The following is a 144,179-nucleotide window of genomic DNA, read 5'->3' on the forward strand; positions in this document are numbered from 1 at the left end:
CAACCTCTTCCACAGCTGAACCCAAAGAGGAAACAGCTACAGTCAGGGCAGGCTGATTGGGTTAGAGCTAGCTCGTCGTTTTGTCAGGATTGGTCCACTGCTTCTTTTCGAAGTTTGCAGCATCCAATCAAAAGACAGGATCTGTTTCAAAGGTCCAACCAAGGGTTCTTCGCGAGACTTTTCACGGAAAGTAGTCCCCGCGGACGCAGATTAGCAGCTGGTCTCTCTGGTCCTTTTGTCACTTGCAGCTAGCGGTGGCTTCTCTCAGAGCCCACGAAACCACTCCTGTTCCTGGGACCCCGAAGAAGATGCCTGGGAGGGTTCGGGGTGCGCGCGGACACGTGCCGACGGTGGCGGCGTAGACATTCGTAGAGTAACGCCGGAACTCCAAGGAGGCGGGGCTGGAGATTTGAATCCAGCGGCGGGCGGCGGTGGTGCTGAGACCAAGTGTAGGTACCGTGGGCTGCGCGTTGGTGGTGTCGGCAGCCGGGGACAAGGCAGTACCCCGGCGGCTGGCTCGGCAGCCAGCGGTTACTTTCTCGGGCATTCCTTTCAGGACCAAAGAGCCGAGGTCTAGAAGGGAGGACAACCAGGGCACTCATGTGCGGCGGGGCGTTCAAAATAAACCGGAGCGGGACGGAAGAAGCCAAGTGGCGGGAGTGAGAGGGAAAGTGTCCTGGTTTGGATTTTAGGTGTGGTCCAGTAGAGCTGTTTCTTAGGCGTGTTTTTCTGAAGTGTGTTCTATTTATGCTGCCCCATGGAGACAGTGGTTCTACGGCCTGAGCTGGATCACCCATGTGATTTTTAAAATGCAGGTTAGTAGTGGATAGATGGTCACGGGGATGGGGAATGCAATTAGCATTAATATGTTGGCTAGGTGGAGGGCCAGGGGAGAGAGGGAGCAACTGCGGGAATCATTTTATGAACTATATAGATGTCTAACCAATGTACTATATACTTGAAACTAATTAAAATAAATTTGAAAAAATACAGATTACTGGGACCTAGCCAGATCTGAATTAGAATTTCTGGAAATCCACAAGGGCACTCAGATGATTCAGATGTTTGCTAAGGTTGAAAAGCCGTGGCATAGAGTATAGGGTATGCTTTGTTTCATCTGGAACAGCAATTTACTCCATTTTTCTCCAATTTGGGCTCCAAAAGTGCACTCGACATCTATTTTCATACCAGTATGGACTGTATTAGAATTTAGTCTTGAATGAGGATCTTGATAGAATCACAATCTTAGAGATGGGGTTCCTTTTATTTTTTTCTCTCTCTTCTCTCTTTTTTAGATGGATACCAATTCAAAAGACAGCGAGCCCCCTGAAACCAAGGAATCTGCTGTTAAAAATGCTGGTTTGTAGTGGTCTGTTGTCCCCTTGTGAAATTTAAGGTTTAGGTATTTGGCTTGATAATGATGCTCAGCGCCCCCAACATATCTTTCAGAAAATGCCACTTTCATTTTGGGCAATGAAACTCCTCAGAATCATGTAGCTGAAGCGACTCCTAATCCTTGCACACCAGATACTTTTAAATTGCCTTCGAACTTTTCCACAGTAACTGCAGAGCAGTTGAGAACGAAAACTGAAAGCTCTGTAAAGAACTCTTCAGGTAAGAAAAATCTTTCTATTGCAGTACACTTAAAATTTAAAAATAACTTTAATATAGCTCAATTTCGTTCATCTACCCAGTCTTTCTTTTTACTCTACATACCTAAATTAATTGACTGTGCAAACTTACTTGATCAGGGAGACTTATGTGAACACGCACTGTTCATCTAGCATAGCAGGAGACCATGGTCCCAGAACGCCTAGCCTAATAATGTTCCTAAGTCTGAGTTGTGCTTTGTCTCCAAACTGGAAAAGAATATGTATGTAAATCACTTTTTGACCTGACCTGTGGGATACAGAAATGTGTGGACTATAAATAATAAAACATTTTATGGTCACATATGGCAATGAGAGAGAGAGTTGAAGAGTAGTTAAGAAAGTAGTACATTAAAGGGTTGGGGTGTGTCTCTTTCAAATCACAAACAGAAAATTGGCTTGTGCTAATCTCTTTCATGGAGTAGAAATGAAGTACACTTGTAAGGTCTGACAACTGGAGAAGAAATATAAGAGGAATTAGATTTGAGAATAGCATTTAGAAATGGAGGTAATGGGGAACATGAAAATCAAAGGGTACTCGGCTAAGTAATTCATGATTAAGACAGGACCAAGGTGGCATGCCGCCATTCTACATTCCCTTCTCAAGAACATCATTCTTAGACCTTTACAAATCTAGATCTATTTTGCATGCTTAGTCATACGGCTAGAATTCAGAGTAGTATGCCAAAGGTAGATAGGTATCTAAGAGAAACAACTCTTGAAAAATTGAGAACATGAGAGTACATGTGTCTAGGTTGAGATCTTTCCTTTATGTCCGTGGAGATAAGGCTGGCTAATTCAGAAAAAGAGAAGTTCTTAGTCCAAAGCAAGCCATTACCCACCTCTGTGTGCAGAAAATATAAAACAAAAATGAGAACTATTAATACAAGCGTGTTTATGCATTCATTCCACGCAACTATATTTAATACCTTCTGTGCACCAGGTACTGTTCCAGGAATATGGAATAAATCAATTGACAGAACAAAGATTCCAATCCAACTGATCATGTATGAACAATTTTGCCTATAATTCTCTATTTAGATATCTGTACCACGTGTTTATCATGTTCCTTCTCAGGCTGGTACATCACAGATATTCAGGACATGATTACTAATGATTGCCTTATTTTGTTCCAATTTAAAAGAGAGTTTTCATTATAGGAAAGTTATCATCCTACCTTAAAAAGTCCAGACGACGCTCTACAGTTGGTCTTCGGGGCTCTCCTGAAACAAACAGTCTTATTCGTTTCATTGCCCAACGACAGAATTTGAAGAATGTAGAGAAGTCTCCTTTGACACAGAATTCTGCTTTTCTGGTATGATTTTCTCTAACTTCTGTCATGAATTCTTCTAGGGAGAATGTTTCACTGTGTTATAATACTTTAATCAGTGTTTATACCTGCCAGTGCATCTCATCTGTTTTGGATCTGGAGAGACGTTATTTCCTCTTGTGTCTTACAAAGAGTGTGCAGTTAGCATAAACAGTGATGTTAAGCATGGATATGTCAAGAGTTATGAAATCCTGGATAGAAACAGCTTTCTAAAGGAGATTCCTATTTTATTTTGCAATTTTCTTTTAAGTTAATATTTGTTTCTTATAATGAGATGAGGCAGTGTTTTCCAACCTTTTTTCTTTTAATATCTCTTAAGTGTCTAATTTTTTATGACGACTATATGTTAGCACATAACGGCAAGAGTTCCCCCAGAACAAATGTATTTGGGATAACCTTGCGAGAGGAAGCAAATTATTTGTCTGCTGATGGGGAAGTATTTAGATAGTTTTGCAGATTTTTTATTACAATAATACTTGCTTCTAAAAACTCAAATAGTAGTACAAGGTTTGCTATGAAAGATACAGTCCCAGCTTATCCTTTTTGAAGGATATCTGCTTTCGACTGTTCCTATTTTAAAATGTACTTACATTGCCACTTCATTTTTCCGTTTTAGACACTCTGTATGCTTGAGGCTGTATAGTGCAATGCAGTGGTTCTCAAAGGCTATCTGCAGATCCGTGGGGATCCCTGAGTTGCATTCGAGAGGTCCATGAGGTCAAAACTATTCTTTGTGATAGCATCAAGATGTCATTTACCTTTTTTTTTTTTTTAACTGCATTGATCTTGCATTCATGGTGCAAAAGCAATGGTGGATGAAACTGGATGCTGTCATTTTATTCATCATCGCTAAGCATTCACAGGAAATAATGATAATGCCAGTTTCACTTAACGTCCTCGATGGGGCAATAAAAATTGTAAATTGTACTAATTCTCAACCCTTGAGTATGACATGTGCTGAAATGGACCGTATGCATTAGGTGCTTCTAAAGTACATACGGAATCGCAGTGGATGTTACAAGAAAAATCATTTGTGTGATTGAGCTGTGAGCTGAACTAGCCACGTTTTTATGGAACATTATTTTTACATGAAAGAATGACAGACATCATGGTTAGTCAGACTTGCGAAATGGCTGACATTTTCTCAAAAATGAACCTGCCAGGTAGGAAAAAATGAAATATTTCTTACCAATGAAGAAATTAGAATTTTCAGGTGAAAGCTAGAATTTTGGAAAACTTGTATTCACCACCATGAACTCTATAACTTCCAAGTAGCTGAACATTCCTGATATATAAGTGGGAGTATTAATGAATGTGATGTTTTGATATTGCATAATAAAATGTATCAATGTTTGGAAGATGTGCATAACTGAGTGAACTCATATTTTTCATATAACCAGTGCATGTAAAATAAACCCTCAAATTGCAAGGTAGATTCATGAATTTTAACATAAGAAAGGTTCATTGATAAGATTTCGTATTTGACATTGCAACCTCACCTTTAAGAAATGTTTGTTGAGTTTTGTGTTGCATTGAAGAATATCCACAGTCTGAAAAGGCTATTAAAATACTCTTGATAGATACAACCAAAATGAACTAAGAGTCTTTGGTGTTCTCGGTTTTTAAGAGTATAAAAAATTCTGAGAACTGCTGTTATAATAGATACAAGAATGGATTGACGAGCTGTATTGCTCAGATATGATTCTTGACTTTATTATTTAATTGTGACTTTTAGCAACTTAGTCTCAGTTTCCTCATGTATCAATTGGGGGTGATAAAAATAGCAAGGGTTTCATGAGGATGAATAAATTAATAGATATGAAGTACTTACAAGTGTGCCTAGAATATAGTATGTTTTAGATTTACTATCATTGTTATTTCTGTGAAAAATGAGGATTTTGCTCTCATATCTCCTAGTCATGGCTATCCCAACACTTTCCTTTTTCCTATTCTTTTTAATATAATCAATTACAATTTTTGTTTAAGTTTAGCATGCATATTTAACCTTGTAGATAGTTTTTAAAAACTGCTGAATAGTATGTCATGGTCATATTTCCTTTCTTATACACTTTTGTTTTTCCTATAATGATTAAATACTTTTTTTGGTTTAGCCTTTTATTTTATCATATAATCTCATCCCCAAACTTTGACAGAGTTTTAAACCTCAAGAGTCTCTATCGATTCTTTTTTCTTGGTGTCCTTCGTCTTCTTCCTCCTGTTGGCTAGATTGCCACTACATTTGTTGGATAGCTGTCATTTTGTGGCACCCTTTCACCATCCTCGATAATTCTCTTTTCCTCATCGATTTGGTTTCTATTTCCTTGATCTCTTATCTTTCTCGTTTCTTGGTTTACTGCCTCATTTTTCTGGAGCTTCTGTGTATCTGTTGAAGTTTATTGTACCAGCACATTTGAATTATGGAATGTCTTAGTATCGAAATCTCCATTGTATTTTAGCTTACAGAGCTGAAGAATCCTATTTATTCAATCAACACATTTAGATTCCCTATTCTTTATGGGGTCTGCTTTTTCAAAAAATATTAAAATATTGTTAAAATACAATATTATATTACTTTCAAGTTTATAACCTAGTTACTTAACAGAGTGATCAGCACAGTGTCTAGTGTCTGACACCATATGAAGTTATTACAGTATTATTATTTCCCCTATTCTGTACATTACATCTCTGTGACGTATTTAATTTATAACTAGAAATTTGGACCTCTTACCTCTCCTTCACCTTTTTTGCCATACCTCCAGCCCCCTTCTCCTAATCCTTTTGCCTTTTGGCAACCATCAGTTTGATCTCTATGAGTTTGTTTTTGTTTTATTTTGTTTCTTCGTTTGCTTTGTTTTTTAGATTCCACATATAAGTGAAACTATAACAACGTTTGTTCTCCTCTTATTTCACTTAACATAATAATCTCTAAGTCAATCCATGTTGTCCCAAATGGCAAGGTTTTATTCTTTTCTAATATTCCACCTTGAGTGTGTGCGTGTGTGTAGGTTGCTTCCATATCGTGGCTATTGTAAGTAATGCTGTAATGAATATCGGGTATACATCTTTTCAAATTAGTGTTTTTGTTTTCTTTGGTTAGATACCTAAAAGTGGAATTGCTGGGTCATATAGTGGTTCTATTTTTAAATTTTTGAGGGAACTCCATAGTGTTTCCATGGTGGCTGCACCAATTTGCCATCCCACCAACAGTGCATGATGGTTCCCTGTTCTCCACACCCTCACCAACACTTGTTATTTGTTGTCTTTTTGATAATAGACAGTCTTACAGGGGTGAGGCGATATCTCATCGTGGTTTTGATTTGCATTTCCCTGACAATTAGTGATGTTGAACACCTTTTCATGTATCGGTTGGCTATCTGTTTGTCTTCTTGGAAAAATGTCTATTGAGGTCTTCTGCCTTTTTTTTAGTTGTATTGTTTGGTTTTCTTTTACAATTGAGTTGTATGAGTTCTTTATATAGTTTGGATATTAACCCCTTACCAGATATAATATTCACAAATATTTTCTCCCATTTGGTAGGTTGCCTTTACATGCGTTGTCGGTTTTCTTTGCTGTGTGGAAGCCTTTTAGTATGATGTAGTCCCATTTGTTTATTTTTGCTTTTATTACCTTTGCTTTGGTATCAAATCAAAAAGGTCAACCAAGACTATTGTCAAGGAGCTTACCACCTATATTTTCTTCTGGCTTCTTGAGTTCATGTGTTAAGGTTCAAGTCTTTAATCCATTTTGAGTTAATTTTTGTGTGTGGTGGAAGGTAGTGGTCTAATTCCATTCTTTTGTATGTGGCTGTCCAGTTTTCCCAACACCATTTATTGAAGAGACTGTCCTTTCTCCTTTATAAGTTCTTGGCTCTGTTGTCATAAATTGATTGACCATGTATATATGGGTTTATTTCTGGGCTCTCTATTCTTGTTTCTTCATCTTTGTGCCTGTTTTTATGCCATTACCATACTGTTTTGATTAATGTAGCCTTATAATATAGTTCAGAATTGAGGAGTGTGATGCCTCTGGCTTTGTTCTTTCTCAGGATTACTTTGGCTATTTGGGATCTTTTGTAGTTGCATATAAATTTTAGTATTGTTCTATTTCTGTAGTAAAAGCCATTGGAATTTTGGTAGAGATTGCGTTGAATCTATAGATTGCTTTGGTTAGTATGGACATTTTAGTAATATTTTTCCAAACCATGAGCATACCTAATAGGGAAAACTAGCCTACTTCTTTCTCATACCTAATATCATTCAATAAGAAATACCTATGTGTACAACTTCTCAATAGATTGGTTACATCAGTATTCACATGCTTACGTTATTACGACCATGTATGTTATTCTGAGCTGATCTTGCTTCTGCAATTATCTTATGTTCCTTTTGAGTCATTTTCTATTAGTACAGACGAATCGTATGACTTTGGGATAACCCTTTTCTTTCTCCATATTTCATGTGGATAAGAGTTGATCGCCAGCTTGTAATGAATGTTATGTGTTGTTTATGTCATAAAGGTTTACATCATCAACCATATTTGAATTTAAAATGTTCTGTTATTATGTAACAGACTTTGCTTAGCTTTATGAATGTATTTAACTGGGAATAGATTGTGTGTAAGCAGATTCACCATCAAGCATGGCTTCAAGATTTTAACTGATTTTCCCCCATTCAGTATCTTAAAGGGAGGTAATTTTTTGCTTTAACTTTTGCTTGTTGGTGTAATTTTGTTAATTGCAAGGTAGAAATCACTGGAAATATGTTAGTCTAAATAATGAAGGGGAATAAAGATCCCAGATAGAGAACTTAATCACTAATTTTCTTTTTTTATGGGTAAACAGAACTCTTGAATTGTATATTATTTCTATAATTCTGGCGCTTCCATCCCCGCTTGTATCAGTTTCATTTTGTGAATCTTTTGCTGAAACCCTTTTAGCAGAGTTTGTAGAGAGCTCCTGTGCTTAGATCTTCTAACTGTTTAGCTTTGTATTTTAAGTGAATGGCTGGCTTTCAGCTCTTAAGGTTGTAGGATCCCATAAAATGGGGAAAATTTAGCTGGAGAGAGCTAAAGAGAAGACGGTAAATGTGAGAGTGGATGTCTGAGCCACTAGGGAATGTCCGTGACTTGTTCTTGCCTCCTAGGGAGAGGGTATGTATGGATGGGGATGAAATGAGACTAGTTTGGGTTTTACTAGGTACCTTGAGACTTACATGTACCAAAGGCATCATGCAGATAATTTTCAGTGTATATTTTTAGCAGAACTTTCACATTTGATTCACTGAGGCTGTCTCAGGTTGTGAACTCTAAGTTATGAAAGAGAGCCCCTAAACCCCTCAGAAAGAATCCTTTTAAGAGTTTTTAGGCCCCAAATAATTGGTTATGTGTTTGTCTCGGTGCCTTTTTAAAGGTCCAGACTTCACTCGTCTCCTCCGTGGACTAATTGCTATGAGTATTGAGCAACCCATACACGTGTGTACATACCACAAAACTATTCCTGTTTGCTCAGGTTTTGCTAAAAACCGGGGGAGGAGCAGAGGGAGACTTAAGATGATGGCAGCACACCAGATATTCAAACTGAAAATATATGATCTCAGGGAGAAGAGGCTCTGCTATACTAATTTATTACCTCTGGTCTTCTAGAAGCCTTTGTTTATTTAGTTTTGGATTCAATGGTTATAGGCCTAGAATACAGAAACTTTGATTTGATTTATACTGCCATCTATGTTTCTGTCTTTTAACAGGGCAGTCGTGTATTGTATCGAAATGTTAATTCTTTAAAAGAAAGAATGTCTGCCTTCCAGTTGGCTTTTCACTCCCTAAACGAAGAGGAGAAAATGACTGGCCGTCCTGGATTCTCAGAGGCAGCAGAGAAGTTGGAGACAACAGGCTTGAGTGAGTAGAAAGAATTCAATCTGGACTTCTGAATCTATTCAGACAAGGCTCCGAGATATAAAAAAGACTTAGTTCCACAGTGCAAAAGCAGCCTTTCTGAGCAGAATTGTATTTTTAAGTGGAGCCTAGCGTTTAAAATTTGGGACATTTTACACAAAAACCTGGATTTCTGGTTTCTCTTGGGGAAAAAAAAAAACAACAATATCAAGCATTCCTAAGCCATTTCCACATGGCCACAGTTAACTGTAAAAATATCAGAGCCGATTAGCTAATTTCATCTTTAGATAGGCCATGTGGCAAATTTAAGTGTACAAACCTCGATTTTTAGAAGATCGTTGTTAAGTTTGGCAAGCATTTATATGAATACCAAACACCCACCCCAATATAAGTAAATATATCTAATCTGACATCTTAGTAGCCTGCCATATTCTTTGCCATAACTTTTAGATTACTAATTCATTTGGTTATTTTTTTTCTGTCACCTTCGATTTTCCAATCATAAAGCATTTCAAACATCAGAATTAGATAAATCTTGGCCTACCGTAATCATCATAATCATACCTCTGGTGCTTTGCACCCTAAGCAAGGTTCGAAATGATTTTATTTTGGCGTCTTGAATCAAGCACATTTCAACACTTCCTTGTGTGAAGTACACTGCTGCTCAAGACAAGTCTAATTCACCTACCTTACTATTGCACTCATTTGCATTTGTAGTTTGTAACTTACCTATTCAATTTTTACTTGGGTTTTAAAATATTTTAATGACATGATTATTATAATTCTGTAGACACTAAAATTCTTTTTGATTGCTAAGAATAACTGGGGCACCTCGTGGCTGTATTTTTCATAAAATCATACACGATCAAAGCAGAACCAATTTTAGAACATAACCATATCCTTTAAAATATTCATAAGAATAAGTTTCAATGGAAATTTAAAAATAGAATGAGATACTAACTATATCACTGATACAAATGTTTATCTGTACATTTTTAAGTCTGAAAGAAATTCTAATTTGTATTATCTTTTTAGTTTTCATGTCCTCTTGCTTTTCCATTAGATTTCTTTTTTTTGAATTAAAAAATATACTATGTTTTTCTTTATATTGCTGAAGTATTTAGACTCAAGTGTTAAATTTTACTAAAATTACGATGATGTACAAAATCATAAGATGATATTGAGGAAGAAAATATTTATTACTTTGTTTTGTGTGTATAGGCAAAAATGAAAGTCTTGGTGAATGTCAGCAGTCTGAGTTCCCTGCACAGTTATCCAAACATCAGGGAACGACTTCACGGAGCAACTCTGATGAAAATCCAGCTAATGCAATTGATCTCCAGATAGTCAATATTGATGCTCTTCCCAATACAGGCAGAACATGTGCTGTTGCTCCTTCTCTTGCAGATCTTTGTGAGGTAATTCACTTACTAGAAACATAAGAAAATGCTTAGGTTTCCTGGTGAGGCAGTTTTAAGACTGTCAAGATCCTTTTTTTAGTTATAGTACCTCATATTGCTATATTGTAGCTGGATTTTAAATTGTGTATGTGTGTTTCCAACTTATTAATTTTTGTTGGTTGGCATATTGGTTATTAGACAGTTTTGATTAATATGTTGCTTTTGATCATGAAAAAGATTTTATGAAAAGAGTAAGCTCTATGGTCTGTTTGTGAGATATTGCTCCAGATGCTGATGGTAAAATAGAAAGTCACAGTCCTGATTTGAGCAGCTTTCTGTCTGCTGAAGGAGGCAGATACATGAGTGTGTTATTTACACATAACTGGTAAGTCAGATGAAGATTGTATACAGCTGTACTCCTCAGGCTTCGCACTTCTGCCTTGCCACCCCAGCTGGTTTAATCCTGGCTAGAAAGCAGGGTGCTATTTACCAATTGCTCCTTTGCTCTGCTCACTTCTTCCAGGTAACTAGGAATATTTGTTGCTGGTAACTCTAAAGCCTGTCAAGATTATCAAAAGACCAAAATGAATTAAATAATACTAATGAAAGCCTTGACCTTCACTCAATTGTAAACGAAGCTGGTTCCTGCATGACCGGCTCTTCTTGCTTTATATTGTTAGTTTTGGTTTGACGGAGCAGGTCCCCATTTCTTTAGTGAGAAGACACCTAAGGCCATTAGAGTTGAAACTTTTTTTTTTTTCATCTTCTCTGTCATGGATTCAGTAGTCTTAATAATCTTATTTGAACTGGTATAAATGTTTGATATTCATTAAAGATTCTTCAGGGCCCATTGGTGAGTTTTCTGTTCTAGCCACGAATGGTTTTCCTGTCCTAGCTCTTGATATCTTTTGTTGTTTGACTAGTAATGATATATGTTCTGTTATTTTGAGCATTTCCTCTTTAGTGAATGCAGTTAACATAGTTTCTAGCCATCAAACAAGGCAACAAAATGTGTGCAATAAACTTTTCCTAGGGAACTGAAAATTTGTAGGATGTTTAGGATGGATGCAGTTAGAATGAATATTCTGTTTTTAGTTACATTCCCATGTACTTTTGTGCCAACTAGATAATGAAGGTGATTGCTTAATTGATCAATTGATTAATTGATTTTTTTAACATTAGATTTCCAGACATCCGTAAAGCTTACTAAAATCTTTATAAAGATATCAGTAATCCTATAAGTAATAAGATTTAATACTTCTTTACTCCAAATTTTTTTTCCCCAAGGAATCTTCTGAATCTGATTTAAAGCAGTCTGGATATTTAGTTGAAGAGTCTGTTCCACTTTCAGAGCTCACAGAGGCTTCAAGTGGTATGTATTCAATTTTTCCTTAGTTCATGTGGCATTTCACCCATTGAAACATTTGTTCGGTAGAAGTTTATGGTTGGTGTACCTATATGCTAAAATTTGGGAACACTTGAACAGTTCCTTATGTTTTGGAAGCTCATGATCTTGTAGAAATGTTTCAGAATTCTTGTTATATGAGAGGAGACATTGTCTTTGCACTGCTATCAATAAGAATCAGTGAAATATTTTCAAACTCATAGAATGTATTTTAAAGAATAGGATCTCTGAACATATGAACAAGTTATTTTGCTAGAGAAGACACTACACTTGATTTTTTGTTTGTTTGTTTGTTTTTTAAGTGTGTGAAAAGGCACCAACATTCAAAACTTAGCTTTCCCCGAAATCAGTATGTTGTATTGATTGAAAGTCACAAGTAAGGTATTAGGTTTACTTTCAACCTACCTGTGTTTATTGTTAAAGAAAAACTCTTGTAGACTTATAATTGGGTCTTTTTTTAATCCATCTGAGATTCTCTGCCTTCTAATTGGAGTATTTGACTCATTAACCTTTCAAGTCATTATTGATATGATCTGATATAAATCTACCATTTTATCATGTTTTCTGTTCTCTTTTTTTTCCCCTGTGTTTCCTTCTTCTTGTCTTTTTTGGGTTTATTTGAAAAAAAATTTTTTTAAAAATCTTTTCCATTACTTTTTAAATTATATATCATTGCATTTTTTTAATGGTTACTCTAAGAATTGTGACATATGTCCTTAACTTTTCACAGCATAGTTATTTAATATTATATAACTTCATGTAAAACATAGAAGCTCTACAAACTACAGAGATCTATTTTTTTATCCACTCACTCAGGTCCTTTCTAGTATGGATGTTATCTATATCACATTTATATTAATTTTAAACTGCACGAGGTACTTTTTTTTTTTTTTTTGCTTTAAACAATATGTGTATTTGAGGGGACATAGTTTTTATAGTTACCCAGATAGATACCATTTCTGATGCTCTTCATTTCTTCCAGAAGATCTAAATTTCCCTCTGGTATCATTTCTCCAACCTGAAAAAGAACCTTTTTTAGCATTTTATATAGAGCATATCTTCTCTGACGTCTTAATTTCATTCATACAATGGATGGATAATGCATAGAGCTGGGTTCTGAGTTTGTTACCTAGGTGAAATAAGATGCTTTTACCTTTAGCGTTTCTTACCAGTCTTCTTTCTTTATTTTCATGGACTTTATCTTAGGAGTGACATTTTCTTTGACAGTAGTTACAGAATGAGTGAAATGTGATCATTAAGAAACTGTCACCGTACCAAACACCTCCCTGTACAATCTGCCTTAAATGGGAACATCACAAGAGCTAGCATATCCCATTTTAACACCTCGCTAGCCCTAAACAGAAACAATGTATAAAATGGAAAGACAAATCCACCATAGGTGATGAAGCCTTGATTAAAGTGCCAATTCCAGTGTTTTAAACTGGTTATATGGTGGCACCCCAGGGGTTATTATATTTCAGACAGTGCAGCTTTAAGAAGAGTGAAAAGATCTTGTAAAGTGGGTTAGAATACACTTAGTTAAGGGCAAGTTTGCGTGTAGAGAGCCCACACGATACTTCTGTTATCTCCCTTGCCCCGTCCACCTCGTCCGTTTTACCTATCTAACCAGAAACCCAGCCTGGTGAATCTCTCTCCCTTCTCTGTTCCTGCCCCAGATACATCTGTGCTTAATGTTTTGTATGTCGATATCCTCACCAAGTTTTTCACCTCACATGGGCCCTCACCACTGCTTGGCAGGATACTTGCCTCCATTCCTTAATCAGTTTTCTTTCTCACACCTCTTTTCCATCAAGCTTCCAACCCTCCTTATAAACAACAAATTTGTTATTATAAACAAATAATTCTTTAGTATATATATGTCCCATGGATTGTTTTTCTTTTATATCAATGTGCATGTACGTAAGTATTGAGATATAATTATAGTTTAACTAGGTCTGCTGCATATTTACTTTGCAAGATCTGGCAACCCTACTCATGGATGTCGATAGAATGTCCTCTGGTGCCACTTGCAGAACCTTGCTGTTTCTATCACGAAGAAAATGAAAGATGTCAGAAGCAAATGTCCTGGTCCTCTCGCCACTAACCCCCCTGCCTCTGTGCATGTGCGTTCCACCTTCCCCTCCTGTCACGGTGGATCCTCAGGGCGCCTATCTAAGGTCAGCCCCTTCAGTGTGGTCTTTCCCTTTACAAGGACCTTTTGTTTGAGGTGTCCCCTCTTTTCTGAATTGTTCATTTTCCCCATTAACATTCAATGAGCTATAATATCTCCCATCTTAGACTTGCCCTTGTCCCAGGATTTCTTTCCAGCCAGAATTCCATTTCTTTCTTCTGTACCAAAACTCCCTTTACGGGCAGCCTCCTTGCCTCCCATTCTTTCTTGATCCAACTCCAGATAGGACTTCGTAACCAACAGTCCCCTCCTTGCCATCCCATTGTCATTCTCAGTATATTCCTCTCCCAGAGGTCTCAGAAGCTTTACAGATAGAGCTGACCACGCTCTCCTGTGAACAATGGTTCCTTCACTGGACATCAGGACATAATTCTCTCTTGTTTTCTCCGATTTCACTGACCATTTCTTCTGTGTATTTTCCTTGTTCCTCCTCTTCCATCCTGACATTTGGATGTTTGAATGCTCCGGGTCCAATGCTTGGACTTTTTTCCTTCTATACTAACTCCCTAGGCGATTCTCACCATCTATGTGCTGTTGACTTCAAATTTAAATATCCGGCCTTGACCTCTTCCCAAAACTCTAAACTGAAGTGCCCACCTGCCTTTACTCATCTCCACACGGATGACTAATAAATTCTCAGACATAACATACTCAAACAGGTCTTAATAATTTTTTCTTCCCCGGTCTGCTCATCTCTATTTTCTTCATCTCAGTAAGCGACACTACCACTCTCCCAGCTGCTTGTGCCAAAAACCTTGGAGTTATCTTGACACCTCCCTTTTTTCAGTTCAACTTACAGTCCCGTTAATAAACGCTGCTGGCCTTCACCACATCGCCCCTCCCAACTGCTATCACCTGGGTCCAGGCTACCATCTCCTCTTGCCTGGTTTATTTTGTGTGTCCTTTTAAGTGCTTTCCTTCTTTCTACCCTTGTCCCCACTCTTTTCTTACAGTCTTTTTTCTACACGGTGGTCAGGGTGCTCCTTTTAAAATGCAAGTCACGCTGTCATTCTTTTTCTTAAAACCTTTCATTGTCTTCCCAATGTACTTAGAATAGTATCCAGTACCCTTTCCACTAGGCCTCACCTGACCGGGTCCTTAGCCTTCTCCTCGAGCTTTTTCAGTCTGTCCTCTTCACACTGGCCTTGCCTGCCTGTAACATGCCAGGTGCGTTCCTATGTAAGGTCTTCGCACTTGGCTTCGTGCATATAGTGTTCTTCCTAGATCTGTGCATGGCTCACTTCCTCATTTTATTCAGGTGCGCCTGCTCATGCTCAGGAAGCTGTCGCTGAACACCCCAAAACAGCAACACCCACCTCCTACCTTATCAGACCGTGTCCCAGTATCTCTACATCATTTTCCTTAATGGCATATATTACTACATGTTGTTATATATACATATCTTTAACTTTATTTTGAGATGACTGTAGATTCATATGCATTTGTAAGAAATAATCTAAAGAGATCCAGTATACCTGTCCTCCAGCTCCCCTCCGGGAGCAACATCTTGCATCGCTATAATACAGTGTCACATCCAGGAAATTGACACTGATACAATCCACTGAGGTTTTTTTTCATTTTTTGCCAGTTTTACACGCACTCACTTATGTGTATATTCAGTTTCCTGTAATTTTATCACATAGGTGGGCTCACATGACCACACTGTAGTCAAGATATAGAACTGTTTGTCACAGGATCCCTCGTGCTGTCATTTGACGGGCATGGCTACCTCCTCCTCTCCACTCCTCCCAGTTATTTTATTTCATATTGTCTGTCTGTCCCCTGAACGTATGGGGGCTTTGCGTGTTTTGTTCATCGTTGTATCTCTCTACAAGAGCACCTATCACATCATCAGTACGTAATATACGTTTGTTAAATGTTGATCATAAGGCAGTAGTCTTTTGTGAGAAAATTTGTGGGGAGAGCCTTGCCTTGTTTAGGAGGCACATATGGTTATGTTAATTTTCCGATTTGATAATCTCCCTCCGATCACCCTTACATACGAAAATGCCTCTGACTCCAGCAGTAAAATTGCTCAGTTATTCATTGTTCGTCTCAGGTTAGTTTTATTGTACAAGTCATAGGTGTCATGAATAGAGGCAGATGAACAGTTAGTAGCTGATTCATGGGCATCTGCTCAGACTTCCACGGCAGCCCAAACTCCCCATTACTGTTACTTTCAGTAGTTAGATTTGAATGGAAATCTGTGACCGGTGCCACTTGTCTGTCTTCTTTTTGTTTGCAAATAAAATCCCAGATGCTACTCCCTTAGCAGGATATATTAGGGTTGAATTTCTTCATAGTGCATTCCATTTGCAAATACATAACATTTTTGGTGTAGAACAAACTGACTCAGATGTCTTCTACCTCCCATGTTTACGCGTTTAATTTGAAGGAATGCAAGTTGCTGACCACATAGAGGGCAGAGGACCAGCTGATGCCGTTTCACCCGACGACTGTCCAGCAGTGAGCACAGGCACAGCTCCTGGGCTCAGGTCGCCAGTTACCCCACTGTGCGAGAGGGACACACCAGCCATAGCACTTCGATCTGTGCTGAAGAAACCCTCCATCAAGCTGTGTCTGGAAAGCCTGCAGGTAAGTGTAGAGGTACATTTCCTAAAGCAAATTGAATAAAAAGATCATTTTGGTTCAAAGCAGTACCTCTGAAATGTTAAATATCATGCTGGTTTGAAAGGAAATGTCTTACCCTATTTTTTCCCCTCCTTTTTTCCCACTTACAGCACTGTCTAGAGTTTCTTTTTCTTCTTTAATTGTCGTTAATTCAGATTATAATATAGCATGTAGAATTTCATATAGGTTGACTGTTTTTATGAGTGTCATAGTTCTTAATGTGTGAGTCCGTTAGTTATTTCCACCCAAAATATTTGGTCTCAGATACCTCTTTTACAGGAATACATCTTTCTCTAAGCTCAGAAGAGATTTATGGGAACTAGCTGGCATTTATTGAATACTTTCGATGGCCTTCGGACATGTATTATGAACATAAAGAAAAGTATTAGCCCCGTTTTCTACAAGTTTAGGTTCGAGGTTGTCAAATAAACCCAGAACAACCTGATGTTAAAATCCAATAAAATCCAAGATGGGCTGTAAGTGCTATGAAAGTGTGAGAGGGTGGGCTCTGGAGTCAGAGTGCCCAGTTTCAAATCCTGACCCTGAGGTTTAAGAGCTGGGCAAAAGAGTTAACCTTTTTTAATCCTGGTTTTCTTATCTATAAAGGACAATATTAGTAGCTACAGGGTAATTTAAGCCTTAAGTGGGATAATAATGTGAATTTAGCACTACTGCCTGGCAAATGAAAACTAATTTTTTTTCAATCCATAAGCTTTTAAAATACAACTATGCCTAATCTGTTTCTAAAGCTAAAATGAACTAAACTACCTTCTATCTACACGGATATATGTGCAAATGTTATTTTAAATATTTTAATAATTTTTCTGGCTCTAAAGAGCTGATTTAGATCTTTATACAGCACTGCTCATTCAACTCTTCTGTTTGTTTGATCTTCTCAAGAGGACTTAGTAACAGTATTACATAGCAAACATCGAGTCCTGCCACTGAGATCATATGAAGACTTTTACAACTGATGATCTTTTTACTAAGCTTCCCAAAGTTTGGAGGTGTCTACAGTTGGAGTTGTTTGTTAACTTTCATGGTTGTTTTAATTAAAAATAAATCTAAAAGTTAACATGAACTTTGTTTTATAAGTTCATTTATTTCACAAATATTAAAAATGGGCATTTTCCTAGTCAGGAGAATGAAACTGACTCAGGAGATAGTTGATTGGGGAGATTCGTTTGGGGCAGGACTGTTTCTTAGAGATGGTGCTGCTCTTGGAATGGATGTACTGGAGGAAAAGAGTAGCTGTCGAGATCAGTGGCTGGGCAGGTGTTAGAACGAGACTGGACAAGCAGATGGTGAGTTGGAGGTGATGCTCATCCAGCCCGCAGCCCTGGTCCTGCTCCGCCCCAGTGGCCCTGTGGTTAAGCTTGCCCTGTCCTGTTCTAAGGAGTTCCCATCCTCACCAACTCGCCTATTCTGTAATCTTTTGGAGAAGCGCAAAGTGACAAATACTACCCTCTTCCCTTATTTCTAACTCAAGAATATAGTAACATAGATAAGAGATTTTTGCACTTATAAAAGCTATAGTTCCTAAACATCCTATTATACCATTTACTTCTTTGTTTTTTTCTTGTTTTAGTGCAATTCTTATACCGCAGACCATTTATGTAGTGTACCTCATCTGACACCATGTACAGTACACTGTCATTTTAGCTAGTCACAGTATACTTCATTTGCCACATCAAAAATGAGGGAATGACTTAACCCACATTATGAATTTCTGTTCTTTAATTTTGGCCTAAAATACTGTTTACTAAAGTAATATCTAGGAGACCCATCTCTTCTTTGTGGCTAATGCCATGGTGTTTTAGCCAGAACAATTATGAAAGAAAAGGTAATTTGCAGTACCATAGTTTTTACCCTTGGCAGCAAAAGATTCAGTTGTCATTCTTAATGACTCTGTACATGTTTATATATGTAAAATTATTCACCGAAGTTTATTTTATTTAGGAACACTGTGACAACCTCTGCGATAATGGGACTCATCCAAGCTTAATCTCAAACCTTACAAACTTTTGCAGAGAACAAAAAGCAGGTTAGAAATTCATATTTATTTTGAAGCCTGGGGATATCATTGTCTTGTTATAAAAAATCTGATATAGTATGTGGTATTTTCAGTGATCTACTAATGCCTTGATGCTTCTGAAATTGCATTGGAATGAAGAATAGTTGGGAAGGATGGAATTTCTTTGGAGGGTCTCAGAGTGGTCTGCCCATTTCATCGATTTTTGCTTAATGGTGAAACTTGTAAAGGACGTTGATATTCCAATCTTGTAAACTTCTAAGATGCTCATGCAAAATTTACTTTAAAATCTATTACCATATCTTAATTGGAAATACTGCTTCTCTCTTTCATTTTGAATTTTTTTCTCTACGAACTTTTATACCAATGATAGCTGAATCTAATTATGTTAAAAGATGATAAACATGTCTTTTAGATAAGAAATTTAGCTTAATTTTTAATATATTTCTGTTTAATAATCTCTAGAAGGTCAAGAAAATTATAAAGTTCCAATCTTTATTAATATGAAGAAGAGGAAGAGAGTTACTTTTGGGGAGGACCTAAGCCCTGAAGTGTTTGATGAATCTTTGCCAGCAAATACTCCACTACGTAAAGGAGAAACACCTGTTCGCAAAAAGGATTTGAGTAGCGCCAGTCCCCTGCTATTTGAACAGTCTCCAGTCTCTGAACCATTACCTCAGCCAAATTTTGATGACAAGGGGGAGAATCTTGTAAGTGTGAAAAATTTAGAACAAACTTGTTTATATTTTAATCATCTATTATGTGAGCAATAATTATGCTTTGAAATCATGAAATGGCCTAAACGATGTGTCGTGGTTTAAATGAATGCATTTTCCTAGGTAGGTTATTACCAGTTTTCTATTAAAAATACTTCCATGACTCCTTATACATAGCATATTTCATGGAACCTATGTACCAAAGTATGTATACCAGTTTGGACTCAGCTGCAGTATAAATGATTTTATTTTTAACCATACCTTTGTAAGTCCTGTGTATTAAACATACTTATTTAAAATAGCTTAGTAGAAAAAGATGACTTAAACATTTTTAGTTTATTAGTGAGGTTTGAACATTTTCCACATGTTTATAGACCATTTGAATTTCTTCTCTTGAGAATTGCCTATTAAATCCTTACCCATTTTTATACTGGGGGCATCATTCATTCTCTTGCTATTATACTTTGAAATAAGAGTATTTTACTTTGGGCCAGGATGGATTGACAAGGACCTAATTTATACTCCCATAAGAAACAACTAATAAACTGGAGAAAATACACGAAACAGTGGTTCTCAGACATTCAGCATCAGGCAGCACAAGACAGTAATCGCTGAGTGGGGTAATAAATGAGGTGAGCCTGCAAGAGCCCCACTTACTACCCGGGCTGAATTTCCAGGCCACAGCACAGGGACAGGTTATCTCAGTGGAGCCTGGCAGTCTTCATGAGTTAAGAAGATGCAGTTGGGGTCTGGGAAGGCAGAGGAGGCTGGAGTTCACAGGGCTAAGTACCAAAGAGAAGAGAGCTGCACAGAGTGCTCTGGATATCCAAAACAGGGCCTGCCTCACTCTTCAGCTGAATACAAGTTAACAGGTTTTCGTGAGTAAACTTCCCAAGGTGGAGAAAGAACTACCCAAATGGAGCAGAGGGATCAATTCCTAGAGCTCACACAGAGGCAGGAAGAGTCTTCCCACCAACCTGGGTAGAAAAACCTTGTAATTCAAAGGGGGTGTTGGGTACTCTGGAGAGTACTGCCTCATTAGTGGAACAGAATTAGGCTAAAAGCCTAACAAAGCTTAAAAGCAAGCCTGAAAGGATCCAACTTGTATTAAAGTACTTAATTGCATTGTATAACAAAGCTCAAGAATAACAAAACTAGCACCAAACAGTGTTAAATTAAAAATGTCTGACATTCAGTTAAAAATCAATAGATGTGTTGGAAAAGATGCCTTGAACAAGATTAGTGAAATTGAAAATGTGGCAATAGAAATTATTCTTAATGAAACACAGAAAGAAAAAGAACAACTGAACAAGAATGAGCAGACAGTCCGAGATCTGGGACAACTTTAGGTGGCATAATATACATGTAATTAGAGTCCCCAAAAGAGTGGAGAAACAGAGGAACAGGAAAAATATTTGAAAAATAGTGGTTGAAAAATTACTCAATTTGATAAAATTATTAATCCATAGATCCTAATGTTCAACAAATTTCCAATGCAAGACACATGAAGAGAAAAGTATACCCAAACACATTGCTTAAAATCAATGGTAAACGGCCTAAAAGGACCCAGAGAAAACATACACGGCATAAAGAAAAACAAATAGTAGACAGTGCGGTCACATCTTCTAAAGATGTACTTGTAGGGGGGAAAAAATCCTATCAACCTAGAATTCTACATTCAGTGAAACTATCTTTCAGAACAAAGGTGAATTAAAGGCTTTCTCATACATATGAAAGCTGGAAGAACGTATTACTATAGCAGTTTAGCATTAAAGGAAATGTTGAAGTCCTTTAGTAAAAAGGAAAATGATTTCAGGTGGAAATCTGCATCTAACAAAGGAATGAAGAGCACTAAAAATGTTAAATATGCAAGCAAATATAATAGACTTGTTTTTATTATTATTAATCTCCATAAAAGATAATTGTTCAAAGCAAGAGTAACAACAGTATTGTTTGGTTTGTAACCTACGTAAATAAAAAATGCAATGAAAATAACATGGCATAAAAGCTGGGAGGTGTTCTTAGGCTGTACACAAAGTGGTGTAAGTTAAAGAGGTAAGCCGTAAACTGTAAACCACTTTACAACAAGAAAAAAATGTGTGAGACGCTGCTAAAGGGAAATTTAAGTAAACATGCCTAGAGGGAAATTTACAAAAGTTTAAAGCCTGTATTGAAAAATAAGAGATAGCTCAAATTAATCTCAACTTCCTCATTAAGAAACTAGAAAAAGAAAAGCAAATTAAAGCAAAGTAAGCAGAAGAAAGGAAATAAAGATAAAAGAAGAAATGAATAGAAAAAAACAGTGGAGAAAAATCTTTGAAATCAAAAGATTGCGATTTAAAAAAATGTTAGTAAACTTCTAATCAGACAAGTCAGGAAAAAAGGAGACTACTCAAATTACCAATATAAGGAATGTGAGAGGTGACATAACTGTACATGCTAATATAGTAAAAGGATAATGGAATATTATGAACAACTTTATGCCAATAAATTCACCAACTTAGATAAACTAGACTTATTCCTTGAAAGACACAAACTACCAAATCTCACTCAAGAAGACTAGATTACCCCATTAGCCCTATATCAAGTAAAGAAATTTAGTTAAACCTTCCCATAAGGAAAACTACATATACAGATGATTTTACTAATGAATTCTACCAAACATTTAAGGAAGATATAATACTAATTCTATGTACAGTCTTCCAAACAAATTGAGGAGGTGGGACTATTTCCCAATTCATTAATCTCAACAATGAGACAGACATTGTAAGAAAAGAAAACTGTCCTCATGAACATATAAAAAAATACATCATGACCAAGTAAGATTTAACCTAGAGATGCCAAGATGGTTTAATATTTGGAAAACAATCTGTGCAATTTACCATATGAACAGACTAAGACAACATATGGTCATCTCAGTAGATGCAGAAAAAGCATTTGACAATATCCAGCATTTGAGCAAACTGGTGAAAAAAAGACTTTCTTTACCCTGATAAATTTATCAGTAAAAAATCAACAGCTACCTTCATAATGGCAATTACATGGGAAAGAAAAGGTTTGACATCTGCATTTATATTGCCATTTTACCCTGAGATTCCCCTGAATGATACTGTAATGGATAAGGTGGTACTTCTTAATGGATTGTCTTATTTACTTTTATAGGAGTTAGGGCATGGGATTTTAAATAAACCAAAAATTAGCATTAGTGAATCATTATGGCTACTCTCACTTAAAGTTTTATTTTTATTTTGGTGGATTATAGTTAGTAAACACAGTTTCATTAAAGATGGTTGGTAAATATTATAAAATATATTTGCCTTTATATCCAATATTATTGTTGTGCCTTTACTTTTTCATTTTTAATCTTTTCATGATTTCTTATCTTTATGCTTGTTACAGTTCCACCCACAAAAATAAGTCCTTATTATTTTGGGTACATTATTTATATGTCCACTGAATTTAATGATGTCTAATTTCTACTTTTTTTTTCTTTGTTTAGGAAAACATAGAACCTCTTCAGGTATCATTTGCTGTTCCGAGTCCTCTTAGTAAGTCTTCAGTATCGGAGACTCTTTCAGGTACTCGCTTTTGTTTATCTTATAATCATAAATGTCATTTGCAATATGTGTTTTTGTTTATCTTATAATCATAAATGTCATTTGCAATATGTGTTTTTGTTTATCTTATAATCATAAATGTCATTTGCAATATGTGTGTATACAAAACAATCTCCTATTTTCTTTTTAAACTTTTATTTTTATTATAACAATGCTTACTTGGTTTTAAAAACCAAATAGTATAGAAAAGCTTGTAAGAAGTCTCTATCCATCCATTTTCCTTCCAAGTCTCACACTTTATAATTACACACATTTAACTTATATGGAAGCTCCTTTGCACAGTTTGCACAAATGAAATGATACCGGTCATAAGGGTCATTCTTAAATATCCAAAATTGTCCATCCGCATTTACATGACATCCTAGGTACATGTACTTTCCAAGATCTCTGGGTTTTTTTCGATAATGATAAAGGCAACAAAGATCTCAGCCCTTTTCTGACAAACTGGCTTGCAAATGTCATGGGGAAAACACAGGATGGGAACCATTATTCATGTCTCTCTCCTTGTCAAACTCCTTTAATGGCTTTTCATTGGCCGTGGGACACAAACTAAGCTTATTAGCACAGAATCCGAGACATTCAGTATTTAGTTAAAGCTAAAATTTGAAGTATAGTCTGTCACGTTCTGAGGCCTATACTCTTTAACACATTATACTGCTTTTCATTTATAGCATTAAAAGTGATGAAACTAAAATTTTCCTGAACTTTGTAAAATAAAGTTTTTCAGGATCATTTTAATGCTCTTTACTGCGATTTCATCGTACAAAATGTAGCTTGGTGTAAATAATAGACATGAGTGAAAATATGGGTATTTATTGTAATATAATTTAATCTGTTAGCAAGGTAATATGTTCTAGTCTCCATGAAAAGTGGCGAAAGTTTCTGGGTTATTCAAATAAACTTAAAGTTTTGAAAAATTTATATGAATCTCAAAATGTATTTGTCTTGGTATTCTGTTAAGATATGATACTAAAGCAAAGGTGAGTATCCCAAAGAGTATGCAGTGGATCTGAAAGACGGTGGATCTGGTAACTTCTGTTAGTTACCCTAATCTTGCTTGTATCTGGCTCATCAGGCACAGATACCTACAGCTCTTCAAATAACCAGGAGAAAATATCCTCCTGTAAGAGAGGTAGAAGAACACGGACCTCCAACAGAAGAACTGTAAGTGTTTGTACTTGGTACAACGTATTTTTAAATCTTGCAATAGATTTTTTTTTTTTTTTCCTTTTTTCATGACCAAATGATTATGGGTAAAATCTTGGCTTGATTAGTGTCATTAAATGTTAATACTGTATCTTCCCTGGTACGTAACCCAGGGTAGTAATGTTTTCCTGATTTTGTTTTAATTCTGTGAGAAGAAAAATCCAATGAAATAAGGTGCTTTCAGAGTTTATGTTAATGTGGAAGGTACTCTGTTTGAAAGCTTTTTGGGATCTGTGGAGTTTTATGAATTTTATTGAGGTACAAAGTGAAGAAGAGTAGAATATAATTAGCAGAGCCAGAAAATGACACAGATGTAATCTTTTTTAAAACCGTACTTTGTTTCGTGTGGTTTTTTAACACAAGGTTTTAGCTATTTTCAGTATGAGCATAGTTTTCACTGAATTCATGTCCTTTGCTGTTTTATTAAATTAGATAAAATTGGATTTTTGTCTGTGCGTCATATTGTATAAACATATAGTATACTGTTACAGGATTTTAGGCTGATATTATTGGATAATAAACCCAGAATTCAAACTTATATAATCTAATAGTTCATGATTTTTTTCCCATAGCCTAAAGGCAGTAATGCTCAATAAATATTGCGATGAATGAATAAATCAACTAATTCTTAAGTTTGATCTTTCATCCTTAAAATAATTGGTCAGAGTGCATATATTTCTGGGTCTGTTTGATAGATCAAAAATTTGTAATCGCTGTTTCTCCCATTTGAGGTGCTAGGTTGGTTAAAATAATTCTAATGGTGTTTGAATTAAATGGAAATGGGATATAAAAATGGTAGAAGCAGCATGGAAAGAAAATAAGCGAGAGGACACAGATTAAAATAGAACTACTTGTGTTTTATGTTATTCCTATTTTAAATTTTCTTTATAGCAATTGAGTAGTTTTTCAGAAGAGAGCGTTTGCAGTTTATTGAATACAGAAGCTCAGCCTTGTAAAGAAAACAAAAGTAAGAGGAGGAAATGTCAAGAAAGCGAGCACACCGACAGAACACTTCCTAAAAAGAGTCGGGTGAGTGCGTTTAAAGATACAACGAAGAGTAGAAGTGCATTTCTTTGTTATGTGGTTAAGAGAACATGCAAACAAAATTTTTCTAGTTAATTACCTGAGGGCCATTTTCGCATCTTCTTCGTTGTGTTCCGTGGATCCAGAACAGTAAATTATCCGCACTCCAATGCTAAATTGATTCTTATCTCTGAATCTAATCTAACTTCACCCTATTTGGGGACTCCTCAGATTTCCTAGTCGGGGATGAGTGTACCATCTGCCACTCGTTTGACCTTGGTTCTGCCAGTGGCTTGATCACTTCCTCATGCTTGAAGAAGAACTTAGAAACTAAGCTCTCGGTCTTCTTCAACGCGTCAAGGCCTGTCCTGGCTCAGATGACTTCACCGTCTCTTAATGAATAGCCGATCTAGCCCTTTAACCCAGTTCCCAGTCCCCCTCCCTTCGATGATCTGGACCTTCCTTTGCCACACCCCGAGCTTGTTAATAGCTAAGCCCTTCTCTCTTTTAATAATGTGCATTTATATGTCCCGTTCTCTGACCCGACCTCCTGTCCACCCAGCGCTCTCACTTCCTTCCTCATGCCTCTGCCAGTTCTAATAATCTGACTCTCTTTTTACCCTCCAGCTTTTAAATATCCCTTAATTTCCAGTTTCCTTTCTCATTCTAAACCCCAGTGAGCTGTTATCAACCACTCTTGTCAGTAATCTCAGTTTTTCCTTCCTTTCATTCCACTTCAACTCTGAATGAATGAATCTAACCACGATCCCCTCCCCATCTAACATCACCGCTGAGGGACTCCAACAGGTGTTTCTACAAATCCGTTGTTCCACATATTATCTGCCGTGCTGTCTCGTTCTCCACCACTCCGCCACTTCACTTTAATTATTTTGCAAGTTATTTAGTAACTTAGTGACCAGAATCCAGTGCGTCCTTTGAGGTCTTGTTCTTACTCAACATCTCAGCAACACTTGACGTTATCAAAAACATTCTTTTACAGTCTTCATTAAAGTTTTATTCTTTTCCATCCATCCTTAGATGTTTGTGTTACCCAGCATTCTATTCTTTGCCCTTTCGAACTCTGTATTTTCTGGATGGTTTTATACGCGGCATGCTTGATGACTCCTGAATCTCTCTGATCTATAAACATATGTTCATCTGCCTGCTAGACATCTCTTCTCAAACCATCCTGTATACACCTAAAAATGTCCACATTTCCAAAACTAAACTTCAATTTCACCCCAATATACAGAATGGTTAGTAAACTTCTTTTCTGCTCCATAAAACAAAAACTGTTTCATCACTTGGTTTAAACATGGCACAAACACCCCCAAGTCAGCAGAGTAAGAAGAAACTGGGTGTTTTTCTGATTCAGTCCCCTTTTTTGGGTCACATACTCCTTTGAAAGAGCCCTTTGCTGTAAAACTATATATACATTAAGTTTAAAAATATGCATACATTTTATTTTATTGCATTAGAAATTGGTTCCCCTCATTTCTATATCTACTACTTCATATAAAATCAATTACCGGAAAGTTCAAAAAGGGTCGTCGAGTATTAAGTTTTGCTCCAACCCCTCCAAGGACCCCCACTGAATCAAAATAATTAATAAAATAGGAGGAATAGACTTAGAATAACAATGAAAAGAGGAAGGAAATGAGTAGGGGTATTAAGCAACAGATGATAGGCTTCGGTGAATTTCTAGAAGACAAAGCAGATGGGAGCATGTCAACAGATAAAAGAGGTGGAAAGATTTACAGCTCAGAATGTGCTAGGAGGGAGCAAGAGAGGCGCCGGGGAGCCCGCCCGGCCCTCAGGACCCCAGGAGACTCCAGGCCCAGTATTGGCAGACACAGTATATGGTGAGAGTGAGAGGTGCTAGTGAAAAACAGATTAATTGAAGTCCTATATAAGAAACAATTTCCACCCGTCGGCACCCCACCCCCCTCTCCCAGCTTGAAGCTCAGAACAGATGTTGTCATCTAGGTTAAAACCTTTATTATGATATTTGGAAAGTCCCCCAATTTTAACAGCTCTTGCTCTAAAGCAAGGCCTGCAATTGACACGCCCCATTCTCCCTCTGTGTCCCACACAGAGTCCCTAGTAGAAATTACTATGCAGGAAAGAGACAGCGGGAAAGCAGAGGAAACCCATACCAATTTCCATTCTTTTCTTAAGAATCAGACAACTGAGTAGAACGAACTGCAAGACAGGCCAATATTAAAAGGTTGAAAAACTGACCCCAGGGAGGAATGTTTTTCAGGTAATGAAACTTTACAAAAAATAAATATTTGGATGTAGTCATATTTAAGAAAGTATCACCTGTGACAAACTAAAAAGAGGATGCTAGGAAAAAGGAGCAGCAAAAAAGTATTTGCGAAACATATTAGTAGTCAGACTAGAGAATGAAATTAAGGCGAGTCTCCCAGAAGGCAGAGCAAAATAGAGACAAACTAGTAAAAAGAGACATGGAAGACCAATCTATGAGACTTCATAGGGATCTCAGAAAAGGAAAACAGAGTGGAAGAAATTGTCAAAAGATTTTTCAGAACTGAAGAAAGGAGTCTTCAGGTTTAAAGGGCCTCCTGAATGCCTAAAACAATGAAAAAACGCCAGGACTTGGACATGTCCTTGTGAAATTAAGCAGTAAGGATAAGGAGAAAGGTTTACCTACCAGGAAATAGAGTGGTACCAAGTTTAAGAAAAGTCTGATGCTGAAGGAATACTCAACAGGACATTTAAAGCTGTGGAAAAAAAATATATGTATCAGCCCATCACTCTAGATCTAGCCAAATTTAATTAAGTGTAAAATACAAAGTAAACACATTCAGACATTTCCGGGACTCTGAAAGTTTTTCTTTGGCTATTACTGGAGGAGGTACTCAAGCAAAATCAGGAGGTAGGTTGAGAATTCAAGACATCGTAGCTATAATAATATAAGAGAGCAATGCAAGAGAAATCTCTGATGATAGCTGTTCAGCCAGCCTAGATCAGCCAGTCCAAATCTGAGCAAGGAAAGCATGTTCCAGGGAGAAAGTCTCTGATGGGAATGTTTTTGGAGATGGAGCCTTTAAAGTGGTGTTTAAGTTAAAATGAGGCCCTTAGAATGGTCCCTAATCCAGCTTGACTGGTATCCTTTTGAGAAGAAATTTGGACACAAAAGGAGACACCAGGGTACACACTCAGGGAGAAGACCTTGGGAAGGGGCAGCAGGAGGGCAGCCATCTGTATACCAGGGAGAGGCCTCAGAGGACACCAACCCTTCCAAGACCTTCGTCTTAGACTTCTAGCTTCCAGAATTGTGAGAACATAATATTGGTTAAGCCACACAGTCTGTGTTGTTTTGTTACAGCAGCTAATCTGACAAACTAATACACTACCTTTTTTATCTGAGAAAATAGGGAACATTTTAAAATAATAGTAAATACATGTGTACACACACACAAAACCTTTTTAATTTAAAAAAAAAAAAGTGGAAGAATAAGGCAAAAACAAAAACTGGTTACCTACAGGGAGAAGCAACAGGAGGGAAGAGGAAGGAATGAAAGCTATATTTACTTGACTGTCTTTTTTCCTTTCGACATTGATCTGTGTAAATGTTTCACGTGACTCTAAAACAAATGAAATTTGGGTAAAAGAACAATCTCTAGAAATTGCAAACAAAATGAAACGAGTTATCTTAACTGTATATTAAGTTGGTGGCTTAACCTCACAAAGTTTTCTCAGACTTAGAAATTTGAAAAATCCCAGTGGGATATATCCTAAGGACGGAAATAAGTGTAAAGATATCTTAAACAATACGAAGTACTCAGACGATGGAAGAATTGATCTAGAATCAAGAAAATAAGCAGTTTTTTTAACTGTCATTAGGAATCCAGACTTTTCACTGTGAGATAGAAAACAATTTCAAATCAAATTCAAAACCTTGCTAGACAAAATTCGAATGGGAAATATAAGTATGAAATTATGTTTTTTCACTTAAAATAATTTTCTAGCTCTTTTGATAAGGCTTAGAAGCAGTGAACATCCCTGGTACCTAGATGTACCTAGATTTGCTGTCTCTAAATACCATTTTCTACTAAAAACTATCAGAGTTCTTTAGTGAAATGGCCACTTTCAGATTTACAGCAACAGATGTAGGAGATGAGCCTAGGTCTGTCCCAGTGTGCAAGCCAGAAAGCTGACGAGACTTCTGGGTTCCCGTTAGAGGACAAGACCATCTAGAAGGGGCTACCACGGACCCAAAGTGGGACAGTGTGACCATCAGCAATAATGATTGCAGTAGATTGAAACACAAACATCAATTATGAAAAAACACTTAAGTTCATAATAATAACAAAACCTAAAGGCCACCTTAGAAGCTGTCGAGGACATCAACTCATTTTTCCAAAAACTAGAAAATAAAGTTTGAACTCTATTTTAAGTAAATAACTAATGAAGAATTTCCACTAATAAGTAAAAATGACATGTTCACGAAAGCTTTTGAACGTTAGGTAGAAGGCTGATGGGGGTGGGGATGTGATGGATGGATCGGACGGAACACCTGAGCCCAGTGCATTCACAATGCCACAGAAGGAGAGTGGGTCTCCTGATGCCATCAGGAAATGTACAACCATCCATGAAAGACTCTTTCCAAAAAATAATTAAAACTGAATCCTAATGAAGCCTAGATCTAATGACCAGTTATAAGAAGTACAGGGGATGGAGGAAGATAAAGTGATTGCAGTGAGCCAAACCTGGAGTTTGGCTAATTCTATGGGATAGATGACTCAGTTTATTCACCAAATAAACAGCAAGGGATAAAAACAAAGGAACCATAGATTAAAAGATCTACCAACCACATGGCATGTGTGGAGACCTTATTGGGATCCTGATTTGAAAAGTTGTAAAAAGGTGTTTATGGACCAGTTGGAAAACTTTGAACTCACTGTCGTTATGGTTTTTTGGGTTTAAATGTTTTATTTTGAGATAATTTTAGAAATGCTTGCTGTTGTAAGAAGAGATAGATCCAAATATCTTGTACCTAGCTTTTCCCAATGGTGACATCTTGCAGAACTGTTGTACAATATCACAATAATACAGTATCAAAATACAGTCAAGATATAGGACATTCGTTGCCACAAAGATGTCTGTCTCCTGTTTCCCTTTTGTAGCTTCATTTGCTTCCCATTTCTACCCCAGTTTAACCTCTGACAATCAGTAATCTGTTACCTGTTTCTCTGTTTTTGTCATTTTAAGAATGTTACATAAATGAAATCACATACTCTGTAGCGTTTTGGGACTAGCTTTTTTCATTCAGAGTAATTCGCGGATTTGGCCAAGTTTTTGTGTGTATCGGTAGTTCTTTTTATTGCTGAGTAGTATTGGTTGTTATAAAAAGAAAAAGAGATAATCATTTTGCAATATATACATATATCCAATACATACATTTTATACCTTAAACTTATGTGATGTCAAGTCATTTATATTTCAATAAAGCTGGAAAAAATAAAACTCCATTATAAAAGAAGAAAAAAATCAACAATAAATATGTCAGGTAATAAAATATTACATTTTGTTGTAGGAAAAAAAGGAGCCCTTACCTCTTAGAGGTGCTGTAGGAGTTTTCAGATGAAATTATGTAATATCTGGGATTTGCTTTAAAATAATCTGGGGAGGTTATAAACTAATCTTGATTTTTTAAATGTTAGTAATTATTGAAGCCACTTGATGGGTACGTGGGGTTCAATATACTATTCTCTCTATTTTTTGTGGATTCGACATTTTCCATTATAAAAAGTTAAAAATATAGCAATATGAGCCCCTTATTTATAGAGATGGAGCTGCCTACATATCTAGAAGTGGAACCAATAAATAAGTAAATAGCAGAAGTAGGGAAATGTATGCTTGTCGTTAGCTTTCCTGTACAATTTGATTTGTTCCTATGTACATGAATCATTTTTAAATCACTTTAAAGAATTATTTTTAAATCACTTTAAAGCTACTTACAGAAAAGAATTTAAATATGCATTAATTGCAAATACAAGATAAGCATTTACTTCTGGTGCATGACCTTCACTGTATGAAAAGAAATATTGGTGATTCTGGAGTAAATGGAATCACTTACAGGGTAATACTTTTAGTTGTCCTTTGTCCGCTCCTAGACATAAACCAATTTCTAGATCACATGACTTCCCTAGGGCTCCAATCACAGGTGGCTTCTTTTGTTTATTACAGTTATAAGCAAGGCTTTGGTATTGGAGTAAATTCATATTTTGTTAATGCTCTAGCCTTCGCAAATACAACCTCATGGCTGATATAAGCACCGCTCAATGAATTTTCATGGCAGACCACAGGTGCTTTAATCTCTAATCTTTTCTTTTTAGATGGTATACTTCTATGGCCCATGACCATGAAAAAACAAAATATTAGTGTTTTATCATGTTTAGCAAGTTTTATGGTTTAATTAATTGTACTTCTTTTTCTTTTACATGCATTCATTCATTTCTTCATGTTTATTTAGAAGCCACTATGCACCACACACTGCTGCAGGTGCTGGAGACATTTTATATAAACAAAGATTTTCAACTTCCTGCTAAAAGGGGATTTTTCCTAGAGTTTATGACCTGATGACACTGACCATAGTTTATTAACGGACCATGTAAGGTCTACATCACACAGTAACACTAAGAGCATAGTTTGGTATTTAAAATACTTTCTTCCATATTAGTTCTCAAAGTAGTAGGAAGGAATTTAAAAGAACAAGAATAGCCAACGTATAGCTCTTACTATGAGTCAAGCCCTATTTTAACTGTTTCACATATGTTAACTTATTTAATACTCAGCACAGCTCTTGCGATTCCCATTTTGCAGATGAGAATGAGATCCAGAGAAGTGAGGTGACTTGCTTAAGGTTATAAAGTAGTTAAGTGGCAGAGTCAGGATTTGAACCAAAGGCTTCTGGCACCAGAGTCAGGATTTGAACCAAAGGCTCCTGGAGGCCAGATGTTGTTCTTTTGTAACTTATCTGTGGAGCCCGAGTTAAAATTTTCTCTTGGCAAAGATGAAACACTGCTATTTGTGACAACATGGATGGATTTTGAGACTGTCATGCGAAGCAAAATAAGTTATGTGGAAGAAGTTGAGAACCATATGATTTTATTCATATGGGATATAAAACTTGAAAGCAACAAACAAACAAGACAAATAAGAGAAAGCGGGGAGGGGAAAAGTAGATAAAGGTCAAGGGGGGTCATATGGTGATGAAGGAGATTTGACTTTGGGTGGTGAACATACAATGCAATGTACAGATGATGTATTATAGAATTGTATACTTGAAACATTTTATTAACCATCACCCTCAATAAATTTAATTTTTTAAAAAAAGATTTTCTCTCGGCTTCCACACTCACTGACCAAGCTATCATTTCCCCTACTGTTCCATGGAAGTCCAGAAATTCTATGGAAAAAAATGTTTCGTGGAAAAATAAGTAACCCAGCATTTTCCTAATGTATGTGGAGATTATTTATACTGAAGAATGCTCAGAGAATATATTGTTAAATGTATATTGTCAATCACTGAGAGAGGAACATTTATAGTTCTAAAATTATTTTCCATGGAATGTTCTGTTTTTATAGGATATCTATAGGTGTCTCAAGGAATATACAGCTCCCTGCCACTTCTGTAGCCTTGACTATCATCCACTTTTTCACGCCATTCATTTCTATGCTGTCACCAAACGATCTTTCTTAAGTGTAACATCAGATGTCGTTTCTCCCTGAACCACCATGCAGCGAGTCCTCATTGATCGCAGGCTCGTGCTCAGTGCGCACAAGGGTCCTGCTTGCTGTGTTAGCTTCTGCTACCTCTGTGTGGGTCCGCTGACCAGGCACTGCGGCCTCACCTAGAGCTCATGTGTGCGCCACTGTCTTTTCTTCTCAAAGCCCTTCTACACCACTCCCGTAATCAGCCAGAACAGTTCTCCCTTGCTTAAGATTTAACTTAGACGTGATGTTTGCTGTGGAGCCCAACTCGAATTCCTCCCATAGGCCAAGTACCCATCTCAGTCCATACGGAGTCTGTCGTGGTCATCGTACTATAATTACTTGGTGTCAGGCCATGAGCTCCTTAAAAGCCACATCTGGTACTTCCCCTCAGTTATTACCAAACCTTGGCCCCTCATCTTCTGCTTGTACTTGTCAAAATGTATCCTATTTTGACCTATTTATTTTAATTTTGATTAAATCTGTTGTTTGAGTCAGCTCAGCTAGCTCTGTGTTCTCTTCAAATTTTTATGTATTATTTCTTCAACCAGATCTATGAACAAAAAAAAGGCCTCTCATAGATTCTTTTAATCCTGAGTCATCCTAAGTACACCCTAGTTCTGAGTATCTCATGTCTTAGTTGCTGTCCAAATCTACAGCATCTAATCTATTTTTCACTTATCCAGAGCTTATTTTGGCAAATGCTTCCTGGAAATACAGAATGGTACCCTACAATTTGTCAGTTGGGTTCTGCTTTACATTTTACTTGACTTTGTGTAAGGTACCCAGACTCAAATTTCTAAAAATTTAAATGGAATAACTGGTGTTAAGTGTTTCTGTAGAAATTAAAGGGTCAAAATTGTACATGGTGTTGCAGCTTTCTTAATTATATGAGGTGTTACATCTTTCTTAATTACAGCATTTTAATAAATTTTCTCAGGTTTTAAAAAGCTGCAGAAAGAAGAAAGCAAAGCGGAAGAAAGGCGTTGACAAGTCTTTATATAAGGGAAGAGACTTTGCTTCTAAGAAGCCGCTCCTAAGTCCTATTGCAGAGCTGCCCGAGGTCTCTGAGATGTCGCCTTCGGTTCCAAGAGTCCAAAGGATGTATTCAGGTATTCTGTCCTGTTCCTGCCGTTTACATTCTATGTTTTCTCTTTACCTTCTTTGTTGCTCTTTCACTCTTTTTTTTTTTTTCCTCATTTGCTGTGTAAAGAGTACATAAATCAAAAACAGCAGCTTTTCATATTACTATGAGAACGTTAAGAAAGCAAGAGTGTGTGACTTTTGCAGTCACCTCGACGCTTTTCAGAATCCAATGGCAGCTCTGGAGACTGTCCAGGGAAACTCAGACACAAGATATTGCATATAATTTTACGGGAAATAATTTTCTTTCATCCTGTTTCATTTTGCTTTTTAAAGCATTTTGTTAAAGTAAAATCTGTTTGGCGTTATAGTCAATCGTGAAAGGTGAAGGAGGTGATGGCTCAACAATAGATGTATCTTATATGAATTAAGAACAAAAATTTAAAAAAATACTTATGTTACAGTGGAGTTGGCATCTTCTAGAAGTGACATTTGTAAATCAAACTTGATTACTTTAAATATTTTGTTTAAAATCAAAAATTAAGTTAGTCGATATCCTGGTTAGATAAAAGTTGGAGTTGCATCTGGTTTTATAGTGCCTGAGTTTTAAATTGACTAAATTATGTTGTAAGTAATAAGAGTATATGTTCATTTGGTGTGTTAATTTTATATAGAATCGTTTGAAAATAGCTGCCTTCGTAAATCAAATATTTATAGCCTACATTTCATTTGCAGTATACCATATAGGATATATAGCAAATATTCAGTACATGCCACCATAAACTCTTGGCTTCTGCCTACTTAATCGCAGGAAAGCACAAAAGTCCGGACAAGGGCACAACCACCCCACAGTCGTACGCACAGCTCTCCCGGCCCCTGGGCACCAGCAGGGGCAGTGCTCTCCTGCCCAGCCTTCTCTTGTAGTCCATTTCGGGACAAGAGTTGCCCAACCCACTTCTTTTAATCTGGCTTAGTGTTACTTATCCTTTAAGATTTAGCTGTACTGGCTGCCTTTTCAGGAAAACGCTTTGTTCACATTACACCTTCGTTCACATTACACCTTTACTACCTGGTCGATAGTGATCCATTCCCTGCAAACTGAAGTCCATTTGAGACTGGAAACTAAGTCTTATTTTCATTATATCATCCCCAGTTCTTTACAGGAGTTTTTCCGAAGGTGTTTAAGCAATGACTGTTAGTATGTTTCCCATCTTGCATCTTACTAGAGAATTTCTTTCTCGAAATACCCGAAGCGTTTTTTAGCCATAACCAATGGTATCAGGGTGTGAAGCAGTTCCCGCTCTCCCGCCCTCCCTTCCTCACCGCTTTCCAGTCTTCTGCTCTCTGCCTTTCTCTGCCTCCATCCCTTCTCCTGCCTTCCTTCTCTAGCATGCTAATTTTATGAACAATACATAAATGTCCCTTTTCGTGTAAAGTTGTATAAAGAACCCAGCTGGCATGAGTTGGTTTGCACAGAGAGGACCCTGCCCTGTGTTAACCTCTAGCTTTACATGACGTGATTTTAAATACCCAAATCATGGCTATATACCTTTCAAATTGAAATGTTGTGTTTTTAGATTTTTGGCTTAGCTTATGTTTTATGTATCTTCCAGTGTTGATTTTGTCGAAATCATTTTTTATGCTCATTTGACTTGGTCAGGTAAAAACTTTGTTATCTGAGATAACAAGAGAGATGGCATCTAATAGCACTAAGATTTAGAACACATAAAGCCGGAACTTATTTATGCTATGTTATGTAACTTGAAAACCTTGATGATGCTTTTTTCACCTATGATTTATTTCACCTATGATGTGACATAGTGTGCGAAAAACATATGACATGCTCCACATGGTACAAATTTTCTGGAGGATGGATTTGTCAGAGATTGGGACAGAAGGGGGGAGATTTTTAGAATACTGAAACAAATGTGGCTCTATTTGAGAGTATAGTACAGTTTATATTAATTTTTTAACAGAGGGCATAAGACGCTAATGTCTTCAGGGAGTAATCTTTTAGTGAAATTCTCAAGTCCCCCAGAATTCTAAGGTTTATTTCCTCTGCTTCAGAGGAAACATTGATAGAAAAATTTCAGAGGAAACATTGATAGAAAAAATTCATGATGTTGCCCATTTTCAGTAATTCATTTTTAAGGAAATGGGAAATGTGGCTTCCTCATGCTAATTGACCTTGTATTGTGGGAAGTACATTAGACTAGAGGAAGCAATTTAAGATACAGTTCTCACTTTTCTGGTCTGAGACTATGTGCTTTATTAATTCATGTAGTAATACATATTTTCTTAACCTGTGGGTTGGGGAAGAACTAAAAGAGAAAGAATGATGACAGATGGGAGCAAGTACAGTGTAACATTTTGTAGGTCTTGTGATTTTGGAAAGCTTAAAACGTGGAAACCAATATGGCACCTGTTATGATTTGTTAAAGTTTATTTTCATTGTTACTTTTTAATTAGATCAAACTTATTTATGCCCATAGATGAATTCAGTTCAAGTGGTGAACTTGAGGAAATGAAGCTGCCTGAGAGAAAGACTCTTTTGCCTCAGAACTCAGAAGACTTGCAGATGAATCAAGACTCTAATAAATACGATGTGTCTGAATTCTGCAGCTCTTATATAAAAAGTTCCTTTCCGCTTGTTAATGCTGCTTTTGATCAAGATTCAAACATAAGTACTATAGAAATTCATGAAAATAAAAATATTCCGAAAGCAGAAAGTCAGTTGGAAAGTGAAAATGGACTAAAAACCGGGACCAGGAATGAAAACAGTCCTATTTCTTATGCTTCTTTGATTAAAAAACCCATTGTAGCAGAGAATCCAAAATCTAATTTTATTCTACAGTCCCAAGAATTTTCTGCTGGTTGTCAACATGGAGTAAATGTTTTCCAAAGCTTTAAAATTTCGGAAGATATAAAGTGTGAAAAACAGGATGACTTCTTAGTAGCCACTGAAGGAAACCTGCTGACCAAGTCTTTAAAGTCTGACTCTCAAAAAGAGGATGATTATCCAGAAGATGTCTTAATTGCTGGTCTAGAAGGAAATAAAAGTCAGAGTGAGGGTTTGGGAAGAAACTCCATGGAAAGTAGCAGTGGCCTAAGCTGTGAAAGGAAACACAGAAGATGCTCTGTGTGTTATTCAGGTGGTCAGAGTTTCCATTTGGAAAACAGTGGAAATCACAAACCTTCCTGCGGGGTGGACAGCTCTGTAGAACTTAGTTTAGAAAAGTCTGAACTGTGTAAAGAGTTATCTGATGCCATAGAGCAAACCTTTCAGAGAACAAATAGTGAAACAAAAGTCAGACGTAGCTCAAGGCTACAAAAAGATTTGGAAAATGAAGGACTTGTATGGATTTCACTTCCGTTTCCTTCCAATTCCTACGCTTCCCAAAGTACCAAAAGGAGAACAGTATGGACATTTGACAGCACAGGATTTGAAAGTATGTCCCCCAGAAAAAAAATTGTGTCTTCCAGACCAAAATCGGGTATACAGCCCTCCATATCAGGTCAAGAAAACAGTGAGAAATTTGCCACCGATTCTTTGCGTTTACCTGGGAGAAGGAGGAAGAGCTTTTGTACATCTGCACTTACAAACACTGAAAATACTAAGTCAAAACGCGACAGAAGAACCTCTCTCAACCAGAAGAGAGAGAGTTCCCTAAAATGACGACGGGAGAATTAAACATATCAGAGAACTACAGCCATAACTGACGTTTCCTGCAGAACTCTGGCAAGAGAGAAGATAACCATGCATGCTTAAAAGATTCTTTCCTTCTGGTTCCCATTCTTTATTCAACTTCAGTGTTTTAAACGTTTCCAATAAAATCATCGAATCTACTTTTAAGGAGAAATAAGTGAATTTCATTCGAAAAGAAAACATTCTATTAAACAAGACCTCCCCTCATGTTAAGTGTTTTATTAGTATTCTGCTAAAAAAGTATTGTTTTTGGACCCAAAAATATGTCTCTTATTTCATGTTGGTACATATTTAGTACATTGTAAAAGAGCATCTTTTAGAATTGACTCATCGTATCTGGACAGAGGAGGTTTTTTTTAACAACAACAACCAAAAAATGATAGGATTAATGTAACTGAAAATTGAACGTTAGTATACGGTTGAAAGCTGTTAAAAAAGTGAGATGAGTTGTGTTTTTATTTTAAAATCTTGCCAAAAACGGGTTAAAAGTTTTAACAGGAAAGATGGAAATTATAAAACCTGTTTTCCCTTTGGTTTACAGCTAGGAGAAGCTTAAATGACTTTATCTGTCTCCAATGAAATTTTTATTTTAATACTTACAGAACAGCATTTTGGGGGAAAAGTCTGTCATTATAAAATAAAAATATAATTTATAAATAACTAATGCGAAAGCATTTTGTCCTTGAAACAAAATTCTTACATGATTTGTGGGGTGGGAGATGGGGGATTGGTTTTTGATGAAATACAGCGGTTTAGTCGAAGACTTATTTCTCAGGTTATTCACATTAGTTAGAGGTAATTTCACATTTAAATTCATATTTTCCATAAAATTTTTTTTAAATTTAGAAACTCATCGGAAGCAGCCCTGGAGAATGAGTTTAACTTGAAGTGTGGTGGTAGGCCACTGATTTCTTTTTTAAAGTGGCATTTTCCAGCCTTTCTAACTTAATTTACAATACCAAATACTGTCACTGTCTCAGATTTTCTAGTTAAGCCTCAGCCAGATAGTTATAGATCCTATCTCCATTTTGGTGATAGCAGTTTGAAAATCTTAATTATTGTGTATCTGGAATTTGTGAATGTGCTAAATCATCGTATCATTAAACAATTGTCTTTGGAATCCTTTAAATCATTAAACTCCCCCACTCCCTGATAGCAGAAACATGTTAACAAATAGAGTTCTCTATAAATAACACAACAGGGAAGAAAGCCCCTGCTGAGCACCCATTTCCCCTCCTCAGATACAGACTATTTGTTACCTTCTTGGCACCAATAGGTCTGGAACTCCTGCTGCTAAAGACTAATGTATTTTACATTAACACTCGAAGTGATCCCCAATTTCTTCTGCTAAAGAGTTGATCGTTTAAAAATTTCTTTTATCTTCACACGTGAATTATTTATGGACTTTTTTCTCCCCCGTTCATAGTTTAGTGTGGCTGGCAAATCTATACCACTGGAAACAAACCAAAAGAAAAAAGAACTAATTAACTTCTTATGAAGCTTTTGTTTTAAAGCGTTCATAAATATAAGATGATAGAGGGCCTTGTTTTTTGTTAAATTTTTTATATTTCTCCTTTGTTTAACATGAAGACTGAAAAAACTTATTTTCTCCCCTTTTAATTGTATGATGATCTATAATCTCAATTGTATTTGAATTTTTAAAATATCACATGCTTTGTTTTATTAAGAAGTACTAAAGAATGAGGGAAACAAACATTTTGGTCTTTTTTTGGGCTTGATTTTTCAAATGTGAAATTGTTCTCATTTTCCGCCAGTTAAAAATATAAACAAGTTGTGTTCCTTTCAGAATGTTTTAGTGAGAATATGTTGTTGATATTTGTAAATAACACATTTTTTCCTAAAGAGATCAGATCTCAGAGATCAAAGCAACTTAGACACAGTTTTATCCTCTTAAGTCTTATTTGCAGTGTAAAATTTGTGAAAAGTTAAAGATTTCTGTGTTTGACATGCTCACTTGTTTTTAACATTTTCTTTTCACTAGTGGTTACATTAAAGACTAGTCTTTAAAGTAGTTTTTTTTCCAGCCTTATCTTTTTTACGGCTGTAACCTTTGACATTCTGCATTCGAACTTCTTCTCTTTTCCGGCTCCTGTAAATTCTCATTTGTTCCAGAAGATGGCAGCATGACATCTGAAGTTTTTCCCTCCTGTACACATTCCCTTGAAGCCAGGGCAGCTCTCGTCGCTGCGGGTATTTCCCTTTCACCTTTATTGTTACTCATTTTCATTAAAGAAGTAACATGTGGCTCTTGAAAAAAAGTAGAGAACTGTACAAAATTAAGAATTCTTCTCCCACCCCATGAAAGCATCCTACAGCCACACCTTCCTCTCTCCAGTTTTCTTAAATGTAAACACTTAGCAAAGCAACTGGTGCACATCTTCCAGACCTTTGCCTGTATAAACATGAATATAGCTTTTGTTGTCTTCTGATGGGAGCACTATGTGTGTCTTTCTGCAACTTGAGTTTTTTAATCAACAAAATATTATGAATGTCCTTCAGCCTTAATAGGGAGGGAGAGCTTTAGTGCTCTTCAGTCTTTTTAACCCTTGCATAGAATTATATGAATTTGGTATGTAGTCAGTCATCTCCTTACTAATGGATGCTAATTTCTCTCTCTCTCTCTCTCTCTTTTTTTCTTATTATCAGAAATTAAGCCACACTGGGCTTGTGTGAAAATGTTGGATAAGTTCCTTGAAATTAAAATGGTTATTAAGTTCTCCTATGGAACTTACCTGGCAGAGTCCCTTTATAAGATTCTGGCATCCTAGCCTTCTTCCTGTCTCTCTTGTTCTCTTGCTACTTAATGCCATTTAATGGCTTCCATTTTCTCCTGCCTCCCCCACTGGCACTTAAGTTATAGAATTAAGAGTCATGTTTAGACCTGGCATAACAAGAAAAAATGATGAATAATGCCTGATTCATGCTTTAGATTGAAAGAGCTTTTTTTAAGTCATGTTTATCGAGGTATAATTAACTTACAGTAAAGACCACCCTTTTTGAATTGAATTTTGGCAAATCCATGTAACTGCTACCACAGGCCAGCAATAGAACATTTTCATCACCCCAAAAGACATTGTCTCCCACCTCTTTGTAGTCAGTCCCCATTCCCCCATCTGTCCCCTCACAACCACTCACCTGATTTCTATCCTTACAGTTTGCCGGTTCCAGAAAGTGATATAAATGGGATCTTATAGTATGTATTCTTTTGTGTCTGCCTTTTTAAACTTAGCATAATACTTTTGAGATTTATCCGTGTCCCATTTTCTAAGTAGTGGATTTCTGTTTATTGCTAAGTAGTATTCCATTTTACAGATGTACCAGTTTACCCATTCGCCTACTGATGAATATTTGGATGGTTTCTATTTTGGGGCTACTACAAATAAAACCGCTATAAACAATCACATGAATCTTTTTTATAGACACATGTTTTCATTTATCTTAAATAAGTACCTAGGAGTGGGATTCCTGGGATGTACCATTGGGGTATGTTTACCTGTTTTAAGAAATTGCCAAGCTTTTCCAAGAGGCTGCGCCATTTTGCCTTTCAATTGCTCCACATTTTCGCCAGCACCTAGTATTGTCAGTCTGTTTTGTTTTCTGCAGGCTAGTATCTCATTTTAGTAGTATCTCATTTCAGGCGGTCCAGTAGTATCTCATTGTGGTTCTGATGTGTATTTCCCAAGTGAGCATCTTTTCCTATGCTTATTTGCCATCCATATGCCCTCTTTATTGAAATGTCTATTTAACTCTCTTGCCCACATTTTCTTATTGTGTCTCATTGAGTTGAAAGAGTTCTGTGTATATTTTGATACAAGCCCTTTATTGGATATATGTCTTGCAAATATTTTTTCTCAGTCTATGGCTTTTCTTTTTATTTTCTTAGCAGTATCTTTTGAAGAGCAGGTTTAAATTTTAATGTAATCTTATTTATCAATTTTGTTTTTTAATTGTTCATGCTTTTGTGTTCTATCCAGGAAATCTTTGCCTAACTCGAGAGCACAAAAGTTTTCTGTTTTCGTCAACAAGTATTATAGTTTTACCTCTCAGATCAAGATCTACTTTGAGTTAATTCTTGTATGTTGTGTAAGGTGATGGTGTTTTGCTTCTTAATAGAAATATCATTTGTTGAAAAGATTATGCATTTCTAGTTGAATTACAATGGCACTTTTGTTGCAATCAGTTGACCTTATATATGTATAGGACTATTTCTGGACTTTATTCTGTTCCATTGATCTATATATCTGCTCTGAAACCAACATCACACCATCTTGATTACTCTAAGAAAGCTTTTTTTTTTTTAATTTACTGTGAATCTTCATCGTAGTTTATATTTAAAGTTCTTTTTGTGAGGAAAGAAGCCAGTAGAGGCAGAAAATTGACCAACCAATTCTATCTGGAGCCTACAATTATTCCCAGGCCTGCATTACTAGTTAGGGCAAAAAGTCAGTAATAATTAAGCTATCAGAAATATGGTAAGGAAACCAAATTCCTTGGGGTACCTATACCTATACATTCAGCCAAATCTTCTCGTAAACTGCAACAGTTCATGATTTAAAATTATCACCCTGAGTCACTGTAAGATTTACTCATTGAGAAAGAATTCTTTTTAAACACCGTACAAATATTTATCAGAAGATGAAGTGAGTTGAATTAAAATAAGGTTCAAAAATAAGTTTGCTAAAAATGAAATTATCTAATACGTCATTTTTCTCATTAATTAAGGTTTTTTATTTTATTTTGGTTTAGTATAAAAGTTGTCACTCAATTATCAAAAAGTAGCTTTAGCATTTGAGAATTGCTTTTTAACCTGGGAAAATTTCCCTGCACCAGGCTGTACCAGATAGGCAGATGGTGGATTCATTAATATATGTGCCAGGCATTAATTTCTGAATGTGATCACTGCCCTCAAGACACTCAGTTCTCTCAAAGGGGGCCGAATTACAACAGGGTCTGATTATAAAGGAATGCCTTGGACCTCTCAGCCTTGGAGGTGGCACCAACTTCAGATCAGGTAATTTCGTTTTGTTTTTCTCTGGAAGAAGTGATGCTTGAACAAAGTTCACAAATAGGAATTTTAGAGGAATGGGGATCTGAAAGGCACATATTATTCCAAACATGCTTTCATTATTTCTTACTGAGACTAGGCAGTGTAACTTGGCTTCATCTCATACACGTTTTTGTCCTAAGTGCTTTTCTTAACTTCCCATTATATTCTAAATTATGAATACATCCGGACGAAGCATGGATTTAAAACTAGAGTAGAGATTGTGAATTAACCGTAACAGAGCTTTAAAGAAATCTCTTAATTGCTGAAGCATTTCTATTTTTTTATACTACCAGGTTTTGTAGTATGTCTGAAGTGTTGACTCTGGGCTTGGAATCCTTGATCAAGTGAGAAGTATTGGGATGAAATTAAATTAAAATAAATAATTGCACATACAAAAAAAGAGGGGAAAGATTGGCTTAAATTTATTTTAAGATGATTTCATAGCCGTGACTTGGCTCTAGAATGGACAAATTGCTAATGTACTATGGCCTAACTATTTCAAGTTTGCCTAATCTTGTGCTGATGTGTTCATTTTTGTACATTTCTTTGATGCTTTCTGCTTTTTGTAAAATTGTGGTACAGACTACAAGTAACACGATAGCTTTAGTGAGAAGATGAGTAATTATAGCCGTTCTCCTGATATGTACTTCTGTCCTACATCTTCAACCAAGATTATACTTAGCCCGTTGTGACCTTAATTTTAAGATTTATTAGAATGATTTTAGAGAATTTCAGGATATTGGGAAGCAAGAATTTTCTGTCATATATGAAAAGGGAAAATAAATGAGCATGCACATTAAAGAAAAATACAAGTTTGCATTTTCTAGGGGTTAGGTTGAGATTTCTGAAATTTCTAGTGAAAAGCAACCTTTCACAAGTCTTCCTTTTTCCCATTTATCCATGGCACGCACATTGTTTAAATGGTTTAATTTATATTCTCTATGAGAAAAGTTGCCTGCAGGGGTGTAGACTGCTGGAATTTTGGATTTAGATGTAAGAAAATTTATATAATTTTTTAAGTTCTAAATTCCTGGGTGTATTTGTATGTGAATTTTAAAGCTCTGAAATATAAAGATAACATCTGTTTACATCTAGTAAATTTTTATTCTCATGACTTTATTCCCCCACTTAAAATTGACTTTTTAAAAATATTTCTTCTACTTTGGTAGTGTTTTATAAGGTTAAATGTAGTAATATGCTAGTGGTGTTTATATTTTTGCCATTTAAAAGCAACCAGCATTTCCACTGCTCTGATATTCTGGGTACTTAAGGGTAAAAATGAAGTAAACGTCATTTTTTTTCTCTATGGAGGCCCATCATATAACTGCTAAGTAGGGTCAGGTGCTTACAAAAATAGGCTTTTCCAAATGTATGGGCTAAACAGTAAAATTATTGTTTTTCTGTGTAAAATTGGTGTCAAACAGTTGAAACTTCATAGAGAAAGTGAGTGAAAGGATTTTTCGGTTCACGTCAGTTTAGTTCTGATGCCAAGCGCTTGGATGTAAAGTGTATGATTTTATGCCTAACATGTGAACACGTACAATGTGTTTGTTTTCTAATTTTTCATAACAGAGAAATAACCCAACATGACCAGTCTTTTTTTGTTTTAAGTATACGTTGGGAATGAAGATTTCAGAAGTATTCCTTAACTCAAACCTGAAAAACCTGTGTTAGTCTTGGGTGATTTCCAGTGACCCTGTGACTCCCTTCTTCCTGCCCCCTGTGTAGATTTGGAACTGGGCAGCCATTTTTGTTTTTGGAAGGGAAGGGAGACAGATATAATGAATGACTTTTATTGTGCAATATTTCAAACTCTCTTGAATGCATTCGAATGGGATGGAAACTGTTCTACCCTATGTCATGGCCAAAACAAACAAAACATATTCCCTAAACCTGGATATGTGTTTCTCTCAAACTGGCAGTAGTTAGAGCTCAGCTCTCAAACAAGAATTTGGTTTGACAATTTTTAGCCCTTGTTCAACTGAATATTAGGATATTCACATATTAGATCACAGCCAAAGCAAATACTGTGGGGAAAAATTAATACACATATTTACAACTTGCAGGTGGCATTTTTAAAAAAACATTATTAGATACTCGTCTTAAGGAATTGCAATTGTGGTAATACTTTTAAATACACTGCTTTATTTTTGCTGATATTTTTTAAATGAACTTCTCTCCGATAATAGTAACTCCAAATGTAAATAAATTCTATAGAGGTCCCAGAAGAGTGATAAATGCTTGACTTTAAGTATTTAAACATTTATAAAGACCACTAAGAATCTGAGAATTCCAGGAACATCAGACCCGGCAAGCATGCAATGAAACCCCCTTGACGGTAGCCCTCTGTGGCCCCCAAAGAATCCACCCTAGTGAGTATCAATGACTCCTTTATGATGATGAGTCCATGTTGTTTACTGACTCCAACAACCCTCACTTAGGTTTTAAGTATTCCCACCCTTTGCAGCCATGGGGAGAAAGTACTCTGCACAATTACGATAATTCATTTTGTAATGCACCATTGTGCTTCATAACCCTGGCAAAATATATTTTTTATTGGTCACAATTTTAACTTGAAATTTATGGTCACCTATGACCAACAGGCTCTTGGTTTGTGCTTTAAACAAGACATACTGGAAACATTTTTAAGCCAGGCAATCTGCCTCTCAAAATATGGTAGCGAAGACCAAGCCAGGTTTTAGGTCCTCCCTTTGAAATATAAAATTCTAACTTTGATCAAATGGATAATTTCATTGGCCATTAACTTTTGATATTATAAACACTACAGATTAAGCATTTACAGTGTCTTGAATTTCAGTTAGGAACAATGCACATTTGTGCTTCCTAACCACTGTGAAGGCCATCTATATTCCATCCACTGGCTTGACTGGCACGTTCTGGACATAAGTCATTTTAAGGAGTGGGTGCTTAGTCCTTTGTAGTGTGTCTGAGTGAAGGGAAATAGCCCTCTCTGGGTGGGTAGATCCTGCCGAGGTCCATGGCTCTCAGGCTGTCAAGAGGTAAATACGAGTGTAAGATTCAAGAGGGGTGGAGAAGGGAAGGAGTGGGGCAGAGTACAAACTTCTTGGTAAAAAGCTAGCTCTTATTTTTCTGTTTTAAATGTTGCTGTTAAGTTCTTAGTCTTCAAATTTAAATGTGGTGGGTGCATGGGATTCTTCATTGGGTAGTGTAGGAATAATTGGACATTGGCTTATCTAAGTTCTACCTTTTTTTATTATTATTATTAAAAAACCCTATGCGTGCTGAAGGGTTCCTGATATTTTTAGATTTAAAAATGATATACCTTTCCTAATCAAATTGGAGCCTCCCAAACAATTCTCACCATGGCCTTTTTCCCCATCAGAGAAACAACCCAGCTTCACTTTAAGTAGGTACCCCAGGCCCACCTACTTATCTCACAACTCTTAGTCTAGGCTTTGACCCTCCTTTTTTTTTTTTTTTTTTGCAAGCCTCACACACAACATACATGTTTCTATAGTAAAACTTATAATACAACACCCTTCTTAGATATTGTGCATTCTCCTATCTCTGGACGTACATAGTAACACGTACTATTGTTCTCATCTTATAAATAAGATGGACAAGAGGCAGGGAAGTGATATTTTCTCTGTAGAGCAGTCAGCAATGATGAGGCCTGGGGAAAGATTAGAGGCCTAATGGTGGGCCTGTGTTTATTCCACGCGCTCCAGCTGCCTCCTCCATCCTCCAGCACCTAGGTTGAGGAGGTTGGGCCATTTGGATACTTGTTGGCTGTTCTTAGTTGGAGGAGTCCTTGAAATCAATAGCTACAATGAGGTTTTGGAGCCATCCAGAATCTTTCACAAAGAATCAAAATTTGCATATATTTCTTAAAACTAAGTGAACGATAAGTGTTGATTTACCTTTTTTCCTCAAAATTTTTTTGGTAGTAAAGGTGATTGGAAGCAGGAAAGAAGGCCAAAGAAATACCATTTAAACTAGAAATCAGGGCCGCGTCTGCATTTAGATGCCGACACGTGGAACATGTGGCATTGTCAACTCAGTCCCCGAAGGACGTGCCCAGTGTCCTGCAGCTGCCCTATAAACGTCTGAATGGATTTATATCCTGCATTTCTCCAAGAGAGGTAAACCATTCTAGGCATATCCCGAGCACTTGGGAGGTATGCGTCCTTTTGACATCTCACTGCCTTCCCAGCTCATGCTCTGCCATCTCCACGAGGGAAGAGCTATTACTCGCCAGGCCAAAGCTGTAACAATATTAAGATGTTTTCCTCAACCTTGTCCCCAGAAAGATACTCTGTTTCCAGAAGATTGTTCTCCCCTGGGCATTACATCATAAATTGATTCAGTTCTTGGAGGAAGAAATTGGACAAAATATAATAGATTACCTCCTGGGGAAACATACTTAAGTTGTTAAGTATTCCCACCAGAAAACTAAGAAACTGCTTATATATTACTGCTCTGTCCACATTTAACCTTTCACCTTATTGCAGCTGAGCAGGGTGCTTTTTTCTATAAAGGGTTTTGTTGTAGTGGGGGTCAGAGAACATTTCTCCTTTATTTTTTTAAGGAATACAAGTATTCTTTGTTTTTGCCGTTGCCCAGACTTCCTCAATTTCAGGAAGCATGGTGTGCCACCAGACCCTGGACCGGGTTAGGAGGCAGTAGCCACGAAAGGGTGGCCTTTCAATGTGTAAGTGTTGTCTCCCAGTGGTCAGCGAGAAAAAGGGGGACAGCTGGAGTGGGGGGAGCTGCTCGATACCTTTAATTTTTCTTAAGGATTTTTTGGCCCCTGGGGCAACATGGCAAACAGAAAAGACGGGCCGCACTGGCGGAGGATTTGAGAGGCATCACCCGGTTGTGAGGGTAGCGTGGCCTTGCAAGCAATATCGGGGCTGAAGAAAAGGATCGAGTTTCCTCTTTCCTGGGAACCCGGTTCTCTGAGAAGGATGTTAATGATTGATGAAATAACTCCCATCCGATAAATAGTGCAGTAAGAAACGTGGGAGCGATTTTCTTTTCCAAGTTCACAGTCGGAGCAGGGAAGGGGTTGGGTAGAACTGGCCATGTAAATCTGCTGGCTTCAGAGAGTCCTAACTTGGAATGGTAAGCAGAGTGGAGGGAAGAGCTGATAAACCGGAGGGACTAGTAATAAAATAGCAAGCCTTTCATCACCAACTGGAAGCCCGTCGGTGTCCGCAGCCTAGTTAGCACATTAAAGGCCCGTGTACTGAGTTGGTGGGATCACTGACAAGTGGGTCCGTAGGGCCGTTTTCCTTTTCTGAGACAGAAGCATTCTAACCATGTCAGTGCGCCTTATTGTCTCATAAGTCGCCACTTAGAACATTAGGACAGGCTTCGCAGGGCACTGAAATCAATCCGCTATTCCTTTATCCCAGTAAAAGCCCTGCGGTGGGCCCACCCATGCCTCTGACTGTCAGCTTTGGGTTTCAACCCCGCTTCGAGATGTGCACCTGAGGACATGTCCGGATGCTCCGTGGGTCCGTGGTCAGGTACGACGAAAGCACGGCGAAAGCTGAGTAACGGATACATGGCGCCTGTACTATTTTTGCAACTTCCTGTGATTTCGTAATTATCTCAAAATTTGTAAAAATAAAGTGCTTAGAAAACAACAGAAGTCTGTTAGTCTCAGTTACCTTGTCTGTAAAATGGGAATATTAACTAACTACCTACTTTGTGTGGCTGCTGGGAAAATCAAATAATAGAGATGGGGTGCCTCTTGTTTTCATCAGCTCAACATCCTTCTGGTTTCTTATTATAGAAGCCCATTTCCTTGGACAAAGGGTCACAGAGAAGAAAAGTACTTCCATGTATGGATTATCTACCGTAATCACTCTAGTACGCGTTTTCCCATGTGCTCTCATTTTATGTAATCTCATTACTATGCCTGTATTATAGATTAGGAAGCTGAAACTTTTAAGAGGTTAATGTGACTTGGTCACGATCACATAGCTAGCAAGGGGCAGAGCTGGAATCAGGAGTCTGTTCTAATCGCAAGTCCATTCTCCGGTGGAAATTCTGTAACTAGAGAAGCAAAGCTTTGGGGTTGTGAATTGGAGAACAGTTACTCAGTGAGGAGACCATCGTCTATGATAGACTTGCTATGTCACCTTTGTTGGAAAGCTGCTGCCCTCCCCTTCATAATTTCAGCCATGATGGCCCTTTCGGTCCATTTTGGGAGCATCTTCCACTTGTAGTCCGGTCATGCTCCTAGCCCAGGACTTCCAAAGGAAATCAGTCCCATTGCTGCATAAATTTCACCTTTGCACAGCATACGACATTCCTCACTCCTAGTTTAGATTTTTCTGTATCAAACTGTTGTGAGGGAGGGGTGTGTGTACCCAGCAAGGTGATTGGTTGTGTGATCCTGTACCGAATGCACTAGCTTTTGTTAAAATTTGATATCATTTTATTAAAAACTCTTAGCCTTGCTGTATTGTTTTCCTAGCCATGGAAATCAAATACATGGATATTTTCACCACCCGAAATGTAACCACTTCTGATTTTTCAGTGAGGGGTTGGTTGTGCATTTTAGCCAAGAACCAAAGAAGCTCGCCAGAGGTTCTCAACAGAGTCTGGTGAACGAACAGAGTTTCCATCGGGGGTCTTGCCTATCCTAAATCAGTTCTGGGGTAGTTCGAGTTACACAGACACCCCTCCATCCTGCTGGACACCTGAAGCCCAGGAAGAAATCTATCTGAGCTGTGGGCAGCTGTTGCCATTTCTGTCCTGAGGTCCAGGAAGGGGAACTGGCTCAGGTCCTGCATTGAAGTCTTGGGGTAGCAAGTGCCAAGAGAAATGTTTATTAAATGATAATTAATTACCAGAGAGTGAGTCGAGCATAAATTTCGTTGGCATCATAGCTTTAAGTTGAGAGGCTGATTAAGGGGGCCCCTGGCTCCTTGCTCTAGCTCAAAAAGTGGTACCAAGAAATTTGCTGATGAAACTGGAAGCTCCCTTCAAAAGGAGTTCGCCTCCAATTTGGGGACAGCAAATCCACTTTACCCAATAGCTTCTGCCAAGGGAATCCAAGAAAAAACATTTTTATTACTATTATACTTCTTGATGACTCCATTTTACCTGTAACATGCTCGCTGCCCTAGACATTGACACTGTAAAATGTCAATCATAAAATTTCAGGATAATTATTTTGTACTATAGTTTGGAAGACTTTTGATATCCCACTGTATAAAAAGAATTTTCTAAAATCACAGATGACAGAGATGAAAAATTCAGGGACTATTTTTTCCAACCTTCTCACCTTGCAGATGGGAAACTGAGAGCTAAGGAGTTGGAATAACTTGCCCAAGGTCACACAGCTTCTAATGGCAAGGCTCAGACATGAAGCAGTTCCACAGTGTTTCTCTGCCTCATTCAGATCATGAGCCAACCAACTTTTACTGAGCACATATTATGCGCCAGGCATAGTCCTGGATGCTCTGAAAAATATTCCATTGAATTCTCTTAACAGCATCGTGAAGCAGATATTAACATTTCACAGATCAGATGAACTAAGGAGACACAAGGAGTTAGCAGATTGCCTAGTTAGTTACTAAGACTCAAGGTAGTTAATAAATTGTCCAAAGGACCTTAGTAAGTGGGAGAACGAGGTGGGATTCAAACCCAGGTCTTAGGACTCTAAACCCTGTGTTCCATCCAAAACAACACTCAGCAAAAATGATTGTTGATCTCATTCTGTTATAAAACAAGAAGCGACTCTTTTGGGCCCCTCTGTCAATGTGTGCTAATCTCTAATCCGTCACATGCTTCTGTGACCTGAACTATAATAGTGGTTTTGTTTTCACAGTTCTTTCTAATTCTGATGAGCTCTCCAGAACTTTATTTCAAAATGATCGTAATCCTCTTGCACAGTTTTGTTCCTGGCTAGAAATCAGCCCTTTTATGTGCAGAGATACCTTTAGTCAGGTTTATTTTTGAAATGAAGGTTTATTTTCCCAGGAGTGCTGACCACATTGTTAACATTCGGGGTGGTTAAGACTCGAGAGACTGGAGATGTCATCTATCAGCATGCCTTTGACTCTGGTCAGAGACTCTAGGAGCAAACAAGAGCTGTCCGTTCGTTCTGTCATTTCCCAGCTAAGTGTAGCTCATTGGTCTGGCTCAGTCTTCTTATGCCTAAACATGGAAAACAGCGATATTCATTGGGGTGATGTGTCCTTTAGAGATTTTTAGTATGAGGAATTCTGGTGGGACCTTTTCGATACCAGCATTAATTCTGCTTCAATAAAATCTTGTCTTTTAATCAGCAGTCCAGGCTCTTAGTTGCATAAAAATTCAATGGGAAAAGAATCGTGATTCACAGACCACGCACTTTGATAGATGAAGAACTCCAAGGGGCTTGGGACCCACTGGTTAGGCATTGTTTGGCCAAGTTGAGAGAGAGAGTGTCTGGGAATCTCTGGGATCCCTGCCTATAGAGCTTGGAAACCAGGAAACAGTACTCTCTGGAGGTTGAAAACTCAGGTCTCTAGAGTCAGATTGACCTGGATTTGGATTCCAGCTCCTCTACTTAGCTGTATGACCCTGAGCAGGTTAATTTCAAATTTGTTGTCTAAAATGATGGCAATTCTACATTTTAAGTGCTTTTATGAGACTTAATGTAAGCGAAACACCTTGTTTAGGCCATAGCCTTTAGGAAATTCTCAAAAATGGTGGCTAATTATAACAATAAATAAGTGAGGCAAAAACTAATTTTTTTCCTGTATTATTTTCTTTTCTCTGCTCCTTTCTCCCTTCCTGTTTTTCCCTTACTCTTCCCACACCCTCCTATCCACTCCCCCACCCCCAGCCTTATTCTGGATCATCTGAAGGAAGACATTAATTATTAAAGAACATCCGGTTCTTGGCATTCTATGTAGAAGAAATCAATGATTTTGAGGACCCTGAAGAGCATCACTGATTTTGTAAAAGCTTAATAAAAAGTCAACAATCAAAAGCTTTTTCCCCTCTGAATCATTATATTCTATTATTTCTGAACATCTGGGCAGAGGGGAAGGCTGCCTTCACTTGGGCCTCCTCAAAACATTGCTGCTTGGGCTGTAGCTAGGTCTATGTTTATGCCTCATTTGGAATACAAACTATCCTTCCAGGCTTCTTTTTCTGGAGCTGCCACTAACTATAGGGGTGAATTCTTTGCCAGCGTTGAACTTCAGTTTTTGAAATGGAAGCAAGTCAGGCGAAACTTGCAATAATGGATGAAATTTGATGAAAATACCACTCAGATTTAATGCTTGATTGTATCCTCTTATGTTGTTTCCTACGTATCCATCTTCTCTTGACAGCAAACTCTTCAAGCAGGGGACGGTGTCACACTCCATAGGGAAGAGGATAAAATTTAAATGAGAGGGCCTGGGTTCAAGCCCCAGCTCTTCGACCTGCTAGCCCATGTCACCTTCAGTGATCCCTGTACCTCTACCATCCATGCTTTCCTCCACTGTAAAATGAGACTGAGGTACCATAAACTTGGGGTTATAGTGAGGACTAAATGAGATAATAATTAATACAGCACTTGGTAAATTTTTAAAAGACGTTTATTATTAATTGAGCCTATGACTGGGCAAGGTTAAAGAAATTTTTGTTGAATGCCATGTGTTTTAAGAACAAATCTAAGACTTTTGCTGTTATTGATTTGAAAATCACTGAAGAGTATTGTTGGTATATAAATTAAACTGATTTAATTTCCAATGCAAAATGTTAAACGAACAAAAAAACCCTACACTTTCAAAACCAGTAAAGGCTTTGAGTAATGTTACATAAATAATATTGATGTTAGTACTTTCTAGGTGCTTTAAGGTTTATATGGTAAGAATAAATATCAAAATTAAACCTGAAATGAAACACTAATGCTCTCCGTGGGATTAATTCTGTTAGGCTGCCTTTGCATAAGTACATAGTTCTTCTTAAATTTGCATAGATAAATTTTAAAAATTATTTTCTAATTAGAAATAATATTGTAGAAGATAGTAAAAGTATAAACGCAGAACTAGTTGTATTAGAGTTCTCGAGGGAAACAGAACTAATAGGATATATTAAGGAATTGGCTCATGCACTTCTGGAGACCGAGGAGGCCCAAGATCTGTAGTTGGCAAGCCAAAGACCCAGGAGAGCTGATGGTGTAGTTAGATCCAAGTCTGTGTCTGAAGGCAGGAGAAGACTGATGTCCCAGCTTGAACAGTTATCCGGAGAGGCTCTCTCTTACTCAGCCTTGTTATTCTATTCAGGTCTTCAACTGATTGGATGAGGCCCACCTACATTGGGGAGGGCAATCTGCTTTACTTGGTCTACTGATTCAAATATCAATCTCATCCAGAAACACCCTCACAGAAACACCCAGAATAATATTTCACCAAATATCTGGCCGCTCCATGGCTCAGTCATATTGACACGTAAAATTAACCATCACACTAGTATTATAGAATATTTGGAAAATGTAGGAAAGGGAAAAGAAAACCTCCCCAAATTCTTCCACCCAAAGATAGCCATTATTAGAGTGTTGACACGTTTCTTTTTGATCTTTTTTTAATGTACCACAATATTTTAATCACCTGTCCTATTTGACTAGAGATTTCATGTTGTCTCTTCCCTTATGTACTTAGGAAAGTATCTAAAATTTCTATTATGCCTTTGATTTTGTGCTCATAAAATGATTAGTATTAGAAAACCTACCTTGAACATATAAAAGGCACAACAACCGAATAAAATGAGCATGACCCACAACCCCAAGTCTCACCACAAGGAGAAAAGTGACAACTAAGTTAAGGGGGTGGGGTGGACTTGGAGGAGAAGTTAATTCCTTAGAGACATTAGGGAACTCCATCTGCCCTCTCCAAACTGACGCCCACCTCAGGTATCCGGCCCATTGCTCTCCCCCCAATCCAGCACTGAAGGTGTTAACAGCCCATTTCTCCCTCCCTGTGTCCGGACGCTGAGGTGTGAGTGACTAGGGAAGTCCCCAATAAATTAGGGGTGGCAGCCTCTCTGAGGAGGGAGAGGTGGCTTGTTCAGCATTTTAAGCCTTTTAGCTAGTGTCCTTTATCACTGATTGATTTATTGGATATTTGTGCAGCGGGCAGGGGGATTTGAAATATAACATAAGCGCTTCCTGAGATGTCAGTACTCTAATGTTAGTGGCTTGAACAAGGATATAATTCATATCTGCAGGTGCTTACTCTAGTATCAAATACTTCAATAACATCATGCCTGTGGAATCCACTATTCCCAAGTGCCCTATTTGTATTCTGATATGCCCACGTCTTTTCCTATGTGTGTTTTCCTTTCTTAAGGAGCTCTCATTTCCTTCAATAGGATATGTTTTATTTCATCCCTTTTCCTGCATTTACTCATATTAATGTCACCGCATTCACTGGTAATATCTGGGCCTGGAAATGGCCTGCATAACCACGTAAATACAGGTCTGAAACGCAACGCCTGGGATGCATTATCATGAACGAATGGTCTGGAAGAGAGTGGAAGTAATGGTTTCTTTTGGAGCTCTAACTAAACGTTGGCCAGTGAGAGAACATTTGAGGGAACACATCTAGAGAACATGGTGGCCTCTCCCTGGAGCTGGCAGGGGTAGGAGCCAGGCAGGAAAATTTAGGATTGTAGAGACTTCATTTCCACCTACGAAGTTCTTGGTTGATTGATAGAAGCATTGCACAGTCAAAACATCCCTCTGGGGTTTGCATTTCTTTCCTTCCCCCGCCATAGTGCTGTAACTTTGTTTGCAATGGGCAAAAGCAGAAGACTTCTAAACGTTTAGACACGTAGGCCTGCAGGGCTGAACTATGGTGATAAAATACTGTCTTTGGGGCAAGGTTCACTCTTCTTTTCTTTCTCTTTTTTCGATTCTTATGTTTCTGGGAGATTGGTTTGTGCTGGCGAGCAGTCTTGCTTGGTAAAAGGAATGTCTGCTCTGGACCTCAGATGAATTTGTTTTATTTACACTCTAGCTTCCAATTTTGTCACCTGTAAAATGGAGCTAGCAATTTTCCTGCTGTTTATTTCACAAGAAAGTTTAGAGAAAAAACACGTTTTGGGGGATGTTACAGGATACAGTTTATTATAAGTATGTATGAAGGAACAAAACATTGTGTTCCAAGTTATTCGTTGAGAACACGAAATGAATTTTCCTCCAGAAACTCTTTTGCAATGTGGGATGCACATCATCACTGCACTCCTCTAGTATTGATATGCTTAGAGATGTATAAATGCTTTCACTCAAATTGTATAGCTTTACTTTTCCCTTTAATCAATTAAGTTCCTCCGGTATCCGCTTACAGAAGGATCCTTGTCTCCCTGTCAGGAACAGAGACTCTGGAGAGAAGTGTTGAGGGCACAGGGAGACTGGCAGGGGCAGCCATTCATAGGCATGGTCTGTTTAGTCAGTGAACACAGTACGTAGTATGTTATGATATATATTATCTGTAATATGTGTATATCGTGTTATACTAGATATATGTGTGTATGTCCTATAATGAGATACAGGCTGAGATCCCTCGGGTTTGCTGTAGGTGGCCAGATTCCCAGCTTAAGCTTTCTGGCTTAGAAATAGTCCCCTCTTGCATGAACTGCTGGGGTGTCAGTTGGGAAAGGACTACAGAGACTGTGAACTTGAACCCTGCCAAAAATTTAGTCCTTGGAAACTTTGGGAATAAAATGCATTTAAAAGATGGTGTTTTGAGGAACTTGAGGACAAATATTTCTTGGTTGCAGGAAGACCAGTTCAGTGGAACTTTGGCTTTGCAAACTTAAAGATCTTTCCCTTCTTGGAAAGAGGGATGGTACCTGTAGGGGGCCGTGAGGAAGCTGAGAGAGCGAGAGAGTTTATCCAGGAAAGATGCTTTCTGTTGACTGAGCTGATCATAGAGTATCTTCTGAGAGTTGTTCTCAGCGTATAAATCTTGCAAAGCTTTTGTTAGATTTATCCCTAAATATTTCATATTTTTTGTTGCTATTATAAATGGTACTGTTTTAAATTTTATTTTACGATTGTTCTTTGCTATTATATAGACATAAAATTCATTTTTGTATATTAATATTTTATCCTGAAACCTTGCCAAAAATCACTTATTAATTGTAGTAGTTTTGTATTTGTTCTAATAACTTTCTCGCTTTGGTTCTTTTAAAAGATCTTCTTTGTCTCTATTTAGCTTGTTCTGTCTTTCCTGTTGCATCCTGAGTATGTGGAATACAGTTAGAACAAAAACTTTCCATGTCCTTTTCTGCTGATGTTATCTACGTCATTTCTGGGGCAGTTCCAATTAATATTTTCTTCTCATTATGGGCTATATATTTCTTCTTTGTATGCCTGGCAATATACAAAATTTTTTTTTGTATGCCGATCATTGTAAATTTTACATATTTGGTGCTGGATATGTTTGTATTCTAACAAATCACCATGAGCTTTGTTCTGGGATGTAGTTAAGTTGCTTACAAATGGTTCGATCCCTTTGGATCTTGTTCTTTTAGCCCTTTTAGGTGAGACAAAGCAGTATTTACTCTAAGATTAATCTTTCTCCAGTAGGCAGGCAAAACCCTTTTTTAGTACCCTGAGATTTTCCACTCTGGCTGTTTGGAACAGTCGCCATTCCTGCCCCTATGTGTGCTCTGGCCATTATTGCCACTAATCCTTTCATGTGCCTCTTTTCCTGTCTCAGGTAGTTTACTCACACACACATGTGGTGAGTAATATTCAACTGAATATTCAGTGGATACCCTCTACAGAGCTCGAGTTCTCTCTCTGTGGCCAGCTCTCTCCCTCTCTTTCTCTCTCTCTCTCTCTCTCTCTCTCCTCTCTCTCTCCGCTCCAGGATCTAGCCTGTGAATTCTAGCTGCTTCAATTTCCCCAGACCACCAGCTCTATTCCTTCAATTCAGAGAGACTGAAGGGCTTGCCTGGATCTCTCTCCCTGTGCTGCAGACCAGAAGCTTTCTCCAGGAAATACATTTGGGCAATCACTGGGCTCACCTCATTTGTTTTCCATCATTGAAGTTTACTGCCCTTTGTTTTCTGATGTCCTGTGTCTTGAGAACCATTGCTTCACATATATTGTCTGGTGTTCTAGTTCTTTCAGGCACGAGGGTTAGTCTAGTCCCTGTTAATCTCTCTTTGTCAGAAATGAGAGTATATGCACGCTCTCTAAAAGCCTACACCCACACAACTCCATCGACTTTCTGTTAGTGACAACTAGTCCTATGGCTCTACTTGGATACATGGCGGGTGGGGAAATGTAGTTTCCCAGCAAGGACTCAGCATGTCAACAAAGGAGGCACGAATTTGGGTGTCCTGCTAGCTCTCTCTATCACACTGTTCTTATCTTTATTTTACAGATGAACAAACTGAGGCACAGCAGAGCGAAAGAAAGCTTCATCCAAGGGAAACTAGTATGGTGGTGGGGATGGTGGAATTTGCTGCTGCAGCCGCTATAGGCTTCCGTCCCCTAAGTCGTGTTTCTGTTCAAGGGATTCTCAAAGCCACAAAATCAGCTGACCTCACATACTACCACTTAGAACCAGGAGGAGTTTTGATCGTGAGAATAATTCCCTCAGTATTCAAAGTGGGATTGCATATGTGGCGAAAGAAAATTTTAAAGCAAAACGAAATTCAATTTCTAGGGAGCCTTGCTTTGTTTTCTTTGTTCGACTAAAACCTCAAGTAAGAGAAGGGAATGTAGTGGGAATAATTAGCCGCAACGGGTGGTATAAATCCAAAGAGAAAAATAATTCATCAGCTTTAAAGCAACTCATTTAAAACTGCAAGTGTGGTTTATTTGGCCTGCATTTGGGAGCAAATATTAATGAAGAAGTAAAGGCAGCTTATGGCTTTTTCACTCCTTTCATTTCCCCCTAGATGTCTTTGATAGAAACTAATTATCAATGCTCTTGATTTAATTTGGAAAAAAATTGGATGAAGGTTTTTCTCAAGTCCCATGTCAATGTCATAACCCAGGAGAACTGAAATTAACCCTGATCCTTCCTCGGTAACCGCTCTAGCCATTGGAGTCCAGGGTGTTCACTTAAGAAAAACAAGAAAAATTAGTATTATTATGGTGATTATTATTTTTTAAATAAAAATTTCTTGTGGGAATGCAGGAAGACCAGAGGAAATTTTCCCAGTGCTAAAGTTACTTTTATAAAGCCACTAAGCAGATACCACAAAACTTCCATTAATTGAAACCCAACAAAATTGAATACATTTTTTTCTCCCATGTTCCACTTACAAGAATAAAAAAAGTCAAAGGCAAGAAAACAAGATGCCTTCAGGAACTTATCCTAAAATGAACTTTCAATACTATATTTGGGATTCATTACATATGTATCTCGACCGTGTACACTTTCTTCATTTCCTCTGCAGTGCATTCTTAATTATTGTTCTGTAGGGTTATGTCTTCAGTGCTTTTTTTCTTTTCTTTTGGTGGTACAAGATTGGGATGAAGAGTGTAGGCTCTGGGTTTGAATACTGATACTACCATGTAAGTTTCGTGACATCATTTGTAGAATGTAAAAAATATTAATACCCACTCATAGGGTTGTTTACACGACTAACTGAGTTAATACATGTCATGTGGCAGAATAGTGGCTGGTATGGAGGAAGTTCTCACTAAGTTGTTTACTATTTATTATTATTATTATTATTATTATTATTATTATTACCACCACCACTACCATCATCATCAACATCATCATCATCAATGATATCTTGGATGGCATTTTCTTCCTCTATATCCATAGCTTCAACTTTCATTTATATGCTAATATTGAAAGCACTCCAAAGAGAAATATAAAAATGTCTGTGTGTATCTCTAACTATGATTCTTGGTCCCATGGTTTAATTGTCTACTTGACTTTTCTTTCCATTGATCTTCACCTATGAGGGACTCAAATTATCACTTCCAAGTAGTCAGCCCTATACATAGGGTTCCATATCTCCTTAAATTCCACCGCTGCAAGATAGTATAATGATGCCCACCAAGAACCTATGGCATCAGTCCTGACTACTGCTGTCTTCTTCTAGTGAGGCCAGAATCTACTTGTCCAGCAGTCTAGGCCTCCCTTGCAAGTGGAATCCATCCAGAGCCTGGATGACTCAGGGCCTGAATGTCCCTGTCCTCATCCACCAGGAGACCGCTGTGACTTACTCTTTTAGAAAACTCACCACTAATAAATCCTTTATGCCTCCTCTCCTTGTTATTCTTGGTCACCATCTAAGATCCTCTGACTTTGTCTCATTTTTATAGCTCTCTGCTCCTCCTTTCCAAGCCTTCCATGATCCCATAGTAAGCAAATTCTCTGCATCCTCAACCTTTTTTTTTTTTTTTTTTTTACTAAAGATTCCCTCTATTTCCATGCTTTACTGAAACCAGACTGTCTCCTGAGGACACTCTTTCCCTCGATGGCCATCTCAAATGGAGAATTCTCATTTTCTGATTCCACACATGCCTCAAGGTAGAAGGAAAACCCTTGCTTTCTTCCATTCTTTGCAATAGGTTATATCACTATCTGTGCTCCTGACAAATACCTTTCATTCAGGGAAGACACTGGCTTGGGGCTAATGCTCCAGATTTCCACTCTAAGTCCTGCTCATCTCCATGACCTGTAGTCTGTTCCTCATCAGCCACCCTTTCCACAGACACAGCATGCACCCACTCATAACCCAAACTGTTCCACGCTTGAAGGGGTAAGCATGGGCTTTCATTCCACTGTCGATCAGGACCTCTTAACTTCACAGCTCTCTTGCAGTTACTCCTATTCCACACATTCTTGGATCGTGTGGTCTGTTGTTATTGTCCTCCTTCAATGCCTTGAAGCCCAGCTCTCCTCCTATCCATTGTTCACTTTAATTCCTACCCACTTTACACTTCATGGGTTATTGTTTCCATATTTCTTTTGTCAATTAACTTCCTCACCCTTATTTCCTTTTTTTTCCTGTTACTTCTATTCTAAAAAACCCTGGGTCAATTCAAGAGTCTGACTTCACCTTGCCTAAACCTAGACTGCTGCATTGCTAGAGAAAATAACATTAACATAGAGATTGGCACACTCTAAATTTATATTTTTCAGTTTTAATTGGGCCCACTGATTCTCTGAAGTAACTATTTTAAAACTTTTTTATTCCCCTCAATGGCCTACAATATCCTACATTTCAGGCCCTCCATGATTCTCTAGCTTCACCTTCTACTGCTCTCGTGTTACACACATCGGTCCAAACACATGGCCTCTTTGCTGAATCTCGAACAGGTCATTTTATGTGTCAACTTGACTAAGCTATAGTCTCCAGTTAGTCAAACAGTAATCTAGGTGTCGCTGTGAAGGTGTTTTGTAGATGCGATGAAAGCCTAATAGAGATTATCCTAGATAATCTGAGTGGCTTTCAATTGATGCTGGAATGGATTGAGACTTTTAGGGATGTTGGGATGGGTGTGAATGGATTTTGCATAGTGGATGGATGTGAATCTTTGGGAGCCAGAGGGTGGACTGTGGTAGGCTGAAGGATAGACCCTGAACATATCCAGGTCCTAATCCTTGCAGCATTTGAATATCACCTTCCATGGCAAAAGGGATTCACAGGTGTCATTTGATCATATCTTGAGCTTGAGATAGAGAGATTATTCTGGACTATCCTAGTGTGCACCACATGTAATGACAAGAACCCTTGTAAGAGGTAGGCAGAGATAGATTTGACTGTGGAAGAGGAAGTAGGAGATGTGAGAAAACAAGACATTGGAGTGATGTAAGGAAGGAAGTCATAAGTAAAGAAATGCAGACAGCCTCTAGAAGTTAGAAAAGGCAAGAAAAGAGATTCTCCCCTCTATCCTCCAGGAGAAATCAGCCCTACTGACACCTTGACCCTGTGAAACCAATTTTGAACTTCTTTTCTCAGAATCATAAGAGAATAAATTTGTGTTCTTTTAAATCACAGTTTATGGTAATTTATTACAGTGCAGTAGGAAACTTATACAATGTCCAGCACACTTCCACCTTATAACTTTTGCACTGGCTATTCCTTCCTCTTCACATGCTGTTTTCCCAGATATCCATCTGACTGACTCTCTCATAGTATTCGAATATTTGCTCACACGTTCTATTCTTAGCGAAGCATATCTTTACCTCTCTATCTGACATTGCAAGCTGCTCTCTACCTCCCACTCCTCAGCACTTTTCCTCTCCCTCCCCTGTTCTATTTTTCTCATAGTATTTACAGCCTTCTAACATACTGTATAACTTACTTATTTATCATATTCATTGTTCACTATCTGTCTCCCCCACTGGAATATAAGCTCCACAATAGCAGAGATCTTCATTTTGTTCGTTCATGTATTTCTAGTACCCAAGACAGTGCCTGGCACATAGTAGGTGCCCAATAAATATTTATCGAACGAATAAATAAAATACCCAACCCAATCACTTCACTGCTCATCTTCAATAGATTTCTCACCTCCAATTTCCCAGGAAAAAAAAATGAAAACCATCAGAGAGGGCACAATCCATTTTCTGCCATCATACCTATTTATTGTTCTCCCCACTTCCTGCTATTTACAATAGATTAGGATCTTTTCTGCCTGTTCAAGGTAAGTCCCTCCACCAGGATTCTGGTTTTCACCCATTCCCACTTATTCAGAAATATCAAACATAAACTATCCCCTTTCTTACCTTAACATTCATTATCTCTCTCTCTTTTTTGGCTTTTCCCTCATCAATATTTAAGCATATTCATGTCTGTTCCAATCTAAAACCAGCAATATTCTCTTGAATCTTTTCCCTCTCTGGATGCTTCTCTGTATTGCTACTTCTTCACTGCCAAACATCTTGAGTTGACATTATTGTTATCTGTACCTCCATACTACTCTTCATTCCTCAATCCCCTGCCATCTGGCTTCCACCCACAAGTCTTCCCTGAGTCTGCTCATGCTAAAGTAGGGGATGACATCTGCCGCAAAATTCATGAGACACTCTTTAGTCCTTATTTTAGATGAGCTCTTGGCAGCATTAGGCCACGATTGCCACACCTTCCCCTTGAAATAGTCTCTTCCTTGGCTTTTTGCAAGAACTACTTTTTTTTCTGTTTCTTCTCTGTTTCTCTGTATTTTATCAGTTAGCTTTTTCTTTTTAATAGGCTTTCATTTTTAAAACACTTTTAGCTTCACAGCAAAATTCAGGGGAAGGTACAGAGAGATTTCCCACATGCTGCCTACACCCACACACTTACAGCCTCCCCCAGCATCAGCATCTCCCACCGGAGTGGTACATTTGTTAAAACCGATGAACCTATATTGACTCATCGTTATCACCCAAAGTCCATAGTTCATTAGAGTTCCCTCTGGTGCTGTACATTGTATGAGTTTGGACAAATATATAATGGCAGGTATCCATCATTATATTATCATACGGAGCAGTTTCACTGCCTTCAAAATCCCCTGTGCTCTGCCTATTCATCCACCCTCCCCATAACCCCTGGCAACCACTGATCTTTTTATTATCTCCACAGTTTTTCATTCTCCACAGTGTTAGATAGTTGGACTCATATAGTGCGTAGCCTTTTCAAATTGACTACTTTCACTTGATAATATACATTAAGTTTCCTCTATGTCTTTTCATGGCTCAATAGCTCATTTCTTTTTAACACTGAATGCTGTTCCACTGACTGGATGTACCACAGTTTATTTATCCATTCATTTATAGAAGGACATGTTGGTTGCTTCCTAGTTTGGCAGTTGTTATGAATGAAGCTGTTATAAACATCTGTATGAAGGTTCTTGTGTGGACATAAATTTTTAACCCTTTGGGGTAAATATCAAGGAGTGAAATCACTGGATCATATGGTAAGAGTATGTTTAGTTTAGTAAGAAATTGCCTTTCAAAGTGGCTGAGTGTTTTGCATTCCCACCATCAATGAATGAGAGCTCCTGCAGCTCCACATCCTCACCAGCATTTGGTACTGCAGTTGCCTAGTTTGATTCTTCTTTCTTTGCCCCTTGAATGTTGCTGCCTCCCAGAGTTTTGTCCTAGACCAGCCCTTCCTACCACACATTTTTTGAAGCCCATGGCTTCAAGGACCAACCATCTCTAAGCCAATTATTCCCAAATGAAGATTTCATCAGACTTGTGCTAACTGCTGTTCCAAGTGCTATGGCTAAAGCAATGGATAAGATGAACGCAGTGTGTGGGATCTGAAGATGAAACTTCAGAAAAAATTTAAAAGTTAAGCAGGATCATTTAGAATAATTGAAGTGCTATTAAAATAGATTCAGGGTAACAGCAGAGAAGGTAACTGGGCAGGTGCAAGGTTGGAAAGCTACTTTGGATAGAGTGTCAGGGAAAGGCTCTTTGAGAAGATGGCCTTTGAGCTGGGTGGGGCTGGGGCTGGGCGAGGCTGGTGAGCACAGAATTTAAGGGGGCACTAAAATCTCAATAATTAAAATAAATGCTATTTTAATGTGGCATTTTTAAAAAAGCAAAAGTAATGCCAACCATGAGGAACAAAATATCAAAATTTTAAATAAAAAGGGATCAATAAGCTGAAGCTATTTAAAAAATTATTTAAGATCGTCACTTGGTCAAGAGATGTTGACAAATATGGCGATTTTCTCAGCTGAAAATGAGATAAGCAAAGAAGTAGATATTGATCATATTATTGATGAGTTTGCTTCTGTTGAAGCCAGAAAATTAAAATGACAATAATCTCCAGTTTGGGTATAAATAAAATGCTTAAACTTAAAATAACACTTGAGTTTTAATATATTTAATTTTCGCAATTTTAATATTTTTTCAACTACTTTAATGTTCTAGAAAGATATAAACCATTTAAAAATACATGAAAATATGTATAGGGGAGCATATTTTTCCTCTTATCTCAGGTTCCTGTATGTCTTTGTACAGCACTGGAGCTGAGACTTGAATGACAAGGAGTCAGCCACGTGGTTATTACTTGGCAGAGCGTTTAGACAGAAGGAGCACCCAGCGATGGCCTTGAAGATGGAAGGAGGTAAGGAAGGGACAGAAGCCCAGGGCGGAAGTACAGGAAGAGAAGTGCTGGGTAAGAGCAGAGACAGGCAAGGGCCAGACCTTGTGGGCCCTTCAGGCCAGAAGAAGAAGTCTGGATAGTTTTTCTAGTTGCATTAGAGAGTCAGGAAGGTTTTAAGCTAGAGAGTGATATAATTTTTCTTTTAAATTGGGATATACTTAATATATATAATATTATGTTAGTTTCAGCTGTACGTAATTCTACATATGTGTATATTGCAAAGTGATCCCACAGTAAATTTAGTTAACTTCTATCACCACACAAAGTTACAAATTGTTTTTTCCTTGTGATGAAAAAAAAAAAACTTTTAAGATTTACTCTCTAAGCAACTTTCAACTATACAATACAATATGGTTAACTATAGTCACTGTGCTGTACATTAAATCTCAGGACTTATTTATCTTATAACCGGAAGTTTGTGCCTTTTGACTACCTTCACCTATTTCACCAACTCCTTACCCCCTGCCTCTGGCAACCACCAATCTGTTCTCTGTATCTATGAGTTCAGCTTTTTGTTTTGTTTGTTTATTTGTTTGTTTTAAGACTCCACATATAAGTGAGATAATATGGTATTTGGCTTTCTCTGTCTGAATTATGTCACTTAGCATAATATGCTCTAGGTCAATCCATGTTGTCACAAGTAGTAAGGCTCCCTTCTTTTTACAGCTGAATAATATTCACAATATATAGATCACGTTTTCTTTATTCATTAATCCATCGATAGATACTTACGTTGCTTCCATGTTCTTGGCTATTGTAAATAATGTTGCAATGAACATGGGATTGCCTATATTTTTTTGAGTTAGTGTTTTTATTTTCTTGTGATAAATATCCAGAAGTAGAATTACTGGATCGTGTTATAGTTCTATTTTTGAGGAACTTCCATACTGTTTTTTATAGCAACTACATCAATTTGCTTTGCCGCAAAGAGTGCACAACTGTTCCCTTTTCTCCACATCCTCGTCGACATTGGTTATTATCTTTTTGGTAGCAGCCATTCTAACAGGTGCAAGGTGATATTTCATTGTGGTTTTGATTTGCATCTCCCTGATGATCAGTGATGGTGAGCACCTCCTCATGTGTGCTGCTCTTCTTTATCTCATTGGATGGCCTCACTAGCCACCTAATTGCTGAATCTAGAAATCTAATCCTTGATGACATCTTGCCGGCTTCATAAATCCCGCCAAGAATTAACTTTTTTTGAACCCAGCTCCTAATTCAAGCCACCTAGCCATCCATTTTTCCAGGCCTAGTGCCATCCCTTTAATTCAAGTCATCTTCCATCTTGCTGCATAAATTGTGCTTCCTGACTCCATGTTTGCTTCTCCTTTATCTGCTCTCCATTCTGTAATTTACGTGGTCTTTCTAAAAATAAATTTAATTGCACCCCTGTTCTGCTTAAAACTCTTCTTCAATGGTTTCTTTTCCCCTCATTATGAAGACTAGACAGCTTAACAGTATTTACAAACCTTTCACATCCCTCTAGCCTCATTTCTCCTCATTTTACCTGCTAATTTGATATCCCACTCTTCTAATTCTACATTATGTGACTTACCAGCTCTCTCTTGACGTTGGTCCCACCCTCACATGATTTGTTGTGCCGTCTCTTCTGTCTTCATTCAACTCATATTCTAAGTATTGTCCCCTTGAAAGCCTCTCCGGAACCAGAATTCAGCTTCGTGGGTTCTTAGCACCGTCTCTGCGTTTATCTCAGCATATATCACACAATTTCATGGCAGTTACAGTAATAGCATCTTCACGCTTGCAAAACCACTCCTCTGTACGCTCCATGAGGGCAGAGAGTATTTCTTACCTGCTGTGTATCCCACACTGGCTGAATTTCTCCATATTTTCCTTTTCAAATTCTGATGGAAGAGAAAATGCTGGCCTAACTATTTATCTGTTGGGTAGATTGATTTATGCCAGACTATGTCACTGATTAGGGATCAGCCTATAGATTAGGCGGCCTCAGATCAAGTGCCCATTTCTGGTTCAATTAAAGGCCATGTCTTGCTCAAGGAACATCTTCCATCACTTGAGGACTATGGGTGCTGCAGTCTCCATAAAAATGTCTGGTGGGCTTGTTAAGCATTCTGAATGACACATCCAGTTTAAAGAGCGGATTTGGAACAGGAAGAAGAGCTCCAGTAGCCTACCTTCTATTTATTTCCTAGCATTTATTCTTTCCCAAAGGGAGTATTTGGTTGGTTCAAGTTATTCCTATTCAACTGGGAGCACTTCCAGTGAGCAGTGTTTGCCCACTAGTCCTTCTCAGAAGTGGTTGGCCTTCATCAAGCCAGGAGAATGGGTCGCCTGTTGTTTGTATTGGTCTCTGGTCTCGTGTAGCCCATGTGGGTTTACTTAACTGAGAACACGCAAGAAAGAATAAGGCGCCGTATACAGGGTGAAAAACCTCTTGGAACTTAACTTCCTTCCCCTCAAATGGAAGTGATAGAAGTGGCAGTAACTCTGAGCATTCTGGAACTCTCTGGAACACTTATGTGTCAGGCCTCATGAGAAAATGAGGGGCTCTGCATCTGTGAATCTTGTAAACAACTGACGGTTTTCTATTTTAAATATAAAATTTAGGGGAAATTTTAAAATATCATATGAGACTATTTCTTAAAAGCATTTGGTACTTTCCTTCTTAACTAAGGACAATAGCCGTTACTGAGATTTTTAAGCGATGCCCTGGGGTCTTTAGCATGTGCATGGGTCACTGTTGTAGGCCCTCAGGGCTTAGGGGGCTGCAAAGAGCTGTTTGCTCCAGCACTAACTGGCCTCAGTCTGTTGACTTTTATTAGTTTTCTATAGGTTTTAATCATCATCCAATATCTTTTCTAGACTCCGTGTCTTCCATTAACACCACTTTCTGCCACATCCTTTTTTTCAGTTGTGCTGCTGTTCTGAGTCTATTGTTGGTTCAGAATCCGGGAAACGAAGGCTGGGGAGGGGCCTGTTGAGGGCCAGTGATTTCTCAGTGAGGAAATTCTCCCGTGCATGGAAGGCTGACTTTCCAGCTTAGATGCATGTATTCCTTCTTTACTGCCTCATCTACTTTCTCATCGTGTCTCAGATTCCTGTGGCCTGCGCCATGCTCCCTATGCGCTGATTCTTAGAAGTTCTGATTGAAAAATCACAGGATCCAAATCTAGATTTGAAAAGATTTTTTTAAAACCAATTTTGTATTGTGCTAAAATATACATAACAAAACTTACCACCTTAACCGCCGTTAAGTGCACAGTTAAGTGGCATTAAGTACATTCACATTATTGTGCAACTATCATCACCACCCACCTCCAAAATTATTCATCTTTTCTAACTAAAATTCTATACCCATTAAACAATAATTCCCCATGACTCTCTTCCCTCAGCCCCTGGCAACCACTATTCTACTCCTGCCCCCCGCCCTCCCCCATTTTAACCTGTCCTTAGATTTGAATAGATCCCTTATTATCACCTGGTTACACCTCCCATCCACATGTTACAGGTTCTCTCTAGGGCATGCCCTGAGACTGGTCGGTTATTCAGTGTTCTTTGCAGGCTTGTTTCCTCATCTGTCCAGGGAAGTACCTTCCACCATTGCCACTGTACGTTTTTAGGAAACAGGGAGGAGAGCAATAATAATTAAACTAATCATACCTTCCCTCTCTGAAGGCAGTTGTCTGAACCAGATCTTCCTCTTCTGAGTGAAATACATGTGGTTTTAATCCATTTCCCGTTTGCTCGGAGAATACTCTCCGGCAGCTCTTGAGGCTGCAGCGTTTACCCGGAGATAACTCGTGGATTCCTGTCCTAACCTCACCCCCAAAGTTTGCCACGAAATATCTCGCTTTCATTACTGTTTTCACATCGCTCTAGTATATCGATAAACTTTGGAAACAAATGACATCATTCTACTTATAGCATTCTGTTTTTAGTAGCAGTTTCCATTTACAAAATAGAGTGATTCTCGATCACTGAAAAATGTCAAATCCTAGAAAACATAGCATTCCTACACGTGATGTTAACATCTTTCTCAGACAGTTGTTAGCCACAGATTGACTCGATAAATCCAATTTATGTATATATTTCTGCTACATTAGGATTAGAGACAAGATCTGTTTAGAAATAACTCCAAGAGCAGTTTTTATATTTTATTTTCTCTTTGAAAACCAGTCAGATTTGCTTCAGCCTCAAAGAGCATTTTTATGTAAAATTAAATTAATGCTGGCAGCGAGCAGCACTTTTTTTTTCTAAACGGGAAATGGGTTAAACAGAGCTCACTAATGATGCAGACGGGGTGCTCACCTGGGAGGGGTATCACCTGGGAAGGGTGGCCCAGAGGCCTGAGAGAGAGGCAGGGAGTCACCTTGAGACTATCTAGCCAGAGAGCCAGGCTCAGGGATGGAAGGAGGCCCAGAAGCAGAATGGCCATTGGCTGACGCAGAAAGATGGATGACCTAGTTAGCCTCTTCCTCATTATCACTCCCTCCTTTCTCTGTTCCCCTTCTTATCCTAGGATAAAAAGCCAGTCAGGTCATTGTATGGGTTTCAGTAACTGAGTAATTGAGGCCCCCTCCACAAAGTTTGGCCACGGTATCCTGGAGTGGTTCCCATCTGTGAAGAGGAAGGCTTGGGAGGGAAACTGACCTGTTGTCCAGAGTCTGATAACAGGACAGGACTGAAGTTATATTTCAAAGGACCCAAGGGAGCTAGGGTGAGGATGAGGATCATTGTAAGTGAAGAGAATTTTGGACCCCAACAGATATGTACCAGCTGTATCTTCAAAGAAGGCTTAATCTTGGTCTTTCCCAATTTTCCTCTGTCTGGTCTTGCAAGACCTTTCTTGTAGAAAGAGAGATCATATTTCTTCTCTAGAATATATTCTTGGGATAGTAGACAAGAAGAATTAGGAAAAATAGCCCAAGTTAAATCAGATATATAGCTGTAAAATTATAAACCTAGGGCATAAAGAGCCTTGAAGCTTTTCTAGTTAACTACATGTTGGCTCATGCATTCTAGCTGTAACATTATAGATAACACATTGTCTCTCTTGAGCACTTCTAGCAGCAGGAAATTCAGAAAGTCTGAAGGGAGCTGGGACAGTCCTAATTATTAGAGATTGTTGTAAGAAATCCAATTTTCTGTAGTTTTCACCTATTGATGCTTGTTTTGTCTAGTAAAATAACTCCAATCCTTCTTCACATGCCAGACCTAAGATCTGTGGGCAGCTGTTAGGTCTTTTCAGGGTTAAGTATCCAAAGCTATCAACTTGTGTTTTATTTAGTTTCCTTCAAGTCTCTTAACTCTTCTAGCCATTCTTCTCCAAGGAAGTTTCAATTTGTTAATGTTTCTCCGTGTGGTACCCAGCATGGTCTAATCAGCATGATAATCACTTCTCTTATGCTGGACTCATTATCTCTGGCAGCAGAGCTCTGGATCACATGGGCTTTTGGGTTTATAATCAACTGACAGCAAGCTACTGCTGCCCCAGTGCTTGTGTTGCTGGTTTTTGAAGGTAACCAACTCCAACTGTGTATCATATGTCACAGGGGTAAAACAGGGTTGGCTGAGACTTCTAGATGACATCAGAAGTCAACAGAGCCTGCTGGACAGAGGACAGTACAACTTCACACAACAAGCCCAGGACGTTCACTGAGGATAGAGCCTTTTTCAGCCCCATCACAAAGTAGACTACAGGAATTGACTTTGCGAGTTCCTCACGGGAAGGGAAGAGGGCACTGGGCTATCACTGCAGGTAGAAATTTGGAAGCTTCTTCCTGGGGAGCAGGGCACCAGGACAAGGGACTGAGGGTCATCCTGGGGGTCAGTCCTAACGAGAGCCAAAGGATGAGTAAGAGATGTTGTGCGTGTTATATTGACCACAGAACGAAACAGGCTAAGAGACTAGAAGGCAAGTAGTTTTGGTGGTCTGACCATAGAAAATAGAGGGAGCTGGGTTTTAATCACTCAGGCAAAGTTTTCCCGGCTTTACCCTATCTGGTCTTTCAAGGAGCTAAAGGTGGTGTTCATCAATGTGGACTTGGGCCGATCTTCACACTGAAAATTTATTAAAGTTGGCCCATTGTCTCAAACCAAGAAGATTTAGGGCCTGAAATCTGTTATCTGTCCCTCCTAGTTTACTGTCATCTGCTGATTTAATAAACATACCATCATTGTCCTCATCTAAGTCATGCAAATGCTTAGCAGAGCAGGCCAAGGACAAATAGTTCTATGGTATGATATAAAAACCTCCCTTCAGGTTGACAGCCATTTATTAATCACTACTCTTTGAGGAAAGCTGTCCAAGTGCTTATTGGTCTATCTAATGGTACCAGCATTTTGTTCAAATTTCTAACTCTTGTCCTTAAGGAGAGACCTTGTTGAATGCCTTGGTGAAATGTAATATATATGTGCCAAAAGCTGAATGGAGGTTAAAGTGGCATGATTTATTCTTAGTGAACCCATTCTGACTCTTGGTGATCACTATTCTCCTTTCAAAGTATATTGACAAACTTTTTTTTAAAACCTACTTTGATTGTTCTAGAGATTATCATCAATCCTATTAGTCTTTAGTGTATAGGATCTTTATTCTACCCTTTCTTGAAAATTGGGAAAATGTTCAATCCTCTTCAGCCTGCTGAGACTTCTCTCATTCTCCATAACTATTCGGGAAGTATCTATAGCATTTCGGCTTTCATTATTTCTACAAGACCCTGGTGTCATAATTTGCATAGACCTGGAGACTTGAACCTGCTGAGAGCAATAAGATGTGTTATAACCAGACTTGGCTTCTCTCTTACAATGATTGCATTATCTTTTTTTCATATGAAAAGATACTCTATGCTTGAGATAAAATAGGAAGAAGAAAATAAACCAGAGCCAAATATTTTTATTTCTATCCATGATCAATTAATACCAACCTCTGCTGTATACATAAAGACGTCTTTATTTTTCTTGACCTTGATATACCCTTTTAAAGTTTTTTAAAAAAATCATTTCATCAGGGCTAAAAATCAGAAAAGTGCTTATACAGTTTTTAGTGATGTCTGACATGTTATCTTTTATATATATAATTGTTGAAATTTATTCCAGAACTATCCAATCACCATGAGATTTAGCTCTACTTAGCTTCTGATTTTGGAGGGCTGAAAGATCCTACCCCCTTGCTTTTCTACAGTTACTGCTATCATTGGCTTAGGCTAATGTGGGAGGGTCTCTCTTCTTCCTAATAACTAAACAAGCCTAGCCAGAGCAGCAGCAACACTTCACCCATCCAATGAAATTTCTCAGAGCTATTAGGTGCCCAAGTCATCTGAAACTGTCTAAGGCGAGATCCTTCTCTTCCCTTTGTTTTGGCATTTTTCCTTTTAAAAATCCCACAATTCTAGATTTGATTACCCTTAACCTCCCCATCGTTTTATACAATGTATCTGACTTCCAATTTACATAATTTGCTCTATCCTGTCCAGGGGTCCTATGTTCTTTCATATGAACTTCTAATGTTCTATATCTGTGCTGCCCCATGTGGTGGTCACTAGCCACATGTGGCTATTTAAATGATTTGAATAGAATAAAATTTGAAACATGGTTCTTCAGTCATACTAATGACATTTCAAGTGAGCAGTTGTCATGTGGCTAGTACCTTCTGTATGTTCAGATGACATACATTTAGCACATTTCCGTGACTGCAGAAAGTTCTCTTGTGCAGCACTGAGCTAGCAGTTGCTCAAGCCTTTTGAAGTTCTTCTCAAGCAGGAAGGCTGGATGCATTCAACACACAGAAGTGGCACTTGCCGACTGTCCTTGAAAGCCGTTGGAATCATGTCTGTCTGGAACGCTTTATTACAGTGGACTCCCGAGGCTGTCACTTTTTAGGTAGTCCAGGTGCTTGGTTTAGGCACTTCTCATAGAGGCAAATGATTACAGTGTGTATCAGCTCCTTTGTTCCCCCAAGGATCCATGGTTTGCAAACCAACATGAGCAAATATTTCTCAGATCCCACTGGTGGCCATTGTAATTACCACGCCTAACAAAATGCTGGCACTCGTAGACAGTCAAAATGTTTGCCTGAATGAGGAAATGAATTAAGAGAAGTCTCTTTAGTCCCTGAAAACATCTCTTAAAAAGCCAATTAGCATGGGAAAAGGAAGGGAGGGAGAGAGAGAACAAGGGAGGGAAGGAGGGAGGAAGAGGAGTGAGGAAGAAGGTGGAATGGGGGGAAAAAGAGAGAGAGAGAGAGTAGAGAGAGAGAGAGAGAGAGAGAGAGAGAGAGAGATTGATTTTAAGAAAGAAAGATCCCAAGCATCTATGAGTTTCTCTCTTCTCCATCTTTATTTCTCTGCTTTCGTGTCAGAGTGAGACTTAGAAGTGGGCCAGAATGCAGGTCACAGAGGAAGGAAGAAGAGAGAAATGAGAAAGAAGGGGAAAGGAGCATCAGAGAAGTGGGAGAGAGTCACAGCATTTTAAACCTAGAAAGGGCTGCAGAGTCCATTTGGCCTAGTTCCTCATGTCACCGATGAAATATGAACATTTCATTTGGCATTTAATACAAATCTGCTGAAAAAAAATGAAGCAATTGAGGTCGAAAGACATAGGTTAAGCGACTTGTCTAAAGTTACAAAGCTAGTGAGTGTCAGAGCAGAGGCTAGAAGCCAGCCCACCTATCCAGTGATCTCCCACCACCCACTCTGCCCCCACTCCCACCCCGGGGTGGCTGAGGAAGAAGGGAGAAGAAAGGGAACGAGGGCACGGGAGGGGCAGGTGGGATGGGGAGCGAGCTAATGGGAAAGAGAGAAAGTAAATTTGTCTGTCAGCTGTCCACCTCCCTTGTGACTCTCTTTTCTCTAAGCAAAAGAAAATTCAGAGCCACTTCACCTACTCAATTTGAACTTCAGTTTCCCCATCCCAACAGAGATTTCTAGCTGGCAGGAGACCTTCCCTAGACTGCACTGTGCCAAGACTGGCTGCACGACCCCGGGCGAAGTACTGCTTGACTAACTTACACGAACGGGTTGCTTTTAGCTTAGTAGCTACTTGTCACTCAGAAGCTTGGTCCAGCTCCTGATTGTTGAAGCAGTTAGGCATTCTTAAATTTTCCTTTTCACTAGAACATAAGAACACATCGAAATAGAATTTGACAAAGGATTTTGAACAGAGCTCTCAAATGACTATCATATTTCCTCCCCTATTGACCTGGACAATCAAGACCTGGAGCAGGTTTTTGAAAGCGTTTCACATTCCCTTTCCTTCTCATCTCTAGAAAACTCTCTACGTCAAGAACATTGGTATCAGAGTATGGAGTTGGAGGTCACACAGATCTGATTTCAAATGCAGCCTGTCCCAAGGCCGTATTCCCATGTGGAGAGAACTTCCTCTCTCTGATATAATTTAGATAGTAATAGCAATGTGTAAAGACCGTCCTTATTATTCTGTGGGGCCACAGCGCCTGGGAAGCATCATGTGATCAACACGTGGCTCGGGGTGATGAGACCTGGTTTTGAATCCTGGCACCCTCGCTTTCCAGTGGTGTGACCTTGGGGCAAGTTAATTTCTTTCTATCTTAGTTTTCTTATCTGTGTCATTGCATTACTAATGGTGTCCTCCTAGATGTGAGGACAAATTGAGATAATGCATGTAGAATGCTTAGCACAGCACCTGGCACGCGATAAACATTAGTTATCATTATTTCGTAATGTCATATGATTTCTTTACGCACACTTCGTTGTCCTTGGGTAATGAAGTAAGCTGGCTTAAACCCTTGGTCAGAAACATCTGCCAAATGGCAGCATTCATACCACACTTGCGATAAATGTCCTAACTCCAACAGAGCTTCAGCTGGGCTAAGTGAGGCGAGCATCAGGTTTTATGGGTCTGACGAAGATGTTTGAAATATTGTAGGAGACTGTCAAAGAATACTTAGACCCACTCCGCAAAAGGGCCGTTCTTAATTTTCATCTTTCCTGCAAGTCAGAAAGATATATACTCTCCAAATAATGGCAGTTTCCTCATCCTGAAGTTATGGCAGCTTGGTGATACAATAAACAGCACCCTGTCGTATGGACCGCATAAAACATGGTCTGACATTTCTTTAAAAGTAAAAAGAAACACGACTGCAGCAGATGACCTTTCTTTCGAGGGCACAGCTGTTTTGTGTGGTTAGAGGGACCCGTGGTTTCATACTTAGGGGCTACGATATATGACCGGCCTTTCACAAAGTGTTTCCATGAGAAATTACAGTACGTTCTACAGGGAGTGCCAATTCTGCTGTGTGTGCAGTCGTCAGGAAGACCGCTTTCCCCCCTCGTGATGTTTTCCAAATGATATGGTGCTGAATACTTGTAATTAGAAACTCCTTTAGTGTGTGAAGTGTAAGCCGAATCAAAAATACTGAGGTGTCTTCTACTTCCTGGGGGATTTTAATTATGGGCCTTCTGTCGAGTTGGGGGAGTCAGCACCTTTGAAGACCTCTGTGTTTATGAAGAGTCACTCAAAGCACAGCGTTTCTGTGGGTGAGGCCTGGGAGTCTACGGAGGAAGTGTAAAATAGTCGCTTTGTATGGGATGGTAGATGATTTCTGTTTTGTTTTTTTTTTCTAAAAATGTTTATTTCTCCTGGAAAATGTTATTTGTGCACAGCATTACACTGGTAATGAACAGTGAGTCTAAAATTTCTAATTGTGTCTGTGTTGCATTGGTGAGAATGAATGTTTTCTTTCTTTGCTCATTTTCCAAATTATTTTTAACATGTTTGATTTACTTCATAATGAAATTAAAGAGAAGGGATACATCTCCATTTAATTTTCTGAGTTTCCCTTAGGCATCAATGGTTACTGAAAACATTCCCCTTAAAGCCCAGGCACAGCCCCTCCACACCCCAACCTCTATCCTCTAAATTAGAATAATAAGTCTTTTGAGACGAGAGCTTGGCAGCCCCTCCGCTGGATGGGGCGGCGTAGACGCCGATTACTGGCGGTCGTCACGCCAATGTAAAAATGTGCTCTCTTTGCTCATATCCAAAACTCTGCTACTGACCTGCCTGCCAGCAGCAGGGCCTTGAGCGCACGTCCCACTGTGGTGGGAGATTTGTTCTGATTTATCTCTGCTCTCTCACCTTGTCCCCTGTGTGACCAGAGCTGGGATATGCAAAATGGCTGGCTTGGTTGAGAAGTATAGGCTGAGGCCCTGAGACCGCTGACTTATTGGTGATTAGACCACACTGGTATTGAACCCATGACCTCAGCCTCATTAGAGCTGCATTCGGGCCAACTGAGTTGACCAAAAACAGATTCAAAACAGTGAGTGATCGAGGTCTTCAGTGTAGGGTCAAAGGCCTATTTACACTACCCAATGTCATAAGTGGATTCTTACTCTGCCATGTTAAAGGAGCAGCAAGAGACGAAAATGGCCAGATGGAGAGGCCAGGGCTCTCAGCTTCCTGTATGCGCATTAGATAGCATGGCTCTTCTAGCCAACTCCCCGATCTCCACATGACTCAGGGGACAATAAAGGGAGAGACAAGTATTCTAATAGGACTTTTTCTTTCTTTCAGTTGCTAATGGCGACAAAAACACTAGGATTGGAGTCCATTACTTTAGGGATAATTTCCTTTGAAATGATACCCTTTGATTTAAAAATATCTGTGGCTAATCATTTCCGCTTTTAGCTGTTTGAGGAGATCAAACAACAGGTGACTTGTCTTCATTTTGTATAGAAAAGCAAGCAGTTTCCCGGTGGTAGAGTAGGGTAAGTGGAAAAGGCAGGGCACAGGAATGATGACAGACACTGTGTGCTGAATGAATGGAAAGGAATAGAAAAAGACTCAAAACAACAGAAATTTTTATGTGGTAACACTGGCGGTTCAACTGCATGGGAAGAGAATGGATCACCTAGTAATGAATAGCCATTCGATCAAGGTAGATTTCTGCTTCGGACCACTCCCAAAGTACAGATTTAAATGTAAAAATGAAGTTTTACAGTTCTAAAAGATAATAAAGCAATTTCTAAGTGTGCATGAAAGTACAAAAACCATTAAAAATATGGAATAATTTGACACCATAAAAATTCAGCATGAAAACTTATATATATCAAATACTAAATATTAAAAGACAAGCTGAGAGACAATATTTTTGGTGCATATGGAAGAGTTAATCACGACATATTTATGATGCATATGGTTTAATAAAAAGCATTTAGAAATCAACAAGAAAAAGAGGAGCGAGTTAATAGAAAAGAGACAAAAAATGAACATCACTTTACATAAGAAGAAATATAAATAGCCAGTAAATCTATGAAAAAGATAATTAACATACTGGTAAATGTCAAGAAGTGCAGATTTTAAACAATTAAAAGTTATTTTTTTCTAAACAATCAGCAAAGACAAGAGAAAAAAAAAAATGCCAGCAGGGAAATTACTATGTTTTATGCCACTTGTTGTCATATAAATTGCTATAGGTTTTCTAGAGGGATATTTGGCAACACAGAAGAAAAGTGTTAATATTTACATGTGCTATGACCCAGAAATTCTACTTGTAAGAATGAATCCAAAAGGAAGAATCATGGTTGTGTGCAAAGATTTTGCTATTAGAATGTTTGTCAAAGTATTTTTATAAGAACTAAAAATTGCAAACAGCTTAAGCCCTTAACAATAAGGAAGCAGCTAAATGTATCATGATGTATGGTGTATGACGGAATTTTGTGTAACCTTAACATGTTATAGAAAATATTTTGTGTCATAGAAAAATATTCACTAATATCTTGTTGAGAAAAAAGGTAGTTTTACAATTGTAATATAAATTATGTTATATATGCATAGAAAAATATGGTAGAATAATATATACCACATATATCTAAATGTTCAAATACTTTTCTCTAGGCACAGGAATTATAGATGATTTTAAAATATCTCTTTTTATCAGATTTTTTCTTCTAGAGTGAATGGGTATATTACTTGGAGAGCAAAAGGTAAAGCAGTATATTTTGTTTCAAATATCATAACTGGCACAATTTAATCATGGAGATTAAATGGGAAAATACATAAGAAAGTTCCTAACACAAGATTAGAAAGATAAGGGGGCCTGGTACCTAAGATTTGAATTTAAGTTTAAAAGGTCACCATGCGATCCAACAACTTGATTGACGTTCCTTGGTGGTAGACTGTATGAGTCCTGACCCGCTACGCTTTCTTCTGCTTTGCAGCTAGACTCTCTATTTTAATGGCTCCTATATATCTCCATAAGATGGCAGGCGAGGAACAGAGAAAAAATAAATTCTGTCCTTTTAAGATGATTCCTACCGCATTCATCTTCTTTACTGAACTGTGAAGCACACCAGAGTGTGAGCCCCTTCTTTAAGGCAAGCCAAGGCAATGATTCTTCCTTCTCAAGCATTACTGGATTCAGTAGCAATTGCTGTACTATCTATTATGCTATGCAAAATAGAAATTATATACGTGCAACCAAAACGGCAAAGTGAAGCACAAAGCTTGTGGCCCACGGATTGATTATGACCAACCGGGATGTTGTGGATGACAGGGAGGGGATACTGTTGGGCAGGTGAAGTGTGTGCTCTGGCAGTGGAGGGAGCAAGGACAGCATGGGGTGTCTGCGAGACTGCTTCCCGGTTAGCACTGTGGATTCACATCTGGGTCCACGGGAAATGAAAAGAACAGAACTACGTATGGGAATGGAAAAGACAGCTCTGTACGAAAAATTCCTTTACAATTTGGGGTATGACATACCCCTTCTTTGGGGTCAATGTGACAGATCTTGTTAGTAAGGCGTGTGTGTGTATGTGTGTATATGTGTGTGTGTACTCACAGGATGCAATACTAGTGGTCGGTGGTTCCTGTAGGTGGATATTAGGAGTTGGAGGAAGATTTTTTTTCTTACTTCTGTAGAGCGTGATGCTGGTGCATTACGAGCATCTGAAGGACACAGTCAGTGGCAGCCCTTTTTGGAAACATTAAAGGGGCAGAGAAAGAGAGGATGGAAAAAAGTAAGTAGGTGGGCTCCATACTGTAGCTGTCCGGACTGTTTTTGTGCATAGTAAAATCCCCTCAGAGGGCTTAAGACAAATTTTGGGGAACTCATGTCTATGGCCATGCCACCCTGAACAAGCCCGATCCCGTCTGATCTCAGAAGCTAAGCAGGGACGAGCCCTGTCTGATCTCGAAAGCTAAGCAGGGTTGAGCCTGGTTAGTACTTAGATGGGAGACTACGTAGGAAAACCAGGTGCTGTAGGCGTAAAAAAAAAATTGGAGGAACTCGTTAAGGGGTCGGGTGTTCTGTTATAGCAAGCAGGGTGGAAAAATTCAGCAAAATATGGATCGCTGCTATTAATGTAACTTCCCTTTAAGCCCAGAGCATAAGTGCCCTGGGAAAATGTGTGTTACACAGACAAGTGCTCATTTCTATGATTAATTCAGCTGGCTGGAGCTTATACTAATGAGACCAAGGCCAAGGCTATTGACTCTATCCCCATAGGAGTTGCTGGGACTCATGGCTCCAAAAGCGAGGTGACGCCCTTCACCTTTGCACATAGTGGGGATTGGGTGAGAGAGTATGATGTGTGACTCCACTTAACACCCATGCTTTCCCCTCTAACACAATACCACTGCCCTGAGTACACTTGCAGTTGAAATTTGGTAACAGGACAATCTAACCAATGACATTGTCCCCATAGTCACATTACATTTTAAAAAGCAGAGACTGCTAGCATTAGAGACAGCACAGGTTGCTAGATTAGTCCTTTCAATGGATACAGGTTTCTCTATCCATTGGTTTTCACAGACAAATAGAGCTTGAAAGAAACTGTCCAGGTTACCCTGTTGCCTGAGGGTTTGATAAGGATCTCGCACGAAACCTTGCAAACAAGCCTGCATTCTTTCTCCACCTTCTGAGAAGTAATTGGCAAACTGCAGCCATGTACACTGGACAGGAATCAAGTTGGATGTTTTACCTGGGTTCCCTGGATCCTGTGCCTTGAAGTGCCCCATCACTTAGCCCGAAGCCTTTCCTTCCATGCTCCATCCTGTAGGACTTGTTTTGATTACCTCCACAGCCTCTCAATCTCTGTATTTATCAGGATTGTTTGGGTTGCAAGTAACTGAAACTCAAGTCAGCCCAGCTTTATTTATGGACTCACATACCTGGGAAGGGGCCTAGGTTGCTCGGACTCTAAAGAGTTGCAGGATCGGAGTCTTAGAAATGGGATCTTGGCTTCATTCTGCAGCTAGATTCTCTCCAGGTGGTAGCCAGCAGTCTCAGGCGCACGATCTCCCAGCTTAGCCAACAGAGCCGGAAAACTACCTTTTCCAGAATCTTTAGAGAAATCCAAGAGGAGGGTTCTCCTACGTTCACTTCTTAGATCAGACATTGTTAACTGAGGGATAAAAGTACAACTGACCCTTGAACAACATGGGTTTGAACTGCGCTGGTCCACTTACATGTGGATTTTATCCAATAAGTACTGTAAATGTATTTCTCTTCCTTATGATTTTCTTAATGACTCTTTTCTGTAGCTTACTTTATTGTAAGAATACAGTATATTATAACACATATAACATGCAAAATATGTGTTAACCAACTGTTTGTTATTGGGAAGGCTTCTGGTCGACAGTAGGCTATTAAGTTTTTGGACAGCGTGGGGCTCGGTACCCCAAGCCCCTCGTTATTCTAGGGTCAAGTGTACTAAGATTGGCTGGATCTAGGTCATGTGTTCACTCCTGCAGCTTGTGTGTCTGTGTCAGGGGTTGGAGAGCAGAGAAATTAAGGGGGGAAGAGAGAAAGAGGAACAGGAATGTGCAAACAGAGAATAGAATTCCTGCAGTTCTCCTTAACTTTTACTAAGACCTAACTGGTCAGTCTCATCCGCTTACAGCCCAACATAACCCTGGAATCTTTTGGAGGAGCCCAGAGTAATACAAATGCAAATCAGAAGAGAAAAGACATCTCTTTCTGATAAATGTGGAATTTAAATTATATCTTGTCACAAGGAATATCATTTAGGTCCTTCATTAATGTATAAGAAAACTAATGTGCAGATAACTGAAGTGAATTGCCCAAGACAATTTGCCCACATGGTGGGTAACTAGGCCAAAACCCAAATCTCCTACACCGGGGTCTTCTGCCTTTTAGTGTGCTGGCCTGCCTTCAAAGGATTTGCTGTCAAATTCGTTACTGACTTTAATGGTGGGAATCTCAAGCAGTGGGTGAGGCTCAGCCTTGATGGTCTTCAAATTCATTGCTAGGGCAACTCTCTTCTCTCGTCTCTAGGGAAATAGGCACATCTGCTTTTATGGATCAGTGGGTATGTGGGCCCAGCCAGCTGTAAACCTAGGACTGAAAGGGTGAATCTGAGTGGTCTTGTCTTCTGGGGCCTGCGTCACAGCATCTGGTCAGAAGGAAAGGAAGGGAGAGATCAAAATTCAAACCCAGGCTAGGGTTCCACTTCCACTTAGATGGAGAAAGCCACAAGAGAACATTAACAAGGAGAAAAAGCTGGATAGTCTATAAAATCGTAACTTTTTTGAGCCCATTGGAGAGCCGAGGTCACAAGGCAAAACGAACTGAATTCCCTTGTGGGAGGGGCAGTGAGCCAGAAAACGGGACACGTGAACTGCTATGATTTTTGCAAAGCATGGGAAGAAGAGGTAGCAGCCATAAACTACTGGAATTTTAGCAGATTCTTAAAGGACAAGTGTAGGCTGATGTTACTTGCTAGTTAATTGATCATTGACAGTATGTTAAGCACTGGGCAGAGAATTATATTCTGTTTGTACATTCCTGTTCCTCTTTCCCTCTTCCCCCACCCTAATTTCTCTGCTCCCTGACAACTGACACAGACACATGAGCTGCAGGAGTGAACATCTGACCTAGACCCAGCCAATCTTAGTAGCCAGAGTGGTCAACCTGGTTTTGGAACTTTTCCTTTTAGAGTACTAGAAGGTAGGTGTATTGGTCGTCTATTGGCCCCTTAAATGGCCCCTTTAAGCAGCTTAAAACATCGAACATTTATGATTGCAGTTTTTGTGAGTAAAGAATCCTGGCACAGCTTAGCTGAGACCTCTGGCTCAGGGTCCGTCATGAGGCTGCAGTGGAGGTGTTGCTCGTAGCTGCAGTCATTTCAGGGCACAAATGGGGAGGGATCTACATCCAAGTTCGTGCACATGGCTGTTGTCAGGACTCAGGTCTCCAAAGGCTGCTGGCCAGAGGCAGAAGTTCTTCGCCACATGGACTCTCCATAGGCAGCTCACAACATGGCAGCTCGCCTCCCTCAGAGTAAGTGGGTAAGCGAGAGAGACAGAAAGGATGCCCAAGGGGAAAGCCACAGGCTGTCACTCAATCTCAGAAGTGCCATCCCATCATTTCTGCTATGATCTGTTCATTAGGAGCGAGTCTCTAGGACTATATAAAACTCGGGGGAAGGGAATTACATGAAGACACAAGTACTAGAGCCTGCCACACAGGGGAAGGTGACCGACTCCACAACGAACCTGACCATTCTCTCCTTGGGGCAAGGCTGGTAAGTAGGAGCGAAGGGCGTTACTGTGCCAAGTTTTGCCAAAACTGCAGCCTTGACAGGAAACGTGGCGCTGGCTAGCATCAAGGATTTGAGACTTAGTTGGGTTCGAGTCAAAGGGCACCACATCGTGAGAAAGACTGAGGAAGGAAGGAGGCAAACACATATGCCATGTGTTTTTGTTACGTCATTCAATTCTCAAAACAAACGTCATGTAAAAGGTATTAGCCCCACTTTACAGATGAAATAATTAAGGCCCAAAGAGGTTACGTGTCTTTCTCAAAATTACATAGGTATTGTGGTGATGGCTGCACAATTCTGTAAATATACTAAAAATCACTGAATTTTACACTTAAAATAGATACATTCTATGACAGGTAAGTTACATTTCAATAAGCTATTTAATACATGGTAGAGTGAGACATTTCGAACCTAATTGTTTTCGACTCTGTATTAGCTCAAATACCACAGACTGGGGATTTAAACAACAGACACTTATTTTCTCATAGTTCTAGAGGTTAGACGTCTGAGAGCAAGGCATCGGCAGGTTTGGTTTCTTCTGAGGCCTCTCTCCTTGGCTAACAGACGACCGGCCTCCTCCCCGCATCCTCACACAGCCTCTCTTCTGTGCACCCACTCCCATGGTGTCTCCTTGTGTGTCCAAATCCCCTCTCCTTATAGGGACACCAGTCAGACTGGATCAGGACCAACTCTAATGGCCTCATTTTAATTTAATCACCTCTTTAAAGAATTTATCTTCAAATATGGTTATTTCCTAAGCTACTGGGTATTCGGACTTCAACATACACATTTTGGGAGGGCCACACCATTTGGCCCATATCAGACTCTTAAGCTTATGCTCTTTTTGTATAGACTTTTTCAGACAATAGCCGTTTATTGTATTCGTTAATGAAGTCTGCTGATAAACATTATCCTGGCTGTATTACTATAGTATTTGTTTTGTTTGGGTAGAACGGTATTGGGAAAATTTTAATTCATACAGATAAGTATTTGCAAATGGTAACAGTTTTAAATTAGCTCATATTGCAATCTCTAGATACTCTTCAAATAAATTGATACAAAGCCCAAAAGAGGAGTAGTTGGATTCTTGAAAAAAAAAATTAAGTTGAATTACTACCAATATTTAACATCTGTTACTATCATTTATCACAGAGATAAGTTAAATAGAAAGCATCTAAAATGTATAATAAATCCTAAAACTATTTATAATGTGATGTTCTCACGAGTCTTGCCGTCTCTTTACCGATTACCATACAACTGACGATATGCTGGGAGAACACGGCCTCTGAGCAGGCATGCGTGATGTGGCCTGACATAACCTGAGCACAGCCAGCCACACTCAGAGAACGTTCGCGTATAATATTATAGGAGGAGACAGGCGTAGGCCTGGGTTTTTAAAAAGTCTAGACACACAACTTATTGGTGTCCTGATGTGTTAAAATTTGATGCATAAGACATTTGATAGTGTAATTTACTTTTTTTAAAGGTAAGAAATTTTAAAGATGCTCAAGTCAAACATTTGTGAGATCCCAGCACAACCAAGAGCTCAGGGGTATACATTTTGAAACTCCCTGCAATATATCCTGAGGTGCCTCATGCCTCCTGGGCCATTGACAACCCTGTCTGGCACAGACGCCGTGGTCAGCCGGCCGTGGTTAGAAAGACAGGACCTTGGCTCCTGGGCTTACGCCAGCTGCATCAGAGCATAAACCGGAGGAAGGAAGGCTCACTGAGGGAAAAGCCAGGCATGGGCTAGAAACAAAAATTCCAGGACAGTTTGAATGAAATACTTCATTCTGGGTTAACTAACCCATGGATTTAAAGAGTGACTCAAGATTCTCCCTTATCTGCTCTCCAGATCAACCACAAACTTTAGTATTCTTCAGGAAGAATCAAATGTCACTTAAAACTGCGTTTTTGTCTGCTTCCTCCCTCAATTAGAGGAGCCTTTGTAGAGCCGGGACCAAATGAGTCCATAAAAAGGGTTTATCTACCATTTGGCACTCAGATGAAGCTAGTCTCTCACTCTCTCCCTGGTTCTCATTTATCCTCTCTCCACATCCCTCTTCCCCATCTTTTAAACCAATTAAGGGAGCTGCAGATTTGGTTCAAGTCCCACCAAAGCTGTTCTTTTTTGAGTATTGAGTTTTTCAGTCAACAAGGAGAGGCCAGCCAAGATCCCTTTATCTGAAAGACAAACAAAGGCAGCTAATGAGGGAGGTGGGAGGACAGGGGGAAGGAGAGGGACATTCTGGAAGCTTTAGTAATTCTTTGGAAAAGAGAGATAGCTTGATTTTATGCAGACTGAATTTTATGCACTGAAATATTTCAAAGAATCTGGCCATCATGCAGCACTTACCCACTGGATGGCAATAGAGAGCCATCTATGCCTTTGTCTCTGCTCCCGGAATCACTTCCTCTATGTTGCTGAAGTTTAAAATCTCCTGTTTATCGAATGGAAATATACCAAGAATTTTGCTTAAGAGTTGTCTGATTCTGGACTCTTTCGCTCTACCTTCCCGCCCTTTGCCCTATATCTTCAAGTCCAACCGTAGCCACATCTGTATTTTTCATTGTCGGGAGCATAGATTTGGTTATATTCTGTCACTCACGTTTTAGCCTTCCAGTGGGAGAAACTGCCAAGCAACATTTTCCTCTTTCTCTTTTATTCAAGAGGATTTGTTGTTCTTTGAAAATCTTTTTCGGTTGGTTTGTTTCAAATCAAATACTAAGTAGCCCGCTTTGCTGGGTATGAAATTGTTTGCTTCCTACCCATAGACAACAGTTGGACCTGGCCCCTGTCAGACTTCAGGCTAAGGGTCTCCTGAGTTGGGAAAGTCATTGCCCTCTGGCTTGGTCTGACCACTGAGGGGGCAACTTGAGGTTTTGTGGGACGCGTAAGAGAAGAGCAAAAGAGATCCAGTGGCTTCCTGCTCGTGGGAGAGAAAACTGGGTTATACAGGGAACACCAAGACCTGTGGGGCCCGATGCTCTCCTGGAACTTAACTGACGCTATTGTTCTAAAAACAAAACATCGCTGAGGAGGAGTTGGAGCAAGATGGGGAGAGAGAAAACAGGGGCTTCTTGTCGTAGCCATATTGCAAGGGTGAGATAGCCAGAAATCTCTTTGGCTCTGAGTAGGATGCTAAGCACAGTTGCTGCTGGCCGGCCTATCACAGGAGAGGAGAGAAGGGAAAACAGAATTAAGGAAGAAAAAGAAAATGTGGGAGAAAGGATGAGTAGAATAATGCCGGCACGTACTCATGGTGTAGGTCACTTCCCAATGCTTTTCAGACAACCCTAGCTGGAACTGTCAGAGCCTTCTGCCTTGGGGTCAGTGGCCACTCACTGGCTGTCTGCTCAGGCTGTGTGCAAGGCATACCAACAGCTAGAATCTGATGACTGGGAAGTCAAGGTGGTTAAGGGCTGGCTGCGGGGATCCAAAATGGCTAGAGCGGGACTGTGCAGGTTCCATGGGGATCCTAAAACCACCTCGCACAGGGTCAGCCACTGACTGTCCCTTTACCCTGGAGCTCCAAGGTAAGGGTCTGGGCCAGCAGGAGAGGCAGGTGGCTGATGAGGCGGGTTCGAAGAACAAAAGTAAAGGAGAAAAGAGAGTCTGAATGAAGGCCGTTTAAATGCCAGAGTGCAAATATTTAGGAGACTCTTAGGTGGGGAGGCCCAGATTCTTCAAGGCAGAGACTTCTCAGGGGACATCTGTTGAATCGAATTGAATAGAATTTCATATTAAATCAAATAACATTACTTTGCATTTATATAACCTTACAAACCTTATATAACAAATAAAACAACAGAGGGGAGTTCTTGGCTAAGAGCATTTTGGAAGACAAGAGAGGCAACTTCTCTCGACAGATAGAATTTGGTTTGGCTTTTGGATCAAATAAGAAACCATTTTTATAGTTAAAAGCTAGTGCATACCCATTTGTTGTGTTTGAAGCCTTTTAGATTTCCTAAATGCTTTGGCTTCCAATGCTTCTTCATTTCACGACTAGCAACACTGAAGTCAGTATATATATAGCATTACTCAGACCATTCGATAGTTCTGACTTGATCATTGAATTATTTTTCTTTACTTCAACCCTCAAGAAAAATAATACTATATGTTCGTACAAGACGTAACAGGTTTCAAAGCCTGATCATACCCCCTACTTGCTTTGCTCCACAGAGCAATTGTGAGGTGTGTGTGTGCGGGGGGCACTATTAGTACTGTAGTCTCAGTTCATCAGATGCAGTTATTCTGGCCCAGAAACAATTGAGTGACATATCCGCAGTCACCTGCAAGGTACTAAAAGAGCAGGGCAGAAGTCAGGTCTCCTGGTGTTTATTTTACTCTTTAGTTTGACAGCTATTTTTACATATTTTACAAGATATGATATTTATGTTTATGAGATGCTCTCTTATTTCTTCTTTTTATTTCATTTGTTAGGTTGCCAGTTATTCTCAATTTTCTTTCTCTATAAAGTGACACCAGAAAGTGTCATATCAGAAAAAGTGTTATGCTATCTCATTACCATCCTTGGCTCTGTGTGGCAAGAGATAGTTGGGGAGTGACTCTGGGGTAGGGGGTGGCAATGGGACAACTGCAGACTGATGCTATCTTCTTGGTTCTGGAGCAGGCCCCTAATTGTCACAGTTCTGGCCAGTACTTACCCCTTTCCTTCTACTATGACAATTATTTCATTTATCTTAGCTACGGCTTTTGTGTATCTTAAAATGACTAGACAGTAAACTAAAAGAACTTCTGTTTAAGCAGAAGAATCTAATTTCTAAAAGGCAGAGGTTTTTTCCTGATGATTAGAAGAGCGAGTCTTTTTTCCTTTTTCTTTCTTTTTTTTTTTTTTTTTTTAAGGTGAACACATATAAGGTATTATTATCCTAAAGGATTCTTTGAATATGTTTTGATAATTTTCAATGTAATGAGTTTGGGAACTCTCTGAAGCCATAGAAACTACACTGGCAGGCAGTAAAATGGTTTTAAAACTCTTCTTTGAGGTTGCCACTTCTTGGTTGCTCTCCTTATTCTAAATCACCCAGATTTCCAGCGGGAGTTAGAACTGGCCCTGATGGAACCTCCAGTAGCAAGACTTCATTAGACTATCCCTCATTTAATCTTCTCCTGTAAGATATTCTTAACACTGGGTCCCTTGGCAAATGCCCTAAAGAAGTTTCATTTCAATAATATTGCTTTGTATTTATATAACCTCTATATCTAAGGAGCTTAAAAACACTTCTGGCCCATGCTTCATTACTTAGTTTAGCCAAAAAGAAAGTCAACCATTTCATATTAACAAATCTAAGCTTTCCCTTTGGAGATAGGTAATAATAATAACACTTTGTATGACACATTTCTCTTCCAAGAAGCTCAAAGTAATTTGAACAACTGAACTACTGGAGAAAATGAAGAACAGATAAGGCAAGGGCTTGGTCTAAGGTAACCCAGTAAAATGGGGGCAGAGTAGAAATCGGAGACAGAACTTCTGACTCTCCAGTCACTCCTCCATTAACACTGGTTGTAAGTATGGTCACGGTAAAATTTTTTTTAAGTGGGAAGTGATTTACTTTTGTTGTTCTTTGTTACGATTCTGTACAGTTTCAATTTTTCTTGACCAAAAGGAAAAGTCTCTAAATGCTGCCTCTTCTTTTGGATGTGAAGTTAAATTCCTTATCTTCATGTCCAGGCTGGTTCTCCTAAGATATTAGCTGAGTTCCAATGAACCCAATACTCAGGGAGTCGGGCATGTGAGTTCTTTGAATCAAGTAGTTAAATGAATGTTACATAGTAAACCCACCTCTTTTCAAAGCTGTTGTTTGTCCTTCTAAAGTCTGGAGGCCTAGTCCAATCTCTCCTTGATGGTTCAGGCTCTCAAAGTTCCTCATGCGTTTCATTGTCAGACCTGCTGAGATATCAAACACGAGAGATGAGAACAACCACGTTCTGATCTTCAGGCGTTCCCCTAGATTGTATTTTCACCAAACACTGAAGAACCGCTGTGAATCGGACATTTACCTGTTCCTCCACCCTTCTTCACTCTTCCCTTGAATCCAGTTCTTCCAGAGGCTTTGGCAGGGTGACTCTTTATTCTACAAGGTTTCGCCATAGTGAAAGGGCACATAGGCTGTGGGGACTGCGTGGGTGCCACGGGCCCTGCAAGCTGCCAATCTGGGATTTCCGTCCTTTGTAACTCTCCCCTTTGTTTTCCTCTTGGGAAAACTCAGAATGCATTTTGGGAAATGCAGAACTTTGCACCGTTCTTTCTTTCTCCATACTGTATTTTTAAAGTTGAAATATATTTGACAAATAACATTGTGTAAGTTGAGAGCGTACAACATATTGATTTGATTATACATTTATATACTGCAGTATGATTGGCACTGTACTGTTAGCTAGCACCTCTATCACTACTTATAATTATCATTTCTTTTTTTTGTGGTGGGTCTGCTAGCAAGTTTGATGTTTACATCCATATCATATTTTTTAAACTGCCCTTAATTCCTGACCTTGCATTTGTCATTGAAGCTTGAGGAAAAATAATACATTTCAATCTTCTGTAAAGAACATTTCAGTGCACCCTGAGAGAAATCTGTCTTCCCAGTTCCCTTCAACAACACGAGCTGGTGCCTAAAACACAGCCCAGCAGGGAACTCCTCAGGGACAGCACAGTGTCATGGGTCACTCCTGTGCTCTTAGGGTGGGTTTTCCTGCCCCCAAGAAGTCCAATGTAAGCTAAAGGGTAATAGAAGCTCAGGGATCAATTGTCTAGAGAGTCCAGGCTTCTTAGAGCAAATATTCCATAGCAGAGACCTCTGGGCTGCTTGGCATAGATATGGCAACCTGAACTTGGCCCCCGTCTCGGAGCGCATATGGTGTTCCAAGTCAGGATCACACACAGCAATATACCATACTGCGCATGGGGAAAATATTTATGGGATAATAAACGTGAGCAAAGCATGTTTGCGCTCTGTGCATAATTGGCAGTAGAATATGTAGATGAACTGATTTTTTATTCTACCCTTTAAGGAGTGCGGCCAGATGCCCTCTCAGATATGCCTAGGAGCACAGTCTTCAACTCCAAGGCAAGGGATGAGGCTGGGCGAACAGGACGCTGTTGGATGGCTTAAAACTAGTGCTTGTAAAGGGCACAACGAACTTCCATGTGTGGTCTGGCTGAACAAGGAACACAAAATTTTTTTTTCCCCTCTCAAAATGGATTTTTTATGTTTTATAAATGGAGTGTGAATTAACCCTGTGAAACGGGCTTAATATGTAGACCCTTGCAAGCGCCAAGAAGAAAGTAAGCGTGATATGACTATTGTCTTGGAAAAGATGGCAAGAATACAGGAAAAATTGACTAATTTAGATAAACTTCTCTGTTTGAGGTGTAAATCTAATTGTTCAGGGATTCTTAGACCAAGAATTCAAAAAGTACGTTTTCAACCATACAAATGCATTAGCTACTATGCGATTATTCTACCATTATGCAATGCTATTAAATAGTTATTGCGCTTTCATTTTTAAAGATCTATACATAGGTAGAAAAATAAAAAAATCCCCAAACCCAGATCTCAAAGATTAGATTTTTAAAATCTCACTTTTTGTAACCATTGTATAAGTATATTAGCAGAGGGGCCGGGTTTATTGAATAAAAGAAATGTTAGCATTCAAGTATAATCTGTACCATAGTCATGTAAATTTTTAAATAAAATTTAACTGAGGTTGCATTTCTTTTCGTGAAAGAAATCTCTCACAGTTTTCCTGCCTGCTTGCTATTGTTATGGAGCGGGTAGATTTCTCTTCACATTCTTTTTGCATTATTGTAACAGACAAGTCTAAGACACTGTCTAATGTTAATTCCACACACTGCTGCCAATTACAATCAGAGCTAGTCAAAATAAACAAATTAAACAAATAAACATGTCAAAACATCTCGGAGTTAGCGAAAATAAGCCAAGTCTGAACTCTCCCCACGTTTCGGCATAAATGATGGGCTGCGGGTTGTAAAACTCTCCATAACATTTTTTCACCTTTGCTAGGGGGAAGGTGGGTCAGTTTAGAATTACATTGCAGCTCCACTTTGAGAAAGGGATCTGCGACTGAAACCAAATCAAACCCAAATGTTGCTGGCTTCACCTAGGGTAGTAATGATCTGCCGCATGCTCCAAATGCTTTAAAAAAGAAAGAAGGAAAGAAAGGAAAAGCAGTTGATTCTTTGCTGACGTGATGCCAGAACCCCTAAATCACTGGAGAGGTTGAACACAACACAGGTGAAAATATACCAAAGGCGGATGTACATTTCAATATGAAACATACTGTCACTGTGACATTTCCCAATCAGCACATTTAAAATACTAGGCAATTAAGTTAAAAAGCTCTGTTGACTTCAAGAAGGAATATAAAACATGACTCTGCTACCCAAGTAGGATATCTTGGCCAGAACTTGTAATAATGAGAGGGGTATGAGGGTATGGAGGAGAAATGTGTGTGTGTGTGTGTGTGTGTGTGTGTGTGTGTGTACATGCATGCACATAGTGGCATGTTAACCTATAAAAATATGGAGAGAGGTTAGGGAGAAGGCTGTCACCCTGGCAGGTGGTTCTCGTAAAAAGGTGATCTCTTGAAGTTTAAGAAATTTATAAATATCTACACCCACTCCTGGCCGCATGCCACAAAGCAGGTGATTTGTGCAAAACCCACAGTGATCTTCGTCCAACGAATACTGATCTAGCACCACCAACTCTACGCCAAGTTCAGGCAACACAAAAGAGCAGGGCTTGGTTCATGCCTTCAAGGAATATCTTTTGGTCCTCATTGAGGACTTGAAATGTTGGGCTTCAGTGGGAAGTCAGTGATGGGCAGCAAGAAAGAGCTAGGGAGACCAAGCTCTGGTACCTCTTACTGCTCCAATTTCACCTTCCATTTATCAGGGAAGAGGATTTGGGTAAGGTTGTACTCCAAGGAGAGGGGCTTTGCAAAGGACTGAGAGAGTGACATTCGCTACCTCTATGAGACAGGGGACTTGATTACTTCTCTCGATCTCCCATGGCTTTTATTTTTAATGTGCCCTGCGTTTGGAAGAAAAGGGGCTAGGGGTTGGAAATCGCCGTGCCTTTGAAATGTTGTTTTCTGAGGACAGTATATAGAATCTTGGTTATTAACAACCTCTCACAAGACAGTTATTTTTGGAGTGGCCTCTTAGGAGGCAACCTCTTGGAAGTGAACTCATTTATTTTGCGTCTCACTGTCCTGCCATTTCCTGCGGAGAGAGGGGAAAAGTGAAACCACATGTTTTGAGGAGCGAATGGAGGAAATCCCTCCGAAGACAAATGACGACTCCTCTCCCCTGGCAATTAGTCAAAACTGGGCTTCGGGCCAGCCCAGGTGTTCCCGACTGTGTATAAATTTGCCAAAGAACAATGAAAATAGCAGCTGATTGTGCTGACAGATTCTTCTGGTAATTTCCTGTTGTTTGGCATCTTCAGGTTACTTTCCCACAATTATGGCTGCTGATGAAGTCTGGGACCCTTCGAAGTAATTTTCTAACTCTCTCCTTGCCCCTTTCTGTCATTCCACCAGCAAACAGCCTCTTACCCCTAACCTAAAAGAAATGAAACAATCCAAACCTGAAACCAAGTTAAAAAATATTTTGAGAGTTGTGGATACTTTTCCTCCCTCTCCCAGATGTTTGAATTTAATCCCCTTGCAAAATACATATTTTAATGAGTCTGAATTTAAAAGAGGGGGGAAAATGATTTGCACCTGCATCATATAGAGTTTCTTGGCAACTGCGAACTAGGATTCGGGTTCCTTCTGATTCTCCAACGTACAAGTTGGAAGGTTTCCTTGTGTTGTCCATGAAAATATAATCTCAATGAAGCTGGGTCAGCTGGTGCTGGTGCTGCTGCTGAATGAGATTGGACTCCAGCTGAACAATGGCCATAAGAGGCAGCCACAAGACCCGGTATCACTTTAATGTACCCTGCCTAAACAAGGGCCTCTGCTCAACTACTGCTCCCCGTTCCCACTCATCAGTTTAAGAAAACGAAACTACTATTATGTGTAGGTAGAAGTTATACTTGCACCAAAAGCATTTGGGGTGAAATGAAAATAAGGGGAATTGTACAATTTTCTCAAATCTCCACGTTATCCAATCTGTCCGGAAGCTATGCATATTTTCTTGGTTAGAGAGACTATGTAAAAGATTTTTTTTTTTTTTTTTTTTTTTTTTTTAGAGGGGCTGGGGAGCTGGAGCTATTGTTGAGAAGCTGCCAAGGAGCTGGTTTCTTTCTCTTCACTTCTCCCTTTCCTGGCCCCTCAAACCCCAGAGGAGAGAGAGTGAATGTGAATGCTACAATGTGGGTTTGCAGGAGAGTTGCTGAGGATATATTAGACTAGAGCATAATGTATTGAATTTTTCTAAACAGGGCTCCATATCCCCTATTAATCAGGACTTCTAGTCGGGAAAATTGCAAACCAAATAAAAAAATTCCAGGGTAATCCACAGCATTTAAGAGGGTAAATCTCAGAACCTATCACATCTGAAAAACATTTTTGAGATAGGCTTTGAAATAACTGTCAGTCTACTCTGTTCTGGATATACTTTTGGTAGAAAGCCTGCATTTCCTTTTGTGTTAAGGTGAGAACTATGGAAAAAACTCATTTGAACATATGTAGTTAAAGTTTGAAAGCAACTGCAAGGCATGTTTTTAGATTCCTGGACCTCTTAAAAGTAATAAGAAAACATCCAGGTGGAGTTAGGGTTGGAGGACATCAGAAATGACATGGGACCGGGAAAATGCTGGTTATTTGTGACTTCTTAATAACTCTTTCACGCCCATCCACATACTTTATTACTATGTGCTTGTGGGTTATGATAAAGGGCATAAGTTATATTTTTAGAAAAATGCCTTTAATTCATACTATTAGTCCCTTCATCAAAAAAGCCATTCATTTATTTTTTAAATTAATAAACCTATTTATTCATTAGTTTGCAATTAGCTGAGCACCCTCCATGGGTTGGATATAGTTAAAAGTATTTTGCCCGTACTGTTGACCATCATTTAATCTCTCCCTTTTTGAATTCCTACCCACCCTAAAGACGCAAGTGGAGCAGCACCTCCTTCGTGTAACCTTCCTTTCTTGGCATTCTGGTCCTTAGGGTTCTTCACCAGCGCTAACTTTCCACAGCACACGTTTATTCATTCGAGCATAGTGAATGAACACTTAAAACGTGCATTGTGCCGGCGGAAGGAATACCATGTTGACTAAGACAATCGTGGTTCCTGGCCTCGTAGATCTTAAGGTAAAATGGTGGCAACGGCCAGTTAACAACTACTTACGATGCAGGGCACTAAACGCTGTGATGTGGGAGGATAGGAGGCTAGGAGAGCAAGGAAAGACTCCACTGGGTCAAGGTGTTTAAGCTGAGACTCGAAGGATGCCCAGTAGTCAGCAAGGGGCAGTGTGTGCGTAAATGTCCCAGGCGGCGGGAACAGGGCGCGTAGAGGGGCATGCTGGGAACGAGGCGCGGGAGCTGGGACTGGCCCCTGACCCCTGACCCCGAATGCGGTGGGAACGGTGCAAACTTCCGGGCACACATGCAGGACCGGCGAGGAAGGAGGGTGATGAGAAATGAGACCCCAGAGGCGAACAGAGGCCCAATCTTGCATGGTCTATGAAACCACGGTGAGGAACGTGGTCTTTCTGGAGGTGGAGCTGTTGAAATGCTTTAAGTAAAGCAGCAATGCCATCAGCTTTGTGTTTTGGAACGATGTCTCTGAGGTGAGGCGAAGGGATTGGGGGTGAGGCAGTGAAAGTGAAGGTTGTCTCCAACGCAAGTCACCTAATTTTGTGCTCGGTTATCTGTTTCCTCTCTTTCATTGCTCTGTGCGTATTAGCCTTTAGCCGGATTACAAGCATCTTGAGATAGGAACCATACTTTATCCCTCTACTCATAATTGAGAGTAAATACTAAAAAACATTTTGATTTTATTTTTATGCTGTTTCCTTTCCAGTTTGCCACTTGAACACCTTATGACGGTGCAATAGCCCTTTAGTGAGTAATTAACGAAGGGAGAATTTTTCTGGACGAGTCTCAGGAAAGCAATATCTGAACCTCCACTTACCAAGACAAAGGCGCATCCTTTACTTTCCTGCTTCCTTCCCAAGAGAGAAGAGTTGTGATTCGATGTGCCATGTGCACTTCCCCACATTAAAAGTACTTTTGTCAAAAGGCTGGACAAATACCAGTTAAAGGAAGGTGGGCCTTGTGGAGTCAGGCAGGTGGGGAGTGTTGGTGTTTGAAAGGCTTCAGGGGAATACATCGCTAGTTAATGCCCCCCGCCACCTCCCTGCTAAAGTGGCTCCCTCCACCACCCACCAGGCACATTCCTCAACGTCCATCAGAGAGTCTGACCCCGTTAGCACTGAGTATTTATGACCGGCATTTGCCAGTGATTATATTAACAGTCAAATGATTATAACTCTAACTGCAAGTGTGTGTGTGTGTGTGTGTGTGTGTGTGCGTGCACATGCGTGCATCAGGGGCAGAGACAGTGTTCTAGAAGCAAATATATTATCTCTTTTAAATTGTGCCCCATTACTAAATTGGAAATTTGGGTAATGTACTTATTAAAGGACGTAGGCAAAGAATGATGTTACTGGAAGGAACCTTTCACAGGTGAGGACGTTGAGGCCCAGAAAGGGTGCTTGTCCTGGGCCACACAGTTAGGGACAGGTAGTTGATTCAAAGGAGGTCTCCTGGTTCCCAGCTCAGTGGTCTCTCCATGGTGTGCCCTGGGCTTTCCCTCTGTGTGTTTATTACCTTCACACAGCACTCGTGGGACACCTAGCCTCAGGGTTTTTATACTTCTCCAGATGTTTCATCTTTCTCACATTTCCTTGCCATCTCCTCGGGCACCCAAGGCTGCTGTCTCCCATAGGGTTTCAAGTAATGCTCACATTCCGTGGTTGTCACTCCTGCATCTGCTTGGCCAGGAGCTCAGACCCAGAAGCCCAGATGGCATTCGTGGTACGCTAGGCCATTTGTTCCCTTCATTAATCCTCGAATCTTGTGCTCTAGCTTGCCTGGCTAGCTCTCCCTCTGCAGCTCCTTCCGTCGCCTGGATGAACTGCTATCTGTCTTCACAGCCTGTTATTTGTGATTCCCAATCTTCATTCACTAATTTGCCACTGTCACAATTTATAGCCAGACCATGCTCAATATTTATCTTTAAAATCAGCCAATTTTTTAACTTAAATATTTATTTAAAATGCTATAGCATTACCATAAAATTATAACAAATATCATTGGCCAATAAAGATAACTACAAAAAAATAATGAAAATGAATAATGTTATTAAATTCAAGCTAGATTCACTTGCGTGCCAAAGGCTCTAAAGTTGAGTCCTGCTCTCTTTTTGCTAAAAAAGTGATGAGAGTGGGTAGAAAGGTTGTAAAAGCAACCTTTGATTGCTTTCAATTCACGTTCCCTTTGATTTAATTAGAATTCTTAAAAGGCAATTGAGGAGGTGAAAATTTTCCTGCTATGTGAATCTGTGTTTTTAAACCACTCAAGCACTACCTAAAATCTTCTCACTGGTATCTCCACTCCTGGGCTAACCTGAGCCACAGAGATAAGTTGGTATTTGGGGAAACTGTGAGCTCTGGCTATGCTAAAGAGACTTTGGCTGGTTGTGTGACTTGAGATAGTGTCCCCACCCTTTTCCTTGAGATAATGTCCCTACCCTCTGGGCATGCGGCAGGGACCCTCCGGACCACTGTAGGTTCTGTAGCTGTGATCCTGGTTTAAAGCTCTCAGTTGTGCTTGTATCAAGTACGATGACCTATTTAGACATTTTTGATGTGAGTAAAAATAGATCTATGATCAAGTGTTCCTGATCAGTATTGAGATTATATTTGATCACAAGAGAAAACATTCAAGGTTATAAATATTCCCCATCACAGGCCAAACTCTTTTTTTTTTTTCTTTTTTGGTATATAAAATGAGAAATAGGAATGACATAGACATTGCCTTTTCTTTTTCTATAGTACATATTCCTTGAGTGTTTTCTGCATGCAGAGCATTGAAATGTAAAAGATATACAGTTAGCCATTGAACAACTCAGGTTTGAAATTCAAGGGTCTACTTATACACAGGTTTTTTTCAATAAATACGGTAAATGTGTTTTCTTTTTTGATTTTCTTAACATTTTCTTTTCTCTAGCTTACTTTATTGTAAGAATACAGTATATAATATATATAATATACAAAATAGGTGTTGACTGTTTATGTTATCAGTAAGTCTTCTGGTCAACTGTAGGCTATGAGTACAGTAGGCCAACTGTAGTTAATTTATTGGGGAGTCAAAAGTTAAACGTGGATTTTTGACTATGTAGGGGGTTCGTGCCCGTAAGCCCCGTGTTGTTCAAGGGTCAACTGTATACAACTTTACTGCTTATTTCCTGGAATGTAAATATTCCTGCTTGTGAGAGGGGCTAAGTCTGGGTGGAGTATACTGAAAAGGGCTTGGGAAATGGTTTGGGTTTGAAATGGCAAGAGACAAATGGCTCTATGTTGTTCTAGCAGGCTCTTTCTCATTGTGGTCTTTGTGAAGGTTGCCCCCTGGAGTTGTGCAAGTGTGGCCAGTGTGGTTGTCTGCCTCGGTCCTGGAGGGTAAAGTGTGCGTGCTGAAGTCTTCCAGTGGGGGCCTGTGAATGCCTTTATTGAATTCTATTTGCCAATCATCTCAGCACCTTTCAATTCTCAGTGCTGTTCTAGGAAGGATGGGGGAGTAAATTTGGTGAAAGATGTACCCTTGGGCCTTAAGAAGCTTACATGCTGGTAAGATGCGCCATAGTATATGCTCTGGAATCCTACTGTCTGGGCTCAAATCTCGGCTGTGCCACGGTTAACGGTGTGACACTGGACAAGCTGCTTAACCTCTCAATCTTTATTCTTGAAACAAGCATAGTAGTAGAACCAGTTTAGAGGACTGCTGTGAGAATTAAATGATAAAGCGACACCTGGCACAGAGTGGGTGCCCGATTAATGTTAACTCTCAGTGTTGTTAAGGGGACAATGACAAGGTGAAAAGAGAACCATTTCTAGATGTTTGATAATCTATTCAATAATGTCGTACAGACTGTAAACCCAGTGCTAAAGAAGTTCAAATCAAGGAAAAGATAGCCGAGGATTGATAGTAGGAAAAGAATTGTCATAACATCCTTGCATTTCTAGCATGACTTATTTCCCCCTTAGTTTGTGAAATGATATTCCACTTATAGTTTTGGGAAATATGAGCAGGATTCATCACTAGAAGAAGAAAAATTGGGAGAACACTAGCATCTCCATCTCATTGAATTATTTATCATTTCTTGCTGAGGAGCAGACTGATTGCTTCTTGCCCTGCTGTAGAAGGATTGGATTTGATTCTGTCCCCATGCAGTCTGGAGAGCTTATTTTAATAAGAACAACTTAATATTGCAACTGTACAGCGAAGCTATCGCGTCCCTCTAGGACATTCTGCTCTACACACTCTGAGCTAGCGCGGCTCTTCTGATTATTTCAGATGAGGAAACTAAGTTATCCTCCCTGGGAGGGCTTATGCGAATAATCTTAGAATTGACATTTAAATTCAATCAGCTTTTTTTTTTTTTGCATTTGTCAAGTGCCAGACACTGTGCTAGACACCTTCATGTCCATTATTACATCGAATCCTCTAAATAATCTTATGAGGTAGGCATTATTATTATAAACCTATTTAAAAGATAAGAAAGCTGAAGAGAGGATAAGTAACTTGCCCAAGGTCACCAAGGTAGCGTATGTTAGGAAATGAGATCTTCACTCTATTTTCAGACGCCGTACGCATTCCTAGCGTGTCATGCTGTGTGAGACGGCCCTGGTCAGCAGACATCTGCCTTCCTTCCTTCCATCCTCCCTTCCTTATTTTCTTCCTCTTTTTCTCCTCTCTCAATCTCAATCTTTTTCAATCTCCTCTTCTCCCTCTTCCTCCCTCTCTCCCTGCACTCCTTTTTTTGTAATCTTATTTTTGTAGAATATTGTTTCTTAACTGTTAATAACAGCTACAGGGTAAAGTAACAGGGACACTGGATAGAGTTAATCAAGTTTGATTATTCAATGAAACGTGGGAAACAGAAAGGAGCTCTGAGTCTCTGTCCTGTGCCAGACATGTGGTACCCTTTCTAGGCTTTTCAACCCTTATGTCATAGAGCGAGTCTCATGCTTGGCATCGTCATCCCCACATAGCAGACAGGGAACTGAGTCTTCCAGAGGCCCTGCGACGTGCCCTGTAGTTGTATAGCTACAGTGAGTGGGGAGAATCAGAATTTCAAGACGGTCTGCCTGACTCCAAATCCCGCCTTTTCTTGGTTACATTATTTTGTTTCCCAATTAAGCATTAGCTTTGGCCAGAATTTCGAATGTAGCAGATAGGTATTTAAGAAGAAGCATAGGGACATTTGCCCTGTGGCAAAAAATGAGGGACACTTAAAGTGTTGGGATCTCAGCAGTTCTTCCCTGTTGATACCAGGAGATGATCAAGATGATGGAGATAATGTAAAAATCAGTCAGGGCATCTCAGATCAGAGTCCCAGGCTGAATCCTGCAGCCTGGTCAGCGAGAGCCATTGCGTTCAGCTTGCCTCGAGCTGGCTGGTTCACTATTATGGATTCTTGCTCTGCTGACCTTCCTTATGAGAATAAGTTGCTGTTTACTTTCCATCCTAAATGATTGTGGTTCTGTGAGCTGTTGAGAAGCCAACATGTTCCAGGCTCGCATGTTAGTGGCGTGGGGATTAAAACTAAACAAAGCAAGAAAGCATTTGACAATAAATGAGTCTGTTGGACGTGAGTAGCGAGTGCGGAAGGGAGTGTGTGTTTCTTGCTTGTTTATTGATTTTGGTGTTTTGGGCTAGTCTTTAAACTTTAGTTTGCCTGTTATGCTGGCTATAAAATGGGAGATAACGGTAGCATGCGTCTCTTGCATCTCTTAACAGTCAGAAGTGGTGAGAGGTTAATTACTTAATGCCTCAAAAATTCTTCAGGCTCCGCTGCCAGGACCAGAAACTGGAAAGCTTTTCTTCTCAAACTTTATCAGAGTTCTCTCCCGTTCTCTGAGGCTCAAACCTGAGAGGAGAGTTGGAAGAAGAGTAGAAGAAGAAATGAAAAAGGAGAGTGAAAAAGAAAACACTTTGGGAAGAGAGGAGGTACCTAGAAAGCTGCCTTCAGGAAAGTTTTGCGATCTCTTAGATAAAGAGAAGTATCCAAAGAAGATGCAGAGTCTGGTCATTCTTATTTCGCAAAAGTCTACCCTTGAACTATTGCTCTTTGATGAGAAGTAGGCAACCTACGTCAATTTTTTGAATGTGAGCCCTTTCATGATCTGGGGTGAACAATGGATCTATTTCTGTAAATCTTTGAGTCTAAGATTTACAGAGAGATTAGACCCTAATACTCCCCTCCATCTTCCCACTTGCCGTTTCTGGCCAGAGCTGTGATATAGGGCCATGCCTGAAGGGTAGAGCATCATCAGACCACTGGGCAAATGCTTAGATCTGACAGGCAGAATGTGACCTTGCTCTGTGGGACAGTTTTTCCCTGTAAGACAAAGTCGAATCTCCTGCCACAGACTCCTGAAGCCGTGGTCCATCTCTGCAAGGCCTTCACGGGCCCCACGGTTTCTATCCTGTGTGGCAACTGTAGGCAGAAAACGGAGCTGGACGCAGTATCTTTTCTAATCAGAAAGAGACATATTTTTTACTTTTAAGTTTAACAGCTTTTCAGGCAGAGTCAACAGGATTTTAATCACGGGACTGTAAGAAGTCTCAATTTTTTTTTTTTTCCATTTTAATCTGTTTCACATAAGGGACTGTAATCAGCCTTTACTTTTATACTAGAATACCAGACAACATAGCAAGGCACTCAGATGCCTTTTCTCACTGAGATGTTACCGAGGTGCTAAACATCTAAAGGGTTAGGGAAGTTTACAGCAAAACAATTTTATGTCTTCATTATTTGTATCATGTGAAAACCAACGTTCTCATGTGGCCAGATTTCCATGTGACCGAGAGCATGAGAGCATTTCTTTTATGTCCCTTGGTGCCTCCACGGGCATTGCATTAAAGGGGTGAATGGCTGTGATATGTGGGAGCATTGGGGATGAGGAGTTCTGTGTAGTTGACCCAGGATGATATCCCTAGGTTCCCATTATACAACTTGAAATAGGGCTTCTTTCTAACAGCTACAGAGTAAAAGGGTTTTCTCCCTAGCAAAATTGGTTCATTTAGCTGCCCTTTTTTTTTTTTTTTTTTAAGTAATATAGAAACCTTCTTAAAACTCCCTCTATTAAGTCAAAGACTGCTGCTTACAAGATCTACCTCAGGAGAAGTTCCCCCCGCCCGCATCCAAAGCCTGGTGGGTAAACGCTGGCCAAGAGCATCTGTGTTCTAAGGTTGCCAGAGAAAGAAGCAATTGACCTCTGGTGCTTGTTTTGCAACTAACAAAGAACCATAGGGAACGTTTCTGAAATGTTTGCTTCAGGGTGCAGTGACGAAACCACTGTTGGCTTCTCTTGGAAAATCTGTTAAATCTGAGAGAGGAAAAATATCTCCTTTTGATTATTAAAAAAAAAAAAAAAAAACCAGGAGGACTTTTAAAATGTCCCATATAGACAAGGCAATGACTTTCTGCTTCCTTACTTGCAGAGGCGGCAGCCCCCCTGGCAGGAATGGCAAAGGCGGACCCGACTCTCAGATGAAGCAGACCTCCCCCCACAACCAGGCTGGGTAAGGAGGGAGTGAATGTGGGGGAGGCAGAGGACAACGTGGACGGTAGTGATCGGACACCTGATAGGGCTTTAATGGCAAGTGGGCCTGGTACATTTCTCTCCTAGAAATGATTTCATTAGAAGAGAACATTTTATAGTAAGACAGAAAATAAGCATTTTAAGTAGAACCGAACGTAAATTAAGGTTAGGTTGAATCACCAATAATGGTTAAGGAATAGTGAGAAAGGACCTACATTCTGCCCACGTGGTTATCACTTTATGCATTTACGTCCTTTTAACACATCCTATTCCTCAGTGTGGCTGTACTGAAGAGCTCTAGAAATAGATGAAAAAGATGACTCTTGCGTGGACGTGTGTGCTAATATTTTCGTGTCAGGCAAAATATGCTTAAAGTAGGCCCACTGTTCAGATTATGGGGTAACAAGTGAAACCCCCACTCACTTGGTGGCATGTACCATAATTGCAGGCAGTATGTCGAGGAGGAAATAAATGGCTTCTTTTAGTTCTAGACGCAAACTGGTCATCAGAGAGCAATGTCATAGATGCAGAACTTAGGCTCATTGCCCTGCCACAGACCAAGGCTACAAGCTCTAGAATTAGAGTAATAAAGCACTTGTGCATTTCTCAAGGCCGAAGCTGGGCCCCTGTCTTTAATCTGTAGATATGAGTGTCTTGGCTGCTCTGTGGAGCTGTCACAGCCTGGGGAGGCTTATGATGTGGGATGAGCAGAGGCAGCCACGCCTCCTTGGAAATGCTTCTTAAGTTGGTGTGCAGTATGAGCACCGAGGACCCCCACCAAGGACAGAAGGGTGAAATAATTAGAAATGGGGCATTGTCCCGGATGCTTCCAGGGAGCTGTGCTGTTTTCACCTTGGGACATAGGTTAATGCATTTTCCAGCCAGCTGCACAGCACACCCTAAACCCCGGTCTTCTAAGTACTCAGCGCTCACATAGACAATGCATCTCGGCACCTCGGGAAATATCCTGAGGTAATAGACCTCATTTAGGAAAAAAAATTGAGAGAACATCTAACCATCTCTGAAGTGCTGATATGGAAATCCCAGCGTAATGGTTTATTACTTTTTTCCCTGATTCCTTTTTGGATAGACTCCAATGATAGGCAGCAAGAGTACAGTCCTACTTTATCTTCAGTGAAGAGTTTTGGAGCCCAGAAGACAAACAGTCTCTACTTGGGGACCATGTCTTTTGGGTGACCCACTGAACTGAGGTCAGATGCCATAAAGGAGCCCAAAGAAGCAGAGTGGGCGGCTTCGTTTCTTGAAAGTAAAGTGAAAGTAAAGTGCATTATTCCATTGCTCTCTATGATGTATGTTCTCATGGGTTCTTGTTTCTGAGTCTCTGTGTATTTGTGATTTTATGCATATCGCTTTAACTTAGGAAAATAGCGAATGCAGCCTGAGGTAGGAAGTCCCCAAACCTGGGGTTCTGTTTCTAGCTCTTTTTGACTTTATAGAGTGACCTTGTGCTGGACACTAATACATGCTGTTTTGCCGGCCACTCCAGTATGTTATGACTAAAGCTAATAAAATATAATCACAATGTCCTAAAAATGTCAAGTTGCTGCCCCTTGGGCCTCCCATAACTATTCTCATCTGCAAAATGGAGCTGATACCTCTGCTCCTTGCCTTCCCTGCACAGATGTTGGGACGCTTGGCTCAGGAACATCTGTAAAGCAGTTTTAGATTTGGGACCATGGGAACAATAAATGACCATAACAGCTATCTATCATGGAGGAGGAGATGACGATATATTCTATATTTCCAGCCCCACTTCTCTCATCCACTTGAAAATAGTTTTGCTTGTGATCGAGGCCATTAATTAAGGGGGAATAAGTGTATGCCATGCAGAATAAGGGAGAAGATTATGACCTAAAATGATGCCATCCTGAGGGAAGAGTGACTCTGAAGGAATGTGAAAGTGCATATTCATGAGCTGAAAGTATCAGTGTAGCTTCTAAAGAAAAAAGAATGCTGTCGAGTCTGATGTAGGTTAAGTGAGGAATGACAGGTCCTAAGAATCTGGGACCTGGTCTTGACAGTGACCGAAGGCAATCTAACTGGCTTCTGCTTTGGGAGTTTTACTAGATCACCATGAATTAGCAGGGAAAGTCTTAGGAAGATGAAAATTATGTCCTGAGTAAATATCTCAGAATTTAACAACGATTAAATCCTAGAGGATAATGGGAAAACAATTGTAGACCAATTGTTTAAACACTTTCTTCTGGTGTCCATTCAAGTAGGAGCAAAACCATTACTTTCAAGCAAGTGAACATTTGGGGAGAGCCCATCCTGAAAATGGTTAAATAGGTTGTTTCAGCTCTCTGGGATGCACAGTCTCATTTATATAGTCCTCAAATATATGCAAAGTAAAAATATTAATATCTAATGTACTCAACTCAATGCCTTTTTCTGCCCGAGGCCTTAAGATGAAAATAATGTCTGTCCTCAAAGAGCCTGACATTTAGTAAGGAATTGAAGACTCTTCCATAATCTGTTAATTTCTTTAATTAAATTAATATTTTCTCTCACCATTTTCCCCGACCCCACTGACTTGGTCAGAAGTTCAATGTCATCCTCAAGCCTCCCTCTCATGTCCCCAGAACCATCTAAAACTCCTCCAATGAAGAAAGCCCTCTGACACCTACAGCAAACCGCTGAGAATCCTGGGTCTGTGCGTTGGCTGCCACCGCCCCTGTTCCTGCCATAGCTCCTCACTGCCACACGGTGCCACTGTTGAATGCTGGCATCGGCCAGAATGGCTTTTTTCAGGAGGGTAATTCCCCACTGATTCCACTTCTGAAGAGTCATGTCTTGTGGCCTGTTCTCCTCACTGGGTTTCTAGATGACAGGCCTTAGTACCCAGTCATCTGGGTCATCTGCACTGTCCTTCTCCCTGCCTTGAATGCTATTCCGGAAACTTCAGGAGTCAGCCCCTTTTCCAATCCTGAGAACTTACTCCAGAAGGTGGTCGCATTCCTTTCAACCCCAGAAACACCACTCAGTCTGGACAGTCTCTCCATCCACTCCCTACCTCCCTTTAGTAAACTCCTTGCCTCTAAGATGTTCTTAAACCTCAGAACTACAAAATGACTGCTTTCTTTCACTTAAGGGAAATGCTTCCTCTTTCCTAAGAGGAGTTGCCTTCCAAAGAGTGAGCAGGAATAATCTGCTAAAGGTTTCCTTCTGCTAAAGCAGTGAAAAGCAAAACATAGGTTATTATCTTCAACAGGATACACATATAAAAAAACTAAGTGGAATTAAATTAAATTAAATTTAAAACAATTTCAAAAACTAGGCGGAATTAAATTAAATTAAATTTAAAACAATTGAAACTAGGCGGAATGCAATAATGTATAGGAGAGCTATAGAGAAAAAGTGATAGGCAAAAAGATTAGGGAACATGGATGTTAATCTGGGGATACCAGATGGGGGAGGCAACATTTTTGCTGGCCCTTGATGTGCAGTGGGATTTTGACAGGTGTGTTTGCAAGCATAGATGGTAGAATAAGCCAAGGCACAGAGGTGGAGAACTCACGTGCCATATTTGATGACCGAGGGAAGGGTGGTAGTGGTGGTGGGCAGTGTTGTATGCTGCAGTAAGGGGGCCTCGAAGGGGAGATATAGGAGATTGAAGTCTGGATCTTGGAACGCTCTGATAAAGAATACAAACCTTAAAAAAGACCTGGCCATCACTCCGTTTTCATTTCACGTTGCCATGTCTCTTGATTGGCTCAAGTCACTTGCCAATGAAGGAATAAACAAAGGAACTGGAACAGCCGAAAGTAAAAGTTGTAACTGAGTCGTCTTGATGTAGCCAAATCCTACCTTTTAATTAAAAACAACAAAATTACCAAAGAAAAAAGTTGAACTTGTATATTTAGGTAAGGTGAAATGTTTGGGGGATTTCAGTAAGCCACTGAATTAATGAGTCTACTTTTTTCCATTCTCAAACCATTTTTGAGTTGTGTAAACACTCAACACTTTGTTGTTGTGTCCTTGAACTGAGTCCTTTTAGTTTTCAGAAAGAGACATTTAGAAGAAAATGAGACAAAAATTTCTTCCTAAAATCACCTTGTCGAAGTTTCTCCAGGGACCAAAGTAGATGATTTGTAAATTCCTTTACTCTTAAAATAAAAGGAATTTTTATAAAAGAAAAGGTGATGGGCACACTGACATCTACTCAGAAGGAAAATAGTCTCAGGTAAAATGTCATTTATTCTCTTCTTCACAGTACGTAAGTGTCTTACATTCTAAAGCATCCTAAGAGGAAGATAGCATTCATAAGGAAAAGTAAAAGCCCTTTTATAGCACTTTTTAAGTGTTACAGGAATGGAGAATTTCACAGTGATAATGGCACTGTCTTAATGTTTGTATGACTCTATAAACTATTTTTTCAGGATACTTTCCCACTCAGCATCTCATTTGCTCCTCGTGGTAGTCTCATGGAAGGAGGCAGGGCATGGAGTCAGCTCTGGCCAACAAAATGGAGGCCTTGAGAGGTAACTGAACAGGACCAGTGTTTCTCAGTGAGCAGATTTGAAATCAGATCTCTTCAAGCTGACCTGGGCACTCTCCTCCACTCCCTGGCTGTTCTACCAGATTGTAGCCCTAGTGGACTGAAAAATCCCTGGAGGTTGGGGACTGTGTCTTAACCATCTTTTTATCCTTCCACAGTGCCCTCCACATAAGTGTTCAATAAATGGTAATTAAATAAGTGCTCTAAATCCTGAAGTCTAAATGGCTCTAAATTAGATTTTCAAAGCTTTCTATGCTCTCACACGTTTTTATAAAAAAAAAAGAAAAAAAGAAAAGACTTAGAATTCTTAATTTGTCAATTAAGAAAGAGACTCTTAGTTCATCTTAGTCCCTGAGATATTCAGAAACAAATTTTAAGGGCTACAAGGAGGCTGAGGGTTACTCTTAGGATAAGTAGCAATAATGAATGCATCCAGAATACAATTCAGTCTCTTGTTTACGTAGGTCTGTTCCTCTGGCTCATGGGTTTTAAAATGACCTTTCCTAGCAAGATCTGGAAATGAATAGCCTTTTCTTCTTTTCCAACAGTTCCTGTATTTCCTGAAGTCAGTTACCGTGTGTCCTTTGACAAATGAGTTGCAGGAGCGTTGACCTTACCTAGAAGAACACATTCCCCTGTATTTTTCACTCTCACCCACATGACCGCTTGTTCGCCTTTGCAAAGCTGGATGTAAATAAGACTCATCCCCTCAATAATTGCTAAGTGGACATTTTTTTGCAAGATATAGTTTTCTTTGGTTGTGTGTAAAGGGAGAGGAGATTTGGTGAAGAAAGAGCTTGTTCCATGGATGAGGCGTGCTATGTCTGGGCGGCAAGACACTCAGGAGCCTGGGTTTAGGTTAGCAACAGTGATGGGTGTTGCAACGCTGTCACTTTTGAGACTCGAATTAGCATTACCCTTTTGCAGCCTCCCTGGACATCCATCTACTGCCGTAGCCTTAAACCAAGCATCAGCGAGGATTCCACACTTTCCATACTCATTTGATTTTTAAATAGAATTTATCATGAACATTACAGAAAATTTGGAAAAAGTAGAAAGATGTCAACCTCACCACCCAAAAGCAATTATCTATAAACGCTCTTTGCTCTCATTTTTTTTTCTAGGAGTAGATATTTCTAGGAGTAGATATGTAAATAATTTAGTTAATTGCTATCAGAGGCCTGCATCTGGAGATAGAGTCCTAAACAAAAATAAAGTCCTTGCTCTCTCTACTCCTAGTGCATAAGTCTGCTTACTTCTCTTGGAAGAAATTCCTAGGAAGGAAGTTATGGGTATGTTTTAAAGGAAAAGTAAATTGAAGATAGGATACGAGAAGATTTTCCTTTTTACCCACTTATCTTCCACTTAGTTTATCAATTAATTCACTCATTTGGCTTCAGGCAACCACCATGCAAGGCACATCTATGCTTAGAAAGCAGTTGGGAGCAGGGTTGAGTTGAACCAAAGGAGCCCCAGGCCTACAGAGCTGAGTTGGAGTTGATTCACCCCAAAGTCTCTGCTTGCCCTATGAAAACCGGGAGTGCAGATGAGATGAGAGGGGCCAAGGCAGCTCCGGCCATCGGGGGTTTGAGAAGGAGATTTCAAATATCTGATCTTGGGAAGCCCAGTGTCGCTCCTTTTGTTCCCTTGGTTTGAGAGACACAAGCCACCAATACAATCTCATTCCTTCAACTCCTTTACACCATAATCAGCCGAGAACTTATTATTCTCTTTGCCTCTGTTCTTGTAGTGCTTACAATCTAGGGGGGAAGCCATATCTGGAATAATCATATACAAATAAATATATTTCTCTAAGTTGTTATTGCAGTTTAGGAGCCAGAGAGGAAAAGTACAAAGGAGACTGAAAACAAATAAGGAAACTTTATTTAGCCTGGGATGGAGGGGCTGGAAGGGTTACCCCAAGGCAGTTACCACTGAACTGTATTCTAAGAATGAGAAGAAATTAGTAGGTAAATGTGGTGTGGGAAGGAAGGTGTAGAGATATTCCTGGCAGATCGGACAGTAGATGTGCAGGCCAAACCACAAAGAAGTGGGTTGTTAGCTCTGCTGATCACCCAGGCATGGGTTAGCTTTGTCAGTGAGCAGGAGGTGGGCCAGGAAAGCAGGGTGACTAACTCGTCTTGTTTTTGGCATTGAAAATCCCGTGTGCCAGGAACCTCCTCAGTCCTATGCAGACTTGGGTAGCTGGTTATCCTGGACGTACTCTCTGTCTAAAACCAACAAAGCTTCTGAGTGTCAAGGGTTGTTTGGTTTAGCATTATCCTTTGCTTTGGTTCAACTCAACCCTGCTCCCAACTGCTTTCTAAGCTTCCCATAGGTGTAGGATGTAAATACTTTTGGAAAAAGGCAATGCACTTAGCCACTCACTTTCTACTATAAAAATAGCTTATTTAAAATCTAAATTCTTTACCAGTTTGTCTCTGGCCAGTGAAGTGACACTGAGACCTGCAAGGGAATGGAAACATAGAGGAAGATGTTTTTAACACCCAGAGGAAAAAAAATAAGGAAGTGATGAAGACATGCTTAGCCTGCGTCATTATTTTACCTGTGACTAAGTTACCTTACTTAGGCTCGTATTCACTGTGCCTCAGCTCAGATCTATGAAATGAGAAGAGGAAGAATTCTTGTTCAGGCAAGAAATTATGAGCATGGTGGGCCCATGGCACTTTTGATTAATGCCGTATGTCAGCAAGGACCTTTGTTTTGGGGTTTCAGCTCCAGAAAAAGCCTCTCGTCAAGGGTGTCTTGGTGTCCATTTGCGAGAAGCAAGTCGTAGGTGAAACAGTGACATTAAGGGTCTTCTTGCATTTTCAAGAAACTGTGGGCCGACCTCACATTGAGTGTCACAGAGTAGAGTACAAACACCTGTATTTGTGCAGGACTCATAAAGCACTTTCACACTTACTGTGTCATTTTAGAACTCTACAGAAATTCAAGAAAAAATCGTGATAGCCAGCATCTATTTAGCACTTACTTTGTGACCAGTTCTGTCTTAAGTGCTTTAATTGAACCGTGTCATTTATTTGATCCTCACAATTATCAGACAAGACAAGTATTACTATTACTTTATTTTATTTTGCATATGAGAAAGCTCAGTCTGGAAAGCTTGAATAACTTGTCCAAGGTCATACAGCTATTACATGTTGCAGCCAGCAGTTGAATCCAGTCACAGTGGTGCTGAAGTGGCTACAGCTGGGGGGTGGGGATTGCGTCCACTCCTGTTTTCCAGTGGAGGGACCTGAGGCTCACGTTATCTGGGGCCCTTGGGGAAACCCTTGGGGCTATAGAGGGGCCAGACTTCGGGAATCTCAGGGCCCCTTGTGTTAGAAGGAAACTCTGATTTCCCCACTGGCCCTTTTCGCAGGATGACATATGCCTTTTGTTTTATATAAAGCAGCCAGCTGCCTTGTGTAGGAGAAATCAATCCAAGGTTTGTTGGAAGAGGAAGTGAGGAGGGAAGGTTCTGGAAACAGGAGGAGATAGAACAGCTCCTGTATTTGCTGCCAGGACATGATAGACCCAAGAGAGGGTGGGCCGAGTAAGGCTGTCCCAAGCACAGCAGAGGGGACGTGCCCTGGGCTGGGACGATGAACTTGAACAAAAACTGTAAGGCAGGAGACAGAATGAGTGGTTTCACTCCATATCTTGGGTTTGGTTTGGACAAACATGGTTCCCATTCCTCCCACTGGTTGATCAGTGGGCGAGGGAAAGACCTTGGTAGAACTGAGTCAGAGAGGGGCTCACTTCTGGAACTTTGGAGTCCATGGCACATCAGAGAGATTGTGTCTGAGTTTGGCAGGGCTTTAGGTTGCAAACCTAGGAGGTCAGTTGCAGGCAATCCCCTGCCCAGTGAAATTTCTCTGGCAATTCACTGTCCAGGTGTGGCTTCCCCATCACAGTAAAGCCCTCTGTTGCCTTTTCCAGCTTGAACGTTTGTGTGTGCTTAGACTTGAGAATCTTTAATATTAGCCTGCCTACATTCAATTAAAGAGCTAAATCTTGAGAAAGAGAAGTTGTTTTGTGATGAATCCTATGATACACAGGGTATAATTTGAAGACTTTGAATTATCCAGACCATGTCCATGGAAAATTGAGGGTTGAGTGTACAGTCATTTAGAAAGTCCTAAGTGGATAAATATTTGGTTTGCTTTCTCTGGCTATCTTCTGGTTTCTGACTTCCATTAATAAAAGGCATGTGAGTGAATCAATGCCTAATCTCTGCTCAATTTATTCATTTGTAGACTGGCGATTATAGGACCGTGTTTCCAGGTGAATTCAGGCCCCTCCCTCAACAGAGTTAACTTATCTGTCCAAAGTAAACTCCCAAAAGCGTAATAAAAGGCTGTGCTCCGGGTTTACAGACTCGGTCCTGAGGACTTCAGAGAGTGTTTGATTACTGCCAGGAGACGAGGACTAAGAGTTTCCCAAGTGTTCTCTAGGAAGAAATGCCTCATCATTTAGGGGGATGCCTCATTAGACCCTTTGCCCTTTGCTCCTTTCATTAGTTTTTCTTTTCTTTCTTTCTGGAAAAGAAGCTAAAAGAAGCTTTTCACATTCCTCCGCAGTGTTGCCTACCTGCCCGTTAGTGGGGAAGAAGGAGAGAGAGGTGGGGGAAACTTAAGTGGAAACAAATGTGAAGGTGACTGTTCGCCGGTGCCGTGGAGTGAAATTCCAGGAGGCAGACGGGCGGCCCGTCCAGGAACAGCAGAATCCGTTGAGAGCCAGCTTAGCTCTGACACTTAGATAAAGAATTGTCAGTATTTGCTTTTCTATTTTTTACCCCTCTGCCAGAACTATGCCCTTAATTTCGAAACACCTACTGTGTACGACACAGTACAGCGTTCCAGGGTACTTCAGGGGAACTTGTCTCTACCTAACAGAAGGTTTAGTATAGTTCAGGGGTTTCTTTTCTCTTTTTAAGGCAGTGTTGTGTGGTCTTGAGACAGAGCAAATAGTTCCGCTAATAAATTCCTGAGACCCTTCAGTACAGAGGTGAGGGCTCCATCACTCACATGTGTCTCCAACTCTTGACCTGTATTGCCCTTTGCCACACTGTAGCAGAGCCTCTTCATATTAATACCAATTTATCATTATTCCATTTAAATGCTCTTTTTTTTTGTCCAAGAGAAAGAGACAGAAAACATCTGCATATCGAGTAATATTAGCTACAGTTGGTGTCTCAAGTGAGAATCAATCTGACAGCCCCATTTATTATATCTGGGTAGGCTTTATTATGGAGACGCTCGCATTTGAACTTTCCCTCTGCGAGATATGAAAGAGTCTCCGATGTATTCATATCTTGCTTTAAAAACAACATTTTGAAATACAGGGAAGATAGCAGCTATAGATAACATTTCAGTTATAATAAGAGAGGCCAAATGTTAGCCAGATTTGAAACAATAACAACAATAAAGACACAGTGAAGTGTTATTAGTTATTAAGCCATATGGTTCATGTTACAGCTCTGTTCTTTTGTTCCCTGTGTGTGTTGTCAGCATTCATGTGATTGTTGTGATTTGTCGTGTCTAGTGCACCACCCTTTTCAATACATTAGGCTAATAACTCTGGTTCTTTTAAGAGTAATGTCACGATGCATTTCCCTTTGGGTAGGGCTGGCCATCGATGTTAAAACTTGTCATTGTTAAAACAAACCAAATTACCACCACCACCACCAACTCCTACCCCCCAGATTCCTTTCTACCTATTTAGAAAAAGCCATTTGAGGCTTAGTAAGGTACACTGGGGTAGTTATGGGAAATATTCAAAGAATTGACCTATCTATTAACTTTGTTCATTATAAGTGAATGAGGACTTGAATTGTTACAAATCGCAGGTGCTCATGTTGGTGCATACATTACACGTGTATATCTTGAATAGCAGTAATGTTTAGTAACTATCTTTTCTACATATCTATTTCTTTGATAAAGAAAAGGATGGACCTGTTTTTCTCTAACTCCACTGAATCAGATGTTTCTGGTCACCCTGAAGCTTGGGACACAAGCCCTCAACTGGTCTGATAGTCAAGCAAAGGTCACCATACGTGTTTTCTCCTTGCCTTCCCTCCTCACTCGTACTATTCCTTAAATGAGTCCCAGTACTCAACACCAGGAAACAGAAACTAAAACAGGGCTCCCATTTGGTGGACTGGTGGTCAGCATGCAATTGTTTATGTTAATCTGTGAAAGTTCAATGTGTTTATTTTTTTATGTCAGTGTGTCTTAACATTTCCTGTGTAAGGAATTTTTTTTTTTAATCAAACCATTTGCATGCTATAAACTTGATTTTTAAGACATTCTAGAGCTGCAGGCCTCCTATTTCTATGTCAATTAAAGTAAAAATGTGTAGAGAACATTTATGAGAATTCCAATACCCTTGGGCCTCTGTTAGCTGCAAACTAAGATGATGGCTTTATTCCCTCCTTTATGGCTCTCTGCCAGACTTCTCTGGGTCTTCAGTCACCTCTCCCAGCTCCCTCTGAGCCATCCATTCTTGACCAGCAGCTCCTGTATTCTTCTGTTTATGCTCTTTCTGTGTCTGTAGCACTGACCTTTCCCCAGGTGACTACCTCGCTTGACTTTTTTATTTGGAGACCTTTCACTTTTGTTAATTTTGATTTTTTTTCAGTCAAAACATGCCAACACACAACACACACATACAATTCAGGATACCCCTTAGTCTAGAGAGATTCAAAACATATCAAAGATGACCACAAGGCAACGTGTGATAAATATTGTAGGGAAGATCAAAACCAAGTATTATGGGGTGTAAAAGTGGAGAGATACCTGTTTAATAAGGAAAAGCTTCTTTAAGAAAATATAATACTTGATTCTTATGATAAAAATAACACATATTTAGAGTGATGTCAGCAAGATGCCTGAATAAGAAGCATTAGACCCTGATTCTCCCACAGAGACATCTAATTAACAACAATATATGGACCAGAATACTTTTGTGAAAACTCTAGAGACCAGTTGAGAAATTTCAACACTCAGACCAACATAAAACCACGAAGGATTCTAGTAAAAGAGATAGGAAAGTTCACTGCGTTTTATGCTCTCATTCATGCCCCTCCCTCTGTCTGACCTAGTGGTACAAATGGAAGGAAGCCTCCCACACCAGAGATCATTCCTTGGGACAGAAACAAAAGAGGGAACCATGCATCTAACATTTTGGCTAGCCTGGGGACTGTCTGAAGAACTGGTATCTGTCTCTTTTGACTTGGAGCAATGATGGGACTGGCAGCCTTGTTTGGAAGCTACAGAAAATAGGATCACGGCAGCACATTAAAGCTGCAATTTTACAGGCAAACGCCAGGGGGAGCACGAGATTATGGGCTTAAGAGAAGATGCAGAGACAAGATGCTTAAGGAATTTGAGAAGACTAAATGCACGTACACATACCCAGAGATGATACATCCTCAGAAAAGGCTTGAGAGATACTGGAATCTCTAGGCGGACTTATTGGTGAAGGTCTTCTCCTGCATGAAACTAGTCTAAAAAGTTTGGAAGAGGTGGTTATTTCTTCAAATGCCCAAGTCACAATAAAAAAAAAATCACAAGTCATATGAAGATACACGGAAATATGGCTGAGTCAAAGAAGCAAAATAAAACTCCAGAAAACAACTCTAAAGAAACATAAATCTATGAGCTGCCTAACAAAGAATTTTAAATAGCTATCATAAAGATGCTCAATGAGCTGAAAGAGAACATAAATAGACAACTAAAGAAATCAGGTAAATGATGCATGAACAAAATGAGAATACCAACCAAGATATAAAAACTATAAAAAAAGAACCAAACAAATTCTGGAGCTAGAAAATATAATTGAACTAAAAAATTTATTAGAGGGGTTCAAAACTGACTTAGATAGACAGAAGAAAGAATCAGTGAACATGAAGACAAGTCATTTGAAATCATTGAATCAGAGGAGCAAAAAGAAAAAAAAGAGTGAAGAAAAGGTAGAAGAGTGTAAGGAACTTAGGGTATACTATCAGTATTCCAATATACACATTATGGGAATCCCAGAACGTGAAGTAAAAAGAGAAAGAAGAAGAAAATTTATTTGAAGGAATAATGGCCCAAACTTCCCAAGTTGGTGGGGAAAACAGACATACAAATTCAAGAAGCTAAAGTATCCAACCATGATAAATCCAAAGAGGCCCACATCAAGACATATTATATATATTTCTCTCATGCAACAAGAGAAAGACCCCTTCACCTTCCATGTAGGTGGTGCCTGAGGGTCATTGATGTGCACTGTCAAAGAGAACAAAGGAATATTAATTGTGTTGGAAACAGGGAAAGCTATCGCCATGCAAGTTGACAAGCCTGGAACAGATTGCGTGGACTCTTTATCTCTTAGTGAAGAAGCGTTCCTGTCCCACGACCTATTTCTATAAGGCTGAATGAGAGCTGAATGACTGTATGCATGAGACTGTCTTTCCCAGCAACATATAAGATATAATTTGTGACATCAGTAACATAAAGTAGAGAAAGAAGAATATAGAAGTAGAGTTTCACATGTGATTGAAATTAAGTTGTGATTAGTTTAAAACAGAATGTTACAACTTAAAGATATTTTGTGTAATTGAAATGGTATCCACAAAGAAAATATCTATAGGATATAAACAAAAGAAAATGAGAAGAAAATCAAACTATGTCACCACATACAAAAAAAAAAATGAAATAGAAAGGAAAGCAGTAAGAGAAAAGGAGGGACAAAAAATTACAAGACAATAAAACAATTAACAAAATAGAAAAAGTAAGTTCTTTTATATAAGTAATTACTTTAAATGTAAATAGATTAACTGCCCCAATAAAATGACATAGATTGGCTGACTGGATTAATAAAAAAAGGTTCCAATTATATGCTGTCTACAAGAAATTTACTTTAGATTTAAAGACACACATAGGCAGAAAGTGAAATAAATGATGGGGAGATATTTCATGCAAATGGTAACAAAAAAAAGCAGAAATGGCTATACTAATATCAGACAAAATAGACTTTAAGTCAAAAGCTATTATAAGACACAAAGAAAGATATTACATAATTTTAAAAGCATCTGTTTACCAAGAAAATATAACAATTCAAACACATATGTACCAAACATTAGAGCTCCTAAATATATGAAGGAAACACTGACTGACAGAATTAAAAGAAGAATTAAACAGATCTACAATAATACTAGGAGACTTAAATATCCCACTATCACTAATGGCTAGAACAATCAGATCAAATATCAGTAAAGAAATAGGGGACTTGAACAAATCTATGGACTAATTAGACATAATAGACATATAAAGTACACTCTAGCCAATAAGGGCAGAATACACATTTTCCCACAAGTGCACATGAAGTATTCTCCAGGAGAGAACATATGTTAGACCACAAAACAAGTCTTAAAAATGTTTTAAAGATTGACCTCATACAAAGTATCTTTTCCAGAATAAGAGGTATGAACTTCCAGTTATAAAATACATCATAGGGAAGTAATGTACAGCGTTGTGTGATGACTAGTGGTTACTACACTTATTACAATGATCACATTGTATGTATATAATTGTTGAATCACTAGGTTGTATACTTGAAACTAATATAATTTTGTATGCCGATTATAGTTTAATATATAAAAAAGTATCTTTTCCAATCATAACAGAATGAAACTAAAAATCAACAGCAGAAGAAAGAATGAAAAATTTACAAATATATGGAAATTCAACAACCCTTAAACGACCAATGATTCAAAGAAGAAATCTCATGGGAAATTAGAAATTATCTTGAGATAAATATGAAAATAAAACCTTTCAACACTTAACAGAGTGAAATGAAAGCAGTATTAAGAGGAAAATTTATAGCTCTAAATGCTTACATTAGAAAAGAAGAAAAATCTCAAAAGACCAACCCTCATGTAGATCAACTTGAAGAGAAAACTCAATTAAAACTATAAATGAGAGGGGGATATTACAACCATTGCCACAGAAATAAACAGGATTATTAGAGAACACCATGAAAAATGTATGCCAACGAATTTGATAATCTAGAAAGAATGGATAAATTCCTAGAAACACAACTTATGATTACTAAATCATGAAGAAATAGAAAATCAGAAGAGATCAATAACTAGAAAGGAGATTAGATCCAAAAACTAAAAACCTGCCAAAAACAACAACAAAAAAGCCCAGGACCAGATGGCTGTACTGGAGAATACCACCAAACATTTAAAGAAGAATTAATACCAATCTTCCTCAAACTATGCCAAAAATCAAAGAGGAGGGAATACATCCAAGCTCATTCTGTGAGGCCAGTATTATCTTGATACGAAAGCCAGACAAAGATACTACAGACCCATAGCAAAGAAAACTATAAATCAATATCCCTGATGAATATTGATGAAAAATTCTCAACACAATGCTAGTAAACTTAATTCAGCAACACATTAAAAGGATTATACAGTATGACCAGATGGGATTTACTCCTGGAATGCAAAGATGATACAACATACAAAAATCAATCAATGTGATACACCACATTAACAAAATAAATGACAAAAACTACATGATCATTTCAATTGATGAATAAAAAGCATTTGACAAGATTCAATACCCTTTTAAGATAAAAAAATGTAATGAACTGAGAAAAGAAGGAAACTACTTCAAGATAATAAAGGCCAAATATGAAAAGTCCACAGCTAATATTATATGAAATGGTAAAGACTTAAAGCTTTTTCTGTAAAATCTGGGACAAGGCAAAAATGCCTGCTCTTACCACTTCTATTCAACATAATACTGGAAGTCCTATCCAGAGCAATTAAGCAAGAAAAATAAATGAAAGGCATCCAAATTGGAAAGGAAGAAATAAAATTATCTGTTTGCAGATGACATAATCTTATCTGTAGAAAACCCCAAAGATCCCCCGCCCCCGCCCCCACACGCACATGACAGAAACAATAAACAAATTCAACAAAGTTGCAGGACATAAAATCAGTGTAAAAAGTTAATTGTGTTTCTATACACTAACGATTATCTGAAAAGAAAATTAAGAAAACAATCCCATTCCCAATAGCATCAAAAACTCTCAAAGACTTAAGAATAAACTCAACCAGGGAGATGAAAGATTTGTACACTGAAAACTAGAAAACATCATTAAAATAACATAAAGAAGATATAAACAAATAGAAAGACATAACATGTTCATAGATTAGAAGACTTTTTATTGTTAAAATATATTGTTTTTATTGTCAGTACTATCCAAAGACAGCCAAGATTCAATACATCCCTATCAAAATCCCAGTGGTGTTTTTTTTTTTTTGAAGAAATAGAAAAAAATCACCCTAAAATTTATGTGTACTATCTCAAGAGACCTTGAATAGCAAAGACAATTTTAAAAAAGTAGAACGAAGTTGGAGGAATCATATTTTCTGATTCCAAAACATATTATAAAGCTTCAGTAATCAAAATGGTGTGATACTGGCATAAAAACAGACATAAAGACCAATGGAATAGAAAGTCCAGAAATAAATGGTGAAATGATTTTGAGAAGGGTGCCGAGACCACTCATTAGAGAAAAGGCAGTCTTTTCAACAAATGGTTCTGAGAAAATAGGATATCCACATGCAAAAGAATGAAGTTAAACACTTATCTTATACCATATTAAAAAAAAAATCAGGACCAAATTCTAGATCCAATCCAATTTTGGATCTGAATCAGTAATCCACCATAGTGGGCAGAATTATGATCCCCTAAAGATGTCCACATTCGAATCTTCAGAACTGTGAATATGTTAGGTTTACATGGAAAAAGAAAATTAAGCTTGCAAATGGAATTAAGGCTGCTAATCAACAAACTTTAAAATTAAAAAATTATCCTGGATTATCTGAGCAGGCCAGATGTCATCAGAGGTCTTTAAAAGTGGAAGAGGGAGGCAGAGGAGAAGGTCAGAGAAGAAAATGCGACTACAGAGAAGTTCACAGTGATGCCAAGTGAGGACTTAACCTGCCATTGCTAGTTTGAAGGTGGAGGAAAGGGTCAAAGCCAAGGAATGCAGATGGACTCCAGAACCTGAAAGAAGCAAGAGGATGGATTCTTCCTTTTAGCCTCCAGAAGGAATGAAACCCCCCTGAGTCTATATAATTTTCCCCTGTGCTTCAGTATTCATGTTTTTAATTAATCTGGCAGTGACAGATAACTAATTGGGAAACAAATGGTAGATGGTTTTCAAAGTGGTTCAATATCAAAACGAAGGAAAAAGAGCACGGCTGTCTTGCGCAGGGGCACTGTAATGTGCAGGTTGAGAGTATGGACTTTGGGACAGGGTATCTGAGTCTAAATCCCTGCTCCTCTGCTCATCATGCAAAATCTTGAGTAAGCTCCTTACCCTCGTTGTGTCTGCTTCTCATCTGCAAAATCGAAATGATAAAAACAGTACTCAAATTGTTTTGAGGATCGTGTTGTTACAAATTAATTCTGGGCACATAATGACAGTGACTGTTAGCTGTTGTTACAAAGTTTGATCTAAAGTATATCGAAGAAAGGTAGTTGTTAGGGGAAAAATGGTGTTTAAAAATCAGGGGTTGGCATTTATTTGAAATGAGAAAAGTATGGCAAAACAAAAATTGAAAAAGACTTAAGGAGTCCTAGACAGAGGCATCTTCTGGGCTTGAACCGCGTATGTGTGGCTGTGGGCTAGAGGGCTGCATGGTAAAGAGTGGGCTCCTTGGTGGCACTCATGGGCCACCTCTGCATCCCTTTCCATCTCTGTTTCTTACTTCTCCATTTTGAGGGAACTCCTCCCCTTAAACTCTTGGGCTTTTCCTGTTTTGAGCCTTTGCTCAGGTCATTCTATGACCTTTTGACTGTCTCCTCCCATCTCTGTCTGTTGAAATATGTAGCTCAGAGAACATCTTTTCCATGAAGTCGTTATGTCTCCAGCCAGAAAGGACATTTCATTCTTCTGAATTTCTATAACACTTCGCCTGCACAGCTTTTATATTGTGGCTAATTCTGTATATATCTTTTCTTCTTTACTAGAGGTAGGTCGCCCGATGTCCTTGTTTACTTTTTTTTCACGGCATGTGGCATATACTCAGTAGCTCTGTTGAGAAAATGGGTGTGAATGAGGGAGGGAGAGCATACCATGTCCAGAAAAGGACGTCTCAGTGCTTTTGTGGTGATAAATTAAGTGATGGTATTCATATCATTCTACATCTTAAAAGTCTCTCTTCTCTAATTAAGTGCACTCTCCTCGCTCTGTTGCTGGTCCCCAATCCTGAGTCTGAATGAGAATTTTTTTGAGATATTTTGAAAAATATACATATGTCCTAGACTGTCCCTAAGATTCCAAAGCAGTAAGTCTGAGGTGGGCTCAGACATATGTATTTTTTTGTTTCAAGTTTGATCTAAAGTATATCGAGGAAAGGTAGTTATTGACATGGCATTGCAAAGAATTCCAGATATTGGCTAATGGATGTTTCCTGAACAATCTATACATTGGTGATGAAGTTGAGGCTTGAGAAAAATGAGTCAGGGTGAGAAATGAGTAGGTATGTGTCAGTAACATGGCCATGGATGGGGGAAGGTGTGGGAAGGTGTGGGAAGGTGTGGAAAGGTGTGGGAAGGTGCTGGAGAGACACTTTGTTTTTTGCCAGCATGAAAATTGTATTGAGTTTTCTTTCTATCTTTTACCTTAGTATAGTGAGAACCAAGAACAGCATTAAGAAGTGATGGAAGAGAACACACACACACACACACACACAGCACACACACACACGCACCACACGCACTCCTAAGTTACAAAGCCAAATCTGAAACATAAGTCCACATGGGCTCAACTGAGTAATTTACTCCAGGATAACAATTCAAGAGGAGATAAGTAAACCAGGTCAGACTTAGATAAAGAAAAGAACAGGGAAACCGTCTGCATTTGGAATCTAAAAGATGAGATTTTTCTTTGTTTCATTTTGAATTCACTTTACCCAAGTAAGTAAAGCCTTAAAGGTTGAACTGTGAGTGATAACCTTTGTATATGACCCTTTAGCAAAAGGGGACCCAACTAGTCACCCAGTGCTCTGTTAGTCAACGGCTTTGCTGGGTGGAAGGTACAGATTATATGACAAAGGAAGAGTGAGAAAAATGGCTGAGTAGGCTCAGAAGTTTGGTTTTATTCACAAATGGTACTCCCAGTCTTGCTCTGTTTTTTCATAAAATGTGTAATTTTATGCAGTTGTGGAAGAAATAAAACCGTGACTTTTATTTCACAATTATGTAGTTTCGTTTCCTTATACTTAACAATTTTTTTTTCTTCTTCGTGATGTTGATATATTTCATTGGGGCGTTAGAGGATTGTGGGATGCACCCCCTCCCCTCCTCCACTCCTCTCAACCTGTGCCACTGGAGACCATGCCAAGGTTCCTTGCCCTCGATCTTATGTCCCTTCCTTCTTTAAAACAAAGATGTCTCCTTTCGCTAGTCCTCTGCTTGTAATCACAGAAGGCTAGAGCTGATGGCCATGAGTGGTCCAACATTCTCAGTTTGCAAACGAGTAAAATGAGAAAACTGAGGCCTAGAGATGTGAACGACTTACTTTCTGTGAGAAATATAGGGATGTCTTGTGAAGAGGACAGTCCAGTTGGCCTGGATAACTGAGCCATTATGGAAATATGGGCAGTAACACAGAGTAGGGGAGGAAATGACTTAGTAACCGCCCCCCCCCAGGCTATTGTTTGGATGTCAGCAGGAATGATTTAGGGCCTAGATAGGAAGTTATTCTGTACCTGAATAAAACAGACCCCCGAAAGCCACCAGCTCACACCTACCAATGCTAAAACTCTAAGAAAGAGGGTAAACAGAACATGCTCACCTGTGGGCACTAGAGACACAAGCCTGGGTATAGAATCCTGGAGCATTTGACTAGAAAGGGCCTCGGAAGTCATTTAATCTTATTTTTTTATTTTATGGGTCAGGAAACTCAATCCAAAAGACCACAAAGCTAATGAGGAGAGGGCCCGAATCTCCCCCTTGATACTCTCTTGAGCCGCTGCTGTATTTGGCTTTGAGGAACATCATGGGGTTATTTTTCAAAAGTTGATTTATCTGTTCAATTCTGCTTAATATGGACCGGTATTGAAATTTCTTTGTATTTCTGAACACCAATGTTTATAGCAACCTATTCACAATAGCCTAAGGTGGACATGACCCAGATGTCTATCAACAGATAAGTGGATAAACAAAATGTGGTATATACATACAATAGAATATTATTCAGCATTAAAAAGAAATGAGATTCTGCTATATGCTATAGCATGGATGAACCTTGAAAACATCACGCCAAGTGAAATAAGACAGACATAAAAAGACAAATATTATATGATTCCACTTATGAGGTACCCAGAATAGGCAAACAGTAATTAGCTGGAGTGACAATAAGAAGCATCACAGAGCACTCTGCTTAGTAGAGTTCCTCTATGTACATAGATTTGTTTGGTCCTCACACCACCTCCACTGTTTCTGCATATAAAAAAGCAGAGACTCGGAATCATTGCCTTGCCCAAGAATGAACAGCTTGTAAGTGGTACAATGAATAAAAATTAAGAGCTCAGAGAAAGGAGAAACCAGTGTGGTCTAAACTCATGAGAAGAGCATCCTCTCTCATTATGGATGGCACATGGATTAAAATGTGAACAGTTTTTTTGTTTGTTCATTTTTTAAAAGTTGTGCAGAGCACAACCTGTGTGACCATACGGGGGCAGTCCTACCTGCAAGGGAACCATAGCAGAAACCAGCCAATTGTCCTTGCAATACAGAAGGGAGTCATGCTTCACTGCAGTAGAAGTGCATGGTGGAATAGGGAGTCCTGTGTGATAACAATCTGATTGTTTTAATGTTTGGATTTTGTTGCTAGATGCTGAGAATTCCTACCATGGAAGGAGCTCTGGAATGGGAGACCTGTGACCTCACCCTTGACTTGCCCCGCAGTTAAATGTGTGACTCCGGGTAAGTCGTCCCAACACTCTGGCCTTTAATTTGTTCATCTCTAGTCTAAAAGGGGTTGAGCTCAGTGGTTCTAACATTCTGTTTTTACGTTTATAAAGAAACTAGTAATATTTCGTCATTCAACTCTCCCTGCTTTCCTTACTGAAAGACTTAGGAAGGGCTCTTTACTCAATTTTTCTTTTATTGTAAATCCATCCACTCATTAACAGGGATAGAGGCTCTGGAAAGTTTTTGTCTCTGAAAATATAGTAGTAGAGTTAGTGTAAAAATGAGGTCCTTCTGGTATTTTTATTTTTTACAAAACAGGATGGGCTAGACTTATGTTGTACTTCTCTGAGTAATCAGCCACTGTCCTTTCTTTCCCCTACATAGGGGCAGCAGACCCAAATCCTTTCTGTTTCTCTTAACTAATCACTTCTTTCAGAGCTCAGAGTTTTCTACTGCCATTTCCTATCCTTGCTTTGGGATCTGAAATGATAGGAACGAGTCCATGCTTATTCTGCAGCCCCCACACCATTTGACAGCCCAAGCTAGCTGCAAAATAGTGTTTCCTTGGTTTGGATTTCATCAAATACGTAAATAGAGGACATACTTTTCACCTTTTTTCAATTGGAGAAACCAAGGCAAAGAATGGAGAATGACTTAAGCGATGTACAAGGCGAAGGCCAAGGGTACTGATAGAAGCAAAGCTTTTCATTTGACAGCCCTCTCTGTCAACCAGGTGACCATGGTGAGAGTGGCTTTTGTGGGGAACGAGGCTCAGGCCTTGCCAGGGCCACCAAATGGGTTTGGAAGCCAAGTGGAAGAGCAGCATTTTACTCTCCACAGGTAATCGGCATTTACCACCATTTGCTTGCAACGAGAAACATGAAACAATTTTCCACATTTCCTCTAAATGAATGGGACTCCACAGGAAAACCCTAAAGGGAAGTGTTTGAGAAATTGGTGGCAGAGGAATTTCACTATGAGGAGAATGAGCCAGTTCGTTGTGTTTGCTTATTAATAGGTTCTGTGTCGCCAGCTCCAGGGGGACTGGCCTCTTGAATAGCCGGCGGGGAAAAGCATTCAAGGACTCCGCTTGATGGAAATAGGGAATAAGGGGAAGGGAAAGGAAGGGAAATACCTTCAGAAAAGATTGGAGAGCTTGTCCTCCGGAATGAAGAAAGCAGGCTGCTGCTAATTCGACCGTCTGTGTTATTGCTGTGGCCGGTTAGAGCTGAGTTGCAGAGAAAGTTGGAGTCTCGCTTCTTACGTGCCTCATTTGCAATTTCTACACTGGGTGTATTATATCTCGTTCTTTGAGATAAGACTGTATTTAAAATCCAGCAGATTTCAAAAGACGATCTGCTATGGCTGGAGTGTGTGTATAACCTGGTTAAAGAGGTTATGGATGTTAATTGTGGATTAATAAATATATGAGAAGTACATCTTTGTCTCTGTGAGATGTTATCTAGATACAATTTGTAGCAATGTCATCCTCCTCCAGGAACATTTATTTGGTCATCTGGTCAACAAATGTTTATTTATGCCTGAGCCAGGCCCTGTGCTATGCTGGGACTATGAAGTGCATTGAATTGTGTGTTCAGTTCTCGAAGAGGCTGGTGGGGAAGAGAGAAATAAATAGATAATCATAATACGAAGTGAGGTAGCACACAAGGCGTAGATTTATATTGGGTCTTAAGGAAGAGGTGCCTATTCTAGCCTGGGTAGAAGGCAGGAAACAGCAAAAGCTGCCTGGAGGAAGAGACTTCTGGGAGAAGATTAGGAATTAGTTGGCAAGTTTTTCTTCCCTAATAAAAGGTCTGAATTTTAAGTACTCTGGGGCCCACTGAAATGGTCTGCAATTACGTATTATACATATCTTTCTTTCTTTAGAGGATACATAACTTTCATCAGATTCTTAGAAGCCTAAGACCTTCTTTTTCTTCAGTTAATTATTTAGATTAACTGCACAGGGCTTTTGAATATTATGTCCAACTAACAGGAATATTATGTCCTATTTTCCCCAAGAATATATATGTATCTATGTATGTATGTTTGTGCATGTGTATATGGAATTTAGCAGGAACTGGTGTTGTTAAAGCTTTATGCGCACACAGGAATATTTTCCTAAAGTCTCAGAGGAGTGACTTCATCAAAGACTGTGAACATTTTAAAAACTTTTGCTACACATTGTCAAAATTCCTCCTTCAGATTTGTACGAGTTTCCATGTTTATTGGCAGAGGGGGAGTGCCATTTTCCTGAACTCTTGTCAATGCTATTTTTATTGCCTTTTAATTAAGAAAAATTTTAAACGTAAAATGGTACAAAAGATAGATGCATATGAACTTATTTGCCAGATTTAAGAGATAGTAACAATTTGCCATCGTGTTTCCCTTCATTTAACGAAGAAATAAAGTGTGTAGATACAGCCGAAGCCCACATCCCCATTTCTGCAGCCCATTCATCTTTTTCCCTCTCTCAATAAACTTTTATCAATAAATTCATAGGGGTAACATTTATTAATAACATTATATAATTTTCAGTTGTACAATGTTATAGTTCAACATCTGTGTACTCTACTGCGTGCTCGCCACCCGAAGTTCCCTTTCCTTACCATATATTAGATCTCCTTTACCCACTTTGCCCTCTACCCTTCCCTTCAGGTAACTGCCATTCTATTGTCTGTATCTATGAGATATATATACAATGGAATACTACTTAGCCATGAAAGATGAAATATTGCCTCTTGGGACAACATGGATGGATCTTGAGAGTACTATGCTAAGTGAAATAAGTCAGACAGAAAAGGACAAAAACTGTATGATTTCACTCATGTGGACTATAAAACAAAAAGTAACAAACAAAACAAAACTAATCTCTTAATATTTTTAAGTGGATTTTTTTTACTTTTACTACTCACAGATATTTCATACTTTAAAATGCATATTAATGGTATCATACTGAATGTAGTTATTGTAATTTTCTTTTAAAAACGTATTTATACCCTCTGTGCATCTTTACTTTTTCTTCACTTCTTTCCCCGCCTTTCCCATCATCCCTTGAATTGAACAATTTCCATTAGTCTCTACCTCTATTAGTGTAGAAATTATACAGATAAATTATTCATTTAAGGGTTACACTTGAACTGTTCTAAACAGGTTTATGGAGATGTAATTCACTTGCTATACAATTCAGTAATTTAACGTATACAATTCAGTGGTTCTTGATATATTCAGAGTGGTACAACCGCCACCACAATCTATGCTTACCTTGTATTTATCACTCCCAGAAGAAATCCTATACCGATCATCAGTCATGTTATCAGTGATCCTTCCTTCCCCTCTGCCCTTGTCAACCACTAAACTATTTTCTGTCTCTTAAGGATTTGTCTCTTCTGGACCTTTCGTATAAATGGAATCATACAATATGTGCTCTTTTGTAACTGGCTTCTTTCACTTAACATAACATTTTTAAGGTTCATTCATGTTGTACCATGTATTAGTACTTCATTCTTTTTTGTGGCTGAATAATAACCTATTGTACGCATGGGCTATATTTATCCATTTATCAGTTGGTGAACATTTGGGTTGTTTCCATTTTTTATGATTATGAATAATGGTGCTGAATATCCATGTACAAATTTTTTTGGACATATGTTTTCAGTTTCTCTGGGTATATACTTAGGAATAAAATTGCTGAGTCACATGGTAAGTCAGTGTTTAAAATTTTTAGAGGAACTGCCGAACTATTTTCCAAAATGATTGCACTATTTTACATTTGCACCGTTAATGTATGAAGGTTCCAGTTTCTCCACATCTTCCCTAACACTTGCAATGATCTTTTTTCCTTTTAAATAATCATCCTAGTAAGTGTGAAGTGACATCCTATTGCTGTTTTAACTGGTATTTCCCTAATGGTTAATGATGTTGAGCATCTTTACATGTGCTTTTCAGTCATTTCTATATGTTTTTTAAGAAATGTCTATTCAGGTCCTTTGCCCATTATTAAACTTGTTTACTTATCTTTTTATTATTGAGTTGTAAGAGTTCTTTATATATTTAGACTACAAGTCATATGTATATATGTATATATTCTGGATATATGATTTTCAAAATATTATCTTTCATTCTATGGATTGTCTTTTACTTTCTTGATGGTATAAATTGTAGCAAAAAGGTTTTTAATTTTGGTGAAATTCACTGTTTCGAGTTTTTATTTGTTTGTTTGTTTTTTTACCTCTTGTGCTTTTGGTATTGTGTCTAGAAAGACTTCGCCTAACCCAAATTCAGAAAGATTTACTTCTGTGTTTTCTTCTAAGATTTTTATTGTTTTAGGTTTCACATTTATACCCATCATCAATTTTAAGTTAATATTCATACACAGCTTAAGGAAAATCCAAACCCATCCTTTTCCATGTGGATATTCAGTTGTATTTAAATTTGTAACATTCAGATTTGACTTATGGAAATTTTAAGTTCAGTATTACACCAACTCTCTCTTCTTCAGAACAGTCAGGACTCATAGATCACTTTTACTCTGGTCTCTCCTCCTTCTTCTTTGGCGTTGAGCCTAGTATATTATTCTTCCTTGTTTTTAAAGCTCCTTGAATTCTTACCATTGAATGCTTATTTAGTGTCTTTGCTCACCATTGCTTTTGCCTCCCAGTCCTTTCTTCTTGGGTCTTCTTCCTTCTTAACTAAAGTATATACATTAATGACTATCACAGCGTAGGTGTGAATTTTTGTTTAAAAATATCAGTAGTTGGCCCTTACTCAGCATGAAAGTTTAATTGGGTGTCTCATCTTGAGGACATCTCATCTCACGGTCTTCTGGCTTCTAATGTTGCTGTTGAAAGTTGAACAACTAGAGATCTGTTTTTTCCATTAGATTGCTTTTAAGATTTTTTCTTTCCTTTTTTTACTTTGCATTTCACTATGAAATATCTCAGCGTGGACTACTTTTCATTTGTCCTGCTTAGGACTCACTGTTTTTTGAAAATAGCAATTAGAAGAAAACTTTCCCAAGTTCTCACCACAATTCTACCCACTCACCTGCAACTCTGTCCATATGTACATACTACCTTCTCTCTTGTGTGAGTTTAAAGTATAAAATGTGCTGATTAGATATATTTATATATTACAATATTATCACTATTGCAGCATTAGTTGTCACCTTTATCATGTCACATAATTATCATTTCTTTTTTGAAGTAGGAATAATTAAGACCTACTCTCTTAGTATTTGATGTCTATAATACACTATTGTTCTCTGTAATCACTGTACTAAGCACTTGATCCTCAGGACTTATGTATCTCGTAGTTCAAGTTCGTACCCTTAAACCTCTCTCCTATTCCTCCCCTGCCAGCTTCTGGTAGCCACCATCTTACTCTCTATTTTTATGAGTTTGGCTTTTTTAGATTCCACATATGAGTGAGATAATATAGTATTTGTCTTTCTCTGTCTGACTTATCTCACTTAGCATAATGTCCTCAAGGTCCATTCATGTTGTTGCAAATGGCAGGATTTCATTCCTTCTTGTGGCTGAATAATATTCCATTGAATATATGTATATATACACCACATCTTTATCCATTCATCCATTGACAGGCACTTAAGTTGTTTCCATATCTTGGCTATTGTGAATAATGCTGCAATATACATGGGAGTATGTCTATCTCTTCAATATCCTGTTTTCATTTCCTTTGGATGTATACTCAGAAGTGGATTTGCTGGATCATATGGTAGTTCTATTTTTATTTTTTAAAGGAAACTTCATATTGTTTTCCATAGTGGCTGAACCAATTTACCACCCCACTAATAGCGTGCAAGGATTCCCTTTTCTCCTTGCCAACAATTTATCTCGTGTCTTTTTTATAATAGCCAATCTAATAAGTGTGAGGTTATCAGATAAAGAGTTAATATCCAAAATATATACAGAACCCATGGGAGTCAATAACAAAAAAACAAATAATCTGATTAAAAACTGGGCAGAGGAACTCAATAGACATTTTCCCAAAGAAGCCGTTCAAATGGCCAATGGGTACATGAAAGGATCCTCGACATCACCAATCATCAGAAAAGTGCAAATCAATGAGACATCACTACCTTCTCTCTTATTACTTTGGAAGAACTGTCCATGCTTCTGGCTCAGGCTGAGTCCTCCACTCCTGCACCAGATGTCATCTCTTCTTGCCTACTCAAAGACACCTTTTCAACAACTCTGCTCTCTCTCCCCTACACATCCATGTCATCTCTTCACTGAACGTTTCTGTCAGCATACACATATGATTTTATTTAGCCCATCTTAAAAATAAATTCTTTCTTGACTTCACTTCCCCTCCAACTGGCACTCCATTCTCCTCTCTCCCTTCTCAGCAAAACTCCTTGAAAGACTTGTCCTTCACTTCATACAGTCACCATGTCCTCCTTGCTCCTCTCCAAATACATCAGGCCTATTCCTGACTTGGAGCCTTAGATTTGCTGTTCTATTGCCCAAGATATCTGTATGGTCCACTCCCTGACATCCTTCAGGTCTTAAAGTATTATGTTCTCTGTGCCCTCTCTAACTTGCTTATTTAAAATTGCAGTCTCCCTAATAATCCCTCTACCCTTTCTTTGTTTTGGTTTCCTCCGTAGCAACTGCTACCACTGAACGTGTTATGGCAGCTTATATTTTTGTTAACAATTATTTATTCCGTCCTCTGCAAAAGGGTTATGCATACCAACCCTTGCCATGCTCACCTCTGGTGTAGAAAATGTCCTGATATCATGTCAGGTTTGGGTATGTGACTTGTTTTTGCCAGGAGAATGTGAGCAAACATGACAAATGCCACTGCTTTACATGTAACAGCATGATTGGCTTAGCGTTTTAAAATTTTTGCCCTGTGTCACTAAAAGAGCATGTCCCACACAGGGGCTTTTCATTCAGCTTGTGTCCTAGAATGAAAGAACACATGGATTAGACCTATATAGTCAACCCACAGCCTGGAGCAGAGCCACAGGCAAACTGCAACCCTTATAGAAGATTAGCAACGTATAAATGTCATTATAAATCATTGTGATTAAGGGATTGTTTGTTACCCCAGCAAAAGCTTAGTAATACACATACTATATATCGTACTTAAGAAAAAATGATCTCTCTTTTCCTCTTGAAAGTATACGCTATGAAAGCAAGGATTTTGTTTGTTTTGTTCACTGCTCTTTCCCCAGTACCTGAAAGAGTCGCTAGCACATGGTAGAGCTTTAGGAATATATCTGTGAACTGAATTAATGCATGCTGGAAATTCTTAGCCATTTTTTCTTTAAACATTCCCTCTTCCTATTCTCCCTACTGTCTTCTCCTGGAACTCCTGTTAAATGTAGGTTGGATATTCTCATTCTATATTCCAAATCTCTCAACTACTCATATTTTCCATTCTTTACATCTCCATACTTCATTCTGGATAATTACCTCAGAACTCTCTTCCAGCTCATTAATAGCCTTTTTATCTGGGACTCATTTGCTGCTTAATTTTTCTTTTGGATTTTAGTCTAACACGATATTTTTTATTTCTTTAAGTTCTATTTATTCTTTTTTCAAATCTATGTATCCTGTTTTCATAGTATCTTTTCCTTTCAATATGGTTTTTACACCTTTTTTAATCATTCCGACAATTTAAAACATACTTAGTTTACATTCTTCAGTTGGAAAAAACTCCTATTATCTAAAGCTTTGTGGGATGGTAAATGTTCACCATTTTTGAGCTTGTGATCTTACTCATGGAAGATTATTTCCTCTTGTGGTTTGTAATATTTTTGGAAGCTCATATCCAGCGAACATTTAAAAAAAAAAATTCTTGTGAGATCCATGTTTGCTCTTAAAAAAAATCATTGGCTTGTGATATCTGTCACAAGAAGATAGTGTTAATTTGTCCTCCATACCTGTATATGGCATAGACTTGAGTTTTCACCTTCTTTCAGGAGATTTTTTTAGTTTTGGTTTTTTTTTTTCCTCCCAGAAAACTAGTCAGATATGTTTTCTCCTTTCAGCTCCTGGATGGAATTTTTAAGTCCCCTCTTTACAGTGGTAGCAGGCTTTTCAGCATCCCTTGTATGTATAGGAATCTTCATTAGTAAGAAGCCTCCTCTTAGCTCATTTGACACCCTCACCCCTACCCTGCACCCCCCATCCCCAGCTCTGTGGAATCAGCTTTCAAGCTTCCTGTTCTATCTTTAAGTTTTCTGTTATCCAGAGAATATGTAGAAAAGTCTTTCTTGCCCTGAGATCCCTTACAATATTCTTCTGTATTTTTTCTATTTTTTTATTACTTCATTTTTTTAACATAAAAATTTTAGCTCATAGGACATTTATTTTGGTATATGGTGTAAGGTAGATATCTAACTTTTCTCTCAAATAATTAACCAGTTGTCTAAATATAACATGAAATAATTCATTCTAACTCTATTTTTATCTTTATCATAAATTCCAATGTATTTTGGGTGAGTTTTGAGGCTTTCTGTTTCACTTTAATGATCTATCATTCTCTGTGCCATTATCATATTTTTTCAACTAGTGTATTTTTCTAATACATTTTAATACGGGTAATTCAAGCCATTTTGTAGTCCTATTTTTTCTTGTCTAGTGACAAGTGTTTATTGTTTTCAATGAACTGGAAAATTATTTTATTTAATCCCAAAATATATGTTTGAGTTTGATGGGAATTAATCATATTTATAAATTAATTTAAAGATGATGGCATCTTTATGATATCGAGCCATCTCATGAAGGAACAGAGTCAGTCCATCTTTCCACTTAAGAATTTTTTCTTCTTATGTATTCAATAAAGATCTCAAATGTTTCTCATATAACATTTTTTATAAAATTTATTATGAGTATTTTTTGTTTTTCTCTTTTAGAAATTTTAATCATAGAAAAATATACATAACATAAAATTTACCATCTTAACCATTTTAAGTGTATAGTTCAGTAGCATTAAGTACATTCACATTGTCTAGCGACCAATCACCAGAATTCTTTTTATCTTGCAAAATGGAATCTTTGTACTCATTAAACAACTCTCCCTTCCCATCAGCCCCTGGCAACCACTAGTCTACTTTCTGTCTCTATGGTTTTGACACTAAGTACCTCATATAAGCAGAGTCATGCAGTTTTGTCTTTTTTTGTTACTGGTTTATTACATTTAGCATGAAGTCTTCAAGTTTCATCCATGTGGTAGCATATGTCCTAATTTTCTCCTTTTTTAAGGCTGAATAATATTCCATCGTATGTATATACCACATTTTATTTATCCATTAATTTATCGATGGCACTTGGGTTGCTTCCACTTTTTGGCAATTGCAAATAATGTTGCTATGAACATGGGTGTACAAATATCTTTTTAGACCCTGCTTTCGATTCTTTTGGCATATACTCAGAAGTGGGATTGCTGGGTTATATATTCATGATTCTATTATTATGAATATTTTATATTGTTATTAGTAAGATTTTCTTTACATCATATTCCATAATTGGTTCTCCATAGCATAAAAAGAATTCTGTTAGATTTTGTATATTTCTTATGTTTATATCAGTGGTTCTCAAGTTTGGATACATGTTAGAGTCACCTGAGGAGCTTTTAAAATATATACAGAGCCAGGCCTCACTCAAGAACAATTAAATGAGAATCTCCGTGTGCTTGTAAAGTGAAGCAAAGGTTGAGAAACACTGGTCTAAACCAATTTCCTGAAGTCTTCTTAGATTTAATCATTGTTTAGTTGATTCACATGTCTGGATATTTTAGTAGACAATAATATCACCTGCAAAGAATAATAGTTTTCTCTTCTATATTTATACTCCTCATTAATATGGTTTTTGACTTATTAAATTGACAAAAACTTCAACAATGTTAAATGCATCTTTGTTTCTGTTCTTGATGTTAAAAGAGTCTTTGCTTTAAGTATGATATTAGATTCTGTTTTCAAAAAAATTTTTTTCTAAAGAAACATTCTTTGAATAAGATATGAGTAGGGAGGATATGAAGAGTTTATAACCATGCCTGTCTCTTTTGAAATTTTAATATATGTTTTCCTGAAGCAAGCACAGATGATTTTTTTAAAAAAAGAAATCAAATTATGAATATATTTTCTATTCATTTTACTAATAAATTTAGCAAAAAAGTATGTTGAGTTATCAATAATGTTGAATTTCCCTTTCTTTCTCTCTTCCTCTTTCCCTCTATACTTCCTTCCCTCTAATTCCTCCCTCTCTTCCTCTCTTCCTTCCTTTATTCTTTCCATCCTTTCCTTTCCTTCCTTCCTTCCTTCCTTCCTTCCTTCCTTCCTTCCTTCCTTCCTTCCTTCCTGCCTGCCTGCCTGCCTGCCTGCCTGCCTGCCTGCCTGCCTTCATTTCTGTGACATTGGTTGCATGGCTTATCTCATTTGCCCAATTGCTATTCTGGAGCATATTAATAAATGTGCTTGTGTTGAAGCCAAAAGTTAGTGCTGCCGTATAAAGGTGCAGTCTTCCTTCCCTCCGCTTGGCTCTAATGACCCTCTGTGCTGATGGCATACATAGCTGCTTTGCTCCTAGAAGTCACAGCCACCTTGTTTCTTCCTACCTCTGCTGCTACCTACTGGGCCTTGTTTGCTGGGACCTGACCTTCTAGGATGCAATATATTACCACCTTCTCCATATTTCCTTTCCAGATGTTTTCTAAGAGTTGCTATATCTGAATGGTTGTAAAACAAATTTGGGGTGAGAGTATATGACAGAGGAGAATGGAACTCTGCCAAGATTAAGAAGCAGCACCCCAGTTTTGGGGGTCTTACAACTTCTGGGTCTCTGAGTCAGGAGGCAGTGGTGAGGTGAGGGAGGGATGAGTTGTCTTCCTTTCTCTGTTTTTCCTCCCTTCTTTCCTCCCTCCTTCCCTATCTCCCTCCTTTGTTCTTTCTTTTCTCCTTTGCTTTTCTCTCTCTCTGTCTCTCTGTCTCTGTCTCTGTCTCTGTCTCTGTCTCTGTCTCTGTCTCTGTCTCTCTCATCTAAATGCTCTCCTCTTTGTAAAGCAAAGACTATGATTCATCAAGCAATGATTGGGCAGATTTTACTTAACAAAACTCCATTTGTCTGTAATTCTGAGAATTCCTTCTAATTTTAACATTATATTGTCTGGCAGATTTTCTTTTCGTTTGGTTGTAAGTTTTCATCTCTTTTTTCTTCCCCTCCACCCCCACCCAGAAGAGACTGGGGAGAAAAAAAGACCAGATTCAGATAGCATTTAAAAAGTAAAACTCTAATACCACTTTATCTTCTTTGTTCATTTTAATCAGGAGAACGATGTGTAGATTTAGATTAAAGGAGAAATAAGAGAGAGCGTGGAGACTAGGAAGCTATTACAGTACATTAAACTATGTGGGGACACTTTAGTGCAGCATAAAACAAGGTATCAATCTGAATGTGATTGGTTTTTACCAACCTCATGTGGTCAAAATATCACTGGATTTGATATCAGGAGATCTGAGCTTAATCCTAGTTCTAACTAACCCTAACTACCTATACAAACTCAAAAAATTCATAACTTCTTTAAGTCTTAGTTTTCTTATCTGAGATCAAAGTAAGATTCTTGGCACTGTCCCAAATTCTAGGTTTTGCTATTCCCTGTGTAAAAATGAATGAGGTAGACACTGAGTGCAGGCAAAGATTGGCTGGAAGCTGGGACGACGTGCGATGGCCTTGGCAGACGGTCGGGTTTGGATGGGAAGGCAGTGAGGCCTGCCAGGGGTTCTGGTTGGGTGTTGGCGTGTGCCATTTCCAGTTCACATGCTAAGGCTGACAATACGATTTGTTTCCAAAGGAAGGAGTAAGGGAGGGGATGTATTAGAACAGATTTTTAATTTTGATCTGGGATGTTATTATCTGAGTGGACAGTCTTTGCAATAATTCATTAGAATTCTCTACATAATGCAAGGTCTTCACAGTGGGGTGATACCAGCATTTACATACATTAACTCAGACATTCTTCATGGTAACTCGAGTGGGTAGATACCATATGCTTCTGTGAGTTTACACAGTGTGGATAAGCCTGCACAGTTTGTGAATGGGCAGGCTTCAGATTCTACATCTATAGACCTCTGAAGCCTGTGGTTTCCCCACTAAGCTGAGCCGCCTTAACTCTCAGTTTCTGTGGATGCGCTTGTCTTGTTGATGGGAGAACCAAGGAAACGTGATCCGTTTTGTGGGCTGGAAATCGTGGCTCCTCAAGGTCAGTGACTGTGTTTTATCAACTTTCTAAACCCAATGACTAGCACAATTACCAGACCATATAGTAGACACGCAATAAATATAGTTAAGTGGAATTGAATTACACACGATACCAAACCGGGATCAGAACACGCTCACTCTGTCTTTCTCGACGCTCTGTCTGAGTTTGCCTTGGAGTCTTGGCCTGAATTTCTCCCTCCAGGTGCTTGTCAGTGAAGGAAGGTCATGGACTTGAAGTATTTGCTCACAAGTTAATTTGGAGATCAGCAAGACTGAGCCTCAGCACTGAGGGGAAGGAGAGCGATGCCTCCGGGCTGATGTTTCCAAACCACACAGTTAAGTTCATTAACAGTAATGGACCCCAGGAAGATGAGCAGCAGGAAAAAGCGCAAGTGTAAAATGAGCTCGAGCCCGCCCTTCTCCCTTCTCTCTCCCTCTTCTCTCTTTTTCACTCTCCTCCTCTCAAAGTGTAAGTTGCTGACCCTCTGGGCTTTGTTTACCCCTGTGAACTGTGGAACTCCTGCGTTCCTGAATAATAGCGACTAATCATGGGGAAAAGACCTTAAAAAAAAAAAAGGCCTAATTTAAAGCAGCTTGGTACAAAAAGGCAGATCTTGCATCTTGAAAATATAAATGGATCAGTGCAGACTCTAAGGCCTCCGAGGACCAGGACCAGTGCGTGCGTGCGTGTGTGTGTGTGTGTTTCTGATGTCGCGCAATGCTTGGCACAGAACAGGTGCCCAAATTATGTTTGTTGAATTGCACCGAAGAAACAAGCCTTGAGCTACAGTGCGAACTGACCCCTGTGTTGAAGCTCTCATTCTGTTCACTGTGGTCAGCTTGGCCGGTGAAAGGGCTGGATGAAAAGTGTCCTATGTCTCTCAAACCTAATAGACCCACGGAAGGTTCATCAGCAACGAAATGCCAAGACATGGACAGGACCAGAAGAGGGGTGGGGTGCGGCAGGAGGATGGGAAGCCAATCCTGTACAGCTGGGGTTCGCTGTGCTGTGCTTCTAATAGGCGACATAAAATTGTAGGCTCCCCTGTAACAGATTTCTACTGCAATTTATTAACTAGGGTCCGGGGAGATCGATGACACTGAATGATTATGTAGCATTAGGCTAACCCCCTGGTCCTTTGGCAGAGCTGCTCTCTGGATGGGGTACAGATGCTCACATCTGCTTTTGTTAGAGACCCAAACCCCTACGTCCTGGTGTGAAGTTAATGAAGGCTCCTGCGCTATTCCCCACATTCCTTTAGCAAAGTAAACCCTATCTGGCCAACCTGGAAATCCAATGAGTTAATTAAGGGAGAATTGTCTCTGATTTCCTTTTACATTAGAACTGCCCCCTCAACCCTTACCCGCCCCCACGTGGACCTGGGCCCCCTCCTCCCTGCAAACCTAAGCAGTGAAACTGCCTCTTGCCCCATGTGCCAGAATGATTAATGGTGGGACTACAATGAGGTCAATTAGGCAGGGTCGGCTTGAAGCTGAAAGGTGGAGTGTGTTTCTTTATTGAACACTGCATTCACACTCCAAACAGTGACCCGCGCTGCGGTGATTTATTACGGGGGCAGTCCTCTGATCACTTACCTTCAGAGCTTGTACCTTGGCTTGGAAAACCGGGCTTTCACTGTCAATTAACGCCAGACAAGGGGATCCATTCAAAATCTGAAATGCATACCTAATACGGAGTGGGGGAAGGGGCTGAGCTTGGAGGGAGGCTGCTAGGACAGTGGCTCTGCCTCCTGCAGGGCACCTGAGCTGTGGAGGGGCTAGGCACGTATGATTGGGCTTTCACATGGGTACAGAAACACTTCGGGTTTGAAAGCAGATTACCCTGTCTAGCAACAGAATCTCAAAGAGCTAGTTTCATCAGCTCCACAGGGCATACGCTTCCCCTCAGTTTTGTAGACATCAGAGAGCTGCAGGAAAAACTTAGCAGTTTCTGTGTATTCTTAAAGCAATGTTTATTTCTCGTACGGGCCTTTGAAATGGGATTCCAATGTGAGTCATTTGCAATTGGGGGATTTTCAAACAAAGACTATTAGCCTCTCTGTGTAACACGATGGGTTAACATCTGCACTAAAAATGTGAGGGCAAGAAAAAAATGAGCTTTCCAGGGATGGTCCAGGCTTTTTAGTGGGTAAAGTATTTCTTCTCAGACTCCGCTCAGCATCCTCAGAACGCTCCAGCAGTGTGGTCCCACCCTTGGGAAGGCCGCAGGACGTCAAATGAGTTGAGAAGAGCTGGGCCTCAGCCCTTGGTCTGCGGCACGTCCCAAAAAGCTCTCCCCCAGTATCAGCACAGATCACCTCTCCTCTCCTCCAAGGTGACAAAGTGTGGTGTCTCCTGAGGGAGACCTTCCCTGACCACTTCACTCCCTTCTCTCCTTTCCTGTTGAGTTTTTCTCCTTAGCTTTTGACACTATCAGATATACTCCATTTTTCACTAATATATCAGTTCCTTGTCTCTGTCCATGCCAAGAATGTAAGCTCCATAAGGGCCGAGAGTTTGGGAACTTTGGAGGTACATTATCATACCCCAGTGCCAAGGATAAAGAAAGCCTGCAGGAAACCTTCCTTCTCTTTACAATATTTCCTCAAAGATGTGTGTTTTATCAGTTCTCCAGATTGGTTTCATTTATGTTTTAAAACTAGGTTTCATTCTATAGCTAATTATTATTTTTTAGACCAGTCTATAGTTGGCAATGTTAATATTGATGATGATGATGATGATGATGATGATAACGATAACAATGTCTTATATTTTATTATGGATCCCTATACCTATCAAAGCAAGCTTGCATGCCTCAGTTTCCCTCTCCAAGCCTCAGTTTATCCCTGTAAAATGAGGGTAATAACTTCTTTCTGGTTGCACCTTTGTGTGGATTCACTGAGATGACCTGTGTTTTGCACCTAGCACAGAGTAGGTACCTAATAACACCCGCGCCTATCACTTTGCATCTGAGCATCAGAGCAGAGTTCCCCACAACATCCACAGAGGAGGATGACCAATCACCAACATCCTGCACGTGCAGTACCTACAGTCAGAGGCATTAAATGACTTTCCCAATGAATCCATATAAGAAGTGGGTCTAAACTATCACCTTTATGCCTTTATGTTTCTTGGCCATAGATGGAAACTCCTACTCTTGGTTTTTAGTTATCCAGAAATGAAGAAATCGCACTAAAAATAAATTCTATTCAGTCTTGTAGAACTAAAGAGAGGCTGCTAATGGTAGTGGAGAAAGAGGTAGTTTTAAGACTATGTAGACTTCAAATGTTTTCCCATCTGGATAGAAGTGATATATTTACATTCCCAGCACTGTCCCATGGGCAAAGCCATTAGCCACTCCCATGTCATTGACCTTTACTTCATTCCATTCTGTCTTATTCTTGAAAGCCCACTAAAGTGAGAATGATGGGGAAATTTTGAATTTTCTCTAGTTTACAGGAAAAATTATTTGCAAACCTTAGTATACATCGACAAAAACAAATTATTGTTTCCGTGCACCGTGGGGGACTAACCCTCTTTCCCTTCTCTGGCCTTGCAACATCATCCTCGCCTTGAATTCCTTCTCAGAAGCCGACACGTGGAAGGGGTAGCACAGCGGTAAAGAGGTTCCTCCACTGGCAATTCGCAGTGCTATCTCTCCACTGACTCAGAACAAGACAACTTCTATAATGAGGATGTAAAAAGAATTAGACCAACTTTTCTCCCAATCTGCCCTGGTTTCTCTGCCCCGTCCCCTGAGGGAAAGTTAATGGCAGACATGTGAGTTTGGAAAGACCATTCGGGTTGTTTCTTTCTTTCCCAATTACAGATGCGTTCCTATGGAATGTTTCTGCAAGCTTTATCTAAGCCCACTTTAAATGCACGAGTCAGTGGGACTTCCCTGGCTTTCTCTTGGGAGGTCATTCTGCCAGCTTGAAAGTCTCTCATGATCAGCAGACAGTAGCTCCCTCTGCTTAGAATTAGCTTAGAAATAGGAAACATAGGGGTGGCTTTCTGTTTCCAGGATGAGTTCGGCACATGGGAACCCCGGCCGATGAGGCCCTGTCACAGGCGGTTGTCTCACTGTCTCCAACTTAGCATCATGGCGCAAGCACGACGTCTGAGTCGAGGTTTCTCGGCTTGAATGGCAGTTCCACCCTAACCACCTGTGAACATTTTCTGTTTTCTGTTTCTTTGTCTATACAGTGAGATTAGTAATATCCACTTTGCTAGGGTGTTATAAGGAATAAGTGAGGCGTATATGCAAAAGCATCACGACTTTGCTTTGGGACATTAGAAAATAGGTTGGAGGAGAAGGTCTGTACACCTCCACCAAGTATGAACCCCAGCAAGCCACCTGTGCTTTCAGAACCTCCAAATAAAAGTGAATCTGTGGCAGAGGCATAGGAGGGGTCTCTGGTGAAGAAATAGGGACTGCGGGGTGCTGCCGCGACCAGGGTGTGCTGGATTCTGGGTCAGATGACAGCTTCTCGGCTGTGGTTCCACCTGTGTGTGGAAACGTTGTTTGGCTAAGGGATGTGGCTGTGGACAAAAGATGGGAATCTATTGCCAGTTACTGCCCCGTCAGCAGCCACTGTGGGAGTGTGGAAGGTGAGCCTAGGTAGCCCAGGGAAGTGAACCCCAGGCCTGTGTCTGAGACCTTCCTTCAGAAGGCCAAGTAGGGGAAAGTGACTTGAGTTTGAGTTTGCAGTTATATAAAAATTGACCAAACTCAAATCAAATAATAGAGCCAGACACCAGAGTGCCTTGGTAGGCTAGGACCATGGCAGGCTTTCTCTCCCACACGAGCGGGGCCCCAGGGATTCTGAGTGTGAGGAGGTAAGATTGGCCTATGTCTACCAGGTCGCATACAAGAGGAGATGGATTCTGCCTCCGGAAAAGTGGACCCCAGAGAGGTCTAGAGCATCAAGTCCCCACGCAGAGGCTGAGAGCTAGGAGCGCATCCAAACAGAAGGGCCAGACAAGACACAGAGAGAGGGGCTCTGAGGCAGAAGGTGAGGAGTTTGCTAGTGCCATGAAATGAGATTCAGGGGAACCCAAGAGGGGTCCATAAAGAGGAAAGGGGCCATGAAGGCCATTGACTGGCTCATAAGATTAATGAGATTTAGAAATAGAATTGTACACGGACATTTCTCTTCCTTTGATCACTTTCCTCCCCATCTCTCTCTCCCTTCTCTCTTCTTCCATCCTGCACATGCAAACTCTTAGGTCCAGGAACAACTTCTGTTGGCAAAATGCCCTTGTCTTTAAAAGCCAAGAGATAACAAAGATGAGGTCCAGGACAGCTTTTCTTCATTCGTATCCATAGAATGTTAAGTAAAAAAGGTCCTACATTCAAATAATTTTGAGAGTATTGGTTACGCAAAATTACGCACGTTTCTTTATGGGTAGATTTCTCAGACCCTTATAGATGCTGCCTCAGAAGCTATTGTATGAGCTCCTGGAGGTCAGGGCCTTGGTCATATTCTTTGTGGCAAAGTACCCAGACTGGGTCCTGACACTTAACAGGAGACTAACAGATGTTTATGGAATAAACGAAAAAATTAAATGGAAAAAATCAATTTTCCCAAACTTATTTGATCACGAAAGCATTCTTCCAGTAAAATTTCACTGAATGAGTGAGTGTTCCATAGAACATTCTTCAGTAAATGGCTAGCTTGATAGAATGGGGGACATGGAACTGTTCTTTAAAGTCTGTCTCTAATTAGACTCCAGTGGAACCTTTCAGGCTCAAATTTAGTCCAGTTCTCTGTATCAGAATATGAGGAATTTGAGGTTAAAACCCTTGCTATTAGTAATTGAAAGTATCAGGAGTAAATCTTGTATGTTTGTGGAGAAGCAGCGAGGGAGGCAGTCGCCATGAGAGGCATTAATTGAGGATTTGGGGAGACTGATCCTACTGAGTAGTAGCTAAGAGCTTTCCTTGTCATTTGGAGTGTTTCTCGGTTTCTCTTGGGTTTTGGTGTAAGATATTGTAAGAGACCCTTACATAAATCTACCTAAAGGCGACCTAACTCACAAAAATATTTCTGCTGAAATTCACTCCTAAACAGGCTTTCCTGATCTTTTCTGGCAGAATAGGAATAGAGCCAAGGCTGGGACCTATTTCTGAATGTCTGCTGTGTCTGAGACCAGATGGCAGGCCTCTGGTCTGCCGGGGCACTGGTGTCACCCATTGCTCTTAAGGCAGAGTTTCCCTGAGCGTATTCCATAGAGACTAGGCAATGGGAAGCTCCACAGGAAGAGAGTGTTGTGGCCAAATATTTATTTTCACAAATCGAACCTTTGAACCGAAAAGGATCCCATGAGCTAGGCAAGGCAGTGACTCATACCATTACTTAGCAGTACGGAAAACTGGGCTCTGAAAGGCTAAGTCAGTTACTCAAATTCACTCAGCTGGTAAAAGTGGCAAGGCTGAGATCTAAAGACAGATTGAGTGGCTGTGGATCAACTAACTCTCCAGGAAGCTGTCTATACAGAGCTGGGCCTTCACCCAGGTAGGCACAAGGTGAATATGCACATGCACACATGGAGGTCTGCAGGCCATCATCCTGAAGTCGTGGAAACATGAAAAGTTTAATACATGTGATCGTAGATCTAGAAACGGCCTATACTATAATTAAAAGCAATCTTATTAACAACTGGAACAAATTCTCTACCTAATTTTATAAAACGAAATGGAATGCTCACAGACAAAAAGTGAACTAGTTTCAGAATCAAAGTCCAGCTGAGAGGAGAACATCCACCGCTCATCACAAGACTGGTCGTAGATGGCTTCTTTCCTAATTTAAACCTGACTCTTAAAAGTTAAAAATGAAAAGTATATGGAGGGAGGAGAAGTGGATTAAGAGTCAAGAGACCTGCGTTTCCATCTAGCTCCGTGGCTAATTAGCTGTGTGACCTTGTCAAGCGATTTAATGTCTCTGGATCTCCATTTCCTCATTTGTAAAAAGAGCAGGTATGGCAGATAATCTCTAAGGTCTTTTTCGTTCCAAAAGACTGCAAGTTTAATAACTAAATGAGCTCCTTAGTTGAACTTGATGGGTGTCTTAACTCTGAAGTTTGTTATCACAGCACCTTTCAAGGGCCTGTGTGTGTATGCCGATACACAGGTTAGCATGTGCGCCTCCTGGGGAGGCTTGCTTTCCCTAGGCATGCCTTGGACTCTTTCCCAGCTCCAGCAACTCCTTGCTTGTGCTAACTCCTGTCTCTCTTGGGACTAGAGTCCAGCCCGGAACTTCAGGCCCGTAGCAGGGGGGACCACTCCCTCCTGCACTGCACGCCATGCTTGGTGCTCCAGGTGCTGATGCTCCCCGATTCCCTGTGGCCACGCTTTTCCTGGTCACATGTTCTCTGCTTGCCTGATTAGATGTCTTTCCACTGAGAGCCCCTGGGCCCTGGATCTTCTTGTCCTGTCCATCTAACCAGATTCCCTGAGTACTTAGTTTGTTACTATTTTGACGAAAATCGAGGTTGCTTTAGACGGCATGTATATAAGTCAGGGTGGTAAGAGCATTAGATGACTGTCAGAGGGAAGGAACTGAGATCAGCAGGGCCCCTTCCTCTTGCTGCTGTCAGGTTAAAGGGCTAGTCCAGTCCTCACGGGATCCCAGTAAACTGTTAGGCTTTAGCAGGACTTGTGCTCTACTGCCTCTATTCCCCACTAGCACACTGCTTCCACCAGGAAGTGCCTTCCGTACTGATTCCCTTTCAACATCCACCCATCCTCCAAGATCCGCCTCAAATGTCATCTTAGACTTCTAGGGCCGCGAGACTAGGTGATCTCCCCTCCTCTGACATTGTGTGAAACCAGTTATCTCCAATTTCCTTAACTCTCCAGAGCTGATTTAACTTCTTCTGATCTCAGCTGAAACGTCATTCTTCCTCCAGGAAGCCCTCCCTGACCACCCAGACAGATCAGATTGCCTGCTACATATGCTCGGGGCTCTCTGTACTTTTCTTTCATTCCACGTAGCAGCTTGATAATTATGTATTTATTTGAGAAAAGATTCGATTCCCAAAACTCTCTCCCATAAGGGCGGGCTCCAGTCTCTCCTGATCACCACTAATATATTTCCCGAGGTTAAGCAGAGTGCCGCCTGTGTAGGCACTGTAACTTCGCTTACTCTGTTGAATTTTTCTATAAATCTTAATATGTAAGGTCTTTTCTATCAGCTAGTCTGTGACCTCATTGTGGACAGGAACTGTCTCATCTTTCTGTTGTAACTTCGAAGTCTACAGTATTGTTCTTGATAAATGTGTATCGACTTGATGTTTCAGCTTTAGGAGACACAATTTGATCATTAGTCTGAGTTTATATCGTATAATTGTGAAGGGGACTTTTTCTACGCTGTGTGCAGGAAAAAAGTTATCATGGAAGGTCAGAGTTGTAGATTCATGTGTCAGGAGAAATAAAAAGGGAACAAATTCATCCTGGCATAAGACTACAGGAAGTCCTTGAAACAGGACCCTTGACTAGAGGCAGAGGGGTGGTGAAGGGGCAGGTAGAAGAAGGTTTGATCTGGGGATGTGACACTCAGTGCATTGCATGGAGGGTCATTCAGCCTCCCCGAGCTTTAGTCCTTTTCCATGTATTTATTTATTATTTTAAACTTTTCTTTTTAAAATAATTTTTAACTGTAATAAAATAACATAATATAAAAGTTACTGTCTTAACCATTTTTAAGTATACAGTTTGGAAGCGTTACATGAACTCACATCATCGTGCTGCCGTGGCCACCACACCTCACCAGAACTCTTTTTGTCTTGCAAAATGGAAACTCGGTGCCCATTAACTCTCTGTTCCCATTTCCTCACAGCCCCTGCCAATCATTCTTTTACTTTCTGCTCTTTGAATTTGACTATTCCAATTACCCCATATAAGTGGAATCACACGGTATTTGTTCTTTTGTGACTGGCTTATTTCACTTAGCATAATGTCCTTAGGAGTCATCCATGTTGTAGCATATGACAAGAGTTCTTTTTTAAGGCTGAATAATATTCCATTCTGTGGATATACCACTTTCGATTTATCCGTTCATCTGTCCACGGACACTTGGGTTGCTTCTACTTTTTGACTACTGTGAATAATGCTGTTATGAAAGCAGATGTATGAATATCTCCTCGAGTCTCTTCTTTCAATTCTTTGGGGTATATACCCAGAATTAGAATTATTAGATCATACGGTAATGCTATTTTTAAATTTTTTGAGGAACAGCATAGTATTTTCCACAATGGTTATATCACTTTACATTCCCACCACAAACAGTGAGCAAGGGTTCCAATTTTCTACATCCTCACCAATACTGTATTTCCTGTTTCTTTTTCTTTGACAACAGCCGTCTTAGTGGATGTGAGTACTTTTTTTTGTTACATGATGTGATGGATACGTAGTGCCTGAGAAACGAGGACAGTAGACACAGGTAGAGGGTGATCATTTCTGAGGAGTCCTATGATATTAAGCACTTACCAGGTTCTAAACTCAGGCATCCACTCCTTTTTGAATTTTGACCAAGTAACTAAACTCCTTTGTCTCTGTTTTCTCTGCAAAGATGGTGGTGGGGTGGGAGTAGCTGTGAATAAAAATAGCTGCCTTCTCTCCACAGGGTTGATGAAACATCAACTGGGATAATATATGTGAAAACACTATGAAATGAAAACATCTATTTAAATCCAAGAGGTGGTTGTTTACAGTCTTAAAATGATATCTGCCGCACTCTATGCCTACCTTTAGTACATATTCCACAGGAACCGTGGGATGAGAAGAACCTCAGAATGTGGTGATTAAACTCAGAAACTCAATCTGACCCGATCTGTTTGGGTTGGCAGTCTCCTGGTGCAGTTGTCTCGTTTTGAGTCGAAGAAGCTTTATAGATGGACTGTGAGCAGGAAGTCCGTTAGAGGCTGGTGGCAGCCTGTGCCTTCAGAGAGGAGACCCTAGCTTTTGTTAAGCCTGCTGACTGATTCCTTGTCAGTTTGACATGATTTAATGGCCGTGCATTTGAACTGCCCCCAACCAAATATCAATCTGGGACTGTGTGGGCGAGAAATAGGGAACTATATTTTGCAGGATGGAAGAGAGCAGGACAGAAGAAAAGAGAAATGTTTACCAAAGGCCAGGGACTCATTCTTAAGCATTTTTATAAATGTGTCTTCCGGGAAGCCCTACACACAGGAGTTAAACATGTGAACTTCGGAGTCAGGCAGACTTGAGTTCAAATCTTGGCTCTTCCCAGGAGCCAGGCAACTTACTTTTCGTCTTTGTGCCTTAGTTTTCTCATCTGCATGGGGATAATAAACTACCTACTTCCATTAATTATTGTGAGGATCCAATAAAACATATATGTGTTCAATAAGTGTTATTGAATGTATAAATGTATTATTACTTCTATTATTGGTACAAAATATCTCCTATATCAGTTCAACTCTTTTAGTCATCTGAAATTAGTGACACTTTTTAATCTCAGTGTTCTCAGAAGCAGCATGGCAAAATGGCAACAGGTCATGAAAGGTGTTCTGGAACTGGATTCTTGTGGATCTGCCACTGAACAGCTCTGTGACCTTGGGCAAGTCACTTTCTTCTCTGGCCTTGTTTTCCTGGCCTGTAAAATGAGGGTTGCATGTTCTCAGCCAAATATTTATTGAACACCCAGTATGTTCAAGACGCATAGATGAGACGAAGAAGTGGCAGCTGCCCATGTGAGGGAGCCAGTGTGGGTGAGGGGGATTGGTGGGGAGATTGGAAAAAGTAGGCACCCCCACGTGTGAAACCCCAGCGAAGGGTAGTATGGCGGCAGGGCAGGGTGGGGGGCAGTGGGGGTTGTAGGAGGACATGCAGGATGCAGGGTGGTAGCAGTCGTTAAAATGTCTGTTGCATAACCAAGCACGTGAATGGCTGAGTCCATGATAAAACAAATATCTGCAGGCCAGGGTCTAGACCAAGTAGGTTCTGTGGCTGCTTCTGGGCTTGAGGTGGACACAATGGTCACCTCCCCTTAAGCCCCGAATCTCCAGTGCCTGCAGCTCTGGAAGGGAAGTAGAGATGCAGGAAGACTAGGCAGCAATTAAGCAGTGAACAGAACTCCCAAGACCCTCAGAATGCGGTGCATAGGCCTCCCCCATCCCTCCAAGGGGATATGCAGGCCCAGGTTGCAGGTGCTTCCACGGCACTCACTGATTGGCCAGCTCGCAGGCCAGGGATTGGGGACTTAGGGTGCTGCCCCACAGGGCCCTCCCTTGGCAGCGCGGATGCTTCGTGGTGCTCAGGCTAATTTCCTCAGTGGAGCGCATAAATTGATGGTCT

The 144,179-nt window shown here is 39.4% G+C and overlaps 1 protein-coding gene, 1 long non-coding RNA gene and 1 pseudogene across 5 annotated transcripts; all 3 read left to right on the top strand.

Annotated features, from left to right (window-relative positions):
- The first annotated feature begins 301 nt into the window (after nucleotides 1–301).
- On the top strand, nucleotides 302–38,281 carry CDCA2 (cell division cycle associated 2). Of its 4 annotated transcripts, XM_039876141.1 has the most exons (16): nucleotides 302–449; nucleotides 768–815; nucleotides 1,296–1,359; nucleotides 1,450–1,614; nucleotides 2,810–2,964; nucleotides 8,721–8,871; nucleotides 10,090–10,286; nucleotides 11,556–11,640; nucleotides 16,260–16,459; nucleotides 18,455–18,539; nucleotides 18,993–19,237; nucleotides 22,743–22,821; nucleotides 23,936–24,024; nucleotides 24,958–25,095; nucleotides 33,773–33,944; nucleotides 36,408–38,281. In XM_039876141.1, exons 2-16 carry the CDS (start codon nucleotides 810–812, stop codon nucleotides 37,589–37,591), a joined length of 3,015 nt encoding a protein of 1,004 aa, XP_039732075.1. In that variant the 5' UTR covers nucleotides 302–449; nucleotides 768–809; the 3' UTR covers nucleotides 37,592–38,281. The 4 variants fall into 4 exon arrangements, with proteins under 4 accessions (XP_039732075.1, XP_039732076.1, XP_039732074.1 ...); XM_039876142.1 differs by lacking the exon at nucleotides 768–815 and having other exon boundaries at nucleotides 312–449; XM_039876140.1 differs by lacking the exon at nucleotides 302–449 and having other exon boundaries at nucleotides 693–815.
- A 7,939-nt stretch (nucleotides 38,282–46,220) lies between these two features.
- On the top strand, nucleotides 46,221–100,088 carry LOC120613398 (uncharacterized). Its single transcript, XR_005655693.1, has 3 exons — nucleotides 46,221–46,813; nucleotides 63,608–63,713; nucleotides 100,012–100,088. It is a non-coding gene; the product is annotated as an uncharacterized LOC120613398 (long non-coding RNA).
- Nucleotides 77,824–77,976, top strand: LOC120613601 (uncharacterized; annotated as a pseudogene).
- Nucleotides 100,089–144,179: the final 44,091 nt, after the last annotated feature.

Source organism: Pteropus medius, unplaced genomic scaffold (genome assembly GCF_902729225.1).
Source record: "Pteropus medius unplaced genomic scaffold, Ma_sr-lr_union100, whole genome shotgun sequence".
Classification (NCBI taxonomy): domain Eukaryota; kingdom Metazoa; phylum Chordata; class Mammalia; order Chiroptera; family Pteropodidae; genus Pteropus; species Pteropus medius.

Coding starts and splice junctions, on each gene's coding strand:
- CDCA2 (XM_039876141.1), top strand. Junction 2,965..8,720: donor CACAGAATTCTGCTTTTCTG/GTATGATTTTCT, acceptor GTCTTTTAACAG/GGCAGTCGTGTATTGTATCG. Junction 18,540..18,992: donor TTGCAGAGAACAAAAAGCAG/GTTAGAAATTCA, acceptor AATAATCTCTAG/AAGGTCAAGAAAATTATAAA.